A 144,179-nucleotide genomic window follows, 5' to 3' on the forward strand; every position below is an offset into this window, starting at 1 on the left:
TCCGGCATCCTTTTCGTCCTAAAAATTACATTGAACAACCCAGTCAGCCATTCCAATCCTACTCTACCCATATACTTCGAAAACTCAACCGGAATTTCATCTGGCCCGGTCGCTCTACCCCTACTCATCTTACGCAAAGCCCCCACGACCTCGTCGACCCTAATGCGCCTGCAATACCTAAAATCTCGGAGACTCTCCGAATGCCCCAAGTCCCCTAGTGCTATATCCCGGCCCCCCTTCTCATTTAAAAGACCATAGAAGTACGTCTGTCATCTCTGCTTAATCTGGGCATCTCCCATCAATACTCTACCATTCTCATCTTTGATGCACCTCACTTGGTCCAGATCCCGGGCCTTCCTCTCCCTCGCTTTAGCCCACCGAAACAACTTCATGTCCCCTCCTTTCTTCCCTAATTCCTTGTATATACGGCTAAACGCTGCATTCTTTGCCTCCGTAACCGACAGCTTCGCCTCCTTCCTAGCCACTCTGTACCTCTCTCTATTCGCTCTCCTCTCCTTCTCACTCGAGCTCCCTGGCAACTTCGCGTACGCTACCTTCTTCGCCTCCACTTTACCTTGGACTATGTTATTCCACCACCAGTCTCCTTGGTGCCTGCCAAAAAAACCCTTCGATACAGCATGAATTGAAAATTCTAAGAGAATTGGTTCAGGTATGTTAAAGCAATCCCTTCTTTCTTTTTAGCATGATCCATACGATACAAACAAAACGAGCAAATGCATAACTTCCATAAATGACTCTATTAATAGAAATATTAGAGGTGTCTGTGCTCTTGAATTCCCATGTATCTTATTATCACATCTTTTGTTCATGGGTCTCAGAAAATACGTAGTTGATAAAGTTTATCAAAAAGGTATATTAATCTTATTAATATATTTTTATGCATTTCATTCATTTGTACATGTAGATTGACCCATGGCCAGATGGTGTTATATATGCATATATATATATATATGTATATGGTATATGGGAAAATGTTACAGCGTTATATACGCACCGCCACCTGATCAGTTGGTATACGTTGATGATTTGTCCATAGTGGCCGAGATGATATGATGGGATGCTCTCAGAGGCTTGATGATGTTATGTACACCTACACCCATGTATGGCACAACATTTATACGCACTTGCATGGCATTATAAATTTTTCAGGATTTACAAAGTGATTTAGACTTACAGGCGGAATTCCTTAGTCCATGTTTCATCTATGTCTATTATATACTGATTTTTATGCCTTACATACTCTGTACATTATTCGTACTGACGCTCTATTTCCCAGGGCCTACATTTCATACCGGAGGTGCAGGTAGACAAGCTGATAGTCCCTCTTCTTAGGATCCTTGATCAACTGGAGTTGGCGTGCTCCACTTGATCCGGAGCTGCTTTTGATTTTGGTACGATATGTTTGTATACATAAATGGGTTTGATGGGGCCCAGTCCCATCCTTGTATAGTTGTATATTGTGTTAGAGGTTTGTAGACAGTCATGTATAGTTGGGTAGTATGTGGCCTTGTCGGCTTCCAGTTTTGGATATATTATTGTCTATAGTAGCCTTGCTGGCTCGCCCCACTGTATTCCGCATGTATATGTACATATGTCTTTTGGACAAGTTTCCATCCCATATGTTATTCATGTTTATATCTTAGACGCATGCTTAAGGATGTTCGATAGGTAGGACTCGGACACCCGTTGCGGCCCATCGGTTTGGGTTGTGATAAAAGTGGTATCAGAGCAGTTCTGTCCTAGGTTTGTCTACAGACCGTGTCTAGTAGAGTCTTGTTTATGGGTGTGTTGTGCACCACACTTATAAATATGAGTCTACATGACATATAGGATGTTATCCTCTCTTCTTATCTTAGATCGTGTTAATAAGAATTTATGTTCCTAACGATATGTTATGTTTTTAGCGATGTTTACAAAAATTATAGTTGTCCAAAAGGGCAAGTTCGTGGCTAGTAAGACTACTAATCGAGTGCCATGAGTTACCAGGGCTCGAGGAGAGCCTCAAAGTGAGATTCCATCTAAGACTTCACATACCCCGCCCTCTCCAGATGAGCTCTCAGGGGTACCAGCTCCAGCGCCTACCCCTGTGCATCCAACTCCTCAACGAGATGCACCAAGTCAGGAGATGAGAGATGTTATTTAGCTATTAACTCGATTAGTAACTGCATAGGCTCGACGTCAGGAGGTAGGTATTGGTCATGCAAATAGATTCATCAGTGTGAGGGTTTGTGATTTCATATTTGACCCTCCGGTATTCACTGGAGCAGATCCAAATGAGGACCCTCGGGTATTCATCGATAGAATGCAGAGGAATTTGTGGGTAATGAAGGCCACTGCGACTAAGTCAGTTGAGCTAGCTTCCTATTGACTCTAAGATGTTGCAGTTAATTGGTACGAGTCTTGGGAATTGTCAAGAGTGAGGAGCCCCTCCAGCAGTATGGCAAGAGTTTACAGAGGCTTTTCTTTGTCATTATATGCCAACAAAGCTTAGACAGGCTAGGGTTGATAGGTTCTTCACTCTTCGGATGGGTAACATGAGTGTTCAGGAGTACAATCTTCAGTTTGATTCGTTGGCTAGGTATGCTACCACTATTGTATCTAATATGAAGGATCATGTTCACTGGTTTGTGATGGGGTTAGAGTCGCACTTGCTTAACAATTGTTTGTTTGTCTCACTTCAGGCAGACATGGATATTTCTTGTATTCAGGAATATGCTCAGGGTGTAGAGGAGCGTAAGCAGAAACAGAGGGTCAATCGTGAACATAATAGGTCCCAGAATAAGAAAGAGAGGTCTTCGAGTCCTTTTGGGGAGTTTTAAGGTGGTAAGAGACTACAATACCCAAGATATCCAGCCCAGCCATCGGCTAGCGTGCCCCCTCAGTTTAGCGGTAAGCGATTTGATCTTTCCACATATTTAGGGCCTGGTCAAAATTCCAGGGCCTCAGGTTATAAGTATAGGGGTGAGTCAAGTCAGATGAGGCCGCCCTTGCCAGGATGTGCTCAGTATGGTAAGCAACATGCCGCGCACAGCTATATGGGGTTAGGTGTTTGTTATACTTGTGGTTATCTGGGCAATATTATGAGGGATTTTCGATGTGAGGTGATGCAAGCATAGCTCAGCCAGTAGGATCTGTAGCTGGTTCGTCATCATCAGTACGCCCCCCTGGGCAAGGTTCACAAGCACCAACGAGTCGTGGTAGAGGTAGAGGCAGAGGTAGAGCATTTAGCTCGACCGGTCCTTAGAACTGCATTTATGCGTTAGTAGGACGACAGGATCAAGAGTCATCACCTAATGTTGTTACAGGTATATCATCAGTCTCTTCATATGATGTATATGCACTGACTGACCCAGGTTCCACCTTATCATATGTTACTCCGTTAGTTGCTAGTATGTTTGGAATAAAACCTGAGTTGGTTAAGCCTTTTGAGGTGTCCACACCTGTTGGGCATCCAGTGATGGCTAGGCTAGTATGTAGAGGTTGTATAGTAGTAATTCATAGTCGATAGAGGACCTAATTGAGTTAGATATAGTACAATTTGATGTTATAATGGGTATGTATTGGCTGGCTTCTTATCATGCCAACGCTGATTATAGATCAAAGATGATCCGATTTCAATTTCTAGGGGAGCCTGTTTTAGAGTGGAAAGGTAATACGGCATTGCCGAGAGGTAGATTTATTTCCTGTCTCAAGGCAAGGAAGATGATCAGAAAGGGCTATATTTATCACTTAGTTCGGGTTCAAGATGTAAAAGTAGAGTCACCAACAATTCAATGTATCCCTATGGTTAATGAGTTTCCCGATGAACTTCCAGGTCTTCCGCCAGAGCGGCAAATTGAGTTTGTTGCTGGCCTACTACCAGATACTCAACCAATTTCTATTCCTCCCTATAGAATGGCCCCCGCAGAGCTGAAAGAGTTGAAGGAACAACTAAAGCACTTGCTTGAAAAAGGCTTTATCAGACCTAGTACATCACTATAAGGAGTACCTATGTTATTTGTGAGGAAGAAAGATGGTTCCCTACGGATGTGTATTTATTATAGACAGTTGAATAAGGTGACTATCAAGAATAAGTACACCGCTCATGAGGATTGATGATTTATTTGATCAGTTACAAGGTTCCAAGTGTTTCTCAAAGTTAGACTTGAGGTCTGGTACCATCAGATAAGGTGAAGGAGAAGGATTTTCAGAAGACAACATTCGGGACCAGATACGGGCACTTTGAGTTTCGTGTTATGTCGTTCGGTTTGACCAATGCCCCAGCAGTATTCATGGACTTGATGAACAGTGTGTTCAGACCTTTTTTAGATATGTTCATGATTGTATTTATTGGCGATATATTGATTGTTGATACCCAATATTTCCCCAAAATATTTTAAAATTGCATATATGCCTTCAAAATCCTGCATTGATAGCAATTGGTATTTTTTCACAATTTTTATATATTTTTATTAATTTATCCAGCATATTATTTCCAATAAATAATTACAGAATTGCATCACAAATGATTTCAAAAGCATCTCTTGATTTAATTTATTATTTATGGTCCTATTTAAACCAAATTATTTCATAATTAGCCAAATTGGCATATTTTGGCTATAATTGCAATAACTTTGCAATTATAGCCCAATCATATGATTTATACTATTTTGACCGAAAATTAATCATTTGTATTTTTAAATACTAAGTAATAATTTTAACTATTTTTATGCATGAAATTCATTTTGTACAATTATCAGCTATTTTTATAAATTATTTTATTTAATTTAATTGGGTATTTAACTAATAGCCTATTGCATTTCAATTCTAGCCAAAATTAAACCAGCCCCAAACCTAATTAAATCAGCCCCAAACCTAATTAAATCAGCCCAATACCCTAAAGCCCAATTCCTAAATTGCCCGACCCAATCCCTAGTCATATCTAGACCGTTGATCAATTCTAATCAACGGTACAGATCCCCCTTTCTTAATTTAACCTAATAGACTACCCCCCCTAAACAATCATTTTCTCTCTTTCACTCCACAGTTACACTCTCTCATTCTCTCTCAAGCCCTCTGCTAAACCTAAGCTTCTACTCGCCGGCCGTTGGCTCGCCGGTATCAATGGTGGTTCCACCACCACCCCTAGCCTCTATGGCTCCCTCACATGCCGGATCCTTGCTACCTTGAGGCCCTCAAGGGAACCAGAAGGCGGTTCACTCACCTCCCATGGTTTCTATGCCGTTCTCAGGCCACCATTGGCCATCCGAGTAAGATCTTTATATTTTTCGGCTAGATCCATGGCTTCTAAGCCGGAATCTCTTTATCTCTGGGTTATCTCTCTCTGAGACCCTAAATCATCTCTTGACTCTTCAGATCTACCATAGATCTGGGTATATTTGGAGTTATTTTTGCTGTTTTCCATGATAATCTCTTCGATTTTTCGAAAATGCCTCTTCGTCTTTAAACTAGGGTTCGTAACCCTTTTACAAAATGCTTTTTCTTCTGATTGTTGGTATCAATCTATGATTTTTACCATGTTTAAGCTGTTATTTAAGTTTTTCCTTTTATCTAATTCATCATGTTGAAAACCCTAATTATTTTGGTTTTAATCTGGGGTTTTGAAACTGTCTTTGCTTATCTGATTTGTATGTATACATGTTTCTCATGCATATGTTCTGAGCTTCTATGATTTTCTACCTCCTTGTGTTCATTAGGGTTTCTGATTTTACTTGTCCCGCCTATATTATGTTTACTTTGTTTGTTGACGGAAATTTGTGGTGATTTCCTCTAATCAGCACTATTTCTAGTTAAATCCCTGATCTCCTGTGATTGATACATTTTACTGATTTCCTGTGATTGATACCCTTTCTAATTTCCGACCTTTAAATTATTCTCTTGCCTTATTATGTGATTGACTATGCTGTTAATTGATTCTTATGCTATTTCCTCAATTAGAACCTTATGAACCTAGTCTTAATTGTTTACCCTATATCTGTCGTATTTGAAGTCTGTCCTTATTGGTCGTACATCGATTTCTTTCCTTATTTGTTATTTAACTCCTTAAATAAAGGGAAATACTTATACTGATTTGATTCTAATTAGTACATCGTTTCATTATTACTGCAAAACTATGATTCTTGCCTTATTTTCTACCTGTTTTTACCCTGCCCTTTCATTAACACGAACACATTAGTTCAAACTCTCTCACACTCAAAACTTTTCTGCTCTCTTTCTTTGGCTACTTGCTCTTATTCTGAGTTAGTCAGCTGCAAGCTAAGGCTAATTATTGTGCTCTCCTATTCTTCACTTTGTGTTTACTATCTCTTTACTGGTATGTTCTGATTTCAATTCAAGTCCCAAAATCAATATGTTTCTTTTACTGCTTTAGTTTATCATGTTTCTGATTGTTTTCCATCTATGGTTCTATTGTTCAATGTGTAATTGACATTTTTACATTATTGCTTCATCTAGTATGTTAGTCTAACCTTTTAGGGCATTTCAGAACATGTTCTACTCCCCTGGTAGTCTGTCTCAATGTGACTCTACCCTGTTTTGAATACTTGTCTACTTGTTATCCAGTTTTGATATGCATTTACTTTGCAAACTGATATGTCACTTTAAATGTCTAATTCTATGATTGTTTCTTAAATCCATACTGTGTTGGTATCACTAGCTATTCCCTAATCCCATAAATCCCCATAAGAACTGCTATGCTCCTATAACTATGTGTTTACCTATATGACCTATGTGTCCCCAAATCCCTTTACCCCTATTTGTGTTGTTGAATCTGCCATGGTTCTATGTTCTTGGGTTGTGTATGAACCTGTTTTGGGGTGCTGTGTTTGGCCTGTTGCTTACTACTCTACTCTCTTTTCAAAATTGTCTCTGTTGTCTTTTACAAAACTATTCCAAGCAAGTCTCTTTTAACACTGTTTTCTCACTAAAACCGTTCCAAACTATGTCAAGCACTCTCACTCTACTCTTAGACATTTAAGTTCTACCCCTCTAATGTATGACTGCTTAGGGATCCCTATGAGATTTCTCTGAACTTTGATACATTAGAGCTAGACCTTCCACACTGCACTTACTCAATTATGATTATGAAATCTGGGTGTGAGCACCGCCCGGGATCCCTTGAGTTCCTTAGGGAACTTTGACACACCCGAATTATGTTTGGCTGTGAGGCAATCTAGCATTGGAAACTCTGGAAGTCTGGGCCTATTTGTGGGCTCCCTATAGTGTAACTTCTTACTTTTCTTATCTACTTATGTAATTCATTCGATATTGGCCTGTAATAATTTGTTGTAAACAGATGCTGGGGATGGATAGTGAAAAGGGGAGGGTAGCTATGCATGATATAAAAGGGGTAGAAACCATGCTTTAGGTTTACGTTTCCTATATGCGCAATAGAATCCATGTTTAGGACCAACATGTGCAAAGCATATCATAGACCATGCTCCCTAGGTTTTGTTATTATGTATGCTATTTCAGCATCTCATGTTGACATTCTTGCTATCACTTATAAATCCTGTTTCTAGGCATTAAAACAAAACTGCTACTCTTGCACATTTGATAGCATGTTGTACAATGTTGTAGCCTTTTTATGCCTTTAGAAATCATACTTTTGGAAATTATGCAATCATGTCATGCATATTAGAAATCATGCTTTAGGAATTCTGCGTATCCTGTAATCATTCTCCATTTATACGTGCATATTAGATACCATGCTTTAGGATCTCATTCGTACTTGCTCAGTCATACCTACTATAAACTACTGATTAGGAAAGATGTAATAATAGCTCCACATTTGATTATCCTGCTTTAAATAAACTGGTAATAATCCCTGTATTTTTTTAACACCTAGAACAACATGCTCTTAGGCCAAAATGACTTCTGAACTGTTAATGACTCTATAACTACTGTGCACTATCCCACGCATAGGCAAGCCTTAGGCAATCGACTCTTATAAACTAGAAATTGCCTCTTTGTGTTTATTACTTAATGATTAATAGGCTTTAATCAGTAGGCAAACTGATTAGGGCCCCTGCTTCTGAGTTTATAAAACGAAGTTGCATATCTACTGTGTTCTAATATTCACTTAGACATCATGCCATAGGATCCTGTCTATGAGCTTATGTGCGTTATTTGTGGAGGTAAACCTGGGCCCCTTAACTGCTTCTTTCCTGCCTTTATATGTTGAGTCCTACGTGTTCTTGCCTGCCACCTAGAATTTTCTCGTTTTAAACACCTTAGAGGTTGTCTAGAACTGCCCAGATTTAGAGGTAATAAAATACCTCCAGGACCACAAGGAATGGACGGGTAGTGCACGCTTAAGGCACTGTCAAAGTAATTAGAACGCTTTAGGCTATGACTAAGGGGTGGGAATGGGTAGATATGGATATGATGACTACACATTAATGTAACGTGTAGCCCCTCATTGAGGAGTATTTACTGGACATTGCATGGGGTGATCCTGTAAGCTAACCAACCTAGGACCCCTCCTTCCCTAAATCCCTTTGCCTAAAACTTTACTTTTTTGTATAAATTGTTCAAATTCTTTGTCTTATTGTCCGAGTCACACAATGTCCAACATGCTTTGTTTGTAATTATTTGTTTCAAGTACTTGTTCGTTAAAGAACTAATTCACAAGTGTAAGTTCGGTTGGGACCCACAGTTGTGAACTAAGAGGGGTGCCTAACACCTTCCCCTCAAGGTTATTTCGAGCCATTACCCTAAATCTCTAGTAATGCAAACCAATCCAAGAGTTAATCTGTAAAGCCCCAGAAAAAAATTTGCTAAGTAATTTAAGATTTCGTGGTTCCAAGATAGGCTAATTATTTTATTTTGTGTGCAAATAAGGATTCAGGATATAATGGATATCAATTGGATATATGGAGGTGAATACAGAAAGTTACGACCATTTTACAGGTCATGTGTCATATGTGCGCCCAGGTGCGTGGCGGAAGCACGACCGCACATATTGAGAAGTATTCTGCCTCGTGAGCGCGGACTTAGCGCGGTCATTAGCGCGGGCGCGCTAGCAGAAGACCTCTAAATACACCTAAGGATGGGAAATGAGAGGATTTAAGTTATTTTTCAAGACTAGGGCATCCTCTCCATCCCCAATCCGGCCAAGGCATCCAATTGCACACCTAAGGTGAGTTTTTAAGTGTGTTTTCATGGTGATTTCACTTCTCAATCATTAGTTAAAACATGATTTTGATTGGATTTCATAGGATTTCTTCAAAATCTAAAGAACATCCCAAAAGTTGTCTTTCAAGATTTGGTCTACAAGAGGTAATCTTTTACCCTTAGACTTACATATATGGAGTTATTATGGAAATATGAGTATGAATTAAGTATTGTAACTCATGGGATGATGATTGAAAGCCATAGGTGCCTAACCTAGGTTGTGTTGGTGTTGTAGACATTGTGAGATGGGTTATTGAGGTAGGATTCTTGGGTGTAATAGTATTATGTATACATGAATGTACAAATTAGGTTTATGGAAAGATTGCTGAACATAAATAAGTAAAGATTGGGTTGGGGAATGAAGGAAATCTTGTAAAAGAGATTTGAAATCAAGATGCTCAACTAGTGTTTGATAAAATGCTCAAATGAGCTAAAACCATGAATACCTTCCTAATTTGTGTTCAATTTTGTTATGTCTCAAGCAAATTGGGATTGCTAGAATTCCCGGAATGTGTAGTAACTTAAGGAAAGCTTAAACAAAATATGTATGGCTAAAATCCCGTCTCTTAGAAATTGTGCTTCCATGGTGCCCGTGTAAATGTTGTAAGTTCGAAACGTGATTGATGCAATACATGTTGTGTTAATTGAATTATTGTTGTGAAAATGTATGTGGTTTGTACTTATTCATATGTTTAATGTGTTATTCTTTGTAGATGGTGAATGTGTGGAGAACATGATCTTTGTGCTAAATGCATAAATGTCATGCCAAGGCTACTTTAGGACTAATATGTCAAACATGACGAATTCCTCTCTATGCTTATGATTTAAATTGCCTTTGTATGCGTCTATGATCTTAAGTGGCAAAGTGAATGTTGAAACTGGGAACAATGTGAAACGTGAAACATGTAACGTGGAAATTATGGCCCAAAGTGCCGGTAAACTAATACTTGTGTAACAAAAGATTGGAGTGAGATGAATAAATGGAAATGGTAATGTCTCGGGGAGGCGGCTTAGCCGATCAGGCCGTGATCGGACGCCATGATATATACACATGGTGATAATGTATTGAGGATTAAAACTGGAAGTGTGAATGAAATAATGGTAGCGTCTTCGGGAGACGACTTAGCCGATCGGGCCATGATCGGACTCCGCTCAAAGAAGCTGTGGCAAAGTGGATAATGATGCAGCAGTGTGGGATGCTCCAATCTAAAATTTCAGAAACTAAGTGAAAATCATGTGAACCTCCTTATATTGTTGACATGGTGCTTATTTGAAACTTTGTTGTCTTTATGATTTCCTCTTTACTCTTGTATGAAAGTTCTTTCTAACTAGATGGTGTTTAGTTATACATACTAGTGCTATTCAATGGCACTAACGTCCCTTTTGTCGGGGGCGCTATGTCTTTAAATAGATTTAGGTGTTACTATAGCAGGTAGTGTTGGTCGCAGCTAGTGCCGCATCATCCTTTCAGCTGACTTGGTGAGCCCTACTTTGTTTCGGGGTCTTGTTTCATCTTTTTATCATGTACATTGTATTTGAGGTGTATCTAGAGCCTCATTGCCGGCATTTCCATATTAACTCTTCAGTTGTATTTAGAGGCTACGTAGACAGGCTGTGGGTAGTGTCGGGTATTAGAATTAAAATGGAAATATTGATGTTTGGAAATGATGTGTAAAACTTGTAATATCTTCATAATTGTGAACGAAGTTGTTAATGGAAAAGAAATGGAATTGTTAATGACATATTTATAGAATTTGATTAATGGTGTACATTTCCTATTTATTCAAAGACGAATTTGGATAGTATGAACCCTAACAGGCTTGCTCAGTTGGGTTTACTTGGTTAAGCGTCGATCGCGCTCCTCGGATTTTGGGGCGTGACAAACTTTGTATCAGAGCATAAGGTTTTAAAGTATCCTAGGATGTCTCAGAGATATGTCTAGTAGAGTCCTTCTTATCGGTGTGTTGTCGACCACATCTATAAGTTGGAGGCTACATGAACATTTTAGGAATGTTACCCTTGTTCAACACTCCAGATCGTGCGATAGAGCTTGACTATGAGATTGTCTTCTAACACGTGCTTTAAGGTTCAAGGTAAGTTTAAATGATCTTTCATCTATTCCAAGTAATGTTGTCATATGACAAATGGGCAAAGGCCTGAATATTAAGGGGATGTCACATGTATCGTGTTGAACGAATGGTACGAATATATAAGATACGTACATAGTATTTGAGAAAAGTGTTAAAAATGATTACCACCTCCAAAGAAACATTGAATTGATAAGTGATATGTAAGCTTGAATAGCACATGTAGGTAGTCTGAGAAGTATGCAAATGATCCTAAGGTGTAAAAGAAAATTTGTTGTATAAGTATGTGATATATGTAAGACATGACTAGGAGAGTAATGAAAAACATGTAGGTCGCTTACGGGAGACAAGAAGTTATGAAATGAAGGTCAATTGAACCCACGATGAGAAGACCCATGTACAATGAACTTTATTAAAATCAAGAAGTGTACGAAGTGATATTACACTCCTAAAGGATATTAACATGAGGAACTGGAATCCCAAGCTCGTGTGGCTGAATAAGAGCAGAGAACTTATGAGGTTAATGCCATGGTGACTTATATCTCCTTAATAGTCGAACATATATATGAGGGATAGAGGCATGAGGCATATGTCCCTGAAGTTGCTAAATTCAAGACGTGTATCGAAATCTGGGACATTCGCCCCAAGTGGGGGAGGAAGGGCCATAGTGAGGCCACTTAAATATAATGAAATAAGAGTAAGACAATGTAGCTATGATGTTTGAATATTTTGCTGAAGACATGCGTAGTCTAGAAAAGTGATAATTGATAACGTGATTATCTGAAAGGATATGCTAATGGTAGACTACTAGTACCCCCAAAAAGGTGGAAGGTTAAGGAAGGCAAAATTTTCATACATGGCAGTGTGAATGATAGGGTCAACGATCCTAGAAACTAAGAGTATATTTGTAAATGGATTTTATACTTGTTAGAGGGTCAGGAACAATGGAACTTAAGGAAGTACTATAGGTCAAATGTGGAAGGTTGCGAGTTTTTAGAATGGATTAATCATAGACTTGCGATTTAACCAAAGTACCAAGGCGTTAGGAAAGGCGGGACGAGTGGGAGAAATTAATGTGATACTATAATAACCACAGAGGGTATTGGGCTTGATGGAGAGCCTCTAAAGAATCTTACAAGCAAATAAGTGCTAAGTGATACGAGGATGAACACACTTTCCCACGAATATCCTAAAGAGAGATAAGAGGTGAGAGGGATGAAATAACTAAGGGAAAAGACCACGTAACATATTGAAGAGTGCATAGCTATTCCCTAATTAGGAGGAATGAGGTTAGAAGAAATGGGGAGAAAAACCTATAAATTGAGATGATCATGGTTATCATAAAATATCTTGTATCAAAATGATGGACTCGCTTAGAGCATAAGTGGTAATAAAAGTTATACCGGACTAACCATAATGCAACCGACTTGGGTGACACTGAATATCAACTAAAGGACCTAGAGATAGTTCATGTCTACATATAATGAAAAGTGAGACTACTGGTGGTGAAGTTGTGGTATGATAAACTCATTAAACCAGTCACAATGATATTACAAGTTTATGAGAGGTAGACAGCGTGGCACAATAAGGCTATCAATTATGCACTATGAGTGAAATAGAATGGGAATGAATGTTCCAGTTAAATTGAAAAGATGGTACCAACATATTGTCCAGGACAAAGGGCGAAAAAAAAGGGGGAAAGACAACACAATCTACCCAAAGGGCAAATGAAAGGTTCAAAATAGATTGAAAGAGGATGAACACTTGTTACAGACCAGACATGTTTAACATGGTAACTCTTAAACCGCAATATCAGGGAACTCTATATGTAGCTACAATACGGGGAATGAGGTGAGTTACTCATCGAGGATAGAATCAGGTGGACTAAGTCTTGCACTTAAGAGTAAAATCATAAGTTGTTGTTGAAGAATTGAGGAGGGTCTCAAGTTTCAGAGAATGCCCGTTTTGGGCGAGTGAATCTTCCTAAGTTGTATACATATAAAGGGTGTTGGCTGATATGTGTTTTGGGTGGTGTTTAACCGTAAAAAGGGATCATGAGAATATTCATAGGGGAAGTAGTGTGGTTTCTTAAATTCTATAAGGCACATATGGGGAGAAGAGGTTGGCTAAGAAAAGTCGGAGCACAATATTACCTTACATTTGATGCAATGTCGTATAGGTTGATGTTATCAGAGTATGTGCGCAAATTAGCAGGTGTTATTCATTTGAGACAGAAGGAGTAATGACTTTTGTGGAGAATTTGGAAGAGTTAGTTGCAAGTATTCACAGGAGATTCTAACCATACCAGGGAAATTATTGTAGAACTCAATTCGTGGGAGGTCCTATGTAAGAGAAATATGATAAAAATGTTCCATTAATGATGCAACATGTTAAGGTGATAGTGTATGCCTCTAGGCAACTCAAGAATCATGAAAAGAACTATCCAACCCATGACTTAAAGCTTGCGGCAGTGGTGTTTGCACTAAAGATTTGGCAACATTATTTTTAAAGGGTCCATGTGGATGTATTTACGGACCACAAGAGCCTTCAATATATTTTCAAGCAGAAGGAGTTGAATCTGAGACAAAGAAGATGGCAAGAGTTACTCAAGGACTATGACTTTGATATTCTCTATCACCCGGGAAAGGCTAATGTTGTAGCGGATGCTCTTAGTCAAAAATCTATGGGGAGCTTGGCTCATTTGGAGGCATATCAGAGGTCGTTGGCCAGGGAGGTTCACTAGTTGGCTAGTTTGGGAGTTTGCCTGGCAGACTCTAATGAAGGAGGAGTGATTATGCAGAATAGGGCTGAATCATCGCTTGTGGCGGAGGTGAAAGAGAAGCAATTCAATGATCCATTTTAGCACAACTGAAGGAGGGGATTCATAAACACAAGACCACATCTTTTTCCTTTGTCTTGAATGATGGTACCCTATGGTGCCAAGATCCCCTATGTGTTCTGGATATTGACGGTCTTTAGGAGGGGATCATGGCAGAAGCTCACACTTCTAGGTACTCCGTGCACCCAGGTTCTATGAAAATGTATCATGTTCTCAAGGAAATTTGTTGGTGGAACAACATGAAGAGGGATGTGGCGGACTTTGTGGCAAAATGTCCGAACTGTCAGCAAGTGAATGCCGAATATCACAGGCCTGATGTATTGGCCCAAAGCATAGAGATTCCAATGTGGAAATGGGAGATGATAAACATGGATTTCGTGGTAGGGTTGTCATGCACTCCACGCAAGTTTGACTTAATTTGGGTGATTGTGGACCAACTCACGAAATCAGCGCACTTCTTGCCAGTTAAATCTATCGACACAGCGGAACAATATGCTCAGTTGTATATCAAAGAAATAGTCAGGTTACATGGCACTCTAGCCTCAATCATTTCAGATCGAGGGGCTCAGTTCACTTCCATCTTTAGGAAGAAATTTCAGCAAGGTTTAGGTATACAGGTAAATCTTAGCACAACTTTCCATCCTCAAACCGATGGGCAAGCAGAGCGGACTATTCAAACGCTTGAGGACATGTTGCGTGTCTGTACTCTTGATTTCAAAGGTAGTTGGGATGACCATTTTCCACTCATAGAATTTGCTTACAACAACAACTTTCATGCTAGTATCCAGATGGCACCATTTGAGGCTTTGTATGGTAGGAGATATAGATCTACCATTGGGTGGTTCGAGGTTGGAGAGGTTGAATCGATAGGGCCGGACCTCGTGCATCAGGCTATGGAGAAAGTCAAGATTGCTAAAGAGAGGTTGAAAACTGCTCAGAGTCGCCAAAAGTCGTATTTGGACATTCGCCGCAGAGACTTGGAGTTTAAAGAAGATGATTGGGTATTTTTGAAGGTTTCCCCTATGAAGGGTATCATGCGGTTTGGAAGGAAGGGAAAATTGAGTCCGAGGTATGTCGGACCGTACAAAATTATTCAGAGGATTGGTCAGGTAGCATACAAGCTTGAGCTGCCACCCGAGATGTCATTGGTACACCCAGTCTTCCATGTGTCTATGTTGAAGAAGGTAGTGGGAGATCCATCCACTTTTGTGCCAGTTGAGTCTATTGAGGTTAATGAAGAATTATCGTACGAAGAAATTCCAGTTGCCATCCTTGATAGGCAAGTCCGAAAGTTTAGAAATAAAGAGATTGCCCCCATGAAAGTGTTATGGCGAAACCAGCAAAGTAAGGAAGCCACTTGGGAAGCCGAGGAAGAAATGAAGAAGAAGTACTCCCACTTGTTTGGATAGCTATGTAATTAAGTATTTGTGTCCTATGAAGATGTTGAAAGCTTACCTTTTATGAATTATATATCACATGGTTAGTTGATGATAATAGTGTTTCTTTTCTAGAAATGCATTGCTTATGGGGCCACGGTTGGCATCATTTTATATTATGTTGCATCTTTGGATTATGTATATATTTATAGGATGCATTTCTGGAGTTCTCTGACAGGTGGATAGGCCCAGTTACAATGGAAACTCTGCCGAAATTTCTAAAAAATTTGGGAGTTAGTCAAAATTTGGAAGTTAACGATATGTGAGAAAGGAGATAAGTTATACTAAGTATTTGCAGATTGACTCTAATTTTTATTCGAGGACGAATGATCCTAAGCGGGAGAGAATGTAAAGCCCAGAAAAATATTTGCTAAGTAATTTAAGATTTCGTGGTGCCAAGGTAGGCTAATTATTTTATTTTGTGTGCAAATGAGTATTCAGGATATAATGGATATCAATTGGACATGTTAAAAAGCATATAAGTCATATTATAAATGATTTGGATTCTAAGGAGAGGCCTAAGTTTAAGCCAAATTGGAAAATTTCATAATGGACTAAAGTTGTGAATGAGTACGCATAAGACCTCATTTTGGACAATCATATCTCCAGTTAAATAAGGTTTTGTGTGATGCACAACCTATCAAATTAAATCTCTTTGAGTCTTGTTTCCGATGCATCAAACCGTTTGTCATTTAGAGGTGTATACAGAAAATTACGACCATTTTACTGGGCATGTGTCATATGTGCGCCTAGGTGCGAGGCGGAAGTGCGGCCGCGCATATTGAGAAGTATTCTGCCTCGTGAGTGATAAGTAGGATTTTAACATGTTTTATACCCATACGTGCCTGCGCTTTGAGTGTAATTTGCTACAAAATAGTCCCAAAATGCGTACATATTGCGCTTGATTGCAGGTTTGAGCTATAAAGTGACAAATCGTCAAAGATCGGCTCAAATCGGAGTGAAACCTGCTCAAGTGTCAAAGATCATTAAAGTAAGGACATTCAGAACTTCATGCGGACTGCACCATCATGTCATGCGGCCACACCATAGGAGTTCAGAGACTGTGAAACTACAAGTCAAGCTCATGCGGCCGCGTCCCACTTCATGCGGCCCGTATCTCATTCATGCGGCCACACAATCTTGCTATGAGGTTGCGTCAAAAAAAGTTCAGAGAGTGTCATATTCTAGAAGCAAACCACGTGGCCGCATCCCACTTCATGCGGGGTCCCTCCCTATGCGACCGCACTCTATGGTCACACGGTCCGCGTCCAAGAAGTTCAGAGAAGCTGCCAAACTATTCATGCGGCCGCACAACAACTTTGAGCGGTCCGCGTCAGTCTTCATGCGGCCGCATTCCATCTTTGTACGGTCCGCATCACCATCTTAGGAGAGCAAGATTCAGAGGTCATGCAACCCAGTGCGGCCGCGTGCCAACTTTGTGCGGTCCGCACTAACCCCGCAGGGGCATTTTTATCTAGTTTTTCCAGCCCACTATAAATAGAACATTTTACCATTTTTAGGGGAGTTTTTGTACATCTGATAGTTGCTGCACTCGTGAGACTTATGTTTTGGCCTATCTTGGGCATTTTTAGCTTAGTTTCATCATAGATTATTGTAGTTTAACATTAGCAATTAATTAATATGGTTGTTTCATCTTCTATTTTTCAGTTTCTTCTTTAATTATGTATAGCTAAATCTATTAGCTAGGGTTGTGGCTCAACCCTAGTGTGGGTAATTAATGGGTGTTGCTTCTTAATGATAGATTGATATTGGGTATTTGTTATTTGGGTTAATTTTATGGTTTAATTAAGGATTGATGGTTGCAAACATTGATTTTAGCTTAGTGAGTCTTGACTCTTCTTGAGAAAGAGAGTCTATGATCCCAAAGTTGACCCAACAAGGAATTGGGGTGGACCCATGAGAAATGGTAGTCCCAATTAACGGGTTAAACCTCAAGAGAGTAATCACCCTACTTGAACCCTAGTTGCTTGGTCTAATTGGCCTACCCAATTGGTCTCGAGAGAGTCAATTGGGCAAAATCGCTCTCACTACCGAGAGGTGTGAGAGTGGGTATAGTTGTGCAACGGTTATAACATTGATCCCAACTCTGTCAATCTATTATTAGTAGTCTCTACCCGTTAGTTAACCACCTAGGTGATGCCACGACCCTAGTGCCTTCCTCTATATTAATCACAACTTAGAACATACCCCTTTAGCATAAAATAGCCTAAATTTGTAGTTGATAATAGTAGTTATTAAACAAAAACCCCAAAAACTTTTAGAAGTACAATTAGGAGCAATCACGCATTCCTAGTCGGAACAAATACGCAACTCCATTCCAAGCTCCCTATGGAAATTGAACCCGATACCACTATTTGGGTAAAAGTCTTAGCGCCCGCTCTTCCTACCGTTGTGTGAGGTTGAGTTTGCTGCGAGCACTTTTTGGCGCCGTTGCCGGGGAGCTTACGGTGTTGACTATTTGTGTAGTTAGTTTTGTGTTTTGCTTCTCTTTTCTTCTTCATTACTAATTTTGTTTATGTCGATCAATCATGTACAATGGCTCTTAATGCAAATGACCCTCTCGGCAATGTGATAGCGGGGGAGGAGGTAGAGGATCTAGAACAAGATGAGGTCTTACCTAAACTTCCATGGAAGGGCCTACATGTCAATATAAATGCAAATGAGAACAACAATATTCCAGACCCTCCTCCGGCACCACCTAGAGTGGCTCTCAGTGTTTTACCAAATCAAGGATACGCCAGTGCTATTGTTCCTCCCGACATCCGGGTGGGGAACTTTCAAATCACAAATGTTATGCTGACTTTGCTCGAGCAGATAGGTTATTTCACGGGTACCTCTGATCAAAATGCCTACAAGCACTTGAAGGGGTTCTTGGATACATGTTGGGGTAGCAAGCAGACAATGTCCGAGGATGCGTTGAGATTGAGGCTTTTCCCATTTTCTCTTCAGGATAAAGCATTGGATTGGTTAGAAAGGCTTCCCAATCATTCTATTACAACATGGGATGAATTAGCGGACAAATTTATTACCAAGTTCTACTCTCCAAGTCATATGGCAGCTCTTCGGGATGAAATTCTAGCTTTCAAGCAAGAGCCGACGGAACCTTTGCATGAGATATGGGAAATATATAGAACAATAGTGAAAGAGTGCCCTAATAATGATATGACCGAGGCTATGATTCAAAAAACCTTTTATCGGGGCATCAACACCACAAATCAATGCATCGTGAACCAATTGGCCGGAGGGAACTTTATGAAACTTTCTTACCAAGAGGCATGTGATGTACTGGATGAAATGGCTGACACCTCTTAGGCATGGCAAAGCCGAGAAAACATGCCCCAAGGTGACCCCATGGTCATCCATTTGCACAAGGAATTGCACAATCATGGCCAAGCTATTGCCGAGCTTACAACAACTATGAATCAATTGGCCAAGGCACAATTGGAACAAGTCCAAAACCCGCGCCAAGTCAACACAATGGAAGGTGTTTCTATGTTGAAAAGAAGGTAAAGAGGACAACAACCTCAAGGTAATTGTGAATAATATAACAACAACAATGATGGTGGTGGTTATTCAAATGAGTGCTATGATGATCAAAGCGAAGAAGTCCAATATGTCAACAACTATCAAGGGAATAGAGGTAACTCTTCAAATCAACAATGGCATTTTCAAGGTAATTGGGGCAATCAACAACAAGGCGGAGGTAATTGGAATAACAACAACCAAAACAACAATTGGGGTAATCAAGGCAACCAAGGAAATTGGCATGGTAGTAACAATAATTGGGGCAATAACAACAATCAAGGAGGGTGGAAAATAACGGTAACCAAGGCAACCGGGGGCAAGGTTTTCAAAGGCCCCCCATGTACCAACAACCGAACAATCCACCCCCCTTTCCTTCTCAAGGTCCGAGTTCGTCTGAAAGAGAGATGGGGAGAATTGAAAACATGTTCGAGCAAATGATGAAAAAGAACCAAGATTTCGAGGCCCAATTAGCTTTGCATAACACATCTATCCGGAACTTGGAAGTGCAATTAGGCCAAATCTCATTGTCTTTAAATACTCGCCCAAAGGGTGCTCTACCAAGTGATACGGTATTAAACCCAAAGGGTGGGCACAATAATCATGTGATGGCAGTGACAACGCGAAGTGGAAGAGGCGGTGATGTGCATGCCTCAAGAGGAAACCAAGTTATAGTGGATGAAGATGAGTTACGAGATAATGAAATGCCTTTGGTGGTTGAAGATGTAGTTGAACCAAGTGTGAGAGATGATGTGCGGATTGATGTTCATGAGGTTGAGGAGGAAACACAAGAGGCCGTGAACCCGTCTAGGGAACACGTGATTGATATGCCCGAGCCAGCGGTGCCCAAAGCCCAAGCACCCTTACCTCAACCTCCTCCGCCCTATCCTCAACAGTTGGCCAAGCAAAAAGGTGATAACCAATTTAAGAAATTCATTGAGATGATGAAGAGTTTGACTATCAACGTGCCTTTGGTGGAGGCACTCGAGAAAATGCCGGGGTACGCAAAGTTCATGAAAGAGTTGGTTACAAAAAAGAGATCAATGAAGTGTGAGACAATCAAGATGACCCATCAAGTGAGCGCAATTGTGCATTCTATGGCTCCGAAACTTGAGGACCCCGGTGCATTCACTATCCCATGTACCATTGGAAGTGCCGACTTTGCAAAGCCCTTTGTGACTTGGGGGCAATTATCAATTTAATGCCATATTTGGTCTTCAAGACCTTGGGAATCGGACAACCTCGTCCAACTTCTATGAGGCTTCAAATGGCCGACCGGTCAATGAAGCGGCCTTTGGGGATTATTAATAATGTACTTGTTCGTGTTGATAAGTTCATATTGCCGGCCGATTTAGTTATTTTGGATTGTGAGGTGGATTTTGAGGTGCCAATTATCCTTGGAAGACCTTTCCTAGCTACTGGGAAGGCTTTGGTAGATGTCGAAGTGGGAGAGTTGACCTTCCAAGTTGGTGATGAAAAAGTGGTGGTCCATGTGTGCAAATCTATGAGGCAACCGAATAGAACCGAGGTGTGCTCATTTGTTGACATTGTCACGGTGGTGATAGTGGATGACACAAGCGCAATGGTGAATGTTGAGGACTCACTTGAAGTCGTGCTCTTGAACATGGATGTTGATGATGATGCTGGGAGAGTTGAATGTGTAAACGCTTTGAATGGTATGGGCTCTTATTCTTATGAGCCTAGGAAGTTATCCTTGGATCTTGAGAATCGCAAAACTCCCCCAACCAAGCCATCTATTGAGGAGCCGCCGGTGTTGGAGTTGAAACCACTTCCTCCTCACCTCAGGTATGAATACTTGGGCCCTAATTTCACTTTGCTTGTTATTCTTTCGTCTTGCTTGACTAACGTGCAGGTTGACGCCACTTTGGGCGCAAGAGGGCATCGGATGGACATTGGCGGATATTCGGGGTATAAGCCCCACCTTTTGCATGTATAAGATCAAATTGGAGGAGGATGTGAGGCCCTTACTTGAACACCAAAGGCGACTCAATAAAGCTATGCAAGAAGTGGTCAAGAAGGAAGTTATCAAGTGGCTTGACGCCGGTGTGGTGTATCCTATTTATGACAACTCATGGACTTCTCCGGTGCAATACGTACCGAAAAAGGGTGGGATGACTGTGGTAACCAATGCTAACAATGAGTTGATTCCTACTCGGACGGTGTTGGGATGGAGAGTTTGTATGGACTATAGAAATCTTAACAAGGTGACTCGAAAGGATCATTTCCCGTTGCCGTTCCTCGACCAAATGCTTGATCGTCTTGCGGGTCGGTCGTTCTATTACTTTTTAGATGGGTATTCGGGGTAAAATAAGATTCTCATCGCCTCGGATGATCAGGAAAAGACGACCTTTACTTGTTCCTATGGCACATTCGCATTTTCGAGGATGTCGTTTGGATTGTGTAATGCCCTAGCGACCTTTCAACGATGTATGATGGCAATTTTCACCGACATGGTGGAAGATATATTGGAGGTCTTTATGGATGATTTTAGCATAGTGGGGGAGTCCTTTGAAGAATGCTTGACAAATTTGGATCGTGTGTTGGCCCGATGTGAAGATACAAACCTAGTTCTCAATTGGGAAAATGCCATTTTATGGTAGAAGAGGGTATTGTATTGGGTCATAAGATTTTGAAGAGAGGTATTGAAGTTGACAAAGCCAAGATTGAAGTCATTTCAAGGTTAACTCCCCCTACTTCTGTCAAAGGGGTGAGGAGCTTTTTGGGGCACGCGGGTTTCTACCGAAGGTTCATCAAAGATTTATCTAAGGTAGTTAACTTGTTGTGCAAGTTGTTATAGAAGGAGGCCAACTTTGTCTTTGATGAGAAATGCATGGAGGCGTTTGAGCTTCTAAAACAGAAGTTGACAACTACCCCTATCATTACCGCACCCAATTGGAGCTTGCCATTTGAGCTCATGTGCGACGCTAGTGATGTTGCGGTAGGGGCGATCTTGGGCCAAAGGATCAACAAGATGTTCCATCCGGTGTACTACTCAAGCAAGACGATGAATGAAGCTCAAAGAAACTATACAGTCACCGAGAAGGAGTTGCTAGCTATTGTGTTTGCCATGGAAAAGTTCCGACCATGCCTTATGGGGGCCAAAGTGATTATCCATACCGATCATGTCGCCCTTAGGTATTTGATGACCAAGAAAGATTCAAAAGCAAGGTTGATGAGATGGGTGCTACTTTTTCATGAGTTTGTTCTAGAAATTGTGGACCGGAAAGGAAGTGAAAATCAAGTGGCGGACCACTTGTCCCGCTTGGAAGAAGAGGGGAGGCCTTCTGACGGCCTTGAGATCAATGATGCGTTCCCGTATAAACAACTCCTTGCGGTATCTATGCATGCTATGCCGTGGTTTGCCAATGTGCCAAATTATCTTGTGACCGGTATAATCCCGTATGAGCTCCCTTCTAACCAAAGGAAGAAGATCAAGCAGGATAGTTTGGATTATTATTGGGATGAGCCATATTTGTTCAGGATTTGCACCGATGGTGTGATTCGATGATGTGTCCCGGAAAAAGAACAATTGAGTATTTTGGAGGCTTTTCATTCCTCTCCCTATGGTGGCCATCATGGCGGGGTGAGGATGGCTTCTAAGGTGCTTAGTTGCGGTATCTATTGGCCCTCCTTGTTTAAAGATGCTGGTGATTTTGTCAAGAGAAGTGATGAATGCCAACGAGCCGGTGGGATTTCTAAAAAGGATGAGATGCCTCTCAACACAATTCTAGAGGTGGACATTTTTGATGTATGGGGTATCGACTTTATGGGGCCGTTTGTGAGTTCTTGTGGGAACACTTATATCTTCGTAGCGGTTGATTATGTGTCGAAATGGGTCGAAGCCGTCGCTTTGCCCAACAATGAAGCTCGAAGTGTGGTGGCATTCTTGAAAAAGAGTATCTTCACAAGGTTTGGCACTCCACGTGCTATCATTATTGATGGTGGTTCTCATTTTTGCAATCGGGCTTTTGATTCATTGCTTCCTAAGTATGGTGTAAATAACAAGGTGACCACTCCTTGTCATCCTCAAGCGAGTGGCCAAGTTGAGGTTTCCAACCGAGATATCAAGAGTATTTTGTCCAAAACTATCAATGGCAATAGGACCGATTGGTCAAAGATACTAGATGATGCTCTTTGGGCCTATCAAAGAGCTTACAAGACCCCGATTGGTATGTCTCCGTACCGGTTGGTGTTTGGGAAAGCTTGTCATCTTCTGGTGGAATTGGAGCATAAGGCAATGTGGGCCTTGAGAAAATTGAACTTAGAATGGGATGTCGCTGCGAATCTCCGGGTTGAGCAACTCAATGAGCTAGACGAGTTTAGATTTCATGCCTACTCCAGCGCGTCCTTGTACAAGGACAAGATGAAGTACATTCACGATAAGTATGCCCGAGGGATGAAATTCAAAGTTGGTGACATGGTTCTTCTTTTCAACTCCTGGTTGAGGTTATTCCCGTAAAAAGCTAAAGTCTAAGTGGAGTGGTCCATTTGAAGTTGTTGGTGTAACCCCATTTGGAGCTATTGATCTCAAAAACAAAAATGGTGAAGTTTTTCGGGTCAATGGGCATCGTGTCAAGCATTTCTTGGGAAACCTTGATGACACCCCCGTGGTGGCACTCTTTCATTCGAAGTGACTTTGATGGTAACATGCGTCGTGCCGCGACGTTAAATCAGTCACTTCTTGGGAGGCAACCCATGTCTTTTTTTTTCTTCTTTCTTTTTTGATTTCTGTTGTAGATTAGGATTTTCGAGCTAATGGTTTGTGAGATGTTGCAGGAATTGTGATTGAACTAGTGCAAAACAACTATGCAAAAAGTGCACAGTCTCTGACCAGTGACCGTGCGACCGCAATCCCACTTTGTGCGGTCCGCACCGGCCAAAGAAAATATTGCCAAGTCTCTGAACTGTGTTCACGCGGCCGCATCCCACTTTGTGCGGCCCGCGTAGTTCTCATGCAGCCGCAGCCCGTCTCATGCGGTTCGCGCGCCTTCGCTGCAGCTACAGGTAAATGGTAAAGTCCCAGTGCGGCCCGCACCGCCTAATTATGCGGCTGCACTGGACGGTAAGTGATGGTCCCCACTGTGTTTCCTATAAATAGACCATTAGGATCTTCATTAGAACTTTTCGCCAAAATTAACCCCTGAGCCCTAAAAGTTAATGTTCACATTCAGAGACCCCTCTTAGTGTTAATATCAAGAGCATTTCGTCGCTTTTCTGGTAACATATCTCTCACATTAGTCTTTACTTAGTATTAATTTAAACGTTATACATGTTTCCCTAGTCATAACTTCTTCGTTTTTCTTTTTTGTTCTTCGTCGTTTCATGATTAGGATAGTTTTATATTGTTCTTGTTGTTCTTTGAAATGATGGGCATGTTATAAATGAGTAGGGACAAAGTAGGATGCTAAAACATGAAAGACTTGAGTTTTTTGTAAAACCCTAATTGCCCCTGTATTAATTAAAGCCTAGTGCGGCCGCATCCCCTAATTATGCGGTCCACATGCCTTTTACGCGGCCGCAACATTCTGCTATGCTGTCTGTGTAAACCTTGAACCTAAAGGTTGATTATCCCAGCGTGGCCGCATGCCCTTTTTTTGCTGTCTGTGCCATGCCCCATGCGGCCGCATCCCATGTTTGCGCGGTCCGTGTGGGTGAGGTTCATAGGGCACCAGTTTTTAATAGTATGGCCAATGCGGCCGCATGACCAGTTTGTGCGGACCGCGTTGGCCCCCACGCGGACGCACCCTCTGTTCATGCGGTCCGCATAGTTCCTAATCAGAGAGGGTTCATTTCCTAACTTGGTCAGTGCGGTCCGCATGCCTTGTTTGTGCGGTCCGCACTACTATCATCTGTTCCCTATCTGTGTTTCTGTACTATACTGAAACTCTGCAATTGCCTGAACTAACAACGTTAGAATTATTTGTGTGTAGAAAATGGTTAAACAACGAGGGCGTGGAGCTAAACAACCCGGACGAGGAGGTGACCCCTCCCGGGGAGGTAAAGCAAAATTTAAGAAACTCACTCCCCAATCAAAACTAAAAACAAGAAAGCAGGTGGTGTGTGATGAGGAGCAGTCGGGGAGTGAGTACCTCCCCTCCCAGGATGTCTCAATTGATTCGAGGAAAGCCCCCACAGGCCCAGCTAACGCTCCAACTGTTATATAACCTGAGTCGTCTGAGGGCTCAGAACCAGGTAGTGCCAAATACTCTACCTCCCCCATAGCTTCAGAATCCGGGGAGGGTGCAGACGATAAAAACAAGAGTGATGAGGAGGTCCTGGACAGTGGGGTACTTAGAGTTGGGGGAATTGAAAGAACTAGAAACCCAGTTGTATGGCAGGACAGATTTGTCAGCGAGGTGGCCTTTCATAAATTCCGGGAAGTGTGGCCCAAGAAGAAGGTGATTCCAGAAAGAAGAGTAGTCACCCGAGATTTGTTACCCTACCTTCCCCGAGTCCATGAACAATTTCTTACTAGAGTGGTGTGGGATTTCTTTAAAGATGAGCTGGTCGATGCAAATGAACATATGGTGAAGGAATTCTATAGCAATGTGGCCCACACAAAAGAAGGGTCAATTGCAACAAAAGTGCGGGATAAGAAGATAGTGTTCTCGGGGAAGGCGTTGAACGAGTATTTGGGTTTCAATAACGAGGACGACTCTCTGTACAGAGATAAGTTAGCGTTGAAAGAGGAAGCTCTTCCTTGGGTGGCACAGTTCTTAGCTCAGCCGGGTACTGTTCCGGAGTGGATTCAGGTGGGGAAGAAAATACTGCGAAAGGACCTCAATTTTGAGGCGAGAGGATGGTTAACTATTGTATGCAACAGGTTAGACCCTTCGTCCCATGACCAGACCATTCCAATCGCCCGAGCGGTTCTCATTGCATCCATTATGGCAGGTTTCCCCATCAATGTGGGGAATGTTATGTACAGTGTGATCATATCCATTGGCATTGATACGGACAGAAACTACCTCTACCCAAACACCCTAACAATGTACTTTGAAGATGCAAAGGGGAAAAAATACCCTTTCGATGTTGGAGTCCGGCCGGTGTCCCCGGTCTCATGGTTTAATATTCAAGGGCCGGACAACCCGAAGGGGGATAAGAAGGGAAAATCATCCACCTCTGCCCCGACTGGCTAGTCTGAGGAGCCAGTTGCGGTAGAGGCTTCTATTGAGCCACTTACTCCTGCTGCCACTACTGTTCCAGACATCCCATCCTCCTCTGCAGGTCCCAATTCTTCAAGTGTCCCAGTGGTTCCCACATCCAAATCCAACCCCTCACGGCCCAGCAGTTAGCAAAGACGTTGGCCAGTTTGAACAACTGGATGTCAGTCTCGACATCCAAGTTGTCCACTTTGGCTACCACAGTTGTGGCCCAGTCTGTTCCAGCCACCGTTGAGATTCCTCAGTCCATTGAGGATACATTGAAGACACTACAGGCCAACCAGGAGAAGATTTTAGCTACTCAGGCTACCTTGACAAAGGTAGTTGATGCACAGGGCAAAGCTCTAAAGGAGCTTGCCAGAGAACACAAGAATATGAGAAAATCCCGAGCATCTAAGGAAGAGGTAAAGGAGCTCTGAGCTGAGGTTGACAAGCTAAAGGCAAACCAGCTGCCTTTAGACTTGTTCTTTGATGAGTCAGCACCTCCACTAGCAGTAGCTGTACCGGAGCCACAATAGGAGGAGGAGCCTTGGCACCTAAGGAAGAAGAGGAAGCTTCCTAGCACTGAGGGTGTTGTGATAGAGGTAGCACAGGTTCAGGAGGACACTTTCAGTGCCCCACCAGATGTTCAGCCGGTCCATGACTTGGCCCCTGTCCCAGCAGCAGAGCAGCAGCAGCAGGCCGGGGACCAGTTTGAGGTTCCCGCCAGTACAGAGGACCAGGGGACCACTAATCAACCCATGACGACGGATCAGGCTTGAGGAGCTACTCTGTATCCTTTCTCTGTTTATATGCTTATTTTGGTAGTTGGCATTGGGGACAATGCCAACTTTTATTCGTGGGGGTGCGCCCTACTATTTTGTATTTTGATGGTTGATACATTTAAGATGATTGTACATATTTATTTGACTCTTAGCTTATGTTGCTAGTTGATAGTTAGCCTGTACATAACTTTTCATTCTAGTTACTTTTCTACTTTATGTACATATTCATTCCCCTTTCCCCCCGTTGTATATTCTACTCCCCTATTGTACATATTCATTCGGTTTTTCTATTTTCGTTAAAATTTTTCATTTTTAGTTTCATAGCAGGCTCGTAACCTTTTTGTTTTGTGTTGGCATTTGCAATAAGCCCTTGGTTTTCTTAATGCCACGGTTCTTTCCAAGGGTAGAGTGTTGTGCGAACCGGGTGGCTCTTCCCAATGAGAGATAGCGTGACAACCTTCTTAAGGGTTTGAGTTCGTTTTTTTTTATTTTCAAGTTTTGCAGTCAAAGGTACCTCAGGCAAAGCTTCACTTGGGCCTAACACATTGGCCTTTGATCCCATGGTCAAAGACATAATGTTGTGATTAGGATGGTGAAAGTCGTGGCCTTGAGACTCTTGTGTTGACCAAACAGTCATCATGTGGTTGTATTGGACCATTGTGCGGTTGAATCATAACTAAGGTCGTTGTGGGCCATCGACTCAATATCTTTAGCAATCCCTGAGAGTGTGTGGTGAAAATTCGATTTGTGAGTCCAAGTCCCAAGCCGATGGTCTAGAACTTGCCCCGAATGTTTGTTGAGGCGAAATCTTAGGTGAAATTTGACTTGAGAAGTGATTGTAGGCTATCCTTGATCCAAAATGCTAAGATTGAACAATTCCATGACCTACCAATGAAATGATCCCTAGTTAACCCTTTTGAGCCTTGAACCTTCTTCTTTCAAGAACCAATGCTACAAGCATATACCCGTTCTTAATGATACCCTCTCTTGGAACCCAAATCTTCCCTTGAGTAGATGACAAATATCTAAGTTTGGGGGGAGACAAGAAAGGAAACAATGCGGTAAAAGGTACAAAAGGAAAAAGAAAAGAAAGGTAATAAGGTAAGAAAAAAAAAGAAAAAGAAATAAAGAAAGAAAGAAAAGATAAGACAAAAAGAAAGACCTAATTAAATAAGGTCAAAAAGGGGATTCAAAGAAAACAAAAGTGAAAAAGGGTGTGGAAAAAGTAGAAAAAGGAGAAATGTGTTGAATTGCATAAGAAAGGGTGACAATGTGTCTCTCTAACCCCTTGAAAAAGAAGTGAATACACAAATGAGTCAAGAAAGTGTGCCAAAATGAATCAAAAGAAGTGCTTAAGGGAAGATTGAACCCACTTGAATAAAATATGTTCTACCCTTACCCAAAAGCCTTCACAATGACTCCACAAAAGCCCTATATGATTTTGAGTTGAAGGGAACCTACATTAGTGGATACTTACATAAGGGGCAAGAATATGGTACTTGTAGCCGGACTTGTGGCCTCTTCCTTGAGAGAGATGAGTGAAAATCCATCAACCTTGATTTGTGTGTCAATACTTTAAAAAGTGAGGTCCACTTAGGAAGAGTTGAGGATGTGTGAGTTTGGGTTCCACAATGGCCAAAGTAATTGAGAAAAGTTCTTTGATGAAATGTGTCAACTCTTGATGCTCTTGTGTCACACTCGATCCAAAAGTTTTCAAAGTTTAAATGTGTTAATGATGCATTCGCATTGAGGGCAATTGTTAGTCCCAATTGATGCTTGTTGAGGTTACTTTAGATTAAGCTGAAATTGCTTGGATGTTGCCTTTGAGGGGTGGGTCTTGTTTTGTTTGCTTGAGGACAAGCAAAGGTTTAAGTTTGGGGGAGTTGATAAGTAGGATTTTAACATGTTTAATACCCATACTTGCCTGCGCTTTGAGTGTAATTTGCTACAAAATAGTCCCAAAATGCTTGCAGATTGCGCTTGATTGCAGGTTTGAGCTATAAAGTGACAAATCGTCAAAGATCGGCTCAAATCGGAGTGAAACCTGCTCAAGTGTCAAAGATCATTAAAGTAAGGACATTCAGAACTTCATGCGGACTGCACCATCATGTCATGCGGCCGCACCATAGGAGTTCAGAGACTGTCGCGTCCCACTCCATGTGGCCCACGTCTCACTCATGCGGCCGCACAATCATGCTATGTGGTCGCATCAAAAAAAGTTCAGAGAATGTCATATTCCAGAAGCAAACCACGCGGCCGTGTCCCACTTCATGCGGCCCGCGTCCCTCTCCATGCGGCCACACTCTATGGTCACGCGTTCCGCGTCCAAGAAGTTCAGAGAATCTGCCAAAGTATTCATGCGGCCGCACAACAACTTTGTGCGGTCCGCGTCAGTCTTCATGCGGCCGCACTCCATCTTTGTGCGGTCCGCATCACCATATTCAGAGAGCAAGATTCAGAGGCCAAGAAACCCAGTGCGGCCGCGTGCCAACTTTGTGCGGTCCGCACTAACCCCGCAGGGGCATTTTTATCCAGTTTTTCCAGCCCACTATAAATAGAACATTTTACCATTTTTAGGGGAGTTTTTGTACATCTGATAGCTCCTGCACTCGTGAGACTTATGTTTTGGCCTATCTTGGGCATTTTTAGCTTAGTTTCATCATAGATTATTGTAGTTTAACATTAGAAATTAATTAATATGGTTGTTTCATCTTCTATTTCTTCAGTTTCTTCTTTAATTATGTCTAGCTAAATTCATTAGCTAGGGTTGTGGCTCAACCATAGTGTGGGTAATTAATGGGTGTTGCTTCTTAATGATAGATTGATATTGAGTGTTTGTTATTTGGGTTAATTTTATGGTTTAATTAAGGATTGATGGTTGCAAACATTGATTCTCTTAGTGGGTCTTGACTCTTCTTGAGAAAGAGAGTCTATGATCCCAAAGTTGACACAACAAGGAATTGGGGTGGACCCATGATAAATGGTAGTCCCAATTAACGGGTTAAACCTCGAGAGAGTAATCACCCTACTTGAACCCTAGTTGCTTGGTCTAATTGGCCTACCCAATTGGTCTCGAGAGAGTCAATTGGGCAAAATCGCTCTCACTACCGAGAGGTGTGAGAGTGGGTATAATTGTGCAATGGTTATAACATTGATCCCAACTCAGTCAATCTATTATTAGTAGTCTCTACCCGTTAGTTAACCACCTAGGTGATGCCATGACCCTAGTGCCTTTCTCTATATTAATCACAACTTAGAACATACCCCTTTAGCATAAAATAGCCTAAATTTGTAGTTGATAATAGTAGTTATTAAACAAAAACCCCAAAAACTTTTAGAAGTACAATTAGGAGCAAGCACGCATTCCTAGTCTGAACAAATACGCAACTCCATTCCAAGCTCCCTGTGGAAATTGACCCCGATACCACTATTCGGGTAAAAGTCTTAGCGCCCGCTCTTCCTACCGTTGTGTGAGGTTGAGTTTGTTGCGATCAGTGTGGCTGATGAGGGTATACTGTGATTTCTACATGTTTTATACCCATTCTTACCTAAGCTTTGTGCATTAACTGCCATCAATAAGTCCCAAAATGCTTACAAGTTGCGCTTGATTGCAGGTTTGAGTGACAAGATGACAAATACTAAAGATCGGCTCAAAAAAGAGAGAAATCTGCCAAGTGTCAAAAGACAACAAAAGGGGGGAACAAAATGACCTGTGCGGTCTGCACTATTTTGTCACGCGGCCGCACAGGAAAGTTCAGAGGCCATGCCATTTTTAAGTCAAGCTGCGTGGTCCGCGCTCCTTTTCACGCGGTCCGTGCCCCTTTCTGTGCGGTCCGCGCCCCTTTCCGTGCGGTCCACGCCCCTTTTCATGCGGTCCGCACCTAAGAGTGTCAGAGACTCAATCATTCAAGGCAAAAGCCCACGTGGCCGCAGACCTAATCAGTGCGGTCCGTGTGGATAAAGTTCATGCGGTCCTGCGTCACTTTTGTGCGGTACGCATCCCCATTGCCAGAAGAAAGATATGAAGACCCAAAACCCTCCGCGGCCGCGCGTCATTTGTACGCGGTCCGCGCCAGACCCTCAGGGGTATTTTGGTCTGGGTTTTCCTGTGTAGTATAAATAGAACATTTTACTTTTTAGGAGTAGTTTTTTTAGTTCTGTTTTTGGGCGAATAGCAGCTGAGCTCGTGACACTCATATTTTGGCCTATCTTGGGCATTTTTAGCTTAGTTTTCATCATTGATTATTGTAGTTTAACATTAGCAATTAATTAATATGGTGGTTTCATCTTCTATTTCTTCAATTTTTGTTTCTATTATGGCTAGTTAAACCCCTTAGCTAGGGTTGTGGCTCAACCCTAGTATGGGTAATTAATGGGTGTGATTGTTTAGTGCATGAATGATGTTGGGTATTTGTTATTTGGATTAATCTTATGTTTTTATTAAGTTTTGGTGGTTGCAAACACTAAGTCTAGCTTAGTGAGTCTTGACTCCTCTTGAGAAAGAGAGTCTATGACCCCAAGATTAATTCCAACAAGGAATTGGGATGGATCCATGAGAATGGTAGTCCCAATTAACGGGTTAAACCTCGATAGAGTAATTACCCAATTTGAACCATAAGTTGCTTGGGCAAATTGGCCTACCCAATTGGTCTCGAGAGAGTCAATTGGGCAAAAATCACTCTCTCTACCGAGAGGTGTGAGAGTGGGTGCAAAAGTGCAACGGTTATAGCATAAGTCCCATACTCATCATTCTTGCATTAGGAATCTCTACCCATTAGTTGACCACCTAGGTACATGCCACGACCCTAGTGCCTTTCTCTATATTGCATATAACTTAGCTTTAAATTTGTAGTTGATATATTGAGTTGATAATCAAAAGAAAACCAAAAATGTTAGAAGATCTATTGGGAGCTAAAACATAGTCCTAGACCACACAAACACTCACCTCCAAATTGAAGCTCCCTGTGGAAAATTGACCCCAATACCGCTATTGGGTAAAAGTATTAGCGCCCAGTCTTCCTTAGGTTGAGTACGCTGCGATCACTTTTTGGCGCCGTTGCTGGGGAGCTTTACGGTTTTGACTATTTGTGTAGCTAGTATTGTGTTTTGCTTCTCTTTCCTTCTTATTTACTGACTTTGTTGTGTCGATCAATCAGGTACAATGGCTCTTAATGCAAATGACCCTCTCGGCAATGTGATAGCGGGGGAGGGGGTAGAGGATCTAGAACAAGATGAGGTCTTACCTCAACTCCCATGGAGAGGCCGGCATGTCAATATAAATGCAAATGAGTACAACAACATTCCAGACCCTCCTCTGGCACCGCCGAGAGTGGTTCCCAGAGTTCTACCAAATAAAGGATACGCCAGTGCTATTGTTCCTCCCCGAATCCGGGCGGGGAACTTTCAAATCACAAATGTTATGCTGACCTTGCTCGAGCAAAGAGGTTATTTCACGGGTGCCTCTAATCAAAATGCCTACAAGCACTTGAAGGGGTTCGTGGATACATATTGGGGTAGTAAGCAGACAAACGTGTCCGAGGATGCGTTGAGATTGAGGCTTTTCCCATTTTCTCTTTGGGGTAAAGCATTGGATTGGTTAGAAAGGCTCCCCAATCATTCTATTACAACATGGGATGAATTGGCGGAAAAATTTATTGCCAAGTTCTTCTCTCTAAGTCATATGGCAGCTCTTCGGGATGAAATTCTAGCTTTCAAACACGAGCCAACGGAACCTTTGCATGAGATATGGGAAAGATATAGAACAATGGAGAAAGAGTGCCCTAATAACGACATGACCGAGGCTATGATTCAACAAACCTTTTATCGGGGCACCAACACCACAAATCAATGCATTGTGAACTAATTGTCCAGAGGGAACTTTATGAAACTTTCTTACCAAGAGTCATGTGATGTACTTGATGAAATGGCCGACACCTCTTCGGCATGGCAAAGACAAGAAAACGTGCCCCAACGTGACCCCACGGTCATCCATTTGCACAAGGAATTGCACGATTATGGCCAAGCTATAGCCGAGCTTACAACAACTATGAATCAATTGGCAAAGGCGCAATTGCAACAAGTCCAAAACCTGCGCCAAGTCAATGCAATGGAAGGTGTTTCTATGTTGAAAAGGAGGCAAAGAGGACAACAACCTAAAGGTAATTGTGAACAATATGACAACAACAATGATGGTAATGGATATTCGAATGAAGGTTTTGATGACCAAAGTGAGGAAGTCCAATATGTCAACAACTACCAAGGGAATAGAGGTAATCAAGGGAATCAACAATAGAGACCCCAAGGTAATTGGGGCAATCAACAAGGTGGCAATTGGAATTACAACAACAATCAAGGAGGCAATTGGGGGAAAAATAATTCAGGGAATCAAGGTAATTGGAACGGGAACAACAATTGGAACAACAACAATGGTGGTCAAGGTGGTTGGAACAACAATGGTGGACAAGGTAATAGGGGCCAAGGCTTTCAAAGGCCCCCAATGTATCAACAACCCAATAACCCGCCTCCGTTTCAATCTCAAGGGTCGAGTTCGTCGGGCAATGACATGGGTCTAATAGAGAGCACGTTCGAGCAAATGATGAAAAAGAGTCAAGATTCCGAGGCCCAATTAGCTTCGCATAACACATCTATCCGGAACTTGGAAGTGCAATTAGGCCAAATCTCTCAGTCTTACAATACTCGCCCAAAGTGTGCTCTACCAAGTGATACGGTAGTAAACCCCAAGGGTGGGCACAATAATCATGTGATGGCAGTGACAACACGAAGTGGAAAAGGTGGTGATGTGCATGCCTCAAGAGGAAACCAAGTTCCGGTAGATGAAGATGAGTTGCAAAATGATGAGATCCCGTTGGTAGTTGATGATGTTGTTGAACCAAGTGCAAATAATGATGTGAGAATTGAAATTGATAAGGGTGAGGAGGAGACTCAAGAGTCCGTGAACCCGTCCAGGGAACACATCATTGATATGCCTGAACCGGTGGTGCCAAAAGCCAAGGCACCCTTGCCAAGACCTCCTCCGCCCTATCCTCAATGGTTGGCTAAGCAAAAGGGTGACAACCAATTTAAGAAATTCATTGAAATGATAAAGAGTTTGACTATCAACGTGACTTTGGTGGAGGCACTCGAGTAAATGTCGGGATACACAAAGTTCATGAAAGATTTAGTTACAAAAAAGAGATCAATGGAGTGTGAGACAATCAAGATGACCCATCAAGTGAGCGCAATTGTGCATTCTATGGCTCCGAAACTTGAGGATCCCGGTGCATTCACTATCCCATGTACCATTGGAAGTGCCGACTTTGCAAAAGCCCTTTGTGACTTGGGAGCAAGTATCAATTTAATACCATATTCGGTCTTCAAGACCTTGGGTATCGGACAACCTCGTCCAACTTCTATGAGACTTCAAATGGCGGACCGGTCAATGAAGCGGCCTTTGGGAATTATTGATGATGTCCTTGTTCGTGTTGATAAGTTCATATTGCCGGCCGATTTCGTGATCTTGGATTGCGAAGTTGATTTAGAGGTGCCTATCATTCTTGGGAGGCCCTTCCTAGCTACGGGGAAGGCCTTGGTTGATGTGGAAGCGGGAGAATTGACCTTCCGTGTTGGTGATGAAAAGGTGGTGTTCCACGTATGCAAATCAATGAGGCAACCAAATAGCACCGAGGTGTGCTCGTTTGTTGACATTGTCATGGCGGTGATAGTGGATGACACAAACGCAATGGCAAATGTTGAGGACCCACTTGAGGTCGTGCTATTAAACATGGATGTTGATGATGATGATAGAAGGGTGGAGTGTGTGAACACATTACATGGCATGGGCTCGTATTCTTATGAACCGAGAACGTTATCTCTTGATCTTGAAAACCGCAAGACTCCACCCACCAAGCCACCTATTGAGGATCCACCGGTGTTGGAGTTGAAACCACTCCCTTCTCACTTCAGGTATGAATTTCTTGGTCTTAATTTCACTTTGTCGGTTATTCTTTCTTCTTACTTGACTAACGTGCAGGTTGAAGCCACTTTGGTGGTTCTTCAAAAGCGCAAGCGGGCGATTGGATGGACCTTAGCGGATATTCGAGGTATTAGCCCCGCGTTTTGCGTGTACAAGATAATATTTGAGGAGGATGCTAGGCCGTCTCTTGAACATAAAAGGAGACTCAATGAGGCCATGCAAGAGGTGGTCAAAAAGGAAGTCATCAAGTGTCTTGACGCCGGTGTGGTGTATCCAATTTCTGACAGTTTGTGGACTTCTCCGGTACAATGTGTGCCAAAGAAGGGAGGAATGACGGTGGTGACCAATGACAACAATGAACTTATTACGACTCGTACTGTGACGGGTTGGAGGGTATGCATGGACTACCGGAAGTTGAACAAGGTGACTAGAAAGGATCATTTCCTATTGCCGTTCTTGGACCAAATGCTTGATCGTTTTGCAGGCCGGGATTTCTATTGTTTTCTGGATGGGTATTCAGGATATAACCAAATTCTCATTGCCCCGGAAGACCAAGAAAAGACAACCTTCACATGTCCTTATGGCACATTCTCCTTCTCTCGAATGCCATTTGGATTATGTAATGCACCGGCGACCTTCCAACGATGTATGATGGCAATCTTCACCGACATGGTGGAGGACATATTGGAGGTCTTCATGGATGATTTTAGTGTGGTTGGGGACTCATTTGGTGATTGCTTGCAAAACTTGTATCGTGTGTTGGGCCGATGCGAAAACACAAACTTGGTTCTCAATTGGGAGAAATGCTATTTTATGGTAGAAGAAGGAATTGTGTTGGGTCACAAAATTTCAAAAAGAGGGATTGAGGTTGATAAGGCAAAAATTGAGGTTATCTCAAGGCTCCCTCCCCCTACTTCCGTCAAAGGGGTGAGGAGTTTTCTTGGACACGCGGGTTTTTACCGAAGATTCATCAAAGACTTCTCTAAGGTAGTTAACTCGTTGTGTAAATTGCTAGAGAAAGATGCAAAATATGTGTTCGATGAGAAATGTATGGAGGCTTTCGAGCTTCTAAAGCACAAGTTGACGACTACCCCCATCATTACCGCACCAAATTGGAGCTTGCCCTTTGAGCTCATGTGCGATGCTAGTGATGTTGTGGTGGGGGCAGTCTTGGGCCAAAGAATCAACAAAATGTTCCATCCGGTGTACTATGCAAGTAAGACAATGAATGAAGCTCAAAGGAACTACACGGTCACCGAGAAGGAATTGCTTGCCATTGTTTTTGCCATGGAGAAGTTTCGCCCATACCTTATGGGGGACAAAGTGATTATTCATACCGATCACGCCGCCCTTAGGTATTTGATGACGAAGAAAGACTCGAAAGCGAGGTTAATGAGATGGGTGCTTCTTCTTCAGGAATTTGATTTGGAGATTGTTGATAAAAAGGGTAGTGAAAATCAAGTGGCGGACCACTTGTCTTGATTGGAGGAGGAAGGGAGGCCTTTGGACGGCCTTGAGATAAATGATGTTTTTCCGGATGAACAACTCCTCTCGGTCTCAATGCTAGACATGCCATGGTTTGCCAACATTTCCAATTATCTTGTTACCGGTGTGATTCTGTATGAGCTCTCTTCTAACTAAAGGAAGAAGCTCAAGTGGGATTGTTTGGACTACTATTGGGATGAGCCGTATCTTTTCAAAAATTTGAACCGATGGTGTAATTCTCTGGTGTGTTTCCGAAGAAGAGCAATTGAGTATCGTGGAAGCTTGTCACTCTTCGCCCTATGGTGGCCATCATGGCGGGGCGAGGACGGCGTCTAAAGTGTTGAGTTGTGGTTTCTATTGGCCTTCTTTGTTCAAGGATGCCGGTGACTTTGTGAAAAGATGTGATGAATGCCAACGTGCCGGAGGAATTTCAAAGAAAGATGAGATGCCCCTTAACACGATTCTAAAGGTTGACATTTTTTATGTTTGGGGGATAGACTTTATGGGACCATTCGTAAGTTCTTGTGGCAACACCTACATCTTGGTAGCGGTTAATTATGTGTCGAAATGGGTTGAGGCCATAGCTTTGCCAAATAATGAAGCTCGAAGTGTGGTGGCGTTCTTGAAAAAGAGTATCTTCACGAGGTTTGGCACTCCACGTGCTATCATCAGTGACGGGGGTTCTCATTTTTGCAACCGGGCTTCTGACTCTTTGCTATACAAGTATGGGGTAAATCACAAGGTGACCACTCCTTATCATCCTCAAGCGAGTGGTCAAGTTGAGGTGTCCAACCATGAGATCAAGAGTATTTTGTCCATGACTGTCAATGCAAATAGGACCGACTGGTCGAAGAAATTGGATGATGCTCTTTGGGCTTATCGTACAGCTTTCAAGACTCCGATTGGTATGTCACCGTATCGGTTGGTGTTTGGGAAGGCTTGTCATCTCCTGGCAGAATTGGAACATAAGGCTAAGTGGGCCCTGAAAAAGTTGAACTTAGAATAGGATGTCGCGGCAAATCTCCAGGTTGAGCAATCGAATGAACTTGATGAATTTAGGTTTCATGCTTACTACAGCTCGTCCTTGTATAAGGACAAGATGAAGTACCTTCATGACAAGTATGCCCGAGGGAAGGAATTCAAAGTTGGTGACATGGTTCTTCTTTTCAACTCCCGGTTGAGGTTATTTCGGGGCAAGCTGAAGTCTAAGTGGAGCGGCCCATTTGAAGTGGTTGGTGTAACTCCGTTTGGTGCCATTGATCTCAAAAATAAGAATGGTGAAGTTTTCCGGGTCAATGGGCATCGTGTCAAGCACTATTTAGGAAAGATTGATGACAGCCACGTGGTGGCACTCATTCATTTGAAATGACTGTGATGGTAACACGTGTCGTGTCGTGACGTTAAATCAGGCGCTTCTTGGGAGGCAACCCATGTATTTTTTTTTTCTATATTTTTCTGTTGTAGAGTAGGATTTTTGAGCGGATAATTTGTGAAGTGTTGCAGGGATAACGTTGAACCAGTGCAGGGCAAAAATGGTCAGTCTCTGAATATGGCCTACGCGGCCGTGCAGCAAAATAGTGCGGTCCGCGTAGGTGTGAGCAGCTGAAAGGCTGATACCCAGAAGACCTAACGCGGCCGCATGACATTTCTGTGCAGTCTGCGCTGGAGGACCAAGAAGTACCAAGTCTCTGACAAAATCCCACGCGGCCCCGCACCAAAACAGTGCGGTCCGTGTGGATTGAACAGCTAAAGTGAACGATGAAAAATCCAGCGCGGTCCGCGTCCATTTCTGTGCGGCCGCGCTGGTAGGTGGATACTGGGTCCCAGGGCTTTTCTATAAATAGAGGCCTTGGGCCTCATTTTAACCTTTTCGCCAATTTTACACCTGAGATATAATTTTCACTGTTCATCAACATTAAGTGTGCAAATCGTTGAAATCTCATTAATCCCTGGTAACAACTCTCATTCATTTTAATCATAGTCTAATTTTTGTCTTGTTTAATTGCTCTCCGCTAGTGTAACTTCTTACTTTCGTCTTTTTCTTCTTAGTTTAACTGTTAGATTAGATTTTTGTGTGTTTTTGTATAATCATGGGCATGAAATCTTGTTAAATAACTGAGTAGGGACACTTAGGACCCAAGAAGGTGAACAAAAATTGGATTTATTTGAACAAACACCCGGCTCAGTTAAATTAGCCCTACGCGATCGTGCAGCATTTATGCGCGGTCCGCGTGACGCTGGTAAAGAGCTGATGAACCTCTCTACGCGTCCCGCATACCATGTTTGTGTAGTCCGCGTGAGCCCAGCGCGATCGCGATCCAAAATAGTGCGGTCCGTGTGTGTAGAGTTCAGAGAGGTCAACATTTTGGTATTTCACCTGCGCGGACCGCGTACCATTTTTGTGCGGTCCGCGCTGAACCAACGCGACCGCTTACCATTTCTGTGCGGACCGCGTCGGTTTATTCAAGAGAGGTATGTGTTGGTGCCAGTATACTGCGTGGACCGCGTGCCTTTTGGTGCGGTCCGCGCCCCTCTGCCTGTGTAACTGTGTCTGCACTCTTTTCATTTAACTGAACTATCTACTTCACCTTATGTGCTTCTACTAACAATGTTAGACATGTATTCCTTGCAGACAATGGTTCAAAAACGAGTGGCTAAAAACAAGCGGGCAAAGAAATACAACCCGGGAGAGGTGGTTCCTCCCGAGGAGGGAAAAGCAGGCGGATTGTGAAACTCACTCCTCAAACCAGGGAACTGATAAAGAAAACCCGGAAGATAATCCGGGAAACTGATAGAGTTGCATCTCATTCCATAGGGAGTGAGTATGCACCTTCACGGAGCATTACCTCGGAGACTGCCCCCACCCACATGTCCACTTCATTTCAGCTCCGTGATTCCCCTTCCCCGGATCATGATAATGTATCCTCCTCCAAGAAGAGTTAATGTCATATCGGACTCATCTGATGAGTCCGTAGCAAGAGAAGAAGAGAAATACTCCACATCTCCTATAGCTTCAGTATCAGTGGAGAGTGGAGGATATAATGAGGGAGGTGAGCCACAGGTCGGGGGGTTGAGCGTACTAGAAAACCGGAGGCATGGGCAGACAGGTTTGTTAGTGAGGTTGCTTTCCACATATTCCGGGAGTGGTGGCCAAAAAGGAAACTGATTCCGGAGAGGAAGTTCATAGATGTCGATCTTGTCCCTCTCAACCCTCATGTGCAAGCACAATTCCTCACTAGAGAGGGTTGGGGCTTCTTCAAATAACTTGTTGAAATGGCGAATGAGCATATGGTGAAAGAGTTCTACAGCAATGTTCACCATATAGTTCGGGACTCAAAAGTAACTAAAGTGAGGGACAAGATAGTGGTGTTTGATGGCAAATCATTGAATGAATTCCTGGGGTTCGGAGAAGATGATGAATCGCAATATTTAGAAAAGCTAGCAATGAAAGAGGAGGTTTGTCCTTGGTTGGCCGAGCACTTGGCAGCCCCAGGTACAGTCCCAGTCTGGTTGAAAGCACAAGAAAAGATCTTTCGGAACACCCTGAACTTTGAAGCAAAAGGGTGGTTGACTTTCGTGTGTAGTCGACTTGACCCGTCTACACATGATCACTCTATTCCCCTCCCTCGTGTTGTCTTGGTAGCATCTATCATGGCGGGCTTCCCTCTAAATGTGGGTAATATTATGTCGAGAGTGATTTCTACAGTGGGTAATGAGACCCAAACAAACTACCCCTTCTCGAATACACTCTCTTTGTACTTCAGAGAATTGAAGGTGAAGAAAAAGAAATGTGATGTCAAGGTACCTCCGGTGGCCCCGTACTCATGGTATAGTCAGTTGGGTCCGGACAACCCGAAGAGGGGCAAGAAAAATGTGTCATCCACTGCCACCGCACCTGGCCAGTCTGAGGAGCCAGCGGTCATTGAGCAGCCCAGTGAGCCTTCCACCATTCCTGCTACGGATGAGGCATTGCCTCCAAGTCCGTCGTCAGCAGCTGGTACTTCTATTGCAGCTGACCCGGTAGTTCCTTCATCAAAGACTCACCGGTTCACCGCAAACCAGCTCACCCATTCCCTTGCCAGTTTGAACAACTGGATGTCAGTTGCGACATTCAAGTTGTCTACATTGACCACTGTTGTACAGGCACATGGAGCGCCAGCTACTGTTGAGATTCCTTCCTTCATTGAGGATGCATTGAAGAAGATCCTGGCCAACTAGGAAAAGATGATGGCGACGCAAGATGCCTTGACTAAGGCGGTTGGAGCACATGGCAAAGCATTGGAGAAATTGGCTCGGGAGCACAAGAAGCTGAGGAAGCAGAAGGCTTCCAAGGAGTCAGTGACACAGTTGAGAGTGGATGTGGACAAGCTCATGGCGGATCAGTTGCCACTTGATTTACTATTTGGGGACCCGGTTGTAGAGCCAGCAGCTGCCACAGGTACAGGAGGAGGAGCAGAGGCCGAGGAAGAAGAGGAAACTCCCTAGCACTAAGGGAGTTGTGATTGAGGTAGCACCAGTTCAGGAGAGTCCCTCCACTGCCCCACTAGTTGATGAGTCAGTTCTTGAGCAGGCATCTGTCCCAGCAGCACAGCAGCAGCAGGCCGGAGACCAGTCTGAGGTCCCCGCCAGTACAGAGGACTTAGGAGCCACTGGCCAGCACAGGGTGACGGATGAGGCTTGAGGGGCATTTCTATATCCTTTCTTTCATTTTTGTGCTTATCTTGATAGTTAGCATTTGGGACAATCCTAGCTTTTATTCGTGGGGGTGTGGCCCTACTATTTGGATTGACTGTTGGATTACTATATATATTCTTTTACTTTCTGCACATTCGTAGTTGTAGTTGGCTTGTATATAACTGTTCATTCTAGATGCTCTCAAACTCTATGTATATATTCATTCCCCTGGTTGTATATTCTACTCCCCTTTTGTACATATTCATTTGATTTTTTCATTTTGGTTTTCTATTTTTCGTTAAAATTTTTCGTTTTAGTTGCAAAGTTAGGCTCGTAGCCTTTTTGTTTTGTTTTGGCGTTTGAAATAAGCCCTTGGTTTTCTTAATGCCACAGTTCTTTCCAAGGGTAGAGTGTTGTGTGAACCGGGTGTCTCTTCCCAATGATAGATGGCGTGATAACCTTCTTAAGGGTTTCAGTCCGTTTTTTATTTTTCTTTTTGATTTTTAAGTTTTTGTAGTTAAGGGTACCTCAGGCAAAGCTTCACTTGGGCCTAGCACATTTGCCTTTGATCCTATGGTCAAAGACATTATGTTGTGTGTAGGATGGTGAAAGTTGTGGCCTTGAGACTCTTGTGTTGACCAAACAATCATCATGTGGTCATTTTGGGCCATTGTGCGCTTGAATCATATCTAAGGTCGTTGTGGGCCCTCGACTCCGTCTTAGGCAATCCTTGAGTGTGTGTAGTGAGAATTTGAATCGTGAGCCCAAGTACCGAGCCAATGGTCTAGAACTTGCCCTGAATGTTTGTTGAAGCGAAATCATAGGTGGAATTTGCCTTGAGACGTGATTATAGGCTCTCCTTGATTCAAAATGCAAAATTTGAACAATTTCCATGACCTACCAATGAAATAATCCCTAGTTCAACCCTTTTGAGCCTTAAACCTTTTTTGTTCATGAACCAAGCTACAAGCTATACCCGTTCTTAACGAAACCCTCTCTTGGCACCCAAATCTTCCCTTGAGTAAATGGCAAATGTCTAAGTTTGGGGGGGAGAGACAAGAAAGGCATCAATATGGTAAAAAGACTCAAAAGCAAAACGAAAATGAAGGCAATGAAAAAAAGAAGAGAAAAAGGCAAAAAGAAAGACAAAAATGAATAAGAACCAAAAAGGGAATCCAAGAACAACAAAAAAGTGAAAAAGGTGTGGAAAAGTGATAAAAAGGAGAAAGGGTTTGAATTACAAAAAAAATAGTGACAATGTGTCTCTCTAACCCCTTGAAGGAAGTGAATTACTCAATTGAGTCAAGAAAGTGTGCCAAAATAAATCAAAAGAAGTGTTTGAGGGAAGATTGAACCCATTTGAACAAAAACACGTCCTACCTCTACCCAAAGCCTTCACAATAACTCCTCAAAAGCCCTATATGATCTTGAGTTGAGGGAAGTCTACATTAGTGGATACTTACATAAGGGGCAAGCAAATGGTACTTAGAGCCGTACTTAGGGCCTTTTCTTTGTGAGAGATGAGAGAGAAGTCCATTCACCTCGATTTGTGTGCAAATACTCTAAAAGGTGAGGTTCACTCAGGAAAAGTTGAGGATGTGTGAGTTTGGGTTCCACAATGACCAAAGAAATTGAGAAAGGTTCCATGATGAAATGTGTCAACTCTTGATGATCTTGTGTCGCACTTGATCCACAAGTTTTCAAAGTTTAAATGTGTTAATGATGCATTCGCATTGAGGGCAATTTTTAGTCCCAATTGATGCTTGTTGAGGTTACTTTAGGATAAATAGGAATTACTTGGGTGTTTTCCATTGAGGGGTAGGTCTCATTTTATTTGCTTGAGGATAAGCAAAGGTTTAAGTTTGGGGGAGTTGATAGCTGTGATTTCTACATGTTTTATACCCATTCTTACCTAAGCTTTGTGCATTAACTACCATAAATTAGTCCCAAACTGTTTACAAGTTGCGCTTGATGGCAGGTTTGAGCGACAAGATGACAAATACTAAAGATCGGCTCAAAAAGGAGTGAAATCTGCCAAGTGTCAAAAGACAACAAAAGGGGGGAACAAAATGACCTGTGCCGTCCGCACTGTTTTGTCACGCGACCGCAGAGGAAAGTTCAGAGGCCATGCCATTTTTAAGTCAAGCTGCGCGGTCCGCGCTCCTTTTCACGCGGTCTGCTCCCCTTTCCGTGCGGTCCATGCCCTTTTCATGCGGTCCGCGCCTAAGAGTGTCAGAGACTCAATCATTCAAGGCAAAAGCCCACGCGAACGCACAACTAATCAGTGTGGTCCGCGTGGATGAAGTTCACGTGGCCGCGCGTCACTTTTGTGCGGTCCGCGTCCCCAATGCCAGAAGCAAGATATGAAGACCCAAAACCCTCCGCGGCCGCACGTCATTTGTGCGCGGTCCGCGCCAGACCCTCAGGGGTTTTTTGTCCGGTTTTTCTTGTGTAGTATAAATAGAACATTTTACTTTTTAGGAGTAGTTTTTTTAGTACTATTTTTGGGCGGATAGCAGCTGAGCTCGTGAGACTCATATTTTGGCCTATCTTGGGAATTTTTAGCTTAGTTTTCATCATAGATTATTGTAGTTTAACATTAGCAATTAATTAATATGGTTGTTTCATCTTCTATTTCTTTAATTTCTGTTTCTATTATGGATATCTAAACCCATTAGCTAGGGTTGTGGCTCGACCCTAGTGTGGGTAATTAATGGGTGTGATTGTTTAGTGCATGAACGATGTTGGGTATTTGTTATTTGGATTAATCTTATGTTTTCATTAAGATTTGGTGGTTGCAAACACTAAGTCTAGCTTAGTGAGTCTTGACTCCTCTTGAGAAAGAGAGTCTATGACCCCAAGATTAATTCCAACAAGGAATTAGGATGGACCCTTGAGAATATTAGTCCCAATTAACGGGTTACACCTCGAGAGAGTAATTACCCAATTTGAACCATAAGTTGCTTGGGCAAATTGGCCTACCCAATTGGTCTCGAGAGAGTCAATTGGGCAAAATCCCTCTCTCTACTGAGAGGTGTGAGAGTGGGTGCAAAAGTGCAACGGTTATAGCATAAGTCCCATATTCATCATTCTTGCATTAGGAATCTCTACCCATTAGTTGACCACCTAGGTACATGCCACGACCCTAGTTCCTTTCTCTATATTGCATATAACTTAGCTTTAAATTTGTAGTTGATATATTGAGTTGATAATCAAAAGAAAACCAAAAATGTTAGAAGATCAATTAGGAGCTAAAACATAGTCCTAGGCCATACAAACACTCAACTCCAAATTGAAGCTCCCTGTGGAAAATTGACCCCGTTACCGCTATTTGGTAAAAGTATTAGCGCCCACTCTTCCTTAGGTTGAGTCCGCTGCGATCACCTTAGTGCGGGCGCGCTAGTAGCAGACCTGTAAATACACCTAAGGACGGGAAATGAGAGGATTTAAGTTATTTTTCAAGACTAGGGCATCCTCTCCATCCCCAATCCGGCCAAGGCATCCAATTGCACACCTAAGGTGAGTTTTTAAGTGTGTTTTCATGGTAATTTCACTTCTCAATCACTAGTTAAAACATGGTTTTGATTCGATTTCATAGGATTTCTTCAAATTCTCAAGAATATCCCAAAAGTTGTCTTTCAAGATTTGGTCTACAAGAGGTAATATTTTACCCTTGGACTTACATATATGGAGTTATTATGGAAATATGAGTATGAATTAAGTATTGTAACTCATGGGATGGTGATTGGAAGCCATAGGTGCCTAACCTAGGTTGTGTTGGTGTTGTAGACATTGTGAGATGGGTTATTGAGGTATGATTCTTAGGTATAATAGAATTATGTATACATGCATATACAAATTAGGTTTTGTGGGAAGATTGTTGAACATAAATAAGTAAAAATTTGGGTTGGGGAATGAAGAAAATCTTGTAAAAGAGATTTGAAATCAAGATGCTCTACTAGTGTTTGATAAAATGCTCAAATGAGCTGAAACCATGAATACCTTCCTAATTTGTGTTCAATTGTTTTATGTCTCAAGCAGATTGGGATTGCTAGAATTCCCGGAACGTCGTAGTAACTTAAGGAAATCTTAAACAAGGTATGTATGGCTAAAACCCCATCTCTTAGAAATTGAGTTTCCATGGTGCCCGTGTAAATGTTGTAAGTTCGAAACGTGATTGATGCAATACTTGTTGTGTTAATTGAATTATTGTTGTAAAAATGTATGTGGTATGTACTTCTTCATGTGTTTAATGTGTTATTCTTTGTAGATGGAGGATGTGTGGAGAACATGATCTATGTGCTAAATGCCTAAATGTCATGCCAAGGCTACTTTAGGACTAATATGCCAAACATGACGAATTCCTCTTTATGCTTATGATTTAAATTGCCTTTGTATGCGCCTATGATCTTATGTGGCAAAGTGAATGTTGAAAATGGGAACAATGTGAAACGTGAATTATGGAACGTGGAAATTATGGCCCCAAGTGTCGGTAAACTAATACTTGTGTAACCAAAGATTGGAGTGAGATGAATAATGGAAATTGGTAACGTCTCGGGGAGGCAGCTTAGCCGATCAGGCCGTGATCGGATGCCATGATATATACACATGGTGGTAATGTATTGATGATTGAAACTGGAAAGTGTCAATGAAATAATGGTAACGTCTCCGGGTGACGGCTTAGCCGATTGGGCTGTGATCGGACTTCACTTGAAGAAGCGGTGGCAAAGTGGATAATGATGCAATAGTGTGGGATGCTCCAATCTAAAATTTCAGAAACTATGTAAAAATCATGTGAACCTCCTTATATTGTTGACATGGTGCTTATTTGAAACTTTATTGTCTTTATGATTTCCTCTTTACTCTTGTATGAACGTTCTTTCTAACTAGATGGTGTTTAGTTATAGCAGGAAATGTTTAGTTAAATGGATGTAGGTGTTTCTATAGCAGGCAGTGTTGGTCGCAGCTAGTGCCGCATCATCCTTTTAGCTGACTTGGTGAACCCCACTTCGTTTCGGGGACCTGTTTCATCTGTTTATCATGTACATTGTATTTGAGGTGTACCCGGAGCCTTGTTGCCGGCATTTCCATATCAACTCTTCAGTTTTATTTAGAGGCTCCATAGACAGGTTGTGGGTAGTGCCGGGTATTGGAATTAAAGTGGAAATATTGATGTTTGGCAATGATGTGTAAAACTTGTAATATCTTCAAAATTGTGAATGAAGTTGTTAATGGACATGAAATTGAATTGTTAATGACATGTTTATAGAATTTGATTAATGGTGTACATTTCCTCTTTATTCAAAGACGAATTTGGGTAGTATGACACCTAACAGGCTTGCTCAGTCGGGTTTACTCGATTAAGGGTCGGTCGCTCCTCGGATTTTGGGGCGTGACATAATCGCTCTAGGTGCCCTAACGCACCATAATCCGTTATGTGGCGACTCTTCAAAATATCTAATTCCCAAAAGGAAATGAGTTACTACCCCCATAAATGTCGAAACTCAGACCTTTCTTCCCCGTAAAAAGGGAGGGAAAAAAGGGGGCGCGACAACATGGCGACTCTGCTAGGATACTTTTAGGCTCTTACTATAACGAACTTATTCGTATGAATTAGTCCAAGCATGCTTTATCCCGTACCCTTGTCCCTTATTTAAATTTAACTGTCCGTATTCTTATAAGCATTTATGATTCTTTATCCTTGAAACTGACTTGTCTCTTTGTTTTTTTTTCCGGTAACTATCATTCAATTATTTAAATACTGTATTTATTTTTCCTTCATGCAAATACATGACTACATGTTATTAATTGCTGCATAAATCATGCTCCATATCATAGTCCACACGTGCGTATCAAATCCTATAGAACTGCTTAATGAGTGGTTGCGCTCTTCCTATTTGTTACCCTTAAATTCGGAAAGGCTTATTTGCGGTAAAACCAGTCGATCAGCGGTGTAGTCGACGGTTCCGTGCCTACCCCCTCGTGTTGTCCGCTTGAGGGTACCAGTCTAAAACCTCATAGTAGCCTTACTCTAGTCAAAATTGTGCATGCATCATGGTCAAATCTAGTCAGATCAATATGTTGTCCACATAATTATCCTTTAAGAAAAGCCTTATCCAAAAGTCCATCGTGTTTTCCATAATCCTAACGGAAACAACCAAATTCTGTGCATTAATTTGGAGAACTAAATGTCGATATGCTGATCGTAAATGTATAAATAGTCGAGTCTGGTGGGGGTAAGGCCTAACCCTTTTGTTTTGCAGAAAATGAGGCACGAGGTCCCCAGCTTTGGTATGGTTAGCACACCCTCACTCTTGCGAGACTGGTGGAGGAATCTTCCATCAAATGACCAAATCAATGAATGGAAATAGAGGGTCGCCAAATCTTGTGAGAAGCTGGAATATCTGGAATACAGCCTGTTGGAATTGGAAGGAAAAGTGAGGAAGAGAGTCACCGACAGCCAAAATGTCGAGGGAAATGAAGGAGGACATTTGGAAAAGGCATTCTTACTGCTGAACCTACGCGAACAGGAAGATTTAATCAACGAGAGCATTCAACCTGAGGAAGGTCCTTCTGAGACCAAATATATTAGATTTACTCACTTTTCCTAAAATGTAATAAGGCCAAATGCCAGTAGTGACTTATTTTCTTATCTTAGTGTCGTTTTGGGATTCGTCTATTTTATATATATTATGAAATGAAGCATTTATTGGCATTAAAAATTTTCAAAATTTATTTGTCGCTAGGAATACCTCGGGCCCAACGAGGTTCCCAAAGTGGGACACTAATTTACATTTCCATAATATGTGCTTAAATACTGCAAACATTTCAGGATCCTCACTGACTTGTTACCTTTTTTGTTTTTCCTTATTTTTGTTATTCCCATCCCCTTAGGTTGGTTCACTCATATTGGCCTCATCAGCGTACCATACCAGATCTATAGGCCCTCCACCTCCTCCTCCTCTAAGCAACACAAAAGGCAGAGGAAAAGAAAAAATGGACGAATTAAGTGGTATTCGAAAGGAGAATATTGAGAATGAAGAAACCTCAGATGACCGTAGTACTCCGGCCCTAAATGATCTAGTCATTAGACTGGAACAAAAGATACTGGAGCTGCAAGGAGAACTTGAGCAGGTTCGCAACTTGGCAAACCTGTCACTCACCTTAAATGTCCCCGACATCCACCAACAAAACACAAAGAACCCAACACCTCCTCAGAACATACAAAACCAAAATCCTCCCAAGCCAAATCAATACACAACTCCACCCCAAAATCTCAATCCACTACCAACTCTGCCACAACATCACCATCAACTAATTCAGTACCCACCAACCACCACTTACCACACTCCCCAAAACACACCACAACCTATTCCCGTTCCCCAAAACTCCACCAATGACCATCATTACACCCAAATCCCCGGCACCCATCAAAGCAACCCTATATATGTGGAAACTGTACGTCACTCTACCCAACCAATCTAATATACACCGGAATCCTCCGAGAAGGACCTGCTCATTAAAAACATTGCTGAAGAACTCAAGAAGTTAACAAGCCAAGTTCAAGGTGTTGAAGGCGACAGAGGAATAGAAGGTTTAAACTATGAAAACCTGTGCATACAGCTAGACGTGGAACTGCTTGAGGGGTACAAACCTCCCAAGTTCGAGATGTTCGACGGCATAGGTGATCTTAGCGCTCATCTAAGGACCTATTGTGACAAGCTTGTCAGGTTGGGAAAGATGAAAAGATTCGGATGAAGCTCTTTATGAGGAGTCTTACATGGGATGCTTTGTCTTGGTATATTATCCAAGATCCCAAGAAATGGTCCAATTGGGTAAGTATGGCGTCGGAATACATGGATCGGTTCAGGTTCAACACAGGGAACACACCGGATATTTTCTACATTTAAAATCTTAAGAAGTGTCATGACCCAAAATCCATTAAGGGTCATGATGGTGTCGGACACCGCTGTCAGGCAAGCCAAATTACTTAATTTAAATTCCAAATTTTGGTACTGTTTAAAATCATTTTTCTTGATACATTAAATAACGAATAATAAAATTTATAGAAATAACCTTGAAGTCTTTAATAAAACTTAACACTTAATAATCCAAAAATCCTCCCAGAACCCGGTGTCACAAGTGCATGAGCAATTTCTAGGAAATAATGTAATACAACAATCGTCCAGAATAAAATATTGGACAGTAATAAATACAGAAATTTGAAAGAGGCTCTGCTAGCTGCGGGTCACCTCGAGAAGTGCAGCTCACCTAAGTCTCCGTATCAACCATGCTGTCACGCCCCGTAGGCCACTAGAGACGCATGTGCATGTGCAACAAAAATGCACAGAAATGTAGTATGAGTACGAAACAACGTGTGCGCAATGAGTATCCCGTCTAATCTTGAAGAAGTAGAGATGAGAGGTCGACTTTGACACTTACTAGTGGTCCACTAAGGATATATTATTAATGCGAATAATCGATGATTTATTAAGAATGACATAATTTCAAGTAAGTCATGAACAGGTGAAAGCTCCTTTTTATATTAAAAGTCTCTGGATTCATAATCCAATAGTTTCCAATTATCTCAAGTCGGGGAGAGAAAATATCAATCTCAAATAATCTCAAAGCAAACAATACAAGTATGCGCAAATCATGCCGAGAACGTACAACCCGCTCCAACAGAAATATAAAATGTGCACTACCAAGGGTCGAACGGCTCGAACCATAGATGCATCTATTACCCCACTCGCGAACTATCCTGCGACGCAGTCAACTTAAAATAAACAAATATCCTGCTCGTTAATTATACATGCGACGCAGGCACACATCGAAATACATGAACAAACAGCCAATTAAGGATTTATCAAGGAACATTTATCCAAATAAAAGCCAATCCTCCTTTAACAATTTAAGAAAAGAAGTTTAATACTTTTAGAAATTCATTTAATAATTCAACGTGACTTAAGCAATTCAAGCTGTCAATAAGTTTACAATTAATCCAAGTATAGGATGCTTTTGGGTCATAGACTACCCGAACAATAGCATAATAGTAGCTATGCACGGACTCTCGTCACCTCGTGCGTAGTTAGCCCCCACAAATAGGAGCACATAACCAATTAACTCACCTATGGGGATAATTCCCTCTTACAAGGTTAGAAAGGAAACTCACCTCGCTCCGGAGATCCATAACCAGCATTTCATGCTCCTCTAAAGATTTAAATTGACGCACAATTCTCCACAACTAGCCATTGATTATACAAATCCATTACTATATGCTAAGGTACTCATTATAATCCAATTTATAACAATTCCTAACCCTGATTGAAAAGTTGACAAAAACGCCCTCAGGCCCACGTGCCCGGATTCCAAAAAATTTTGAAGATAAAGTTTACCCATGAACTCACGAACTCAAATATATAATTTTCTCTTAATTCCATACCCAAAATCGTGGTTAAATTCCAAGAAAATAAATTCTAGGTCTTTCTACCAAAACCCCCATATTTCTACCAATTTACATGCTAAAATCCATACAAAATCGATGTATTTAACTTAAAATGGTTGGGATTAGATTACCTTATCGTTGTTGATGAAAATCTCACTTGAAGCTCTCCCAAAAATCGCCCAAGCCAAGAAAATATGAGAGAAAATGGCCAAATCCCGATTTTTTAAAACACCTCTCTGCCTCCAGCTCTTTCCGCACCTGTGCTCCCCCTACCGTTTCTGCGGTTCCGCAGGTGCGAGCCAATCCGCTGCTTCTGCGGTTCTTCCACAGTCTCCCCTTTTCCGCTTCATCGCTTCTAATACCGCAGATATGGTTTCGCTTCTGCGGCCAAACGACCGCATCTGTGGTCCAAGCTCTCTTTTGCCAAATACGCATCTGCGACTACTGGGCCGCTTCTGCGGTTCCGCACCTGCGGCCAAAACCTCGCATGTGCGGTTATATCAGATACCAGCTGCTTCACCCCTTCTTCAAATTCCAAATTTGATCCGTTAATAGTCCAGAATCCACCCGAGGCCCCCGGGACCCCACCCAAACATATCAACCAGTCCCAAAACACATTATAGACCTGCTCGAAGCCTCAAATCACATCAAACAATGCTAAAATCATGAATCAACCTATAAATCCAAGCTTTATGAACTTTAGAATTTCAAACTTTATCTTTCAATATTTAAACCTATCAAATCACGTCCGATTGACCCCAAATTTTGCACACAAGTCACATTTGACATTTCGGACCTACTCCAACTTCCGGAATCGGATTCCGACCCCGATATCAAAAAGTTCACTTCCGGTCAAACTTTTTAGAAACCTTCAATTTTCTATCTTTAGCAAATGACTTCAAAATGACCTACGGACCTCCAAATCCACCTCCGATCGCGCTCCCAACTCCAGAATCACCATACGGAGCTACTCCTATACTCGGAATCCCAAACGGACATTGATAACATAAATATGCACTTCAAGCCAAGCTTATGAAATTTCTTCCAAAATGCTAACTTCCACAATAGGCGCCAAAACGCTCTCGGGTCATCCAAAACCTGATCCGTTCATACGCCTAAGTCCAAAATCATCATACAAACCTGCTAGAACCTTTAGATCCCGATTCTGAGGTCGTTTACTCTGAAATCCAATTTTAGTTAATTCCTTCAACTTTAAGCTTCCGAAATGAGAATTCTCCTTCCAAATCAACTCTGAACTTCCCGAAATTCAATTCTGACCATGCGTACAAGTCATAATACCTGAAATGAAGCTACTCATGGCCTCAGACTGCTGAACGATATGCTAGAGCTCAAAACGACCGGTCGGGTTGTTACATTCTCTCCCACTTAAACATATGTTCGTCCTCAAACGTGCTGAGAACTACACTAAAGTAGTCTGAAATCACTGTTTAACACCTCATGCACCTTCCCATGCTACCACAACCTAGTTGAGCACATTAACTCGATCACTCAGTGCCCTTCCAACCCAGAGTTCATCTCGTGCCCCGTCAGCTCAGGGTTCTTTTGTGCCGAGTAAATGTTACAACCCATATCCACATGTGTTAGTTCATGCCATATATTAGTTAACATAAATCCAAGAAGGAATTATCTTTGAGATGATATGAAGTCAATCCTATTGGTCTTAAGTGATACAAGAGTGTATGAGGGTGATTAACAAGTATTAGAAGTTAAATGAATCAAGGATGTTGTAACTCGTATTTTCAAGTAATCTAGCGGTGCTTAATACACTCAAGAGTTCATTTATTAAGGTATTTTAATCATATAATATCCGTATCATAAGTCTTGAAGTCAAACGAGTTATGAAACAAAAGTCAACAAAAGTTGTCGCAACTTAGGTTCATAATTTTACTTAAACATTAGGTCAAATGTTTCTAATCTTTTCTCCTAATCTACAAGGAATTATGGGGTGATCTACCAACAAAATTAAAGATCTATGAGTCTAGTTTCCAACGCATTAAACTGTTTATCGATACGATCTCGGAGTAGAGAGATATTCGCATTTTCGCGAGACTGCACCAAGCACCTCTCTATGGGGCCCACTAAGGCGGTTTAAGATATTTGGACCTATATAGGATGCCTCCAACCCGTTTTAAGTCATTTATTCTCACTATTTTCAGACCTTAGAACCCTAGGAACATCCTCTCAAGGTTCTCTCAAGATTCAAGACCCAAAAAAGGGGCAAACAACACAAATCAAGTGTTGGGAATTCCGTGGCGCTAGTAAGTCTCTTGTTCTTCTTGTTGTTGCTCATTTTTGTGTCGTTCCAGCTCGTGTGGGAGGTTGTTTTAAAGGGTTTATGTTCTGTAAATACTCCCTCATGTTCTTAATATCAATACTAGGTGATTTCAAGCCTTCTAAGTGATTCTAGTGCCGAAAAACACTAATTGATCGCTAGTTTCGCTTTTTGTTATTGTGGCAGCATTGGAGGGATATTTCATGGAAATTTAAGGTCAAATTGGAGTTTTTATTTCTGTATAAAGGTAAGGAACCTCTTACTCTATATGTATTTAAGATTATCCAAGTTATGGCTAAGCCATTGAAGCTAGAACTTGTGAAATATATATCGAAAGGCTTGGTAGTAATGTTATTGTTTTGTGGACTGTTTTGCGTTGCTGTTGGGCTGCGTATTTTAATACTGTTTCGTGGAGTTTTGGAGGAGGAAGGGTGTGGAGAAACACCATATATTTGTAGGGTTATGGGCTGATAGTTATTCGTAACATTTCCAGGTTGTTTGACACGACTACGGTGGTTGTCGTATGTATGGAGTGATTAGGCTGTGTGTGGACTATTTTGGGAGGCTCAATATGTTTATTATTGATGTTGTTTGGGCTATTTGGTGACTGTTTTGAATGGTGTGAGGTCATATATATAGGGGAGGTGTTGTCCGTTTCATCGTAAAATAGGTTGTGGTCGATACATAATAGTTATGACGCTTAAATGATAACGATAGTATCGTTTCTCTTATTGTAGACTAAGGAGTTTTGACAATTGCATAGCTTGAGATTGGGGCAGTATATACAAGGTATGTGAGGCTATCCCTTTCCTTCTTTTGCACGACTCTGATTGTACATAATGTAATGAACGAGCTTCCAAGATACTCTACTCTTAGAAGCTAGCAGTACTTACATTGTTTTCCCTCTTATGGAACGATTGATATTAATGTTGCTTCTCTTATTCTTATGTTATCAATGTTGTTGGTACTTCCTGATTCTTATAAGGTTCATAGTGAAGAGTTAGTCCTAATAACATGTACAGAGGATACCGACCTTACGTCACTCCGAAAGGTTTAGAATGTGATTCCATGAGTCGAGCATGCATTATATATATGTATCTATTTTACTCTACCGAGCCACTAGTTGGCCGGGTACGACACCTATTGTGCAACCACTAATCATTTGGGTTTTACCGAGCTCCACGTGGCCGGGTACGATTCTACCAAGCCTTATGATGGCCGGGTACGTTTTTTTACCGAGCCTATTATGGTCGGGTACGATATGATGATGATGATGCCCACAGAGGCATGGTTTTAAGGGTTTATGTATTTATACATATGTATCATGCATTTCATGTAAGTAGCCCTCAGAGGTACTAAGATGTTACAGGTTGTATATTCTCTATCCTTGCTTACATTACAGATCGTATTTATGGTTCCCTGCCTTACATACTCAGTACTTTATTCGTACTGATGTCCTTTTATTTGTGGACGCTGCATGTCGTGCTGCAGGTCCTGATAGACAGGCAGGTGCAGCTCCCCCACCACAGTAGGCTGTCCAGTTCAACGGTGATTGGCGAGATCCCTTCTCCGGACTTGCCTTGGTCTTGGTATGCATTTTTTGTTATAGACATTATGGGTATGTCGGGCCCTGTTCCGTCTATGTTGCAACACTTATGTTCCTTTAGAGGCTCATAGACAGGTGTCGACTCATGTATAGTTTGGTATGCCTTGTCGGCTAGTTTTTGTTGTATAGTCTTTCATAGTAGCGTGGTAGCTCATACCTTATATGTAGTTTCTTGATTGTCTGGTCATCCCCTGCTATGTATGTTCATGCCGTCATATTTTATTGTTGGTTGTCCATGATCCAGGTCTACCATTTAAATTGATCTCGTCAGCCCTAAAAGATAATAATGAAGGTTAGATGAAATGTACGTTGGTGCTCGGCAAGTGTGGTCGGGTGCTAGTCATGGCCCTCCAGTTTGGGTCGTGACAAACTTGGTATCAGAGCAAGTCTGTCCTAGGGGTTGTCTATGAGCCGTGTCTAGTAGATTCTTGATTATGGATGTGTAGCGCGCCACATTTATAATCAGGAGGCTACATGACATCTAGGGTTGTTACCTTCTTCCTGAATCTAGATCGTGCGTAGAGTTGAGTCGTAAGTGTTCGTCTCTAATATTCACCTTGTTTTTTTCAGTGATGCCTTCGACTAGGAAGCAAACGATTAGTAGACGGCTTGATACAGCAGCGGGAGAGGGTACCAGTCAAGTGGCCTAAGTCAGAGCAGGACAAAGTGATGCTCAGAGTGAGATGCCCTCTCATACCTCATCTACTCCATCTCCTCCATATGATATTAGAAGGCACCCAACGCCTCCAGTTCCTCCGTCTGGCACTCCAGACCAGGATATGCGGAGTGCTTTGCAGTTATTGACTAGCTTGGTAGCTGCTCAGGCTCAAAGGCAGAATACAGGTGCTGCTGAGAAACCAGTTAGTACAAGAGTTTGTGATTTTATTAATTTAGACCCTCCAGTGTTTACCGGATCAGACCCCAAGGAGGACCCATAGACTTTTATTGACCAGGTTCATCGTACACTTCGGGTTATGCATGTTAGTGATACAGAGGCAGTAGAGTTGGCTTCTTATTGGCTACGGGATTTAGCGGTTCTTTGGTATGATAGTTGGGAGAGATCTAGGGGTCCGAACCCTCCTCCAGCTGTGTGGAAGGAATTTTCTGAGGCCTTTTTTCGTCACTACTTGCCAGTTGAGATACGACGAGCTAGAGCTGATAAGATCTTGAACCTTAGAAAAGGTAATATGAGTGTGCGAGAGTACAATATGCAGTTTGATTCTTTGGTAAGGTATGCTCCCCATATGGTGGCCGAGATGAGTGATAGGGTGCATATGTTCATGAATGGGTTGGGACCACATCTGATAAATGAGTGTACGATAGCCTCCTTGGTGGAGGGCATCGATATTTCTCGTATTCAAGCTTATGCCCAGACCCTAGAGGATCGTAAGCACCAGCAGAGGGCAGTTAGGGAGCAGGATAGGGGCCAGCATAAGAGGTCAAGATTTGCAGGGTATTCTGATGACTTCAGAGGCAGCATCAGGCCACAGTTTTCAAGGAGTTCGGCTCCACCTGTAGCTAGTGCTCCTCCACAGTTTCAGAGGCCTCGATATAATCGATCCTATTCTGGTCCAGGTTAGAGTTCGCGGGTATCTAGCTCGCAACATCATAGGGATACTAGTCAGATGAGACCCCCAACACCACATTGTGATCAGTGCGGTAAGGCCCACTTTGGACTGTGTCGTCGAGGTTCTGATGCATGCTATTCGTGTGGACAGCCTGGCCATATGATGCGGGATTGTCCTAATAGAGGAGGTGATGGTATGGCTCAGCTGACTGGATATGTGTCTGGTTCTTCCTCATCTGTTCGACCTCCAGGACGGGGTTTTCAGCAGTCGACAGGTCGTGGTAGGGGTAGAGGTGCAGTACCGAGTTCGAGTGGTGCTCAAAATCGAACCTATGCTCTAGTAGGTCGACAGGATCTCGAGTCGTCTCCAGCCCACTAAGGCGGTTTAAGATATTTGGACCTATATAGGATGCCTCCAACCCGTTTTAAGTCATTTCTTCTCACTATTTTCAGACCTTAGAACCCTAGGAACATCCTCTCAAGGTTCTCTCAAGATTCAAGACCCAAAAAAGGGGCAAACAACACAAATCAAGTGTCAGGAATTCCGTGGCGCTAGTAAGTCTCTTGTTCTTCTTGTTGTTGCTCATTTTTGTGTCGTTACAGCTCGTGTGGGAGGTTGTTTTAAAGGGTTTATGTTCTGTAAATACTCCCTCATGTTCTTAATATCAATCCTAGGTGATTTCAAGCCTTCTAAAGTGATTCTTGTGCCGAAAAACACTAATTGATCGCTAGTTTCGCTTTTTGTTGTTGTGGCAGCATTGGAGGGATATTTCATGGAAATTTAAGGTCAAATTGGAGTTGTTATTTCTGTATAAAGTTAAGGAACCTCTTACTCTATATGTATTTAGGATTATCCAAGTTACGGCTAAGCCATTGAAGCTAGAACTTGTGAAATATATATCGAAAGGCTTGGTAGTGATGTTATTGTTTTGTGGACTGTTTTGCGTTGCTGTTGGGCTGCGTATTTTAATACTGTTTTATGGAGTTTTGGAGGAGGAATGGTGTGGAGAAACACCATATATTTGTAGGGTTATGGGCTGATAGTTATTCGTAACATTTCCAGGTTGTTTGACACGACTACGGTGGTTGTCGTATGTATGGAGTGATTAGGCTGTGTGTGGACTATTTTGGGAGGCTCAATATGTTTATTATTGATGTTGTTTGGGCTGTTTGGTGACTGTTTTGAATGGTGTGAGGTCATATATATAGGGGAGGTGTTGTCCGTTTCATCGTAAAATAGGTTGTGGTCGATACATAATAGTTATGACGCTTAAATGATAACGATAGTATCGTTTCTCTTATTGTAGACTAAGGAGTTTTGACAATTGCATAGCTTGAGATTGGGGCAGTATATACAAGGTATGTGAGGCTATCCCTTTCCTTTTTTGCACGAATCCGATTGTACATAATGTAATGAACGAGCTTCCAAGATACTCTACTCTTAGAAGCTAGCAGTACTTACATTGTTTTCCCTCTTATGGAACGATTGATGTTAATGTTGCTTCTCCTATTCTTATGTTATCAATGTTGTTGGTACTTCCTGATTCTTATAAGGTTCATAGTGAAGAGTTAGTCCTAATAACGTGTACAGAGGATACCGACCTTACGTCACTCCGAAAGGTTTAGAATGTGATTCCATGAGTCGAGCATGCATTATATATATGTATCTATTTTACTCTACCGAGCCACGCTATAGTTGGCCGGGTACGACACCTATTGTGCAACCACTGAACAGTTAGGTTTTACCGAGCTCCACATGGCCGGGTACGATTCTACCGAGCCTTATGATGGCCGGGTACGTTTTTTTTACCGAGCCTATTATGGCCGGGTACAATATGATGATGATGATGCCCACAGAGGCGAATGTTTTAAAGGTTTATGTATTTATACATATGTATCATGCATTTCATGTAAGTAGCCCTCAGAGGTACTAAGATGTTACAGGTTGTATATTCTCTATCCTTGCTTACATTACTGATCGTATTTATGGTTCCCTGCCTTACATACTCAGTACTTTATTCGTACTGACGTCCTTTTATTTGTGGACGCTGCATGTCGTGCTGCAGGTCCTGATAGACAGGCAGGTGCAGCTCCCCCACCACAGTAGGCTGTCCAGTTCAACGGTGATTGGCGAGATCCCTTCTCCGGACTTGCCTTGGTCTTGGTATGCATTTTTGTTATAGACATTATGGGTATGTCGGGGCCCTGTTCCGGCTATGTTGCAGCACTTATGTTCCTTTAGAGGCTCATAGATAGGTGTCGACTCATGTATAGTTTGGTATGCCTTGTCGGCTAGTTTTTGTTGTATAGTCTTTCATAGTAGCGTGGTAGCTCATACCTTATATGTAGTTTCTTGATTGTCTGGTCATTCCCTGCTATGTATGTTCATGCCGTCATATTTTATTGCTGGTTGTCCATGATCCAGGTCTACCTTTTAAATTGATCTCGTCAGCCCTAAAAGATAATAATGAAGGTTAGATGAAATGTACGTTGGTGTTCGGCAAGTGTGGTCGGGTGCTAGTCATGGCCCTCCAGTTTGGGTCGTGACACCAGACCTACTTCCAACATATGCTCACCATAACAATGACTACATGCAGTACCAAAACACGACTGCATACCTTAGCTGAATTCACCCCTTGTACCATTGTACTCACGGGACCAATAACATTCTCTAAGCATAGTAGTTGAAATTCCACGAATTTGATGCTCACAACGCAACTCAGAATATACATAGTTCTTACTCTATCTCTTTCAATACCGCCACGATGGAAAATAGGTGTAGAAATTCATAACCAGCTGCCGAATCAACAAATCATCGGGTCTATACTCCTGACAAGAACCGTCACCTCATTTTGAACCAAATAATGATCTTTTGCTCCTTAATATATTCCATGTAATCAGATTGCACTGATCCTAAATCCCATAGTCTCGTCTCACCCAGTACGAACTGTTTAGGCAATAAGCCATCCCGGACATGATCAAAAGTCTCATATGATGCCACAATGTGATAATAGGCTACTAATTAGAGTGCGGTGCAAAAGGAAAACGAACTCCAAAAGGAAATTCAGTTGCCCCGCTCGCGGATCATACATGCAACGCGGTCAACATACTAAACAAACACCCCGCTCGCGAATCATACATGCGACGCGGGCACACAACTAATATGAGCTTTCCTCAGAAAATAGGAAACAAACACATAAAATTAGATATGGGGAGATATACTGAACATCACACTGTTGCGGCGCGCAACCCGATCCAAACAGCGTAACCATGGTGGCATGCCACCCGATCCACACAATACAACCATGGCGGTGTGCCACCCGATCCAAATAACATACCGATGGCGGCATGCCACCCGATCTACACGTAGAATTTACATAAGGAGATGCACATCAAGCTAAATTTCTCATTACAATAAAATACCAAAATTCGGTCACGAGCACACTAAGTGCATAATACCATCCCTGAGGGGAGATATCGCGCTATAAGCTACGAAACTCAAGCACAACTGAGGTGCGATATACGATTTGAATCTCAAGAGCCATTTTGCTCGAATAACATCATCTCAATATGGAAACTTAACACATAAGCAATTTACCAAGCCGTCTTTCAACTCACACGGCGCAATGCATCATTGCATGGAATAGCTGACGACGAAATAATATCCACATCTGAATACTTTTCCATAAGGAGCGCTATGCTGAAATAAACACATTCGGCCTGATATACGACCCCTATTTACATTTAAGTCCATCCACAGACCTTAAGTAGATCTGAATCATATCGGACTAGGTCCATAACCCTTCTTGGGTCCATAATAACCCCTTTTCCTCATAACGCACAAGAATATCCATCATAACTGGAGTAATCCTCCACAGTCCTCAACCCAATAACCGAGTGCCCTCCAGGCACCAATTCTCAAATTAACGGCATCACTAAAATCTTCATGCTTGGTTTAACTCTTTCATCAATCCAATGGCTATATGCCACACTTATATAAAGTTCCAGTGGGGAACGCTCCCACAACCTTCCGTAACAGATAACATGTCTGAACATCCAAACCACCGACCGTACTAACGCTGAAAAGTGATCAAGTATCCTTAACCAGGATGCAAAGCATTTTCACGAAACACCTATCTCAGGTGACGCTGAAGACAATGTCAACTTACTCTAAACATTCAAATCCCTTTCCTGCTCATCTGAGCTCGTGACATCCTTGTCAAAACTGAATCGTAATCTTGATACTCACTTTCAAATTTCCATGTCGCTCATTGCACCTAACAAGCCAATATGCGATAGTACCAGAATTTCATCATAACTCCTGAACCACTAATAGATTAACACTTCATCATATAAAAATCTTTTCACTTAACTCACTTCAGGAGAACCATAGCAACACACGGGTGAATTCTCGTAATCGTGGAATGTGCAAATCTCTAGGTAGTGGTTCGAGCCACCATAGCCCCTCCGGGCTCTACCTACATATAACAGGCCATAACAGTGAAATACTTCTCAATAAAATCAATTATGGCGGCCGACAAGCCTCACATGTACCGTCACAAATCACTCGCATACTTCGATCACGCTAAAGGAACTGAACACTGTCAGCAATATGCCGATTCAACTATGGCTAACAAATCTATCCTCTTTCAATTTACCCTGATTTCCTTAGAAATAATCATAACACCATACAACACATAGTACACCCCATCTCCACTCATCCCGAGTGACCATGAATCACGAGATCATGCTGTCTCAAATCCCACAAACCATTTCATACCTTCCTTGTGCGCACATTCGCACCCCTTTAATAATTTCCTGCTCAAATTACCACTTATGGTCTTTTCCCGTAGTTGAAATAACCCATCAACATGCTAATAACCGGGAACCTCTCAAGTAGTTAACCATGAAACCCAATCATAGGCGGTGGGATTCTCCCACTTAGTTCGAAGAGACAATTACACAACTCTGGAATTCACCAGGATTTTTATCTTTTATTGCCATAACCTTGCGCAATCAACCGCCAAAATTCTTAGAATCCTTCTGTAAAACCCCTTTTTATACTTTGAATCATCAACCACATTCGCACGACCAATCTCTTTGCTGAATAACCAATAGAATTCTTCGTAGAAGCCTCGCTAACCTGCTCACAGTGAATAACCTACTTGTGGAAATCACTTTCCGACATCTCCTAACGCTGCTACACAGGGTACACTCACTACGACATCAATAACCCATCCTGAGTCCTAGCTCACTCTCTAGATGCACAGGTCCATTCACCCCGCGTGGACATCGCTTAAATGTGCGGCAACATCCTTCCAATTCAAAGTTATGTTGTATCCTTCTTCATTTCAAGCAGCTTCTTTCCATTATATCAAACCTCCTGCCGCATAATATACCCTGCTCCAAATCAAACCCGCAGGCACCAATCACCAATCTCTAAATTCCCTATTCATTCCAAACTCTCCTCAAGGAGCGTGGTCATCCTACCACCAAGCCCAAATGCAACTCCGCCACTCTACCACTTTGGTGGAACTCACCCCTTTAATCGAATACTCGACCTTCGCTCATTATACCTGGTCTTCTAGGAATTTTAACCACCCCTTGACATTTCCCATATGTCCTTCCTCATGCTTTAATGCTCCGTCATTGCCTTAGACCGAAATTTAACTTGGTAGTGTTTGAACAAATAGACCGCTACTCACTTTTAAACCCTTCCGAGGATCATTATTCTCGAACCGTCGACATTAAGAACACTGATTAAATCTTGAACCACTGCACCCCACGATACCTAATAGTCGTCTCTCCAATACCATTTAACAATATTCTACCCAAAGGGCGAATTGCAGAAGTTCACATCACTGGCGAACCTAGTGCATTCCATAAGGACAACGACGCCTCATCATAGAAAGAAAACTCCACCACGCTCGCAAATACCAAGTGTCATTACTCCATCGACCCAAATCGGAACGTTCTTAGTTTGATTGCCTTTCCCCTGCCGGGAATAAAATACCGAATCTCTGGATCGTGCACTGAGTAAACCTCCCCTCAAGTCATTCACTGCCCCAACACGTAGGCAAACATCCTACCATCATAACAACAATGCAGAACAATCATTCATAGGAATCATGGAAACCTGTGCCTAGCCTCAGAGCTCTCAGAAGTACCGGTACTAAGCTGAAATAATAGAATATCCTTCCACAAGCGACGATATTAGCTCAAACAACCCTGCAGGGAGAAACACCCCGCACCATATTTGTAGTACCATTACAAATCCTTAAATTCTCAATTTATAACCAGCAGTTCACGTCGCATAAGATTAAGTAGGAAGGAAAACAAGGGCGTAAGCCTTAAGGAATCAAATCGCACGATGAGAAATCAAGAAGGGAAGTACTCCTAACAGCCTTGTAGCCTCCCGAAGATAAGTACAGACGTCTCAGTACCGATCCGCGAGACTCTACAAGACTTGCTCATGACTCGTGAGACCTAAGGGAACCTAGTGCTCTGATACCATACTGTCACGACCCAAAATACATTAAGGGTCATGATGGCGCCATACACCGCTGTCAGGCAAGCCAAATTACTTAATTTAAATTGCAAATTTTGGTATTGTTTAAAATCATTTTACTTTATACATTAAATAACGAATAATAAAATTTACAGAAATAACCATGAAGTCTTTAACAAAACTTAGCACTTAATAATCCAAAAATCCTCCCACAACCCGGTGTCACAAGTGCATGAGCAATTTCTAGGAAATAATGTAATACAACAATCGTCCGGAATACAATATTGGACAAAAAGAAATACAGAAATTTGAAAGAGGCTCTGCTGGCTGCGGGTCGCCTCGAGAAGTGCAGCTCACCTAAGTCTCCATATCAACCATGCTTTCACTTCCCGTAGGCCACTAGAGACGCATGTGCATGTGCAACAAAAATGCACAAAAGTGTAGTATGAGTACGAAACAACGTGTACCCAATGAGTATCCCGTCTAATCTCGAAGAAGTAGAGATGAGAGGTCGACTTCAACACTTACTAGTGGTCCAATAAGTATATATTATTAATGCGAATAATCGAGGATTTAGTAAGAATGACAGTAATTTCAAGTAAGTCATGAACGGGTGAAAGCTGTTTTTTTTAAAAGTCTCTGGATTCATAATCCAATAATTTCCAATTATCTAAAGTCAGGGAGAGCAAATATCAATCTCAAGGCAAACAATACAAGCATGCGCAAATCATGCCGAGGACGTACGACCCGCTCCAACTTAAATGTAAATTGTGCACTACCGAGGGTCGAACGGCTCGAACCATAGATGCATCTATTACCCCGCTCGTGAACTATCCTACGACGTGGACAACATAAAATAAACAAATACCCTGCTCGCGAATCATACATGCGACGCAGACACACATCGAAATACATGCTCAAACAGCCAATTAAGCATTTATCGAGGAACATTTATCCAAATAAAAGCCAATCCTCTTTTAACAATTTAAGAAAAGAAGTTTAATCCTTTTAGAAATTCACTTACTAATTCAATGTGATTTAAGCAACTCAAGCTGTCAATAAGTTTACAATTAATCCAAGTATAGGATGCTTTTGGGTCCTAGACTACTCGGACAATAACATAATAGTAGCTACGCACGGACTCTCGTCACCTCGTGCGTACGTATCCCCCACACATATGAGCATATAACCAATTAACTCACCTATGGGGACAATTCCCTCTTACAAGGTTAGAAAGGAGACTCACCTTGCTCCGAGATCCATAACCGGCATTCCACGGTCCTCCGAAGTGTTAAATCGACGCACAATGCTCCACAACTAGCCAATGATTATACAAATCCATTAATATATGCTATGGTACTCATTATAATCCAATTTATAACAATTCCTAACCCCGATCGAAAAGTTGACAAAAATGCCCTCGGGCCCACGTGCCAGTATTCCAAAAGTTTTTGAAGATAAAGTTTACCCATGAACTCACGAACTCAAATATATGATTTTCTCTTAATTCCATACCCAAAATCGTGGTTAAATTCCAAGAATATAAATTCTAGGTCTTTCTACCAAACCCCCCATATTTCTACCAATTTACATGCTAAAATCCATGCATAATCGATTTATTTAACTCAAGATGGATGGGATTAGCTTACCTTATCGTTGTTGATGAAAAGCTCACTTGAAGCTATCCCAAAAATCGCCCAAGCCAAGAAAATATAAGAGAAAATGGCCAAATCCCGATTTTTTAAAACACCTCTCTGCCTCCATCTGGATTCGGATTCCGACCCCGATATCAAAAAGTCCACTTCCGGTCAAACTTTTCAGAAACCTTCAATTTTCTATCTTTAGCCAAATGACTTCATAATGACCTACAGACCTCCGAATTCACCTCTGATAGTGCTCCCAACTCCAGAATCACTATACAGAGCTACTCCCAGACTTGGAATCCCAAACGGACATTGATAACGTAGATATGCACTTCAAGCCAAATTTATGAAATTTCTTCCAAAATGCTAACTTCCACAATAGGCGCCAAAACGCTCCCGGGTCATCCAAAACCCGATCCGGGTATACGCCCAAGTCCGAAATCATCACACGAACCTGCTGGAACCTTCAGATCCAGATTCTGAGGTCGTTTACTCTGAAATCCAATCTTAGTTAATTCCTTCAACTTTAAGCTTCAGAAATAAGAATTCTCCTTCCAAATCAACTTTGAACTTCCCGAAATTCAATTCCGACCATGCATACAAGTCATAATACTTGAAATGAAGCTGCTCATGGCCTCAGACTACTGAACGATGCGCTAGAGCTCAAAACAACCGCTCGGGTCGTTACAAGAAGAAACCTACTGAGTCCTTCCGTGAGTATGCTACTCCTTGGAGGTCGGAAGCGGCCAAGGTCAGGCCATCTTTGGACGAAGAACAGATGAATAAATTCTTCGTCAAAGCACAGGACACACAATATTATGAAAGGTTGATGGTTATCGAAAATCACAAATTCTCTGACATCATCAAACTTGGAGAAAGAATCAAAGAAGGAATGAAGAGCGGGATGGTAACGAACTTCAAAGCACTGCAAGCAACAAATAAGGCATTACAGTCAGGCAGAATATCAAAGAGGAAAGATGTTGGAACATTAATGGTAGTTCAGGGCCCAAAATCTCCACTTATCTATCAAACCTCTCCACCCACATATCAAACACCTCCACCCACATATCAACCTTCATCTCCTAGATACTCCCAACCAGCCACTATCCATCACACATATAACTCCCAACCATTCCACTTCCAATCACCACCAGCTCGAAAATATTATCCAAGACCAAGACCCAACATAGACCGCAAGCCACCCAGACAATACACCGCCATTGTTGAGTCTATCGACCAGTTTTATGAAAGGCTGAAAGCCGCGGGTTACATCACTACTATTCCTGCTATGGCATTAGAAAATCCATCCCAATGGGTCAATCCGAACAAAACTTTTGCGTACCATTCCTATATGAAGGGGCATACCACTACTGAGTGCCGAACATTGAAGTATAAGATCCAGACGCTAATTGACCACAAGGTCATACAGGCGAAGGAATCTGCACCTAATATCTGCAACAATCCTCTCCCTGATCATAGAGGTGATGGTGTACATGTGACAGAGACGAATGAAGAATGGGACCCTGAGAGGTTGATTGGTCTTATTCGAGAAGGCGATAACTTTAAAGTTGCAGTCACACTTACTCCTATTATGGTACAGACTCAGACATCAATCGAGGTTGAGGTAACTGCATCAGCTCCATTCGAGGTAGAGCTGGCTCCGCCCGCAGCCACTCCCGCTGATAGCATCCTAGGAAGCTCAAATCTATTCAAGGACAAGGATGAAGCTTTTGAATCTCAAAGAGGGCCTTTAACAAGATCTCAAGCTAAAAAGCTGCAAAACAAGGTCATTGGACTTCAGGAGCGATCAAAGTAGTTGTTAGTTGAGAGGAAGAGATTAAGGATAAAGTATATGAGTTATATAGGTGTTATAATTATTTTATGGCCCAAATTAATGTCCAAGAAAAGCTGCAAAACAATGTCATTGGACTTCTGGAGCGATCAAAAAAGTTGTTAGTTGAGAGGAAGAGCTTAAGGATAAAGAGGATGAAGTCCTACATAAAATTACATTTTTAATAGCATAAAAAGGACTTACTTGATGTCTAAGAATGGTTAAATAGGCGTGCTAGATGTTGAGTGCAAGTTGGTGTCAAGTTGCTTGCAAATTTCCTTCAAGATTTCCAAGATTCTATCCAAGATTGGTTTGCAACTTATTCCCATATATTTTAGGACTATATTTATTTCTTTCCTAGTGAGTTAAGGTTATGTTTCCTTTTCCTAAGATTTTTGGAATCACTTTCCAAAAATGACTTGGTTTTTGCTTTCTAGTATTTTTCTTTTCCTAAGGTAGTTGGACTTGCTGTCCAAAGTAGTATAGGACTTTATTTCCTTATTTTTTAGCCGTAATTTAGTGACCCCCTCATACCTATATAAGGGGTATCTTCTTTATTTATAGACTTAAAAATTATTCAGATTATTATCAATAAAAATTGTGAGATTTTTCTTGTACTCTTGTGTGTGGATACTCTTGGATTTATTCTTCAACCTTCAAGATTCAACTTAAGGTGGTAAGACGAAACCCTTTTTGAAATCTTAGATCACTTCTAGGTATTCAAGAAAGGTGATAAGTTTAGGCTTATTATTGTTCTTGATATTCTAAAGGGTCAGGTTTCACAATCTATCTCTTATTTATAATTCTCTACCAAAGGCGATTAGTTCTTTGTTAACTAATTGTTGTTGTTAGGATTCAATTTCAAGAATAGGCTTCTTGAATTCAAGAAAACCCTTTCTTGAATTCAATCTATCTTTAATTTTCCGTCCTTTTTCGTTTATTTATTTTCTTTTAGCTTTCGCACGTTTCTTGATTTTCTTTAGTAATTCTTGAATTCCCTATCGTGTTGTTATCAAGTGGTATAAGAGCATAGGCTAATCAAAATTTCAATCTTGATAATCTTGGGAGGTTCTTGAGAAACAAAAAAACACCAAATAAAAAGAAAAAAACAACCCAAAAAGGAAAGTGAATAGTTTATTATTATTTCAAAGTTCAAGTAATATTTGGTTTCCAACTCAAGAAAGAAAACAAGAAGAGGGGATCCTAGTTCATAAAGATTAACGTAACTTCTTTCCTTATTCTGGGTTTTGGGTTTCATAAATTCTTTTCCTTTTTTTTCTACTAACCAATTCCTATTCTTTCTAGGTTTGGTCTTCTAAGTTCCTTTTCTTTTTCTAACTCTAAATTCTTATCACTAAGGGTTGTGACTAGTAAGGTTTATTAACAAATCTAAAGATTAACAAAAAAGAGTTGCTTGGAGTGAAAAAAGAAAGAGAGGTGAGAACATTAGAGGGAAAAAATCCAAATTTGAAAGATACATATTTCTTCTAATCTTTGTTCGAGATGTCGCAAATAGGTAGTTATGAAGAAAGGAGGCGAGCTATGACTCAACAACTTGAAAGGTCGAACTTTCAGTATGGCGAATGGAAGAAACACGATGGTAAAGATATTTTTCAAACTAGAGCTAAAGTGATGTCTGCAATTTGTGCCCTTAGAATTGACAATAAATTTGGCTATAACTCAATTAGTACTTATATGGTTGAGAAACTGAACTTGCCATGTGTTGAGCATATTGAACCCAACATGGTTAGACGATTAAAGGTAGATAAGAGATTCTTATTACTATTCTCAATTGGAAGGTATGAGGATGCGATCTGGTGTGATGTGATTCCCATGAATAATTATCATATCTTGTTGGGAAAACCATGGTATGTCTATAGAAGAGCTTCATATAACATGGAAAAAATAGATACTCTTTTGAGGTTAATGGAAAGAAACTCATTCTTGGACCTTTGTGATAACAACTAGGTCGGAAATCCAAATTAGAGTAAGAATTTGAGAAGTAAATGCGGAAGCAATAACAACAAGGAATTGAACAACTATAATTAAAGAGATGAAAATAAAGGATATGGGAATAATTCAAGGAAAGAATTCCAAGAACTTCCAAGAACGCAAGTTCTATAGCCTTGACAAGATCAAAGTAACAACGTTCTTATTTATGGAAGAAATCAAACGCCTTTACTTAAAAAGCAAATCAAAACAATAGATTCGGATCTTGACCACTTTAGGAGTAACTTGAGACAACAATTAATAACTAGTATTAATCGCCTTCTAAGAATACCACAAAGGAATCAAAGATATCATAAAAGAGAAGTAATCTTACTACCTTGAACTAAAAACTAGTAAAGGTTGAAAGATAAATCTCAAAGCACAAGTAACAAAGGTTCAAAAGAACTCTCAAAGTATGATATACTTAATCAATAAATATTGTGTCTTATGAATGAGAAGAACTCCTTATTTATAGGAGTTAAAAGCACTTTAAATAATGTAGGGGGTTGCTAAAAAGTCATCTAAATTAGGTAGGGGGATGCTAGGGGTCACAATAGCCATCAAACTTAGGTAGGTGGCTCCTAAGGGGTAACAAAAGCCATCAAAATTAAGTGGGGGGCGGCCAAATCCTTTTGGGGCAGATTTGGGCCTTAAAACTATTAGTTTGGGCCATTGGTTTGGACTCCAATTGGGCTCCTTTTGAAACACCCCCTTTTGGACCTCTTTTAAGGTCATTTTGAGCCTTATTGGTGGACTTCAAGGGCTGATTTGGTAACCCAATCTTCCTCCTCTTGGACTTCAATTTGGACTACCAAATAATTGTAAAACTTGGACAATTCATCTCCTTTGGGCTTGAGCTCTTCCTCTATAATTAAAAGCTTCTTTATTTGCCATTGAAGTCTAGCAACCTTAGCTTGCAACTCTTTAGCTTGAGATCTTGTAAATGGCCTTGGAGCTTCCAAAACTCTATCATCTCTATCATTGTCCTTAACTATATCCTTGTTCTTGATGCTATCATTCCCCCCTTCTTGAAAAGAATTCGTCCTCGAATTCGATCCTACATCAAACAAAGATAAGTCAGCAACATTAAATGTGGCACTTACTTGGAACTCACCAGGAAGGTCAAACTTGTAAGCATTGTCTCCAATCCATTCAAGGACTTGAAATGGGCCATCTTCTCTAGGATGCAACTTTGACTTCCTTTTGGAAGAAAATCTCTCCTTTCGAAAGTGAACCCAAACTAAATCTCCAGGTTTAAAAATAACTTGCTTTCATCCCTTATTCTTTCTCAAAGCAGTTTGCTCATTTTTCTTCTCAATTGCAAGCCTTGTTTGTTCATGAATTTTTTTCATCATCTCAGCCTTTGTCCTACCATCAAGATTAGCAATATCATTAGTTTGTAATGGTAATAAATCAAGGGGAGTGAAGGGATTAAAACCATAAACAACCTCAAAAGGAGACATACCTGTAGAAGAATGGATTATTCTATTGTAAGCAAATTCAATCATAGGTAAGTGATCTTCCCATGAAGTTAATTGACCTTTCAAAACAGCCCTCAACATGTTTCCTAAGGTTCTAATAACTAATTCAGTTTGTCCATCAGTTTGTGGGTGACAAGAAGTAGAAAACAATAATTTAGTACCTAACTTCCCCCAAAACACACGCCAAAAGTAGCTCAAAAACTTAGCATCCCTATCACTAACAATAGTTCTAGGTATACCATGAAATTTGACAACCTCTTTTACAAAAAGATCAGCAACATGTGAGGCATCATTAGTCTTTAAACAAGGAATAAAATGAGCCATTTTGGAGAACCTATCTACCACAACAAATATACCATCCTTACCATATCTTGTTCTAGGCAAACCTAACACAAAATCCATGGAAATATCAATCCAAGGTGAAGTAGGAACAGGTAATGGCGTGTAAAGACCATGTGGTAACACTTTAGATTTAGCTTGTTTATATTCCAAACACTGTGCGCACATTCTTTCAACATCTTTTCTCATTCCAAGCCAAAAGAAATTTTCAGCCAGTATGTCTTGTGTCTTTGGGACTCCAAAGTGTCCCATAAGCCTTCCACAATGTGCTTCCCTTACAAATGCTTCACGTAAAGAGCAATTAGGAATACACAACTTATTTTCCTTAAAGAGAAAGTCATCTTGTATGTTAAACCTCTCAAAAGGACTCAACTTACAATCTGCAAAAATTTTGCCAAAATCAACATCATTCGCATAAAGTCCCTTGATTTGATCAAAACCCATTAATTTAGAAGTCAGGGTAGAAACTAAGACATACCTCCTTGAAAGTGCATCAGCAACAACATTTTCTTTCCCTTGTTTGTAAGAAATTACATAAGGAAACGTTTCAATGAATTCAACCCACTTAGAATGCCTTCTACTAAGCTTACCTTGACTCTTCAAGTATTTCAAGGATTCATGATCAGTTTTAATGACAAACTCTCTTGTCCACAAGTAATGTTGCCATGTGGCTAAAGCCCTTACCAAAGCATATAGCTCTTTGTCATGAGTGGAATAGTTCAATGTGGCTCCACTCAATTTTTCACTAAAGTAGACAATAGGTTTAGAATCTTGCATCAAAAAAGCACCTATTCCTTTGCCCGAAGCATCACATTCAATTTCAAAAGATTTAGAAAAATCAGGCAATTATAACAATGAAGCAGAACATAACTTTTCTTTCAACAAGTTAAAAGCATCATCTTGTTCTTTTCCCCATTTAAAAATCTCATCCTTTTTAATAGCTTCAGTTAAAGGAGAAGCAATGGTACTAAAGTCTCTCACAAACCTCCTATAAAAACTAGCAAGTCCATGAAAACTCCTAACTTCAGTTACACTCTTAGGTTTAGGCCATTCTTTTATTGCTTTGATTTTCTCTTCATCAACCTCAACTCCTTTAGAACTAACTACAAAACCCAAGAAAATCACACGATCCACATAAAAAGTACACTTTTTAAGATTAGCAAATAAAAATTGCTTTCTAAGAACTTCAAAAACTTGTTTTAGGTGTTCTACATGCTCTTCTAAAGTGTTAGAAAAGACCAAGATATCATCAAAGTACACCACAACAAATTTTCCATGAAAATCCTTAAAAACATGATTCATTAATCTCATGAAAGTGCTAGGTGCATTAGTCAAGCCGAAAGGCATAACTAACCACTCATAAAGCCCATATTTGGTCTTAAAAGCAGTTTTTCATTTATCTCCAGGATTCATTCGAATCTAATGGTAACCACTTTTTAGATCAATTTTAGAAAATATATTGGATCCATGTAATTGATCCAACATGTCATCAAGACGAGGAATAGAGTGGCGATACTTTACCGTAATCTTGTTGATTGCTCTACAATCCACGCACATCCTCCAAGTTCCATCCTTTTTTTGGTACCAATAGGACGGGAACCGAGCAAGGGCTCATGCTCTCTCTCACAAAGCCTTTCTCAAGCAACTCCTCAACTTGCCTTTGAAGTTCTTTTGTCTCTTCTGGATTACTCCTATAGGCTGGCCTATTTGGGATTTGTGATCCAGGTACAAAATCAATTTGATGCTCAATGCCACGTAAAGGTGGCAATCCATTAGGAATATCTTCTGGAAAGACATCTTCAAAATCCTGCAAAAGAGAAGAAATACTACTTGGCAAAGAAGAAGTTAGCAACTCAGAATTAATCAAAGTCTCTTTGTAAGTAAGTAGTATTATGGGCAGCCCCTCTTTTCTCGCATTTAAACACTCTTTGGTTTTTATATAAAAACTCTCTTTTTTTCTTTCCTTAACCTCTTTCCTCTCACCAAGACTGTCTATTTTTTCATTCAAACACTTTTTTATCTCTTCTCTCAAATTGCTGCCCTCTCTCTCTTTCTCTCGGCCATCTCTCTTTTTTTCTAATTCTTGTCCTTCTTTCTTTTCTTTTTCCTCAAGCTCACTTTTTATCTCTCCCCTTGGTTTTCCCATTGTTTCCCTTAATCTCTTTTGATCTTCAAACACTTGAGAAGGAGATAAAGGTGCAAGAGTAAATTTCCTGCCATTTAGTTCAAGAGAATATCTATTTTTTCTTTCATCATGAAAAACATTCCTGTCATACTGCCAAGGACGACCCAGTAAGATATGACAAGCTTGCATAGGTATTATGTCACAAAGAATATCATCCTCATATCTACCAACATTAAATGAAATCATGCACTATTTGTTTACTTTTAGTTCACCACTATCATTTAACCATTGGAGTCTATATGGAGTAGGGTGTTTCATGCATTCAAGTCCCAATTTTTCCACAACGTATGAACTCACCACATTAGCACAACTACCACTATCAATGATCATAGAGCAAGTTTTTCCCTTTATCACACACCTAGTATGGAATATATTCTCCCTTTGTTCTTCATTATTGCTTGCCAAATTGATAGTCATAATTCTTCTAACTACCCCAATCATTCCCTCATTACGTAGTTCTACATCATCTTCATCACTCACATCTCCCTCTTCTTCTCCCTCACATTTTTCACTCTCATATCCTCCATCTTCTATAAGAATGATGTTTCTTCTACTTGGACATTCATGCATCATATGTCCCCTTCCTTTACATTTATGACATTGAATAGAACTAGAAGGTGTAAAAGTTTTAGTGTTAAAGGTTTTACCTCCCTCTTTGTTCTCAAATTTACCTTTACCATTGTCTTCTTGAGGTCTAGAAGAACTCTTCATCTCATGATATGGCCATGGCTTCTTGGAGATGGTGCTTGTCCGACCTTTCCACGAGCTAGTCTGCTTTCTTTTATTTTGATTTTCTATCTTTACACACAAATCAACTAACTCATCTATTGTTACATATTGTTGTAATTCTACTACATCAGCTATTTCCTTATTTAAACCATTTAAAAACCTAGCCATTGTAGCCTCTTCTTCCTCTGTACAATTAGCTTGGATCATAGCCATATCCATAGCCTTAAAGTACTCATCCACAGACATGGACCCTTGCTTCAATATTTGAAGACGTTGTTGTAGCTCTCTTTGAAAGTGTGATGGCACGAATCTCTTCCTCATCACCCTCTTCATCTCAGCCCAAGTAGCAACTGGTGCTTGTCCTTCTTGTAATCTGTCCCTAGCAAGCTTTTTCCACCAAATAGCAGCATAGTCAGAAAACTCAACAACAACAAGTTTAACTTTCTTAAATATGGCAGTAGTTGTGACAATCAAATATGGCTTCAACCTTTCTCTCCCAATCAAGGTACAAGTCTGGGTCCCTTGTTCCCTTGAATGATGGCATCTTCATCTTTATACTACTTATATTGTCATCTTCTACTCTACCTCTTTGTCCCCTCCTATCTCTTCCCACCCTATCAAAATCAATATCATTAAAATCATCTATAGGGTTTTCTTGATTTACAATGGGAGCATGGGGTACATTTCTCCTAGCTTGGGGTCTAACATTATTTTCCCTCCTAAGTTCAGCTATTGTATCATTTTGATCAGCAATGGTATCCCTCATCTCTTGGAGTTGCAAATTCAACCTTTCAAATTGTTGATGCATAGCTTGCAAGGTAAAATCATTTCTTGCTTTGATTTCAGCTTCTTGGAGAACCCTTCGTTCATCATCACTACCTGTACGTGACATCTTTAAAAAAAAGTGTAAACTGTATCACAAAAATTTGCTCTTTTTTTTTCTCGGAATAACCTTTGAACAAATTACTTTGTAGATTTATAATTAAACCCAACTCGTATGAAATTCTTAGTAGTAAAATTCAGATTTTTGGGGAACTAATGAAAGAAAAACCAAATCCTAGAACTATTAAGCTCGGTTGAATCATGACGCGAACAAAAAGGAAAGGATTATATGTTTAGATTAGAAAGAGTAAGAAAAAATCTAGGATCCCCTCTTCTTGTTTCCTTTGTTAATTTTTGGTAACAAATTAGATACAAAAGAAATATCCCGGAGAGCACGCAATTCTATTTTTTGTTCTAAAAACTGATTTTCGTTTTTTTTAAAAAAAATTTTCTTTTCTTTTCTTTGGTCTTAGTATTCAAGAAATCCCAAGACTTACCAAGAACGAAATCTTGATAAAACCGCTCTGATACCACTTGATAACAACTAGGTCGGGAATCCAAATTAGAGTAAGAATTTGAGAAGTAAATGCGGAAGCAATAACAACAAGGAATTGAACAACTAGAATTAAAGAGATGAAAATAAAGGATATGGGAAGAATTCAAGGAAAGAATTCCAAGAACTTCCAAGAACGCAAGTTCTATAGCCTTGACAAGATCAAAGTAACAACGTCTTGATTTATGGAAGAAATCAAATGCCTTTACTTAAAAAGCAAATCAAAACAATAGATTCGGATCTTGACCACTTTACGAGTAACTTGAGATAATAATTAATAACTAGTATTAATCGCCTTCAAAGAATACCACAAAGGAATCAAAGATATCATAAAAGAGAAGTAATCGTATTACCTTAAACTAAGAACTAGTAAAGGTTGAAAGATAAATCTCAAAGCACAAGTAACAAAGGTTCAAAAGAACTCTCAAAATATGATATACTTAATCAATAAATGTTGTGTCTTATGAATGAGAAGAACTCCTTATTTATAGGAGTTAAAAGCACTTAAAATAATGTAGGGGGTTGCTAAAAAGTCATCTAAATTAGGTAGGGGGCTGCTAGGGGTCACAATAGCCATCAAACTTAGGTAGGTGGCTCCTAAGGGGTAACAAAAGCCATCAAAATTAAGTGGGGGGGCGGCCAAAACCTTTTGGGGCAGATTTGGGCCATAAAACTATTAGTTTGTGCCATTGATTTGGACTCCAATTGGGCTCCTTTTGAAACACCCCCTTTTGGACCTCTTTAATTGTCATTTTGAGCCCTATTGGTGGACTTCAAGGGCTGATTTGGTAACCCAATCTTCCTCCTCTTGGACTTCAATTTGGACTACCAAATAATTGTAAAACTTGGAGAATTCATCTCCTTTGGACTAGAGCTCTTCCTCTACAATTAAAAGCTTCTTTATTTGCCATTGAAGTCTAGCAACCTTAGCTTGCAACTCTTTAGCTTGAGATCTTGTAAATGGCCTTGGAGCTTCCAAAACTCTATCATCTCTATCATTGTCCTTAACTATATACTTGTTCTTGATGCTATCACTTTGACTCCCTCAAAAATTTATGATGATGAAAAGACCGTTAAAGAGAATATGGAAAAATATGAGAGAGAAAAGAATGAAAGGAGTAAGGGAGTGCATGTCGACATCACAAGAGAGGAAAAAGGAGAGGTTGTGTTGAGTGAAGAGAATGGGATGTCAAGTGAGAAAAAGAGCGAACTTGAAGGAAAAGAAAACAGGAAAGGCAATGAGATAACAAAAGTATGTGAGGTAGAGAGAGAAAAAGATGAGGCTTTGAGTGAAGAAAAAGAAGAAAACTTTAGTGAGAGAAAAGAGGCTGAGGGTGAGGAAAGGTTAGTCTTGAGATAAAAGCCAAAGAGAGTGAAAGTAAGAAAACATGTTCTTTACTTTCTAACCCGCTAAATCTTTCTTGATTTAATTCTTATGTTTTTGTGCAACCATGTGTTGAAAGACCTTCTAAAAGGATAGGTAAGGCGCAAGAGATGGTGGCAAAGGATCCAATTAGATCCTAACATGCATCTAGAAAAATCAATTTTTGTTGGATAAAAGCTTGGTTAATTTCTTTATTGTTGAACCTTTTGACTCTTTTGATCCTTATTTACAGGTTTATAACATGGAGTTCCCTAAAGGAATTGCCAAGTTAGAGCCATTGTATAAAAAAATAAAAGGTGATGTTATTTCATTAGTAAATAAGTCCAAGTATGGTATGTATAATTAGTTTATTTACATTCTTGGCCTTTCTAGAAAACCTAAAGTATTTTTGGAGGTAATGAACTATACTCTTATTTCTTATGTTGGTGACTTTATAATTTTTGTGGATGATGATATTTTGATGCATATCAAGTCACTAACTGTAATATCTAAGTCCAAGTGCAAGAGTAATTTGTTTCCTTTTGAAATTGAGAATGGCAAAGATGATTATATGTTCGAACTTGGTGGAAAGAGGCATGAAAATTATGAGAAGAGGCTTGGAAAGAGTTTTCATGTGATAAATTGCTAGAATATGAGTTTTGTTGTGTGATAGGAAGTATTCTTCTAGTCATGTTAATTTTGAGCATGTAAAAGTATTTGATACTAGTAAAGAGGCTATGCATAATTATTGTGACATTAGTGATCAAATACTCTTTCATGAGCTTATCTATGACTCTTTCTGTGATAGTTTGAGCAATTGTTTAGAATCATTTAATGTTGAGAATATTATTTGGGAAAGTTATAATCATGAGATTGAATGTAATGAAACTTTAATTTTGGGAATTATGAGTTCTTCTAACCTTCTTGAGGATTTATGTGCTTCTTTGAATAGCTTATATGTAGAAGAATTCATGAAATTTGTAATTGATACTTGGCTATATCATAAAAGTATCTTATTTGATACATGTGGTAGAGATACTTATTTTAAATGGATGCGTGATCAATCTTTTGTAATTTCATTGGCATGCATATTTTTTGACTACCTTAAAAGGGGTTTTATGGGACAAATCTAAGTCGGCATAAATTTTATTGGGATGGTGATATCCATATGCTTTATAAAGGTGTATTTACACCTATTAGGCTTAATTGGGTTAAGTGAACACATGGTCACTATCTTGTTTTATTTTTACTATTTTTTCAGATTAGTGGATGCCATTTACCAGTGCATGTCTTCGTTTTCTTGCAAGGTCGAAATTCGAGGACGAATTTTCTTCAAGAAGAGGGGAATGATAGCATCCTAGGAAGCTCAAATCTATTCGAGGACAAGGATGAAGCTTTGGAATCTCAAAGAGGGCCCTTTAACAAGATCTCAAGCTAAAAATCTACAAAACAAGGTCATTGGACTTCAGTAGCGATCAATAAAGTTGTTAGTTGAGAGGAAGAGCTTAAGGATAAAGAGGATGAAGTCCTACATAAAATCACATTTTTAATAGCATAAAAGTACTTACTTGATGTCCAAGAATGGTAAAATAGGCGTGCTAGATGTTGAGTGCAAGTTGGTGCCAAGTTGCTTGCAAATTTCCTTCAAGATTTCCAAGATTCTATCCAAGATTGGTTTGAGACTTATTCCCATATATTTTAGGACTATATTTATTGCTTTCCTAGTTAGTTAAGGTTATATTTTCTTTTCCTAAGATTTTTGGAATCACTTTCCAAGAATGACTTGGTTTTTGCTTCCTAGTATTTTTCTTTTCCTAAGGTAGTTGGACTTCTTGTCCAAAGTAGTTTAGGACTTGATTTCTTTATTTTTTTAGCCTTGATTTCGTGACCCCCTCATACCTATATAAGGGGTATCTTCTTAATTTTTTGACTTAAAAATTATTCAGATTATTATCAATAAAAATTGTGAGATTTTTCTTGCACTCTTGTGTGTGGCTACGTTTGGATTTATTCTTCAACCTTCAAGACTCAACTTAAGGTGGTAAGATTAAACCCTTTTTGAAATCTTAGATCATTTCTCGGTATTCAAGAAAGGGGATAAGTTTAGGCTTATTGTTGTTCTTATTATTCTAAAGGGTCGGGTTTCACAATCTATCTCTTGTTTTTAATTCTCTACCAAAGACGATTAGTTCTTTGTTAACTAATTGTTGTTGTTAGGATTCAATTTCAGGAATATAATTCTTGAATTCAATAAAACCCTTTCTTGAATTTTATCTATCTTTAATTTTCCGCCCTTTTTCGTTTATTTATTTTCTTTTAGCTTGCGCACATTTCTTGATTTTCTTTAGTAATTCTTGAATACCCTATCGTGTTGTTATCAAATGGTATCAGAGCATAGGCTAATCAAGATTTCAATCTTGATAATCTTGGGTGGTTCTTTAGCAACCAAAAAAAAAACAAAAAAAACAAAAAAAAAAACAAAAAACAAAATGAAAAAAAAATCAACACCAAAAAAGGAAAGTGAACAATTCATTATTATTTCAAAGTTCAAGTATTATTTGATTTCCATGTAAAGAAAGAAAACAAGAAGAGGGGATCCTAGTTCATAAAGATTAAGGTAACTTCTTTCCTTATTCTGGGTTTTGGGTTTCTTAAATTCTTTCTTTCTTTTTTCTACTAACTAATTCCTATTCTTTCTAGGTTTGGTCTTCCACTTTCCTTTTCTTTTTCTAAATCTAAACTCTTATCGCTAAGGGTTGTGACTAGTAAGGTTTATTAATAAATCTAAATATTAGCGACCAAGAGTTCCTTTGAGTGAAAAAAGAAAGAGATGTGAGAACATTAGAGGAAAAAGGACAAATTTGAAATATACATATTTCTTCTAATCTTTGTTCGAGATGTCGCAAATAGGTAGTTATGAAGAAAGGAGGCGAGCTATGACTCAACAACTTGAAAGGTCGAACTTTCAGTATGGCGAATGGAAGAAACACGATGGTAAAGTTATTTTTGAAACTGGAGCTAAAGTGATGTCTGCAATTTGTGCCCTTAGAATTGACAAAAAATTTGGCTATAACTCAATTAGCACTTATATGGTTGAGAAACTAAACTTGCCTTGTGTTGAGCATATTGATCCCTACATGTTGAGAGGAGTAAAGGTAGATAAGAGAGTCTAATTACTATTCTCAATTGGAAGGTATGAGGATGCGATCTGGTGTGATGTGATTCCCATGAATAACTATCATATCTTGTTGGGAAAACCATGGTATGTCTATAGAAGAGCTTCATATAACATGGAAAAAAATAGATACTCTTTTGAGGTTAACGGAAAGAAACTCATTCTTGGACATTTGACTCCCTCACAAATTTATGAAGATGAAAAGACCGTTAAAGAGAATATGTAAAAATATAAGAGAGAAAAGAATGAGAGGAGTAAGGGAGTGCATGTCGACATCACAAGAGAGGAAAAAGGAGAGGTTGTTTTGCATGAAGAGAATGGGATGTCAAGTGAGAAAATGAGCAAACTTGAAGGAAAAGAAAAGAGGTAAGGCAATGAGATAACAAAAGTATGTGAGGTAGAGAGAGAAAAACATGAGTCTTTGAGTGAAGAAAAAGAAGAAAACTTTAGTGAGAGAAATAGGCTAAGAGTGAGGAAAAAGTTAGTCTTGAGATAAAAGCCGAAGAGAGTGAAAGTAAGAAAACATGTTCTTTACTTTCTAACCCGCTAAATCTTTCTTGTTTTAGTTCTTATGTTTTTGTGCAGCCACGTGTTGAAAGACCTTCTAAAAGGATAGTTGAGGCGCAAGAGATGGTGGCAAAGGATCCAATTAGATTCCAACATGCGTTTAGCAAAATTAATTTTTGTTGGATAAAAGCTTGGTTAATTTCTTTATTGTTGAACCTTTTGACTCTTTTGATCCTTATTTATAGGTTTATAATAACATAGAGTTCCCTAAAGGCATTGCCAAGTTAGAGCCATTGCATAAAAGAATAAAAGGTGATGTTATTTCATTAGTAAATAAGTCCAAGTATGGCATGTATAATTGGTTTATTTACATTCTTGGCCTTTCTAGAACACCTAAGGTATTTTTAGAGGTAATGAACTATACTCTTTAGTTCTTATGTTGGTGACTTTATAAATTTTGTACGTGATGATATTTTGATTCATATCAAGTCACTAACTGTAATATCTAAGATGAAGTGCAAGAGTAATTTGTTTTCTTTTTGAAATTGAGTATGACATAGATGATTATATGATCGAACTTGGTGGAAAGAGGCATGGAATTTATATGAAGAGGCTTGGAAATGAGTTTTCATGTGATAAATTGCTAGAATATGAGTTTTGTTGTGTGATAGGAAGTATTCTTCTAGTCATGTTGATTTTGAGCATGTGAAAGTATTTAATACTAGTAAAGAGGCTATGCATGATTATTGTGACGTTAGTGATCAAATACTCTTTCATGAGCTTATCTATGACTCTTTCTGTGACAGTTTGAGCAATTGTTTAGAATCCTTTGATGTTGAGAATATTATTTGGGAAAGTTATAATCATGAGCTTGAATGTATTGAAACTTTTATTTTGGAAATTATGGGTTCTTCTAACCTTCTTGAGGATTTATGTGCTTCTTTGAATAGCTTATATGCAGAAGAATCCATGAAATTTGTAATTGATACTTGGTTATATCATACAAGTATCTTATTTGATACATGTGGTAGAGATACTTGTTTTAAATGGATGCGTGATCAATCTTTTGTAATTTCATTGTCATGCATATTTTTTGACTACCTTAAAAGGGGTTTTTATGGGACAAATCTAAGTAGGCATAAATTTTATTGGGATGATGATGTCCATATGCTTTATAAAGAAGTATTTACACCTATTAGGCTTAATTAGTAGGCATAAATGGCATCCACCAATTTGAAAAAGTGGTAAAAATAAAACAAGATAGTGACCATGTGTCCACTTAACCCAGCATGTCTTCGTTTTCTTGCAAGGTTGAAATTCGAGGACGAATTTTCTTCAAGAAGAGGAAAATGATAGCATCATAGGAAGCTCAAATCTATTCGAGGACAATGATGAAGCTTTGGAATCTCAAAGAGGACCCTTTAACAAGATCTCAAGCTAAAAATCTGCAAAACAAGGTCATTGGACTTTAGGAGTGATAAAAAAGGTTGTTAGTTGAGAGGAAGAGCTTAAGGATAAAGAGGATGAAGTCCTACATAAGATCACATTTTTAATAGCATAAAAGGACTTACTTGATGTCCAAGAATGGTAAAATAGGCGTGCTAGATGTTGAGTGCAAGTTGGTGCCAAGTTGCTTGCAAATTTCCTTCAAGATTTCCAAGATTCTATCAAAGATTGGTTTGAGACTTATTCCCATATATTTTAGGACTATATTTATTGCTTTCCTAGTTAGTTAAGGTTACGTTTCCTTTTCCTAAGATTTTTGGAATCACATTCCAAGAATGTCTTGGTTTTTGCTTCCTAGTATTTTTCTTTTCTTAAGGTAGTTGGACTTGTTGTCCAAAGTAGTTTAGGACTTGATTTCTTCATTTTTTAGCCTTTATTTCGTGACCCCCTCATACCTATATAAGGGGTATCTTCTTAATTTTTAGACTTAAAAATTATTCAGATTATTATCAATAAAAATTGTGAGATTTTTCTTGCACTCTTGTGTATGGCTACTCTTGGATTTATTATTCAACCTTCAATACTCAACTTACGGTGGTAAGATTAAACCCTTTTTGAAATCTTAGATCACTTCTAGGTATTCATGAAAGATAATAATTTTAAGCTTATTGTTGTTCTTATTATTCGAAATGATCGGGTTTCACAATCTATCTCTTGTTTTTAATTCTCTACCAAAGGCGATTAGTTCTTTGTTAACTAATTGTTATTATTAGGATTCAATTTCAAGAATAGACTTCTTGAATTCAAGAAAAACCTTTCTTGAATTAAATCTATCTTTAATTTTCCGTCCTTTTTCGTTTATTTATTTTCTTTTAGCTTGCGCTCATTTCTTGATTTTTTTAGTAATTATTTAATCCCCTATCGTGTTGTTATCAAGTATTATCATAGCATAGGCTAATCAAGATTTCAATCTTGATAATCCTGGGAGGTTCTTGAGCAACCAAAAGAAAACCAAAAAAAAAAAGAAAAAAAAAGAAAAAATTAAAAAAAAAATCAGCCCAAAAAAAGGAAAGTGAATAGGTCATTATTGTTTCAAAGTTCAAGTATTATTTTGTTTCCAAGTCAAGAAAAAAAACAAGAAGAAGTGATCCTAGTTCGTAATGATTAAGGTAACTTCTTTCCTTATTCTGGGTTTTGGGTTTCTTATATTCTTTCCTTTTTTTTCTACTAACCAATTCCTATTCTTTGTATGTTTGGTCTTCCACGTTCCTTTTCTTTTTCTAACTCTAAATTCTTATCACTAAGGGTTGTGACTAGTAATGTTTATTAATAAATTTAAAGATTAACGGCCAAGAGTTACTTTGAGTGAAAAAAAAGAAAGAGAGGTGAGAACATTAGAGGGAAAATGCCAAATTTGAAAGATACATATTTCTTCTAATCTTTGTTCGAGATGTCGCAAACAGGTAGTTATGAAGAATGGAGGGGAGCTATGACTCAAAAACTTAAAAGGTCGAACTTTCAGTATGGCGAATGGAAGAAACACGATGGTAAAGTTATTTTTGTAACTAGAGCTAAGGTGATGTCTGTAATTTGTGCCCTTAGAATTGACAAAAAATTTGGTTATAACTCAATTAGCACTTATATGGTTGAGAAACTAAACTTGCCTTGTGTTGAGCATATTGAACCCTACATGTTGAGAGGAGTAAAGGTAGATAAGAGAGTCTTATTACTATTCTCAATTGGAAGGTATGAGGATGCGATCTGGTGTGATGTGATTCCCATGAATAATTATCATATCTTGTTGGGAAAACCATGATATGTCTATAGAAGAGCTTCATATAACATGGAAAAAATAGATACTCTTTTGAGGTTAACGAAAAGAAACTCATTCTTTGACCTTTGACTCCCTCACAAATTTATGAAGATGAAAAGACCGTTAAAGAGAATATGTAAAAATATGAGAGAGAAAATAATGAGAGGAGTAAGGGAGTGCATGTCGACATCACAAGAGAGGAAAAAGGAGAGGTTGTGTTGCGTGAAAAGAATGGGATGTCAAGTGAGAAAAAGAGCGAACTTTTAGGAAAAGAAAAGAGGAAAGGCAATGAGATAACAAAAGTATGTGAGGTAGAGAGAGAAAAACATGAGGCTTTGAGTGAAGAAAAATAAGAAAACTTTAGTGAGAGAAAATAGGCTAAGAGTGAGGAAAAAGTTAGTCTTGAGATAAAAGCCAAAGAGAGTGAAATTAAGAAAACATGTTCTTTACTTTCTAACCCGCTAAATCTTTCTTGTTTTAGTTCTTATGTTTTAGTGCATCCACATGTTGAAAGACCTTCTAAAAGGACAGGTGAGGCGCAAGATATGATGGCAAATGATCCAATTAGATTCCAACATGCATTTAGCAAAATTAATTTTTGTTGGATAAAAGCTTGGTTAATTTCTTTATTGTTGAACCTTTTGACTCTTTTGATCCTTATTTATAGGTTTATAACAAAAGGTTCCCTAAAGTCATTGCCAAGTTTGAGCCAATGCATAAAAGAATAAAAGGTGATGTTATTTTATTAGTAAATAAGTCCAAGTATGGCATGTATAATTGGTTTATTTACATTCTTGGCCTTTCTAGAACACCTAAGGTATTTTTGGAGGTAATGAACTATACTCTTATTTCTTATGTTGGTGACTTTATAATTTTTGTGGATGATGATATTTTGATGCATATAAGGTCACTTACTGTAATATCTAAGACGAAGTGCAAGAGTAATTTATTTCCTTTTGAAATTAAGTATGGCATAGATGATTATATGATCGAACTTGGTGGAAAGAAGCATGAAATTTATGAGAAAAGGCTTGGAAATGTGTTTTTATGTGATAAATTACTAGAATATGATTTTTGTTGTGTCACGACCCGATCCCCGAACCCGGTCGTGATAGCGCCTCTCGTGAAGACAAGGCCAGCCAGACCTAAATGGAACACCTCTTTTAAACAGTTAATCATCATAAACAGTAATAACATATAATATAATGCTCATAAATTGTGGAATTTAACGATAATAACAGTAGGAACCATCCCGACACAGCCCAAACCGGGGTGTCACAAGTCATGAGCTACTACAGAATCTGCTATAGGTCTACAAAGTACGGGATACGGTACAACAGTCTGAAGAAAACATAAATGATAGAGGATAAGAGAGACAAGGGGCTGCGGACCTCAATAGCTACCTCGTAACTCCAAATCACTGCCAAGCCTGGAAGGAATCAGCGCTCAGGTGCGGACTCTGCTATACCTGAATCAGCACACATGGTGCAGGGAGTAATGTGAGCACTCCAACTCAGTGAGTAATAACAATGAATAATGGCTAACAGTATGAAATCACGTAAAGGCACTAAACAGTTCAATATCAAAACAGTAAAATCATTTAAAACTCTGTGGGTAAGGAAATCATGTGAAACTCTTTAAACCAGGTAAAACATATATAATCAGTATAAATCAGCTCCTCAAGCAGTTCAGTTCATTTATTCGTTCTTATCCTCAGTTGTCAATTCATATACTTCTCACGATAACCAAACCAAAATATATACATATATATACCGTTGCGGCGTGCAGCCCGATCCGCATATCGCTGTGGCGTACAGCCCGATCCATAATAATAATAGTCGACTGCGCTCACTGGGGGTGTGCAGACTCCGGAGGGGCTCCTTCAGCCCAAGTGCTTTATAATTGCTGCGGCGTGCAGTCCGATCCATATAAGTAATTGCTGCGGCGTGCAGCCCGATCCATAATATGTATAATATATATATCTGTTGCGGCGCGCAGCCCGATCCATATCATATAAAATATCCTCACTAGTGGGTCCTCGACCCCTCTCAGTCATTAAAATCGCAGCCTCTCGGGCATAATGTACGGTCGGGATCTCAGCCCTCATATCTCTTTCTGTTTATGTTTAACATTTCAAAAATCTGGTTCATATCATTCTTAAGCAGTTGGAAACATGACTTAGGATATAAATTCTTTAACAAAGTAAGTGGGGAAACGGGGCGGTAACTCACGTGACGACGGGTCGGGTCGTCACATTCTCCCCAACTTAAACAAACGCTCGTCCTCGAGCATTCCCAGAGTTGTCCTAGAAGCCAACCGAAAGCTGAATGACCTTATCGAGCATAAACCCGGGGATGATCCCACGTCACCCTATCTCACATGGGTCCGATAACACGTTTTAACTAAAATCACACAATCCAGTCTAGCCCATAAATCATAGAACCACATTTCACTTTTCGGAATCATACACAAGATCAGAACCTCACACCTATATTCAGAATAAGTCTGAACCAGCTGTAATAGACCATGCCTGCAACCTCGGGTGCAATTATATGATATACCAATAACTCAAACACATGCATCGATAACTTCCATTCACAGCAGTTGCCCACAACAACCAAATACCGATAGAAATCTCTTATTAGCCCAGGTCTCATTCCAACACTTTCATATACTGCCAACGGTAATTGAAACATGCAACAAACCCTAATTATTGCTCAGATCAACCATTCATGAGGCCATTTCTCCTCCGGCAATTACCATAACAAAATTTTTTTGAACCGAACCTCGATATTTACCCATCACACATGCTGAAATCGAAACCATTTGCATTCATTAATGATTTCAACGATCTCTTCTGACCAAACACACTACTCTGGTGACATGACACATCAATACATGCCTAAGCCGCAACTTGCATAATGCGTGCACTAATAAGAAACGGTACGAACATACTCAATTCGAAAATGACTCAACTGAGAGAGTTGTACCTCAAACTCACCAGTACTGCCACAACACAAGGCTGAGACCCTGTCTCACATCATAGAAATAGGACACACAAATTTGACCCGCAAGGTCATGTTTCCACACAGCTTTGCTGCAACGCGCGATCCTATCCAAATACTAATCCATATGAAACACCTCAAGTCACTATGCTTAAAATCGACAACCATGCTCAATTGATGTCTGGATCCAAATCAAATCATTACCCCTAGGGTGAAACATATAACACACACCATGCAAACCTGATAGAACATAACTTGTACGTTATTCACCGAGCAACACCCAATTACTCATCCTGCTCGACTTCCACTACTACAACTCCTATCGGAGCCAGACGATCCGCTGCCCGACACCAAATTAATACCGAAATCAACAACCTCATCTGAAAAGTCCCCCAACACCGGAACTGAATTAATGATAGCAACCTTTGCACTGACATCCATCACGAATGCCCAATTAAGAAAGCAATCCTTCCCAACCGTCCGCTGGTCCTTTGAAATATAAACCACTCTGCTAGAACATAATCCAATGCACTTCATCACTCAACCCGTGGCATTTTCGGTATTGCCTGTAGCGCAATAGTTCAGAATCACTCAACACTAAGACAACCAGTCTGAATTCCGACATCACATCCAAAATCTAACATACCAGCAAACAAAGATCCACTCGAGCCTCCAAATCCCGATTGCCACTAAACGGTGTCGAATACACACGATCCACCACCACAACCTAGCCTGTACATGAGAACTCCCAGTCTCAAACTCCATATGGCACACAAATCATCATACCTGATTCCAGTTTCCACCGTGCGAATACATGCACACCTTTGATACCCAATCATTCCACGATAAATATTCTAAAATTTCCATGTGCCATACAAGCAATTCGAATATCAGCAGTCGATCCAGCCTTAAAATGCCGCAATACTATTAAAGTTCCATCAACTTAATCACATTGCCCCCCCTTTTTTTGAAACATATACCCTCTACAAATCACTATGATTAGAAATACAATTTCCTTAATCATCTGAAGATCGTTCACCCTAATCATCTAAAGCTCATCCCTCTAATCACCTAAAGCTGCCCGTACTGCCTAAGAATGTTATGAATTTCCATTCAGAACTGAACCATAACCTTACACACGCAAATCTCAATCCTTCACAACATATCGCATATACCATATCATCCTAAGGTAACATGAGGACTTCACCTCCCTTCCGAACCATGAACGTTTACGTACTCAACTAGTCAAGAACTTCCATTGATCCCATCTAGAAGAAAAATCATTACACATCCCATGATCTGCATGGCATACATAGGTCTTGTTCAAATTCTTACAATACCGACATGACAGATGAGATCTGTATAAATTCATAACACCGCCGAATCAACAATTCATTGGGTCTATACTTCTGGCAAGAACTATCACCTCATTATGAACCAAACAATGGTCTTAGCCCCTTAATTTACTTCATATACTCAGATTGCACTGATCTCGAATTCAATGATCTCGTCTCACCCATTACGAACTGCTCAGGCAATAAGCCACCCCAGACATAATCAAAAGCCGCATATGATGCCTTAATATGCCAACATGCTACAAAATTCGAACGCGATACAAAAAAAGAAAACGAACTCTGGAAGGAATTACCAATCCCACGCACTAATACGAACTTTCCTTAGAAAGCAGGAAACAAGGCATACAAAATAGCATATAGAAAACTATACCCAACCTTACACTGTTGCGGCGTGCAACCCGATCCAGATAACATACCCATGGCGGCGTGCCACCCAATCCACACATAGATCTCACATAAGGAGATGCACATCGAGCCAAATTTGCTCATTACAACAAAATACCGAGTACCGGTCGTAAGCATGCTAAGTGCATAATAATATCTCTGAGGGAAGTATAGCGTTATAAGCTACAAAACTCAAGCGCAACTGATGTGCGATGTACAGTCTAAATTTCAAGAGCCAAGATGCTCATATAACGTCATTCCTACACGGATTCTCAACACAGAGCAATTTCTCAAGCTGTCTCACAACTCATACGGCGAAATGCATTAGTACGCGAAATATTTGACAACGAAATATCAACCTAACTACTTTCCATGAGGATCGCGTTACTAAAATGCACACATCTGGCATGATATAGAGCTATCCACCGACTTCAAGCTGATTCTGATCACAGTGAACTAGTCTTATAACCTTTCAAAGGTCTATAATAACTCCCATTTTTCTCATAACACACAAGAACAACCATCACAATCGGAGTAATCCTCCCCAGTTCACAACCCAATATGCCAAGTGCCCTCCAGGCATGAATCTTCAATTTAACGACACCATCACAAACTTCATACTTGGTTTACACCTTTAATCAATCAAGTGATCACATGCCACACTTATATAATCTTCCCGTGGGACACTCTCCCACAACCTACCACAACAATATCTGGAGCGTACCTCCAAACCACCGGTCGCACTATCGCTGAAGAGCGATCAAGAATCATTAACCAAGATGCAAAACCCTTTTTACAAAACACCGATCTTAGGTGACACTGAAGACAATACCAACTTACCGTAAACATCGAAACTTATCTCCTGCTCATCCGAGCTCATGACATCTTGTCAAAAATTTTCCTTTACTCGTGCCATTCTTGGCCCGATTTCCACAACCAGAACTAATTTACCAGCATGCATCAAATAGGAACTAACATAGTACATAACCGCACAATCCGCTAACCAATAGCAAGCTCCCCAACTTTGCTCGAAGCCATAGATCACAAAACATATACTCTATTGCTGCCGTAATACCATGGTGAGATTAAACTCATTCCTTCATAAGCTTGTGGAAACACGAATCATCGGAAATTTTAACTCTTCTGCAATTTTTGTATTCACTCACACAACAGTTAAGCTCACTCTTTAGGCGACAATTTTTTATTTTTTTTACTAAGTCCCAAATTTTTCAAAAATTTCGGTAGAGTTTCCTTTGTAATTGAACCTATCCACCTGCCAGAGAATCACCAAAACCATCATAACAACACGTCCACAACTTGACAAAGCATCACAATGTATATCAACAACATTAATCTCAATATTACATGTATTATATTATCAAAATTGATACATGGACATGCGTTGCACCTATTTGAATCATAACACATAGAAAATACCTTTCAATCCTCCATTATTGGGCTATTCAACCGAGTAAGAACATATTCTTTCTTTAATGTTTTCGACCCTCAAGGTGGTCTCCTTGACTCAACGATTTCGTCATAATACATTTACAGAAGCGATCTCAGCTCCCAGACTTATCTAACTAGTATGACAAATAGATTCCCCTCATAAGCCAATTACCCACTAGCTTTACCTTTAGTTAATATTTTTTGTATACCTTCCACTGCCATTCACATTACACAATCACTTAATCTTCCTGAGTCTAAACTCATACTGTAACATGAAATTTACTTCACTCCAAATAGGAGACATAAAAAGATTCTTCACACGCCCAAAACTCGGGCTATAACTTGAATCGCGATGGACTTCAAGCATCTATTAGTTCTTCCATCATTCAGTAGACCCTCCTCGTCGCTTCCAAATCATATAGATATGCCTCGCAGTACTAACATACTTATCACATAGCCACAACCATCATTTCCTCTAACAGGGACACTACCGAACATATAAATTCAAAAACACTTGTTCACACAATCAGCACCTTGGTGCTCCCGCCATAGGCAAAGATCCAACCTCAAGTCCTCCAGACTGGCCCACCATAAACTCACAGGGATAACACCTCGCCCCTCGATCAGGGATTCACAAGCCATCAAGGCACATCTGATACTGAGCGCTCATGCGCGCGTACGAACACGTGGAAGGAATTTCAAGAGTTTCTTTTCAAGCTGACTCAGGGACGCACGATAAGAATCCAAGAATGTGAAGTTTTCCTAAAGGTTCTACAATGTGAAGTTTTCCTAAAAGTTTTCCTAAAGGTTCTACAGCCTCTCGAGGATAAATACAGACGTCTCTGTACCGATCCGCGAGTCTCTACTAATCTTCTCATGACTCGTGAGACCTAAGTAACCTAGGCTCTGATACCAACTTGTCACGACCCGATCCCCGAACCCGGTCATGATAGCGCCTCTCGTGAAGACAAGGCCAGCCAGACCAAAACGGAACACCTCTTTTAAATAGTTAAACATCATAAACAGTAATAACATATAATATAATGCTCATAAATTGCGGAATTTAACGATAATAACAGCAGGAACCATCCCGACACAGCCCAAACCGGGGTGTCACAAGTCATGAGCTACTACAGAATCTGCTATAGGTCTACAAAGTACGGGATCCGATACAACAGTCTGAAGAAAACATAAATGATAGAGGATAAGAGAGACAAGGGGCTGCGGACGTCAACAGCTACCTCGTAACTCCAAATCACTGCCAAGCCTAGAAGGAATCAACGCTCAGGTGCGAACTCTGCTATACCTGAATCTGCACACATGGTGCAGGGAGTAATGTGAGTACTCCAACTCAGTGAGTAATAACAATAAATAATGGCTGACAGTATGAAATCACGTAAAGGCACTAAGCAGTTCTATATCAAAACAGTAAAATCATTTAAACCTCTGTAGGTAAGGAAATCATGTGAAATTCTTTAAACCAGGTAAAACATATATAATCAGTATACATCAGCTCCTCAAGCAGTTCAGTTCATTTATTCGTTCTTATCCTCAATTGTCAATTCATATACTTCTCACGATAACCGAATCAAAATATATACATATATATACCGTTGCGGCGTGCAGCCCGATCTGCATATCGCTATGGCGTATAGCCCGATCCATAATAATAATAGTCGACTGCGCTCACTGGGGGTGTGCAGACTCCGGAGGGGTTCCTTCAGCCCAAGCGCTTTATAATTGCTGCGGCGTGCAGCCCGATCCATATAAGTAATTGCTGCGGCGTGCAGCCCGATCCATAATATGTATAATATATATATCTGCTGCGGCACGCAACCCGATCCATATCATATAAAATATTCTCACTAGTGGGTCCTCGACCCCTCTCAGTCATTAAAATTGCAGCCTCTCGGGCATAATGTACGGTCGGGATCTCAGCCCATATATCTCTATCTATTTATGTTTAACATTTCAAAAATCTGGTTCATATCATTCTTAAGCAGTTGGAAACATGACTGAGGATATAAATTCTTTAACAAAGTAAGTGAGGAAACCAGTCAAAAATCCCCTAAGGGTTCTACAGGTCGGCACAAGGCCCCAAGCATGGCAACAAGCCCAATTCACAACAATAAAGTATATGTCTCAATCAAAAATGTAGTAAAATATCATTCGGGATGGACCAAGTCCCAATCCCCATAGCATTGAACCTCACGCTCGTCACACAGCGTGTATCTCAACTTAGTATAGCACTACGTTGTACAAATCCAGGGTTTCAAACCCTCAGGACTTCATTTAAAATCATTACTCACCTCAAATTGGCCAAAACTCTAGCTCGCTATGCTCTTGCCTCTCAAATTGGCCTCCACGCGCGTCGAATCTATCCAAAATCAGAACGAATAGGTCACAATATGCTAAGGGAACATAGCCCAAGCGAAAACTTTCGAAAATATCAAAAATCTCGAAATTAGCAAAGCCCGAGCCCCGGGCCCACGTCTCGAAATCGGGTAAAATTTACATTTTCAGAATCCTCATACTCTCACGAGTCTAACCTTACCAAAATTATCCAATTCCGATACCATTTGGTCCTTCAAATCATCATTTTACATTTTTGAAAGGTTCCACATTTTTCTTCCCAAATTCCATCTCAAATCACTAATTAAATGATAAATTCAGTGATAGATTCATGTATTCTAGCTAAATCTGATTTAAAATCACTTACCCCGATGAATTTCTTGAAAAACATTCGAAAAATCGCCAAAATCCAAGCTCTCTAGGTCAAAATATTAAATAAAATCCAAAACCTCGTATTTATAGAGTACCCCTCGGATTCCGACACCGCTGACCGCACAAAAATGACCGCGGTCCGCGCAAAATCAGCGGGGTACACGCAGAAACGTCCGCGGCCGCGCAGGCCTTGCTCTGCAGGGACATGCTTTAGCATTTTGGCCATAACTTTCGCTACATATATCCAAATTGCGATAACTTTATCTTTCTGGAAACTAAACAAGAAGGTCTACAACTTCCGTTTTTGAAATACCTCAAAATTCCTTGTGGATCAAAAGTTATGAGCTTACGAAGTAGGACCATCAACCTGCAGTCTTGAGTGACCGCGGGCGCGGCCACTTTGACGCGGTCAGCGCTAGGCCAGCGCGCCCAGCGCGAAAAAGAGCGCGGTCCGCGCCACAACTGCTGCCCCCTCCATTTTCTATGTTCCGGGGTGTCCGTACTCGCTCAAAACTCACCCGAAACACACCCGAGGCCCCCGGGACCTCAACCAAAAGCACCAACGCATCCTAAACATTATTCAACCTCGTTCCAATCATCAAAACACCTTGACTATCACCAAAAATCATCAAATCACTTAGAATTCAAGCCTATGAATCTCAAGAACTTCCAAATTCCATTTTTTTGATCAATAATCCAAACAAACCACGTTCGAATGAACTCAAATTTTGCAGACAAGTCCAAAATGACATAACTAAGCTACAGAAACTCTCGGAATTCCATTACGACCCTCGGATCAAAATCTCACTTATCAACCGGAATTCGCCAAAATACTAACTTCGCCAATTCTAGCCTAATTCTACACTGTACCTCCAAAACCACTTCCGATCACTCTTCTAAGTCACAAATCACCTCCCGAAGCTAACCAAACCATCAGAACTCACATCCGAGCCCTCTAACCCATAAGTCAACATCCGGTTGACTTTTCAAACTCAGGCCTTCTTAATAGACTAAGTGTCTTATTTCTTATTAAAACCAATCCGATTTAACTCTAACACACCGAATACCGATAACGAAACATGAAGAAGCATAAAATGGGGGAAACGGGGCGGTAACTCAAGTGACGACGGGTCTGGTCGTCACATGTTGTGTGATAGGAAGTCACTCTTCTAGTCATGTTGATAGTGAGCATGTAAAAGTATTTGATACTAGTGAAGAGGCTATGCATGATTATTGTGACGTTAGTGATCAAATACTCTTTCATGAGCTTATCTATGACTCTTTCTGTGATAGTTTGAGCAATTGTTTAGAATTCTTTGATGTTGAGAATATTTTTTGGGAAAGTTATAATCATGAGCTTGAATGTATTGAAACTTTTATTTTGGGAATTATGGGTTCTTCTAACCTTCTTGAGGATTTATGTGCTTCTTTGAATAGCTTATATGTAGAAGAATCCATGAAATTTGTAATTGATACTTGGCTTTATCATAAAAGTGTCTTATTTGATACATGTGGTAGAGATACTTGTTTTAAATGGATGCGTGATCAATCTTTTGTAATTTCATTGTCATGCATAATTCTTGACTACCTTAAAAGAGGTTTTTATGGGACAAATCTAAGTCGGCAAAATTATATTGGGATGATAATGTCCATATGCTTTATGAAGGAGTATTTACACCTATTAGGCTTAATTGGGTAAAGTGGACACATGGTCACTATCTTGTTTTATTTTTACCATTTTTTCAGATTAGTGGATGCCATTTACCAGTGTTTATCTTCGTTTTCTTGCAAGGTCGAAATTCAAGGATAAATTTTCTTCAAGAAGAGGGGAATGATAGCATCCTAGGAAGCTCAAATCTATTCAAGGACAAGGATGAAGCTTTGGAATCTCAAAGAGGGGCCTTTAACAAGATCTCAAGCTAAAAAGCTGCAAAACAATGTCATTGGACTTCTGGAGCGATCAAAAAAGTTGTTAGTTGAGAGGAAGAGCTTAAGGATAAAGAGGATGAAGTCCTACATAAAATTACATTTTTAATAGCATAAAAAGGACTTACTTGATGTCTAAGAATGGTTAAATAGGCGTGCTAGATGTTGAGTGCAAGTTGGTGTCAAGTTGCTTGCAAATTTCCTTCAAGATTTCCAAGATTCTATCCAAGATTGGTTTGCGACTTATTACCATATATTTTAGGACTATATTTATTTCTTTCCTAGTGAGTTAAGGTTATATTTCCTTTTCCTAAGATTTTTGGAATCACTTTCCAAGTCATGACTTGGTTTTTGCTTTCTAGTATTTTTCTTTTCCTAAGGTAGTTGGACTTGCTGTCCAAAGTAGTTTAGGACTTTATTTCCTTATTTTTTTAGCTATAATTTAGTGACCCCCCTCATACCTATATAAGGGGTATCTTCTTTATTTATAGACTTAAAAATTATTCAGATTATTTTCAATAAAAATTGTGAGATTTTTCTTACACTCTTGTGTGTGGCTACTCTTGGATTTATTCTTCAACCTTCAAGATTCAACTTAAGGTGGTAAGACTAAACCCTTTTTGAAATCTTAGATCACTTCTAGGTATTCAAGAAAGGTGATAAGTTTAGGCTTATTATTGTTCTTGTTATTCTAAAGGGTCGGGTTTCACAATCTATCTCTTATTAATAATTCTCTACCAAAGGCGATTAGGTCTTTGTTAACTAATTGTTGTTGTTAGGATTCAATTTCAAGAATAGGCTTCTTGAATTCAAGAAAACCCTTTCTTGAATTTAATCTATCTTTAATTTCCCGTCCTTTTTCATTTATTTATTTTCTTTTAGCTTCCGCACATTTCTTGATTTTCTTTAGTAATTTTTGAATCCCCTATTGTGTTGTTATCAAGTGGCATCAGAGCGTATGCTAATCAAGATTTCAATTTTGATAATCTTGGGAGGTTCTTGAGCAACCAAAAAAAACACAAAAAAAAAACAAAAAAGAAAAAGAAAGAAAGTCTTCGTTTTCTTGCAAGGTCGAAATTCGAGAACGAATTTTCTTCAAGAAGAGGAGAATGATAGCATCCTAGGAAGCTCAAATCTATTCAAGGACATGGATGAAGCTTTGGAATATCAAAGAGAGGCCTTCAACAAGATCTCAAGCTAAAAAGCTGCAAAACAAGGTCATTGGACCTCAGGAGCAATCAAAGAAGTTGTTAGTTGAGAGGAAGAGCTTAAGGATAAAGAGAATGAATTCCTACATAAAATCACATTTTTAATAGCATAAAAAGGATTTACTTGATGTCCAAGAATGGTAAAATTGGCATGCTAGATATCGAGTGCAAGTTGGTGCCAAGATGCTTGCAAATTTCCTTTAAGATTTCCAAGATTCTATCCAAGATTGGTTTGAGACTTATTCCCATATATTTATGACTATATTTATTTCTTTCCTAGTTAGTTAAGGTTACGTATCTTTTTCCTAAGACTTTTGGAATCACTTTTCAAGAATGACTTGGTTTTCCCTTCCTAGTATTTTTTTTTCCTAAGATAGTTGGACTTGTTGTCCAAAGTAGTTTAGGACTTTATTTCCTTATTTTTTTAGCCTTGATTTCTTGACCCCCTCATACCTATATAAGGGGTATCTTCTTTATTTTTAGACTTATTATTCAGATTAATATCAATAAAAATTGTGAGATTTTTCTTGCACTCTTGTATGTGGCTACTCTTGGATTTATTCTTCAACCTTCAAGAGTAAACTTAAGGTGGTAAGATTAAACCCTTTTTGAAATCTTAGATTATTTCTAGGTATTCAAGAAAGGTGATAAGTTTAGGCTTATTGTAGTTCTTGTTATTCTAAAGGGTCGGGTTTCACAATCTATCTCTTGTTTTTAATTTTCTACCAAGGCGATTAGTTCTTTGTTAACTAATTGTTGTTGTTAGGATTCAATTTCAGGAATAGACTTCTTGAATTAAAGAAAACTCTTTCTTCAATTCAATCTATCTTTAATTTTTCGTCCTTTTTCGTTTATTTATTTTCTTTTAGCTTCCGCACGTTTCTTGATTTTCTTTAGTAATTCTTGAATCCCCTATTGTGTTGTTGTCACCCGCTCCATTTGAAGTAGAAGTGGTCACACCATTTCACTGTGACAGTATCAACCACACCCTCATTCAACTCAAAAGCAATACCCTGGGATTATGTTGTCGAGGCTCGGCGAAAAGGGAAGGCCAAGGTAAAGGAATTTGACGCCGCACAAGGAATGACTAGTACTGGATGAGTCTATACACCGAAAAATTTGGGAGGATCAAGCAAGGATGCCACTACTAGGTAGCCTATCATTGAGATTGGGCCAGATGACATGTGGAGGAAAGTACATGCAAAGGATTATTCTGTTGTTGACCATCTGAACAAAGTCTCTGCTCAGATATTTATCCTGTCACTATTGCAGAATTCAGAGGCACACAAGAACGCTTTGATGAAAGTGTTGAGCGAGGCTTATGTACCCAATAACATCACTGGCGGAGAGATGGCCAACATGGTTGGGCAAGTACTAGAAAGTCATAAGATCATATTCCACGAAGATGAGCTACCCACCTGAGGGGCTAAATCTCAATCGAGTATTGTATATTACGGTGCAATTTGAAGACAAGTTTATTGCCACTATCTTGGTTGATGGAGGTTCAAGCCTAAATATTTGTCCATTGGACACTCTGAAAAGGTTGGACAAAGGTTTTCATGAAATACGGGTAGGAAGCATGAACGTGAAAGCTTTCGATGGGTCCCAAAGGGCCACGATCGGGGAAATCAACCTTTGCTTACAGATGGGGGCAACTTGGTTCGACGTGAATTTCAGGTACACGACATACCAACCTCATATAACCTTCTGTTGGGCCGACCATGGATCCATGCCTCTAGAGCCGTGCCTTCGACACTACATCAAGTCGTGAAGTTTGAATGGAACCGTCAGTAGGTCATCATTCATGAAGATGGAATTACCCCATTTACACTAGTCAAACCATCCCAACCATTGGACATAGAAGAAGGTTAGGAGGGGAAAACCTATCATCATATTGAACAGGTCAATGCCGTCGAAAAGGATAAATGGTGGAGTGGTAAAATAGAAAACATATTGGCCTGGTCTGGATATGAACCCGACAAAGGGTTGGCAAAGAACCTTCAAGGTATCACTAAACTGATACAACTGAAAACTCATGGTACCACCTTTGGGCTCGGATATCAGTACACATGGCAAGAGTACAGGAATTGGTCACCTCCATGGTGTGGACCGTGTTACCCTCTTGATCATCCAGTGCCACATTTGGAACAAGCTTTTCACCAGGCTGATACGATATGGGGGACCGCAGAAGAAGAAGCACTAGCTAGGTTGAAGCATTTTTTCTTGGAGGAGAAGACATGGACTGCGGTTCCATAATTGAAGAGGAGGAGGAAGAAGGCCTCACTATTAAGACCATGAAGAAGGGATCCGTTCTCAAGAACTGGACCGCCACACCATCCCGAGCCCGTCGAGTCCCTTGGTAGCTTTGAAGAATTTACTTCTATAGCCATTCTAGGCATTTAAGATTTCCTGTAATTTTGTTTTAAGCTTTACTTGTTTCAAAATAAATGCTTGATTTATCGACCCGTACTTTGTCTGGATGATTTTTTCCGTTTTAATCAAATGCATTTGCTCTTTATTATTCACTACTATCTTTACACTTTTCCTTTCTACAACATTATTATTACTTTTCCTGATGAACCAGTGACTGTGACGTGTAATGAGGCAACGCAACATCAGAATAGTGATTCAGATGAAGAGGATGAGATACCCGAGGAAATTGTCAGGGAAGTTGAAAATTTTGAGAATAAGCCTAAGTCCAATCTAGACGAGACCAAAGCAGTGAACTTGGGAGACGCCGAGACCGTCAAGGAGACCCGCATCAACATTTACTTGTCATCGACAGAGAAGGAAGAGTACATTTTTGTCCTAAAACAGTATGAGGACATTTTCGCATGGTCATATGATGACATGACCGGTTTGAGCATGTCCATAGTGGCTCACAAGCTGCCTATTAACCCCATGTGTCAACCAGTCAAGCAGAAACTCAAAAAGTTTAAACCAGACATGAGCCTGAAAATCAAGGAGGAAGTTACCAAGCAGATCAAAGCCAAAGTTCTCAGGGTGGTTGAGTACCCAACCTGGTTAGCTAACATTGTGCCAGTTTCGAAGAAGGATGGGAAGGTCCGAGTATGTGTTGACTATCAGGATTTAAACAGAGCAAGTCCCAAGGATGACTTCCCACTGCCAAATATACACATCCTGATCGATAATTCCACCAAGCATGAACTCCAATCCTTCGTAGATTGCTTTGCGGTTTATCACCAGATTTGGATGGATGAAGAAGATGTAGATAAAACAGCTTTCATCACACCGTGGGGTGTATATTGTTACAACATGATGCCATTCGGTCTGAAGAATGCTGGGGCCACTTACATGAGAGCCATGACAACCATCTTCCATGATATGATACATAAGGTAATAGAGGTGTATGTGGATGACGTCATTATCAAATCCAAGAAGGTCACAGATCATATAGCGAACCTGAGAAAGTTCTTTGATAGGCTATGGTGGTACAATTTGAAGCTAAACCCTGCAAAGTGTGCATTCGTGGCTCCCGCAGGAAAATTATTGGGACTTATTATCAGTCGTCGAGGGATCGAGCAGGATCGGTCTAAAGTCAAGGCTATTTAGGAGTTACCACCACCTAAGAGCAAAAAGGACGTGATGAGCTTCCTAGGATGTCTCAACTATATCTGTCTCTTCATAGCATAGTCCACAGTCATATGTGAACCCATCTTCATGATGCTGAGGAAGGATGCTAAAACAAGCTGGACAGAGGATTGTCAGAAAGCTTTTGACAAGATCAAGGAGTACCTGTCCACACCACCAGTTCTGGTCCTGCCAGAACCAGGACGACCTTTTCTACTCTATCTATCTGTATTAGATGGAGCCTTCGGATGTATTTTTGGAAAATATGACGAGACAGGAAGAAAGGAAAAAGCCATATATTACTTGAGTAAGAAGTTCACACCTTATTAAGCATAGTATACTCTGCTTGAACGCACTTGCTGTGCTTTGACCTGGACAGCTTAGAAATTGAGGTATTACTTCTGTGCCTACACTACATACCTCATATCCAGGATGGACCCTCTAAAGTACATATTTCAGAAACCCATGCCTACTAGGATGTTGGTTAAATGGTAGATATTATTATGTGAGTTCAATATCGTCTATGCAACTCGAAAGGTGGTCAAGGGACAAGCATTGGCAGATCACCTTGCTGAAAATCCTGTGGGAGGAGCATACGAGCCTTTGAAAACATATTTTCCTGATGAAGATGTGTTATTCATAGGGGAAGACATTACTGAATCATATGACGATTGGAGGATGTTCTTTGATAGAGCTGCAAATTTCAAAGGAGTAGGCATTGGAGCAGTTTTGGTATCAGAAAAGGGTCAACATTATCCGAAATCTTCTAAACTCATATTTCCCTGTACCAATAACATGGCAGAGTATGAATCCTGCATACTAGGACTCAACATGGCAGTCGACATGAACATTCAGGAGCTGCTAGAGAACGGTGATTCAGATTTGCTCGTGCACTAGGTACAAGGAGAGTGGGCCACCAAGAATTCCAAGATATTGCCATATCTGCACCATGTGCAAGAATTGAGAAAGAGGTTTACAAAGATATAATTCTGACATGTGCCCAGAATTCAGAATTAATTTGCGATGCATTGGCCAATTTGTCATCTATGATACAACATCCCGATAAGAATTACATTGATCCCATTACGGTGAGGATCCATAATCAACAGGCATATTGTGCTCATGTTGAAAAAAAAACAGATGGAAAGCCTTAGTTCCATGACATTAAGGAGTATTTGTCAGAGGGAAAATATCTGGAGCATCCAAACAACACTCAGAAATGTACACTCCGGAGATTGTCCAATCACTTCTTCCACAGTGGAGGGAACTTGTACAGAAGAACTCCTGATTTGGGTTTACTAAGGTGTGTCGACGTAAAGGAAACTTCTAAGGTACTTTAGGATGTGCATGCTGGGACCTGTGGCCCGCATATGAATGGTTTCGTCTTGGCTAAGAAGATTCTCAGAGCAGGTTACTTTTGCATGACCATGGAGACGGATTGCATTCAGTATGTCCGCAAATGCTTTCAATGTCAAGTGCATGCGGATATGATAAAAGTGCCGCCGAATGAGCTCAATACAACAAGCTCAACTTGGCCATTCGCCGCGTGGGGAATGGATGTTATTGGTCCGATTGAGTACTTCAAACAGACACAGGTTTATTCTGGTAGCCATTGATTACTTCACAAAATGGGTAGAGGCTGCATCATACAGAGCTGTAACCAAGAAAGTCGTCGCAGATTTTGTCAAGGATCGTATTGTCTGCCGATTTGGAGTTACCGAGTCCATTGTTATTGATAATACCGCCAATCTCAACAATGATGTGATGAAAGCTATGTGTGAAACTTTCAAAATCAAGGATAAGAATTCCACAGCCTACAGACCTTAGATGAATGGAGCTGTAGAAGCCGCCAACAAAAACATCAAGAAGATACTAAGGAAATGGTATAGAACCACAAACAATGGCATAACAAGTTACCTTTTGCTTTACTGGGATACCGCACCACAGTTCGCATATCAACCGAGGCAACTCCTTATATGGTGGTTTATGGTACCGAGGCTGTCAGCCCAGTCGAGGTGGAGATTCCTTCTTTAAGAATCATACAGGAAGCTGAACTCAATGACGCAGAATGGATAATGCGCTTATGAACAATTAGCCCTTATCGATGGAAAGAGGATGAACGTGGCATGTCACGGCCAACTTTATCAGAATAGAATGTCTAGAGCTTTCAACAAAAGGGTCAAACCAAGACAGTTCACACCAGGGCAGCTGGTATTGAAAAAAATCCTCCCACATCAAGATGAAGCCAAAGAGAAAGTCTCTCCCAACTGGCAAGGTCCGTACATGGTTCATAGGGTACTAACAGGAGGAGAACTCATACTTGTAGAAATGGATGGAGAAGTCTGGCCAAAACTAATCAATTCAGACATAGTCAAGAGATACTATGCCTAGATTATTTTACATTTCTCATCTGATGTAATTGAACTATGCTTGACCTGATTCCCTTTTAAGAAGGGATACGTAGGCAGCCTTATGGGTTCGGTCATATCATAATAAGATTTCCATTTCCCCCAAGCTCAGAAACTAGGGCAGAATTTTGAAGAGGACCCTCAAAATTGCGGAGCATGTCTAGCCAACGCCATCGCATGCCAAAAAGTCAGTAATCAGTTAAGAAACTAGAGCAGAATTTTGAGAAGGATTCCGAATAAGATTCAGCAAGACCTATTATCCGCAAACAGTCAAAAGATCATCTACCAAACTGGGGCAGAATTTTGAGGAGGACCCTAAAAATTCCAATATAAGAGAGCTGCAATGCCTTTGAGATGTGTTACAGTCATTAGTTAATCTAAATGTATCAATATATTTCTGAAATAACTCTATTTTTTTTATCAATGATTGCATATTTTTCGAAAACCTTATTTCCGTAACAGTCAAGTGTTACCCAGGGGAACTTGAAAGGGCTTTCAGAACGGAGCAAAGCAAGGCCGGCAGACGAAGCACGAACCAACCTCCCCTCACAAAACGTACAATTTTTCTTTGAACAGGCACATCTGGCGTAACGATAACACCCGCAAATATATGCATGTAGAAAGATTACTATCAATCAGGCCATCAGACACCAAATATGCATCTCCAGCTAAGAAATATACTACTTTTATTCGCTACTCTCCATTTGCATGAGGCTAATCCCTGCCTCCATACCTACATGAGTCTAATCCCTGCCTCTATATTTGCATGAGGCTAATCTCTGCCTCCACATCTACATGAGGCTAATCCTTGCCTCCCTGTTTGCATGAGGCTAATCCCTGCCTCCCTACCTGGTATGAGGCTAATACCTGCCTCCATATCTGCATGAGGCTAATCTCCGTCTCCCTATTTGCATAAGGCTAATGCATGCCTCCATAACTGCATGAGGCTAATCCCTACCTCCCTGTTTGCATGAGGCTAATCCCTGCCTCCATATCTACACGAGGCTAATCTCTGCCTCCCTTTTTGCATGAGGCTAATCCTTGCCTTCATAACTGCATGAGGGTAATCCCTGGCTCCCTATTTGCATGAGGATAATCAAGCCTCCTTATCTGCATAAGGCTAATCTATGCTTCCCTATTTGCATGAGGCTAATCCCTGCCTCCTTAACTGCATGAGGTTAATTCATGCCTCCATGTTTGTATGAGGCTAATCCCTGCCTCCCCATCTGCATGAGGCTAATCCTTGCCTCCCTTTCTGCATGAGGCTAATCTTTGCCGCCCTATTTGCATGAGGCTAATCCTTGCCTCCATAATTGCTGTAACACCCCGTAATTTGAATCAGTTATGGATGCATTAAACGAGTATTAGCATGATAGTAATTGAGTGGTTATGATAATAAGTGTACGAGTCATATTATAGGTGATTTGGGGTCTAAGGAGTGGCTTAAGTTCAAGCCAAGTTGAAAATTTTCATTATAGCTAAAAATTTGCAAATGAGTATGCACAAGACCTCACTTTGGGCGAGCATATTTACCTGGATACAATGAGTTGTGTGATTCACAACCTATCAAATTAAAGCCCTTTGAGTCAAGTTTCCAACGCAACAAACCGTTTATCATTTGGAGGTGTATACAGAAAGTTATGACCATTTTACTGGGCAGGTGTCACTAGCGCGAACAGGAGCGCGAAGTCGCGCGTTTTTGCTGAGTACTCTGCCTCCCGCACGCGAACAGGCGCGCGAGCTCGCGCGTCTGGAAGGTTTTAAATATCTTAAAGACCGGAAATAAGAGAAATTGAGTCATTTCTCAAGCTTAGGGCTTCCTCTACACCCCCAACTCGACCAAGGCATCCAATTGCACACCTAAGGTGAGTTTTTAAGTGTGTTATCATGGTGATTTCACTTCTCAATCACTAGTTACAACATGATTTTGATTGGGTTTCATAGGATTTCTTCAAAATCTCAAGAACACCCCAAAAGTTGTTTTTTAAGATTTGGTCTACAATAAGTAATCCTACACCCTTAGACTTACATATATGGTGTTATTATGGAATTATGAGTATGAATCAAGTATTACAACTTATGCTATGGTGATTTGAAGTCATAAATTCCCAATTTAAATGCATGACCATGGTAGGGATTTAAAGGTGATTATTTGATAGGATTTGTTGGTTGGGTGTGAATGGATGGTCATACATATGTTGTTGGAAGTTATAAATTTGTTAGGAATGATGGTGGAATGAATTGTTGGTTAATGGTGATAGTTGGATGAACCAACACTATAGTTATGAGGTTAAATATCTATGCCTACAAGGTGTTTGATAATATGCCTATATGGCATAAGTTATGGAATTTATTACTAATATTGGGTTTCATTGGATGTTGTTGTTGTAGATTGAAGATTCTTAGTAGTATGGATCATTGTAGTATCACTAAGGGGCAAATTAAGGTATGTAAGGCTAACTCTTTAGTTTGAGAATATCTATGATTCTCCCTACGTCCCATTCATCATGAACATTACTAGTGTCCTCAGAAAGTAATTATGCCTTGGTTCCATGAATAGAAGTAGAACTTATATTCTCTAGATGACATAGTTTCATAATCATTCGATATTCTATGAGTTTCAGTTATGACAAATCAACTTATTATGAATACTCATCTCAGTTTAATCCTATTCACTATACCAGTATCATGTAAGTCGGTATGGCTCATTATTTCAGTATCACATATTACAGTATGATTCTCAGTTCCTGATTTAAATTCCTGAATGTTGAACACCTGCATTTGGGCCTGAGGCCGCAGTTTATGCTTTATGCATTTTGGACCTGAGGTCGCAGTTATGTATACGTATACTTGGGCCCGAGGCCGCAGTTGTGCACATATATATATATATATATATATATACATATTGGGCCTGAGGCCGCAGTTTAATGTTCAGATAAACAGGTTGTTCATCATTCAGAAGAGGGAGTATTCACATCCTTATTTCCTTGTTCAGTTATCAGTTTATCAGCTAGCAGTTCAGTTTCAGTTTCAGTGTTGACAGTTCTTTTGTTCAGTTATTTTACATACCAGTACAATTCAAATGTACTGACGTCCCTTTTTCCCGAGTCCTGCATCTCGCGATGCATGTAATGATTTGCAGGTTGATGATTCAGAGCGCTAGGATTCTCGTACCAGCTATTTGGTGATCGCCAGTTCTTTCAGGGCATTATCATTGCTACAGTCTTCAGTATTCACGTACAATCAGTGTTTTCAGTACTCAAATAGAGACTTCATAGACTAGAGTAATAGTTAGACAGAGTCACAAGCTTTCATATTAAGCTATGTTGGTTACAAATATGTTTCAGAATTGTATTAGCATTTTTGCACTTTGATTTATATCATCTAGACTTTCGGTATATCAGCATGTGTTAGTTTATCTTCCCCATTCAGTATGTTATGATACCACATATTGATTTATCTAGCCAGTTGGTTCGCTCGGTCACATGTAGTCAGGCACCGAGTGCCGTGTTACTTCCAGGTCCAGGTTCAGGGCGTGACCAAGCTTGGTATCAGTGCCATAGGTTCAATTGTCCCAGGGAGTCTATGATGCCGTGTCCAGTGGAGTTTCCTTTAAATGTGTGTGCTAGACACTCATATAAACGGTTAACTACCAAGACATCTAGGATTGTCTCATTTCTTTCTACTCTAGATCGTGCCATGAATCTTAGAGCAATAGATATCCTTTTCTTCCTATCAAATTCCAAATGTATTGGATGCCCAAGCAATGCACAGGAGAAACCTAAAGTCCTAGAGAGGATAATTGCCCATTGAGGTATAATTATGGAGTACAGGTTGGTAAATACGAGACTTTAGAGGATGTAAAAAAGTGGGATGCAATGGATAATGTTACAGATTAGAGCATAACCTTATTAGAAAGTACAAAAGCAGTTATTGTGTCTTATGGTTATCAGTTTACCTTAGTTACTAGTTATACAGTCTTTCAGTAATTTCTCAGTTAGCAAGTTTATGGTTATTCAGTGCTCCAGTATTCAGCTGTACGTTTACCATATATCCGATTTTTAGTGTATCAAAATTTTTGGAGACTTGTGAGTATACGGTGATGCATATGGATGCTAAAAGAAAATGTAAGTAATAGTGATTATAGCAAAACCTTTGCATACTTTAGGTTTGGATTAAGACCAAGACTCACCGGATGGTGCAAGAAGTGACTTATCAGATGATGGTATGCTTTGAAGGATAAGTTTGTGCATGGTAGTGTATTCGTATGCGTTTTACCTTAGAGAACAATTTCTTTTAATTCTTGAAAATGGAGCCACAAGTTGGATGATGATAGTTTGGATGTCAGACCCTAACATTGGTCACTATAGTTTTTGACAGAAAAGAGCCTAAGGGTAAAATACCTAGGAGTTAGAAACGTTTGTTATTACCAAAGATGTGATTTCGTACAACTCATGCAAATGACTAGAAGATATGATGTATACAATGAGAACTAAGAGCAGCCAATAGTGAATTTTAGGGAATGATTTTAAGTTGTTCATATTTATTCAAATCAGAAATAGAAGTACCACGTTAGTAAGTTACTATAAGAAGCAGCTATTTGTGTAAGATAAAAGATATGGCAATTCCCCCTTAGGTTATGTGACTAAATGATTACCCGGAATGTTTATAGTATGATATGATTTTATATTATATAGAAAGTTTGGGGTTACATATTCTAATTTTGTTTAAGACAGATGAATTTCCCTAAGTGTGATCCATGTATATAGTTCAAAAAGAATGATAGTGTGCGACAAAAAAAAATATGGTCAGATGATGAGAGAATTTAGGAGTAACCTTATGCTTCACTATAGTTATTCAAAGCAGGAGAAGAAAATATGATGCTAGCAGGTGGTTAGTAAAAGAAGGGTAAGTAAGTTTTGAGTTGATACAGTGAATTAGCACTTTCAGCAGAGCTAGTAAGGGTACAATTTGATTCACTTAGCCAGGTTAACTCTAGTGAGTAGATGACAGTTTGAAATGCCGAACGTGTGTTAGAGCCCAAAGAGTTTAAGTTAAACTCAAAGTACAGTAGCAGTGGGAAAAAAATATTATCTAGCAGTGAGAGCACAAACTATAGAAGAATAGCCTTTAGGAATTATCGTAATGTGGTTTCTCCAGGATTGACAGTTTGAGCAGAGTTAAATTATTAAGATTGTATATGATAGCTGTGAATACATTAGCTTTCTGTTAAGTGAATAATTTAATTTTTCCTATTACGAAAGATTTCTCAGAAGTAAGTTGGAAGATGAGTCGGCATTGACGTAGAGTGCAAAGAATTGCAGAGAATAAGGAAAGTTATTTGGATCCCAGCAAAATGAGAAGGATCCACAAGTATAAGACCTGTGGTCTAAGGGGTGATGTGAAAATTTTCAATAAGTCCAGTTGGAGATCTGAAACTCGAATAGTAGCATGGGATATGAAAAATAAAATCAATTCGGTAATGAGAAAAAATTGTATAATTACCACACGGATTATGTCTAGCAAGTGTAAGAAAAACAAAGTGAGTAGAATTATCACCGAGTTTAGTTATTGATGATAAAATGATCTGAGAAAGCTATAGAATCATGCCCAGTTATATATCACGAGAGTAGTGCCATTGCACGAGACTCTAGTCTTCGGAGTACTGGTTAAAGACTTAGCTCACAACAATTCTATAAGTGTTTTCAGGAAGTTCTTAAGAAGATAAAGTGTGGGAAGTATAACTCATGATTGCGGTAGATAAGAGAACTTTGGTAAAAGAAGTTCACCAGCCAAGATAGGAGTTCGACTTCGGACTCTAAAAGATGACAGAGTTGTTGTCTAGAATATGACTTGTTCCCCTTTAGTAGGCGAAGCGAAGGAGAAATAGTTTGATGATCCATACTTGTTGTAGCTGAAAGAGGAGATTCACAAGTATAAGATGATGGCTTTCGAATAAGGGGGAGATGATGGTACTTTGAGGTACCAAGATTGTGTGTTCCAGACATAGATGGACTTAAAAAGGGAAGATCATCTTAGAAGCCTATAATTCCTGGTATTATTTCCATCCAGGTCCCCCAAATATGCATCATGACCAAGGAGATTGATTAGATGAACTACATGAAAAAGAACGTCGCACACTTGCGGCCAATTGTCTTAATTGTCAGCAAGTGAATGTCGAGCAGCAGAAAGCCTAGTGTTTTATCACAGAATATACATATTTTGTGTGGAGATGGTAAATATGAAATTTATAAATGGGATTATCTTTCTCATTTTAAAAGCATGATTTGATTGGATGATTGTAAATCTACTTACCAAGTCAGCACATTTCTTGCCAGTAAAGACTACAGATTCAACAGAAGATTATACCAAGTTATACATTCAGGAAATCGTCTAATTACATGGGACTCCGTGGTCCGTCATTTGGGACTGTGGTGCTTAGTTTAAAATGAACTTTTAGAAGTTCTTTCAGAAATGATTAGGCATACGTTTTTCATCCTAAAAAAAAGATGGCTAGGAAGAGCACATTGTTCAAACAATTGAGGATATTTCCTTGATGTTAAAAGTAATTGGGATGATCACATACCTCTTATTGGCCTTGCTAATAATAACCTACCATTCTAGTATCAAGATGGCACCGTACGAAGCTATGTGTGGGGGAAGGTGTAGATCACCAATTGGTTGGTTCGAAGTTGGAGAAATGGAGTTATTAGGACCTTATTTGGTCTATCAGACTATAGACAAAGTTAAGTTGATTCAAGAGCATTTGAAGAAAACTCAGAGCCACCAAAATATCCTATTCGAGCGTGCGGCATAGAGACCTAGAGTTTCAACTTGATGATTGGGTGTTTTTGAAAGTTTCGCCTATAAAAGGCATTATGAGATTTAAGAAGAAGGGAAAGCATAGTCCCTACTATATTGGGCCATATAGAATCTTGCAAAGGATCGGTCAATTAGCTTATGAGTTGGAGTTTCCACCAGAATTAGTGGTGGTACAACCAGTATTTCGCGTGTAACGTTATAACATTCAAGTTTCCATCACTCAAATACTTATGTCAGTTCAATACTCAGATATTCAAGTCCGTTCAATACTCAACTACTCATGTCTGTCAAATACTTAGATATTCATGCCAGCTTAGTACTTTGATATTGATGTTAGTTCAATTCTCAAATATTCGTGCCAGTTCCATATTCAGATATCCATGTTAGTTCAGTATTCATGTATTCATGGCAGATCAATATTTAGATAATGTAGTTCAGTTCAGTATCTCAACAGGTCAGTAATCATGTATACATAATATTTCAGTATTCTCATATCTCCATAACACCCATTTAATGACCATAGATAGCCATAGTTGCAGCCAGGACCATCATTCGAGGACGAATGATCCCAAGGGGGAGATAATGTAACACCCCGTAATTTGAATCGGTTGTGGATGCATTAAATGAGTATTAGCGTGACGCTAATTGAGTGGTTATGATAATAAGTGTACGAGGTATATTATAGGTGATTTGGGGTCTAAGGAGAGGGTTAAGTCCAAGACAAGTTGAAAATTTTCATTATAGCTGAAAATTTGCAAATGAGTATGCACAAGACCTCACTTTGAGCGAGCATATCTACCTGGATACAATGGGTTGTGTGATACACAACCTATCAAATTAAATCTCTTTGAGTCTAGTTTCCAACGCAACAAACCGTTCGTCATTTGGAGGTGTATACAGAAAGTTATGACCAGTTTACTGGGCAGGTGTCACTAGCGCGAACAAGAGCGCGAAGTCTCGCATTTTTGCTGAGTATTCTGCCTCCCGCACGCGAACAGGCGCGCAAGCTCGTGCGTCTGGAAGGTTTTAAATATCTTAAAGACCGGAAATAAGAGAAATTGAGTCATTTCTCAAGCTTAGGGCTTCCTCTACACCCCTAACTCAACCAAGGCATCAAATTGCACACCTAAGGTAGGTTTTTAAGTGTGTTATCATGGTGATTTCACTTCTCAATCACTAGTTACAACATGATTTTGATTGGGTTTCATAGGATTTCTTCAAAATCTCAAGAACACCCCAAAAGTTGTCTTTTAAGATTTGGTCTACAATAGGTAATCCTACACCCTTAGACTTACATATATGGTGTTATTATGGAATTATGAGTATGAATCAAGTATTACAACTTATGGTATGGTGATTGGAAGTCATAAATTCCCAATTTAAATGCATGACCATGGTAAGGATTTAAAGGTGATTATTTGATAGGATTTGTTGGTTGGGTGTGAATGGATGGTCATACATATGTTGCTGGAAGTTATAAATTTGTTAGGAATGATGGTGGAATGAATTGTTGGTTAATGGTGATAGTTGGATGAACCAACACTATAGTTATGAGGTGTAAATATCTATGCCTACAAGGTATTTGATAATATGCCTAAATGGCATAAGTTATGGAATTTAGTACTAATATTGGGTTCCATTGGATGTTGTTGTTGTATATTGAAGGTTCTTAGTAGTGTGGATCATTGTAGTATCACTAAGGGACAAATTGAGGTATGTAAGGGTAACTCTTTACGTTTGGGAATATCTATGATTCTCCCTATGTCCCATTCATCATGAACATTACTAGTTTCCTCAAAAAGTAATTATGCCTTGGTTCCATGAATAGAAGTAGAACTTATATTCTCTAGATGACATAGTTTCATAATCATTCGATATTCTATGAGTTTCAGTTATGACAAATTAACTTATTATGAATACTCATCTCAGTTTAATCCTATTCACTATGCCAATATCATGGAAGTTCGGTATGGCTCATTATTTCAGTATCACATATTACAGTATGATTCTCAGTTCCTGATTTAAATTCCTGAATGTTGAACACCTGCATTTGGGCCTGAGGCCGCAGTTTATGCTTTATGCATTTTGGACCTGAGGTCGCAGTTATGTATACGTATACTTGGGCCCGAGGCCGCAGTTGTGCACATATATATATACATATTTGGCTTGAGGCCGCAGTTTAATATTCAGATAAACAGGTTGTTCATCATTCAGAAGAGGGAGTATTCACATCCTTACTTCCTTGTTCAGTTATCAGTTTATCAGCTAGCAGTCCAGTTTCAATTTCAGTGTTGACAGTTCTTTCGTTCAGCTATTTTACATACCAATACAATTCAAATGTACTAACGTCCCTTTTGCCCGGGGCCTGCATCTCGCGATGCAGGTAATGATTTACAGGTTGATGATTCAGAGCGGTAGGATTCTCGTACCAGCTATTTTGTGATCCCCAGTTCTTTCAGGGCATTATCATTGCTACAGTCTTCAGTATTCACATATAGTCAGTGTTTTCAGTACTCAAATAGAGGCTTCATAGACTAGAGTAACAGTTATACAGAGTCACAGGCTTTCATATTAAGCTATGTTGGTTACAAATATGTTTCAGAATTGTATTAGTATTTTCGCACTTTGATTTATATCATCCAGACTTTTGGTATATCAGCATGTGTTAGTTTATCTTCCGCATTCAGTATGTTATGATACCACATGTTGATTCAGCTAGCCAGTTGGTTCGCTCGGTCACATGTAGTCAGGCACCGAGTGCCGTGTTACGTCCAGGCACAGGTTCAGGGCATGACAACTGCATCCCTATTAGCATGAGGCTAATCCTTGCCTCCATAACTATAGGAGTCTAATCCATGCCTCCCTACCTGCATGAGGCTAATCCTTTCCTCCCTAATTGCATGAGTTAATCCCTACCTCCATATCTGCATGAGGCTAATCCTTGCCTCCATAACTGCATGAGGTTAATCCTTGCCTCCACACTCGCATGGGACTAAGCACTGTCCTTTTCCGCACATATTGCTCTATTTCTAACCTTATCTATTTGATTTTCAATCGGGCTAAGCTCTGCCCTCCATTTCAAAAGACTAAGCCTCGTCTTGTTAACATCATATTATTGCATGTCATGGGCTGAAATATCGCCAATCTATCCAAAGGCGTGATAGTCTAAAAGGCATCATCCTCATAGCTAGAAGATACCATGCCATGGCCTGAGGATCCCTCAAATTTGCATATCATTATTCAAAGGCGTCATGGTTCGGAGGTACCATCTTCATGGCCCGAGAACATCATGTCATGGTCGGCGAATCTCTCATCAAATAATTCATGGCCTAGGACATCACGGTCTAAGGACGTCATCCCTAACCGTCCAAAGACAACTTTCATAGTCCAACGGGAACCTGCATCATGTTTAAATTTTTGCGCAGTATACACTTGTAATGCTTCTATTTGCAGGTAACCCAGCAAGCATCGACTATCCCAGTAGGAGCGATTCCGCTCCAGTTCTCCCGACCATATCAAACCTAACCTCTTCCATAAAACCGTTCATTCATCCAGCCCTAGATGTTGCGCCCGTTATCGTAATGACTTCACCGGTATACTCCGCCGATAAATATGGAACTACATACGGCCTAATTCCTGTAAAACCAGGGATATGTAGGCAGCTCAGAATCCAGGGTGCGGCCTAATCTCTCGAACCGTTTCGCTCGGTCAAAAATGGCCATCAATTCTTTACCCAAAAACTCTTTCATCCTTCCCGGGTAAAGAAGGGGCAGCTGTTGATACTCAATTTTTCCCGAAAATATTTTAAAATTGCATATATACCTTCAAAATCATGCATTGATAGCAATTGGTATTTTTTTCACAATTTTCCTATATTTTTATTAATTTATCCAGCATTTTATTTCCAATAAATAATTATAGAATTACATCACAAATAATTTCAAAAGAATCTCTTGATTTAATTTATTATTTATAGTCCTATTTAAACAAAATTATTTCATAATTAGCCAAATTGGCAATTGTAGACCAATCATATGATTTTATACTATTTTGACCGGAAATTAATTATTTGTATTTTTAAATACTAAGTAATCATTTTTAACTATTTTCTATGGATGAAATTCATTTTGTACCATTATCAACTATTTTTATAAATTTTTTATTTAATTTAATTGGGTATTTAACTAATAGCCTATTGCATTTCAGTTCTAGCCTAAATTAAACCAGGCCCAGACCTAATTAAACCGGCCCAATACCCCAAAGCCCAATTCCTAAATTGCCTGACGTAATCCCTGGTCCAATCTCGACCGTTGATCAATTCTAATCAACGGTCCAGATCCCCCTTTCCTAATTTAACCTAAAAGACTACCCCTCCCCCCAAACCCTCATTTTCTCTCTTTCACTCCGCCATTACACTCTCTCATTCTCTCTCGAGCCCTTTGCTAAACCTAAACTTCTACTCGCCGGCCGTTGGGTCGCCGGTATTAATGGTGGTTCCACCACAACCCCTAGCCTCCATGGCTCCTTCACATGCCGGATCCTTGATATCTTGAGGCCCTCAAGGGAACCAGAAGGCGGTTCACTCACCTCCTATGGTTTCTATGCCGTTCTCAGGCCACCCTTGGTCGTCCGAGTAAGATCTTTATATTTTCTGGCTAGATCCATGGCTTCTTAGCCAGAATGTCTTTATCTCTGGGTTATCTCTCTCTCTGAAACCCTAACTCATCTCGTGACTCTTCAGATCTACCATAGATCTGAGTATATTTTGAGTTATTCTTGCTGTTTTCCATGATAATCTCTCCGATTTTTCGAAAATGCCTCTTCGTCTTCAAACTGGGTTCATAGCCCCTTCTCAAAATGCTTTATTCTTCTGATTGTTGGTATCAATCTATGATTTTTACCATGTTTAAGCAGTTATTTAAGTTTTTCCTTTTATCTGATTCATCATATTGAAAACCCTAATTATTTTTGTTTTAATCTGGGGTTCTGAAACTATCTTTGCTTATCTGATTTGTATGTATACCTGTTTCTCATGCATATGTTCTGATCTTCTATGATTTTCTACCTCCTTGTGTTCATTAGGGATTCTGATTTTGCTTCTCCCGCCTATATTATGTTTACTTTGTTTGTCGACGGAAATTTGTGGTGATTTCCTCTAATCAGTACTATTTCTAGTTAAATCCCTAATCTCCTATGATTGATACCTTTCACTAATTTCCTATGATTGATACCCTTTCTGATTTCTGACCTTTAAATCATTCTCTTGCCTTATTATGTGATTGACTATGATGTTAATTGATTATTATGCTATTTCCTTAATTAAAACCTTATAAACCTAGCCCTAATTGTTTACCCTATACCTACAGTATTTGAAGTCTTTCCTTATTGGTCGTACATTGATTTCTTTCCTTATTTGTTATTTAACTCCTTAATTAAAGGGAAGTACTTATACTTATTTGATTCTAACTAGTACATAGTTCCATAATTACTGCTGAACTATGATTATTGCCTTATTTTCTACCTTTTTTCGAACTATAAGTACCCTGCTCTTTCATTAACACGAACACATTAGTTCAAACTCTCTCACACTCAAAATTTTTCTGCTCTCTTTCTTTGGCTACTTGCTCTTATTCTGAGTTAGCCGGCTGCAAGCCAAAGCTAATTATTGTGCTCTCCTATTCTTCACTTTGTGTTTACTATCTCTTTACTGGTATGCTCTGATTTCAATTCAAGTCCCCAAACCAATATGTTTCTTTTACTGCTTCAGTTTATCATGTTTCTAATTTGTTTCCATCTATGGTTCTGTTGTTCAATGTGTAATTGACATGTTTACATTATTGCTTCATCTAGTATGTTAGTCTAACCCTCTCAGGGCATTTCAGAACATGTTCTACTCCCTTGGTAATCTGTCTCAATGTGACTCTACCCTGTTTTGAATACTTGTCTACTTGTTATCTAGTTTTGATATGCATTTACTTTGCAAACTGATCTATCACTTTAAATGTCTGATTCTATAATTGTTTATGAAATCCATACTGTGTTGGTATCACTAGCTATTCCCTAATCCCATAAACCCCCACAAGAACTGTTATGCTCTTGTAACTTTGTGTTTACCTATATGACCTATGTGTCCCCAAATACTTTTACCCTTGTTTTTGGTTGCTGAATCTGCCATGGTTCTATGTTCTTGGGCTGTGTATGAACCTGTTTTGAGCTGTTGTGTTTGGACTGTTGCTTACTACTATACTCTCTTTTCAAAACTGTCTCTGTTGTCTTTTACAAAACTATTTCAAACAAGTCTCTTTTAACACTGTTTTCTTACTAAAAACCTTCCAAACTATGTCAATCCCTTTCACTCTACTCTTAGACATTTAAGTTCTGCCCCTCTAATATAGGACTGCTTAGGGATCCCTATGAGATTCCTCTGAACTCTAATACATTAGAGTTGGCTCTTTCACACTACACTTACTCAACTATGATTATGAAATCTGGGTGTGAGCAATGCCTAGGATCCCTTGAGGCCCTTAGGGAACTCTGACACACCCGGATTATGCGAAAAGCTATGAGGCAATCTGGCATTGGAAACTCTGGAAGTCATGGACTATTTATGGGCTCCCTATTGTGTAACTTCTTATTTTTCTCATCTACTTATGTAATTCATTCGATATTGGCCTGTAATAATTTGTTGTAAACATGTTGGGAATGGATAGTGAAAATGGGAGGGTAGCTATGCATGTTATAAAAGGGGTAAAAACCATGCTTTAGGTTTACGTTTCCTGTATACTCAATAGAATCCATGTTTAGGACCAACATATGCAAAGCATATCATAGACCATGCTCCCTATGTTTTGTTATTATGTATGTTGTTTCAGCATCTCATGTTGACATTCTTGCTATCACTTAGAAATCCTGTTTCTAGGCATTAAAACAAAACTGCTACTCCAGCACATTTGACAGCATGCTCTACAATGCTGTAACCTTTTTATGCCTTTAGAAATCCTGCTTTAGGAAATTCTACAATCATGTCATGCATATTAGAAAATATGCTTTAGGAATTCTGTATATCCTGTAATCATTCTGCATTTATATGTGCATATTAGATACCATGCTTTAGGATCTCATTTGTACTTGCTCAGTCACACCTAATGTAAACTAGTGATTACGAAAGATATAAAAACAGCTCCACATTTGATTATCCTGCTTTAAATAAATTGGTAATAATCCCTGTATATTTTTTTAACACTTAGAACAACATGCTCTTAGGCCAAAACGACTTCTGAACTACTAATGACTCTGTAACTACTGCGCACTATCCCACGCCTAGGCAAGCCTTAGGCAATCAACTTTTATAAACTAGAAACTGCCTCTTTGTGTTTATTACTTAATGATTAACATGCTTTAATCAGTAGGCAAACTGATTAGGGCCCCTGCTTATGAGTTTATAAAACAAAGCTGCATATCTATCGTGTTCTGATATTCACTTAGACATCATGCCTTAGGATCCTATCTAATAAAATGTCTGTTGTTTGTGTTTGAGATGTGCTTCTTATGTGCGTTATTTGTGGAGGTAAACCTGGGCCTCTTAATTGCTTCCTTCCTGCCTTTATATGTTGAGTCCTACATGTTCTTGCCTGTTGCCTAGAATTTTCTCCATTTAAACATCTTAGGGTTATCTAGAACTGCCCAGATTTAGAGGTCCTAAAATACCTTTAGGACCACAAGGTATGGACGGGTAATGCATGCATAGGGCACTATCAAGGTAATTAGAACGCTTTAGGCTATGACCAAGGGGCGGGAATGGGTAGATATGCATATGATGACTACGCGTTAATGTCACGTGTAGCCCCTCATTGAGGAGTGTTTACCGGGCATTACATGGGGTGATCCTGTAGGCTAACCAACCTAGGACTCCTCCTTCCCTAAATCCCTTTGTCTAAAACATTGTTTTTCTGTATAACTTGTTCAAATTCTTTGACTTATTGTCTGAGTCACACAATGTCCAACATGCTTTATTTGTAATTATTTGTTTCAAGTACTTATTTGTTAAAGGACTAATTCAGAAGTGTAAGTTCGGCCGGGACCCACAATTGTGGATCGAGAGGGGTGCCTAACACCTTCCCCTCAAGGTTATTTCGAGCCCTTATCCTAAATCTCTAGTAATTCAAACCAATCCAAGAGTCAATCGCTCTAGGTTCCCTAACGCACCATAATTCGTTAGGTGGCGACTCTTCAAAATACCTAATTCCCAAAAGGAAATGAGTTACTACCCCCATGAATGCCGGAACCCGGACCTTTCTTACCCGTAAAAGGGGAGGGAAAAAAAGGACGCGACATTGATATATTCTCGTTCAGAGATTGAGCATGCAGATCATTTGCGTACTGTGCTTGGAGTTTTACAAAAAGGGAAGTTGTATATAAAATTCTCTAAGTGTGAATTCTGGTTGAACGCTGTAGCTTTCCTTAGGCATATTATTTCGAGTAAGGATTTCCGAGTTGACACAAAAATGAATGAAGCAGTAAAAACATAGCCTAGACCCACGATACCAACTGAGGTTCGTAGCTTTCTCGGTTTGACAGGTTATTACAAGGGATTTGTAAAGGGATTTTCTTCTCTTTCAGCACCTTTGACAAAGTTAACTTAGAAGGGAGCAAAGTTTCAATGGACTGATTCTTGCGAACGAAGTTTCCAAGCATTGATGGACAAACTAACATCAGCACCAATTCTAACACTAGAGGGAACTGATGGTTATGCTATCTATTGTGATGCTTCGGGCGTTGGATTGGGTTGTGTACAGATGCAACATGATAAGGTTGTAGCTTTTGCTACTAGACAACTAATAAAGCACGAGAAGAATTACCCGACCCATGATTTAGAGTTAGCAGCAGTGATTCATGCACTAAAGATGTTGAGGCACTACTTGTATGTCATTTATGTTGATATCTATATGGGTCATAAGAGCCTCCAGTATATCTTCAAGGAAAAGGAATTGAATTTATGCCAAATGAGATGGTTGGAGCTACTTACAGACTATAATGTTGATATTTTATACCATCCGGGGAAGGCGAACATAGTAGCCGATGCCCTCAGCCGTAGATCTATGGGTAGCATGTCATATTCACAGCCATAGAAGAGGGAAATAGCCCATGAGATTCATCAGCTAGCTTGTCTTGGAGTCCGGTTACTAGACTCAGGTGATATTAGAATTACTATTCAGGATACAACAACATCCTCTTTAGTAACTGAAGTGAAGGAACGCCAGTATGAGGATCCTATGTTAGTTCATTATAGGGATACAACCCCTTAGAAGGAGAAGACACCATTTGAGATTATAGAAGATGGGGGTCCTTAGATATCGAGGACGATTATGTGTCCTTACTATTGCAGGGCTACATCGGCAGGTTATGGGAGAACCTCACTATTCCCGTTATTCTATCCATACAGGAGCAACAAATATGTATCATGATATCAGTGAAGTATATTGGTGGGACGGAATGAAAAAGGATATAGCGGAGTTTGTTGCTCAGTTCCCGAATTGTTAGCAGGTTAAGATTGAGAATAAAAAATCCGGTGGATTATTGCAGGCTATAAAGATTCCGACATGGAAGTGGGAAGTAAACAATATGGATTTTATCGTAGGGTTACCTCGTACCCAACATAAGTTCGATTCTATATGGGTGATTGTTGATAGACTTACAAAATCAACCCATTTTCTGCTTGTTAGGACTACATATTTCGTAGACGATTATGCAAGGCTTTACATTAAGGAGATAGTACGACTTCATGTTGTCCCTATATCTATTATCTCGAATAGATGAGCTCAGTTTACAGCTAATTTCTAGAGGTCTTTCCAAAAAGGATTGGGGACTCAGGTAAGTCGTAGTACATCATTTCATCCCTAGATAGACGGACAAGCTAAGCGTACTATTTAGACACTTGAAGATATGTTATGGGCTTGTGTGATAGACTTCAAGGGTAGATGGGATGATCATCTGCCGCTTATTCAGTTCGCATATAATAATAGCTATCAATCCAAAATTCAAATGGCCCCATACGAAGCTCTTTACGGACGGAAGTGTAGGTCGCCTATAGGGTGGTTCGATGTTGGGGAAACTACATTAGTAGGACCACAATTGGTACAACAAACAATCGAAAAAATTAAGTTTATATAGGAAAGGCTATTAGCAGCTCAAAGTCATCACCAATCTTATGCGGATAATCGACAGCGAGACTTGGAGTTTCAGGTTGTTGACTAGGTATTCCTAAAGGTATCACCGATGAAAGGTGTAATGAGGTTTAGTAAGAAAGGAAAACTTATCCCTTGGTACATTGGGCCATATAGGATCATATGCAAGGTAGTCCAGGTAGCATGTGAGTTAGACTTGCCTTCGGACATGGAGTCTGTACATCCAGTCTTTCATGTGTCTATGCTCCATAAATGTATCGGAGATCCTTCCAGAATTGTGACAATTGATGACGTTCAGTTCACAGAGCAGCTATCATAAGAAGAAACTCCCATTGCTATATTAGACAGATAGGTTCGGAGATTGAGAACTAAAGACTTAGCTTCGGTGAAAGTACTTTGGAAAAACAACAACGTGGAAGAAATGACTTGGGAGGTCCAAGAAAACATGAAGTATAGATATCCTCACTTATTTTCTATTCCAGAGAAGGGTCCGACTGAGACATCACAACCTTAAGGTAGGTGTATGGATTCTTTTGTTAATTATTGTCATTGGTCGTGTGAGGCCATTGTCGTGAATGATAATTGTGGTAATATGAGGCGTTGAATTATTGAGTTCTATACATGAAGGATTGATAGTACTACTATTACAAAGGCTACTATGCCAAAGTTTATATAGATCCCGGGGAGTTAAACATTTGAGGATAAATTTTTCTAAGGGAGGAATGATGTTACATCTTGCGTTTTCGTATGTTAAAGTTTCTTCTTCAGTTAATCGACATAGACTCGGGGATGAGATTATCTTGAGGTTATACGCATTTATGCTATTTCTAACAAGCGATAAGTAAGTGCCATGAAGGATAAAGGGTAAACGAATCAAAGAAAATGAGTTTCGTTAAAGGTTGTCGATTTGGGATAAAATATGGTCTAAGCTACAATACCCGGCATTTATGGACTAATTCCATAAAAGGTACCCCATGACCACGATAGTAGGGTACATAAAGTGTATTAAAAGTGAGTAGTATTTTAAATAATTTGAGATAATTCTTAATTATATGAATTATTGGTTAATGGGAGAATTAACAAGTTAATTACAATTAGTGGATAAATAATTAATAACCTTGGGATAAGCTTAACCCCTCCCCAACGTGGCAGCACCCCATCACCTATAAAATGACTCTTAAGTCTTGCATAAATGTCACACTTTGGAGGATCTAAAGTGGCTTAGTCATCCACTAAGTTGGCCACACCCACTAAAGGTTTCCTACAACTTTGTGAGGTGTTCATTCCTTAGTAACAAACGATTAAAAGATCAAGAATCCAATTGATTCTCTTACAGAGAGTGGTTGATCGTGTGTTCTTTAAAGAGCAAAAAAAATCCATACCAAAAATTTATAATGTTGGTTGATTGATTTTGTAAAGCGTAAATTGCAAATTCTAAGAGAATCGGTTCAGGTATGTTAAGGTCGTCCCTTCTTTTTTTTGGCATGATCCATACGATACAAACGAAATGAGAAAATGCATAACTTCCATAAATGACTCTATTCATAGAAATATTAAAGGTGCTTGTGTTCTTGAATTCCCATGTATCTTATTATCACATCTTCTGTTCATGGGTCTCAGAAAATACGTAGTTGATAAAGTTTATCCGAAAGGCATATTGATCTTATTAACATATTTTTATGCATATCATCCATTTATACATGTACATTGACCCATGACCAGATGGCGTTATATACGTGTATATATATGTACCTATATGTATATGGGATATGGGAAAAGGTTACGACATTATATACGTACCACAACCTAATCAGCTGGTATACGTTGATGATTTGCCCATAGTGGCCGAGATGATATGATGGGACGCCCTTAGAGGGTTGATGATGTTATGTACACCTATACCCATGCATGACATGACATTTATATGCACGTGTATGATATTATAAATGTTTTAGGATTTACAAACGGATTTAGACTTACCGGCGGAATTCATTATTCCATATTTCATCTATGTCTATTATGTACTAATTTTTATACCATACATACTTAGTACATTATTCATAATGATGCTCTATTTCTCGGGGCCTGCGTTTCATGCCCGTAGGTGCAGGCAGACAAGCTAATGGTCCCCTACTTAGGATCCTTGATTAGCGAGAGTTGGCGTGCTCCACTTAATCCGGAGATGTTTTTGATTTTGGTACGATATGTTTGTATACATATATCGGTGTGACGGGGCCTAGTTCTATCTTTGTACAATTGTATATTCTGTTAGAGGTCTATAGACAGCCATGTATAGTTGGGTAGTATGTGGCCTTGTCGGCTTCTAATTTTGGATATATTATTGTCTATAGCAGCCTTGCCGGCTCGCCCCATTTTATTCTGCATGTATATGTACATATGTCTTTTGGGCAGGATTCCCTCTCGTATGTTATTCATGTTTATATCTTAGACGCATGCTTAAGGATGTTCCACATGTAGGACTCGGGCACCCGTCACGGCCCATCGGTTTGGGTCATGACAGTTTGAGGTGCTTCGGGGGATTCGGGAGGTGGCCTATGCTTGCTTGGCCACCTAGGTTATCGAGTGTGCATCCCATATTTCATGTTTCTATGCTTCGGTAGTATATTGGAGATCCATCTCATGTTCTGTATTTCAGCACAGTTCAGTTGGATGGTGATATGACTTATGATGTGGAGCCGGTGGCTATTTTTGTGCATCAGGTTCGAAAGTTAAGGTCAAAAGATATAGCTTCAGTAAAGGTACAGGTTAACGGATCATTTTTGGCCTTGGTGAGATTGTTGATATCTGTTGCTGCATTTTCCCGGATTCCTCTTTTGCGTTCGCGAAGGAGAGAACGCGAAGGTATGGTCTGCGTGTTCATCATGAACGCTCGAGCAAGGTCGCGTTTGCGAAGAGGAGTGAGGCAGTTGGGGACCCCAGGTCCTTGTTCTATGCATTTGCGAGGTGGTGGCCGCGTTCACGAAGGTTGGAGCTAGTAAAGAATTGCATTCATGAGGCATGTGTCTTGTTCATAAAGAGTAAAGTGAAGAGGCATTCAAGTTGTTCTACGCAAACGCGAGAGGACAGTCACGTTCGCGAAGAAGGAAATCTAGGCAGACATTGTTAAATTCAAAATCGAGGGATTGAGCTCATTTTTCATATTTTGAGACAGAGATCACGGATTTAGACAATTCTTCAAGGGATTTTTGCGGAGTTGATTGGGATAAGTGTTTCTTACTTGGTTTTGGTTAAATCCAATGATTATATCTTTGATTTTATCATCTAAATTGTGATTTAGGGTCTTTGGTTGAGGTCCCAGGGGCCTTGGGTGAGTTTCAGAGGGTTGAACGAACCATTTTGAGTTAAAGAAAAGTTGCAGATTTCTATTCAGCTGTTGTAGGTATTTTACTCTTCGTGTTCGTGAGTGGACCCTCGCATTCACGAAGAGTCAGTTGAGGAAGGTGAAATTTAAGCCTTCGCGTTCGGGAAGGGCTAAGTGTTTGTGCATCGTGTTCGCGGGGTAGTGTCACGTTCGCATATAAGAAAATCAGTGGCTGAGCTTCAGTGGATTTAATTCATCACGTTTGCGATAGGTGGAACGCGATCGCGAAGGCCTGTCTGAGTAAAGCATCACGTTCGTGATGTGGTGGTAGCAATCGCAAAAGAGGAATTTGGTCAAGGTTATTTTTGGGCTTCACGAATGCGAGGCTTTGACCACGTTCGCGAAGAAGGATTTTTAGGCATGGGCAGAAGGTTTAAAAGGTCATCTTGTCCGCTAATGTGAGGTTTATTTCTTCCATTGTTGGTCGTTTTTGGAGCTATTAAAAGGAGATTGAAGAGAGATTCAAGGGGAATCACTTGGAGGTAAGAATTTTGGACTTAAAACTCGATTCTATTGTGAAATCTACCTAATAAATCATAGAATCTAAGCCTAAAATGGAGGACTTAGGGCTTGAGATTAAAAGACTTTAAAATGAGAATTTGAGGGATCATTTGGACTCCGATTTCAGTGTTCTTGCTATGTATGGACTCGTGGGAGGATAAGGATTCCATTGATGTGATTTTTATCGAGTTTCGAGATGTGGTCCTGGGGGTCGGGTTTGGCCAATTTTGGGATGTCTGGTATAATTTGATTATTTTCTTTTGGGCTTCGTTCCCTTAGAATATTTTGATGTCGTGATTCTTATTTTGGATAGATTCGATGCGAGTGGAGGTCTATTCGAGGGGCAAAGGAATCGCGGAGTAGTATTTTTACCAGTTTGAGGTAAGTAACCATTGTAAATCTGGAACTGATGGTACAAACCCTAGTATTTGACTTGTTTTGATAAATGCGGTGACGCACATGCTAGGTGACGAGCGTGTGGGCGTGCACCGATAGGGATTGTGACTTGGTCCATCCCGTAGCGACTATTGAGCCGCGTATTTGATTTGAAACCTTATGATATTTCGTACTTTAGTCAATTATGTTGTATTATGGGTTGTATGCCATGCTTGGGGCCTTGTGCCGACTTGTTGAGACCCTTAGGGGCATTTGTACTATTTTTCCTCACTTTACTTGTTGAAAGTATATCCTCAGTCATGTTTTACCTGTTTAACTATTTAAAACTGGTTTTACCACCCTACTTCTAATTGTGAGGACTGTTTGGGCTGAGTTCCCTAATTTTTATTATTGTGCCCGAGAGGCTGTGAGGTTAATGACTGAGAGAGGTTGAAAACCTAATAGTGAGGATATTATATGTATATATATATTATGGATTGGGTTGTACACTGCAGCGATATAACGCTTGGGCTGTAGGAGCCCCTTCGGAGTCTGTACACCCCCAATGAGCATAGTCGACTATAAATTATGGATCGGGCTGCACGCCGCAGTGGTTACTATGATTTCTATTATTATGAGATATTAATGAGCCTAAGTGCTGAGAGTGAGTACTGAGTGATGAGAGTAAGTCATGAGTGACTGAGAGGCTGCCCGAGAGGCCATATTCTGAGTGATACCTTGTCCGAGGGGCCAAGTTATGATTTTTTCACTGATTTCACTCTTCTTTTTAAAAATAGCCTCTGTTGGAAAAAATTGCTAAGTATATGATTTCAAGTGTTTAAACAGAAGTTGATAATTTTACGATGAAACTGGTTTTAACTGTGAAATGGATTTGTTATCCTGTTGTTTATTTAGTTATATGATTTTTAACTGCTCGTCACTGCTTTCAGACCTTATTTACTTATTTACTTATTGAGTTGGCGTACTCACGTTATTACCTGTACCTTGTGTGCAGATCCAGGTGCCCGAGTGGCAGAGTGAGGGTCCTCAACTGATCCAGAGGTTGTCGGAGTTTCAAGGTAGCTGCATGGCGTCCGCAGCCCTGGTTTCTCCATCTTATATTGTTCTTTTCCGCATTTTCTAGACTTATGTTGTACCAAACAGTCAATTATGTAGTAGAGGCTCTAGATTCGTGACACCAGATATTGGGGCTGTGTAGTTTTTATGTTTATTTGACTTCCGCATATGTAATTTTGTTTTAAATGCTTATTTTGGAAATTTGGTATTTAAACCTATGTTAGAAAATGGTTTTATAAAAGGAATTTGTTTTAGTTAATGGTTTGGGTTGGCTTGCCTAGTAATGTGATAGGCGCCATCACGACCGGGTATTTGGGGTTGTGACAATTAATCAGAGGCATAATGGTCTTATGACGTACCGAGAGATTTTGTTATTAATGTATCTCATATTTATTTCATGCATTTATACATGCACATTGACCCATGACCAAACGACGTTATATACTCATATATATGTATATATATATATAGTGTGTGTGTGTGTGTGTATCTCATATATACGTATATGGGACATGGAAAAGGTTATGGCATTATATATGTACCACCACCTGATCAGCTATTATACGTTGATGATTTGCCCACAATGGCCGAGATGATATGATGGGGTGCGCTCTGAGGCTTGATGATGTTATGAACACATGTACCTATGCATGGCATGTCATTCATATACATATGCATGACACTATACGTATTTCATGATTTACAGAGTTATCCAAACTTACAAGTTAAGTCATTTACTCTATATTTCTTCTATCTCTGTTATGTACTTATTTATGTGCCATACATATTTGGTACATTATTCATACTGACGTCCATTTTTGCTTGGGGATGCTGCGTTTCATACCTGTAGGTCCCGATAAATAGGTCGAGAGCCCTCCAAGTAGGCTATCAGCTCAGCGGAAGATGTTGGTGCGCTCCATTTACTTCGGAGTTGCTTGATTGGTTAGTATGATTTAGACATGTATTGTTTGGTATGGTAGAACTCTGTCCTGACATTTATGAAAATTATGTATTCTTAGAGGCTTGTAGACAAATGTCATGTACATAAAGATTGTATGGCCTTGTCGGCCCATGTTCAGTACACGAGTGACTATTCTGGTCTTATAGGCCCGTATTTCATATATATAAGTTTGTATTCCTTCATGATTTACTTCGATTCATTTACCTATGATAGAACGATATGAAAGATATGTTATGTTGGTACTCGGTTGAGCAAGGTACCGGGTGCGCGCCGGGGCTCATCGGTTTGGGTCGTGACAGATAGGCTACTTGTGAGTGGCTTCTTTACTTGTTCCTCCCAAATGCTCATGTTTGAAAACCCTACCGGTCTTGGTCATGCCTTGTGCGGCATCTGTTTCTTCCATTTTCCCTTTCCCCTTTCTTCTCGCCTCTGCAGCATAGTCCCATGGTACAATATTGGAATTAAAGGATAGTGTAGGTGATACCATCATAGTGAAGGGTGTGGTCACTTCCACCTCAAACGGAGCTGGTGCAGCTAAGGGCGTTGTTGTTTTAACCTCAAATGGAGTTGGCGTGGCTATTTCAACCTCAATTGGTGACTCCATTTGCACTATAATATGTGTGAGAGTGACTGGAGGTACTATAGTTTCATCACCTTCACGAATGAGTCCAATTGATCCTTCCGGATCCCATTCTTCATCAGTTTCTATCACATTTTCCCCCTCGCCCCTGTTATCCAGTAGAGGATTGCTGCAAACATTAGGTGCCGCCTCTTTTGCTTGTATAACCTTGGTACCATTCAGCGTCTAGATCTTATCTTTCAAAGTGCGACATTCATTGATGGTGTGTCCCTTGGACTTGACTAGTAAGCTTCTTGAGTTCTTCTGCCATGTTCTTGATGAGCAGGTCCTTCTCGGTGGATTCAGGTATGTATAAGGTTTGTTGAGGAGTGTGGGGTAAGGTTTCCACATATATGGGATTACTTTGATGGACTCCAGGAATTTGGGTATAGTGGTGGTCGATGGTTGAGTTTTGAGGATCGAGGATAGATTGTGATGCATTCTGAAAAGTGTGATAGGTAGTGGTTTGTGGATACTGGGTTGGCTGATCATGATGTTGTAGAGGAGTTAGTACTAGTGGAGGATTGGGATTTTGAGGCGGTGTGGAATAGTTGTGAGGTGCGGGACGATTTTGTGGCTGTTGGTTTGGTGTATTTTGGGGAGGTGATGGGTTTTTGGTGTATTTTGGGGAGGTGCTGGGTTTTTGGTGTATTTTGGTAAGGGAGAGATTGCCATGCTCCGGACCTGCTCAAGTTCCCCTTGTAACTCTAGTATCTTTTGTTCCAACCGCAAGACCAAGTCATTCGGCGCTGGGGTGCTTCGACCATCTGAAGTTTCGACATTTTCTTCATGCGTAGCATTATCTTTCCTGATATTGCTTGTATCATATATTCTGGCCTTTTCTTTGCTTTCAGGATCATTTGGAGGAGGAGGAGGTGGAGGACCTCTTGATCTGGTATGGTATGCTGATGATGCAAGTATGAAAGAACAAATCAAGAAAAGAAAAAAACAAAAAGGTAAACAAGTCAATGAGGAGTATTAAAAGGTTGTTTGCGGTTATTTAAACACATATTGCAAAATTATAAATTCGCATCCTAATTTGGGGACCTCATTATGCCCGAGGTAGGCCTAAGCAACATATATATTTGGAGAAACATTGATGCCAATAACTGCATCATTTCATTAATATGAAAAATAAACCTATTCTCTACTAAAATGACAATAATGATAAAGAGTCACTAATGGCATGTTCCTTATTACAACCATAGCCTAAACGAGTTTAGAAAGCAAATAAAACATTATTTCTAATCTATTTGGTCCTAGAAGAACCTTCTCCATGCTTGGCCTTCTTTGCTCCATCGATCAAGTTCCCCAGGTCATGCATGTCCAACAGCAAATACGCCTTTGCTCGGAGACCTCCTTCGTTTCTATCCATGTTTTGACAGCATGTAACCCTGTTTCTCATTTTCCCTTCCAGCTCCATCAATCCCTGCTCTAAATACTAACCTCTCTGTTGATTTAGTAGCAATTTCTCTCCATTCATTGATTGCTTACATGTCCGCTTTGTGCTGTTTCAAATGTCTGGCCTCAGATTCAAAAATCCTTTTGTGTAACCTCCTATATTTGACTTAGGCCTTGGCAGCGTCGTCTATGACCCTATTTCCCAAATCAATTACTGGCTTGACTTCTCCTACTATGTCATCGACCAATCATGATAGATAAAAGTGCACATGGCCAGCATGGTATCGTTTTGGCTCGATGGTATACTTTTCCACCATGACCTTTAGATGCCACATGTGTTGTGCCTCATACTTGAATGGAATAGCATCACTTTAGAAATCTGCTTTGTAGTGAACCATATTGAAGACTCGGGGTATGACTTGTTTCCTCCCAGCCTGTCTCATGATCTTAATAGGAGCATAAGGGTAGATACCCCTCAACCCAATCAACACTAAATGAGGAACATCTCTTGACCTAATGATAAACTCGCTAGTAGGGAACCACTCAAACATCCAATGGACCTTATCATCTGTCAAATTGCTAAATAAGCGCACCCAATCCACAGCATTTTCCGGTTGTGCAAACCTGTCTGAGATTAAAGTCATTCTTTTTGGATGGTGAAAAGCTATGTGGTCATTCCATGGTCGCCGCGGAAATTCCTGACGGTACTGTCATCTTTGAAGATGCTCGCACAACCAAATTTGCAGTAAAAAATTACAACCCTCAAAATGTCTGAATCCCTTCTTGCAACGGTCTAAAGCTCGGTATATTTCTGCCACGATCATAGGGACAATAGTGTAAGTCTGTCGCTCAATTCCTTCAATTAGGGTCTTGTTAACCATAGCCAAATGGGTGTGAATCCTTTCTCCTAGCATTGGTAATACCAACATTCCCAGAAAACATACAATGAACACAAAAACCCGACGGTGTGTCCAACCAAACGAAGTAATAGCAAACTCATCATGGTAAAGGCGGTAGGATTTTCTATATCTATAACGTGCATAGAGGAACTCGAACGGTATGCAAGACTTCTTTAGGCAGACTAACTCATCATTCTTTCTAAAACCCATCATTTTCGGAAACCCTCAAGAAGTGTGATTCTCAGATACCAATAGGCCAGGGCTATCCCAAGGAAGTCCAGCAAAGCACCCTATTTCCTCTAGAATGGGAGTCATCTCTATATCCTCAAACGGAAAACAACCCTCTTTTCATCCCAGAACATAGTAGCAGCCTCGATTAGTACATTGTTCGGTTGAATGTCTAGCAAAGAAGGTAAATTCCCAAGAACTCTTTTCACATGGTTTTTGTCACTTGGTGTTTTCCCACCAATCTAGAAGCGATGGTGGGATATTCCAAACCATGCCAAACCTGGGGGCCTCGTGCCTCATTTCTGCAAAACAGATAAAGTTAGCCCTTGCCCCCTCTAGATTCAGCTATTTTCATGCTAATGATCAATATATTGGCATGTTTTTCTCCAAATGATGCACATATCGTGATTATGTCCATTGGGATTGTGGAAATCCTGGCGGACTTTGGACGAGGTTTGTCTTTGTGAGTTATTACGCGGACATCGTTCTAACTTATACTAAGTTTAGACATGATGCGTGCATAGTTGATTTTAGAATAGGATTTCTAGGAGAGTCTAGACCGGTACCCTCAAGTGGACAAATTGAGAGGGAATGGCACGGAACCAGCGATTGCACCGCTGATCAACTAGTTTTACCGTAAATAAGCCTTTTCAAATTTAAAGGGTGATTTTAGGAAGATCGCGGACACTCATCAAGTGCCGCTAAGGTATTAATACGCATGTGTGGATTATGATGTTGAGCATGCAGTTATGCAAAGACAAAATAACACGTTGTTAAGTATATTCACATTGAAAGCAGTAAATGCAGTATTGAATAGAACGTAAAGAAATAAAAGAAAGAAAAACAAGGAAGAAGTTAGTTCACGTAATGAGAGGATAAAGCAAATAAAGGGATAAGGATCGGGGAAAGACATGATATAGCAAAATTAAAAAGTTTGGAACAAGTGAACGTGATTAAGAGATAAGGGTAAATACACGTTGTAATCAAATTAAACAAGAGTTACATATGAGTTTATATAAAAAGGGAAATATGGAAGACGATGTGCATGTAGAAATAAAAAGGGAAAATGAGAGCGAGATATCCAAGCAATAGAAAAATAACAAAGCCACACTTATCATAGAAGACTAATTAATAGAGATCAAGTTCACTTATGGTAAGAGCCTAAAAATATCCCCAGCAGAGTCGCCATGCTGTCGCGCCCCTTTTTCTCGCGAACTCGGGTTTCGACACGTGACAACTCTTTTAAGGAAGGGTTTTGAAAGAGAGAGTCGCTACCTAACGGATTAAGGTTTGTTAGGGCACCTATTTGGAAATAACTCTATTGGAACTATTTACATCACCAAAGATCAGGTAAAGGCTTAAAATTACTTCGAGGTCCACAACTGTAGGTCCCAACCGAACTCAATTATATGAATTAGTCTAAGGAAAAGGAAGCAATTTGGACACATAAAATAAATGATTTATATTAAATAGAAATAGGAGGGTGTCCTAAGTTTTTTAGCCTAAAGGATCACCCCGTACAACATAAATAATACTTCGTAACTCCCTCGACATGGTGTGTTACTCGTATTATTCAGCGGGCATAAACTATCATCTCCTGCTACCCAATTACTATCTTTAAGTTTTTACCCAAAACACACTAGTTCATTCTAAACTGTGCCCTATGCGTGCACTACCCGTCCCATGTCTATGGTCCATGAGGCATTAGTACCTCTATTTTAGGGTGATTCTAGACCTTAACTTAGGTTGCGAAAAAGGGGAAAATACTAAGCGACAAACAAAACAGTTATGACTTTCAAATAGAAACAAGTATAGGCTCAAGTTAGCCTCCGCATTTAGACATCAAATGCACGCCAAATTGGTTAACATTGACAGATTTTATTAATTTCAGAATCCTATAGGCAGGATATCTATGTGATATTGAATGAACGAACAAACAGTCATGTACAAAATCAGTTTCTTAATGCAATAAGTAGAACCTACATAGTCTTGCATACTGATTTTAGCATAATGCAATTAAGCCTGGTAGCATGGTATCTAGGAGTTTTATGCAATAGTAGACAGTGGAAAGTCACAACACAGATCTAGAATTATTTGTTGAATTCTATGGGCATGTTTTCTAGCGAGCGTAACAGCACATCATTTGGAAACTCATGAACAAACGGGCAAAAATGATAATTTGGTTTATTCAAACCTATAGGCATGATTTCTACAATTTGTTCCAATTTTAGAACCTATAGACAAGATTTCTATAATTTGTAAATAGAACAGCATGTGAATGAGGTTTTGCACACACATTGAATATACAATTCTCTATAGGCATGATTTCTAACACAATTAAACCAAGTATTGAAAATGTAGGCAGGATTGCTAACAAATAATGGTTAAACATAATAGGATACTTATAGGCATGATTTCTGACACACGATAATTGAGCATGCAACAGCACGTTGTTGAACCTATAGGCAGGATTTCTACCCGATTTGTTGCAAGTATACAAAAATCCCCTTCCCAATTTCACTAACACCCTAAAATGATATTACAAATAATTATTACAGACCAGAATTTAATGTAGCAAATTACAGAATAATTATAACAATAGAGATCCTACAGCAGGCCCAAATACACCTGGACAAGCCAGGCCTTCAACTCACAACAACTCCAAAATTAATCTTCATAGATACAAAATAACAAATTGTTGAGTGGTTTACCCATGTATCAAAATGGAGCATACAAAACCCATGTCCCTAATTTGTTTGAGTTCCCAAGGGTTTCAAGAACCCAGGGTAGTGATCACACCAGTGAAGTTCATAGAGAACATTTAGAGGAGGGACTGGAAAACAAGTTCTAGTGTGTCAGAGTTTACAAGGGTCTCATATGGACCCCTAGCAGTGCTCACACTAGAGAGAGGTCAAAGGACAGAACCAGAATAGCCTTGGCTTTCAGCCGGCTAAGAAGAGAACTTAAGCAAGAGGTTAAAGAAAAGAGAATAAAGTTGAGGGACATGAATTGAGGGGGTTTAAAAATACACGACCAAGTTGAACATATTAGGCACACAGTTCACCAAATCACAGAATTTAAAACCCGGCTTAATATAAACATGCGGAAACAGATTCAACACTTAGCACAAAAACAGTGACATGCTGATAAGAACATGTTTGCAGGATTGATTGGGGTTATTATCACTAGACAGGTAGAAACATGATTGGAAATTATGCTAAGTATGCAGACAACATTTTGCCGAACCGCATAATCACAGAAAGGGGAGGGCACCATGTTAGCAATGGGGCAGGATCACAAACACATATGCCAAAGACATGTTACAAAGATTCTGGATAGCATGAAAGGCACCCAAATAGTAGATGAGAATTCAAGCATTGTTATAGAGGTCTAATTAATAGAATATGATCCAGCCTGTGCCAAAGTTTAGCCTAACACCTTAACAATTCCAAAACATGCTGAGATCACAAACAAATGCTAAAGGGATATGGGATCAAAAAAGCATACTGAGGGCCATAGTGACTAACACTGAAAGACTAAACACAGACTACTGCAGGGATTCAGGGGGGTTGGTGAATAAACATGTTCATAAACATTCAAGAGTCAACACACTAACTGAATATGCCCTAAAGAAGTTCAGATTACCCAATTAGGCATGGATAGTCCTTGAACTAGTAGTATTAAGAGTGAGTAGATGCAAGAGTCAGCAGAGTGATACTTAAAAATAAACTAGGAACAGGTTAATATAGAGATTCAGAGATGAGAACAGATAAAGATGAAATTGCGAGAGTTAAGTAACTCACAAATTAAATGATAAATGCAAGAAAAGAACAAAAGGCCACGGTGTTCTGAATCAACAATGAGAAGCAAAACGCAAAAAAACAATGGCCTTGGCTTTCAGCCCGCCAAGACCACATTATAGAATGAGAAATAACAGATTAAAGTTTAGATCTAGTGAAGTTATAATGACTTCCAAGTCTGTCCTAAAGGGGAAATGGGGAGGGGTTTATATAGTGTAGAAATTGAGCAAGTAAATATAGCAAACAAGTCATTGAAACACAAATAAGAGAAAAAATTATTCAGGAATCAATTAGGATCGATTTTAGGGCACAAATCAAAGGGGTTCAGTAAATCAACAGAGAAAACATACAATAGTACCAAAAATCATTTTTATGGCAAAGAATAAAGCAGAAAAAGGAAAACCTAAAGAAAAGAGTAGTCAAACATAGGAAAGGAAAAGAATCGAAATCAGTAAGGAGGAGAGGAAATTCCAGAACCCTATTTTAAGCATAGTACACAAATTGACGAAAATAAAAAAATAAAAATCACATGCTGCATAGGAAGAGATGAACATAGATAGAAATCCACTCAAAATCAAAAATTGAGTCAGATTTGGTTTGATTTAAAAAAGATCTGAACCCTTATGTGACGACCCGACTAGTCGTCTCATGAGTTACCACTCTGTTTCCTCCATTTATGCTTCTTATTGCTTTGTCTAATGGTTCTATATATGATCGTATTGATTGGTTCAGATTCGGAAAGAATTTGGTAAGGTTTGAGACACTTAGTCTCTTTTGAGGAAACTTAAGTTGGAAAAGTCAACTGGATGTTGACTTATGTGTTAGAGGGCTATAAAGTGAGTTTCGATGAATAGCTTCGGGAAGTTATTTGGCACTTAGGAGCGTGATCGGAATGAGTTTTGGAGGTTCGGAGTAGATTTAGTCTTGAATTCACGAAGTTGATATTTTGGCGATTTCCGGTTGGTAGGTGAGATTTTGATATATAGCGGTCGGAATGGAATTCCGAGAGTTGCAGTAGTTCTGTGGTGTCATTTGGGATGTGTGTGCAAAATTTTGGGTCATTCGGACGTAGTTTTGTTGGGTTTTCGATCAAAAGCGGAATTCGGATGATTTTGGAAACTTAGGCTTGAATCCGATGTGTTTTGGTTGATTCGATGTTGTTTGAGGTGTTTTTAAGATTGGTATAAGTTTGAATAATGTTTTGGGATATGTTGGTGTTTTTGGTTGAGGTCCCGGGGGCCTCGGAGTGATTTCGGATGGTTGACGAAGAGTTTGAAATTTTGTTGAAGGTGCAGATTTTTCTACTTCTGGTATTTTTGCACATGAGGATTGGGGACCACAGGTACGATGCCGCAGATGTAAGGAAGGGTCGCAGAAGCGGTCAAGGAGGAGAAGGGCAGGAGCCGCAGATGCGGTTGGCTGACCGCAGCTGCGATGGTGCAGGTGCAACTACTTAGTCGCAGATGCGATTTTGGACCATTAAGTGAAAGACGCAGAAGCGGCTCATTGACCGGAAATACGGTACCGCAGAAGCGGAATCTGGGCTGCAGGTGCGGAATCCCTGGGCCAGAAGGTATATATTGTTTTCTTTGAGAAATTTTGCTAAGTTCTCCATTTTTGAAGACGAGAAGCGAGCTAGGGCAGTGATTTCAAGGGAAGATCGAAAGGAATCAGTTGTGTAAGTTCCCTAAGCTTCATTATTTGGGTTTATGATCATTTTTCCATTGTTTAATTATGGTATTACCGGAGATTAAGGGGGAAAATTGGGGATCAGGGCTTGAAATTAAGAGACTTTAAAATGGGAATTTGATGGGTCATTTGGTCTCCGATTTTAGTGTTCTTGGTATGTATGGACTCGTGGAAGGATAAGGATTCCGTTGATGTGATTGTTACCGAGTTTCGAGACATGTGCCCGGGGGTCAGTTTTTGGCAATTTCGAGATTTTTTGGTATAAATTGATTATTTTCGCTTGGGCTTCGTTCCCTTAGCATATTGTGATGCCGCGATTCTGATTTTGGATAGATTTGACGCGACTGCAGGCCGATTTTAGGGGCAAAGGCATCTTAGAGTGGTATTTTAACCGGTTTGAGGCAAGTAACCATTTTAAATATGGAACTGAGGGTACAAACCCCGGTATTTGAATTGTTTTTGATAAATGCGGTGACACACATGCTAGGGGACGAGCGTGTGGGCGTGCGCTGGTAGGGATTGTGACTTGGTCCGTTCCGTAGCGACTATTAAGCCGTGTATTTGATTTGGAACCTTATGATATTCCGTACTTTAGTCATTTATACTATATTATGGGTTGTATGCCATGTTTGGGGCCTTGTGCCGACCTGTTGAGACCCTTAGGGGAATTTTTACTATCTTTCTTCACTCTACTTGTTTGAAAGCATATCCTCAGTCATGTTTTACCTATTTATTGTTTAAAACAGGTTCTATCACTCTACTTTTTAAATGTGAGGATTATTTGGATTGAGTTCCCTAATTTCTACTGTTGTACCCGAGAGGCTGTGAGGTTAATGACAGAGAGAGGTTGAGAACGTAATGGTGAGGATTTATACATATATAAATTATGGATAGGGTTGCACGCCGCAGCGATACTTATATGGATCGGGCTGCACGCCTCAGCGATATATATATTGGATCGGGCTGTGCGCCGCAACGATATGATGCTTGGGCTGTAGGAGCCCCTCCGGCATCTGTACACCCCCAGTGAGCGTAGTCAACTATAAATTATGGATCGGGTTGCACGTCGTAGCGGTTACTATGATTATTATCATTATGAGTTGTTAATGAGCTTGAGTGTTAAGAGTTTAGTCAAGAGTGACTGAGAGGCTGCCCGAGATGCCATATTCTTATTGATACCTTGCCCGAGGGGCCCAGTTATGATATCTCCATTGATTTCACTCTGCTCTTAAAATAAGCCTCTGTTTAAAAATTGCTAAGTATATGATTTCAAGTATTTAAACTGTAATTGAGGATTTTATGACGGAACTGGTTTTAAACTGTAGAATTTGATCTATTATCCTATTGTTTACTCCTTTATATGATTTTAACTGCTCGTCACTTCTTTCAGACCTTATTTACTTTAGTTACTTACTGAGTTGGCGTACTCACGTTACTCCATGCACCTTGTGTGCAGATCCAAGTGCCCGAGCGGCAGAGTGATGGTCCTCAACTTATCCAGAGTTTGCCGGAGATTGCAATGTACCTACATGGCGTCCGCAGCCCTGCTTTCTTCCTATATCCTTTTTTTTTTCGCATTTTAGACTTGTTTTTATCAGACAGTCAGATTTGTATATGTTAGAGGCTCTAGACTTGTGACACCAGATGTTTGGGCTGTGTTGTCTTAAGTTTTATTGATTTTCGCACATTTTTAGTTGTTTAATCACTTCTTATGAAATATTGGTATTTAAACCCGTGTTAGAAAATGATTTATTAAAAGAGAAAGGGCTATGATCGATGTTTGGGTTGGCTTGCCTAGTAATGTGATAGGCGCCATCACGACCGGGTATTTGGGGTCGTGACACCCTAAATTAGAGTAAGTAAAAATCGATAAGAATGAACAGATCTGCACATAATAGGTCGAATATAGACAAGATAATACTTGAAATAAAAGGCTTGAACAACCTTTGAATCGAATCAAAGAAAATCTGAAAACCCTAGCTTTAGGGTAAGTAAAAAATCTCAAAGATACACAGAGATTCATAGCGATTCATACCATAAAAGGAACGAGAACGAACACAGATGGAAAAGGTCAAAGAGATGAACCAGATTTGGTTCGATTTATAAGAGATTTGCTTGCCATGTTTAGGCAAGAAAACTAGGTTATTCCATAGACGAACTAGTAGTGAGGGGAGGTAAAATAAGGTAAGGGAATCCATTGTGGATTCCAATTTGGGAGGGTTTGATAGGAACGACGGTGAGGGTTCATGAGAGATGAGAGACGAGAGTGTTCTGGCGCGGCGGGGGGTGTAAAATGATTATGGTTAAGGGTTTGGTTAGGTTTAAATAGGCAGATGTAACGTGGACCGTTGATCTTAGAAATCAACAGTCCTGATTTAAGGGGTCCTGGGTCGGGTATTAAAATGGGTATGGGGACTGGGCTAAAGGCAATTGGGCTGGTTTGGGTAGTTTTAGGTCCGAAATTAATTGTAGAATTAGGGCCAGATTTTAAATACCCAATTTTAATAAATAAATAATTTATAAAAATAATAAATAAATAACAAAAATATCATTTGTGCATAAAAATGATTTAAAACAATTATGTGACACTATAAAAATATAAAGGGTTATTTTTTGCATAAATAATATAATCATAAGTACATATGGGGTATTATTGCAAAATGTACAATTTAGCCTTAAAAATACAAATGTAATTATAAAACATGCACTGAAAAAAATTTAAATATGTTGTTATTAATGATAAATTTAGATGATTAAATAATCATAAAAATAATATGAAGGATAATATTGGATATTTATATTATAAAAATATAGAAATAAATTGATTTAAAGCATTTAAAAATTATGGAAAATTAGAAAACAATTCTTGGTTTTTGAGTTTCCTAAATATCCCTGGTTTTACAGGAATTAGGCCATGTGTAGTTCTGGATCCAATGGTGAACGAAACCGATGGAGTTGTTATAGAAATGGTCGTGTGTTTCAGAAAGGGTTCTTCTGAGAAGGATAGTATCAGATGAATTTATGCGAAGTCAACGAATGTGAATTTTAGATGTTATGTATGCATCACAGGGCAGATATCTGAACGGTCATAGAGTAAAAGCGAGTAATTGATGGGAGTCAGTTACATTTGAAATAATGGCAGGGTGTGAATGATGGGAGACGATGCGTAGTCTCATGCTAGGAAAGGCAGAGCTTAGCCTTATGCAATTGGAGAGGCAATGCTTAGTCTCATGTAGGAAGAGGAGACAGGGCTTAGTCTCATGCATTGGAAGGCAGTGCTTAGCTTTATGCAATTGAGGAGGCAGGGCTTAGCCTCATACAAGAAGAGGAGACAGTGCTTAGTCTCATGCAGTAGAAGGAAGTGCTTAGCCTTATGCAGTTGAGGAGGCAGGATTTAACCTCCTGCAAGAAAATGAGACAATGCTTAATCTCATGCAGGAAGAGGAGACAGGGCTTAGTCTCATTCAATGAAAGGAAGAGCTTAACCTTATGCAATTGAGAAGGCAGGGCTTAGCCTTATGCAAGAAGAGAAGACAATGTTTACTCTCATGCAGTGGAAGGTAGTGCTTAGCCCTTTGCAGTTGAGGAGGGGCTTAGCCTCATGCAAGAAAAGGAGACAATGCTTAGTCTCATGCAGGAATATGAGTGTTACACCCCGTAAGTTTGACAACCTTGATACCGTTAGATACATTTTCATATGGTATTTTGAGTGGAACATTTTTGTAAAATAGTTTGTAAAAAAATATGATTTTATATGTTATTACTATTACTACTTTCGAATATGCTTTAAATTATACACATAATATGAGAAAGTTTATGAGATTTTCTTTATTATAAAGGAAAAAATTATTTTCTCACAAGAAAAGAAGCTTATCCTTTTTTTACCATTTTAAAAAAATTAAGTGTACAAAAATTTATACTTTTATATGAGATTAAGAAAATTATAAGTTGAGAAAATACATGCATTTTTACATAGATGTTTTAATGAAATAGTAGTATGAATCTATTTTATATGGTATCACATGACCGTAATAGTATGGTGTATAAAGTGTATTAAAAATAAGTAGAATTTTAAGTAATTTGAAACATTTCTTAATTATGCAGGTAATTTGTTAATTACCGGGCAACGGGACATTACCTAATAAGTGGATAAAGATTAAAATTTTCCACCCCATCCCCACGTGGAATCTCCCTCACTTCTATTAATGACACATTAGTCATTTAAGAAGGTGTCACATTATTAGAGAAGACAACAAAAATATACACACCCCCCCCACCTACCTATACGTGTATGGTAGCAGAAGCTTGGTGAAGATATTGTATCGTTTTCAGCTCTTTCTGATTTGAGAAGGACACATTTTCTTGTGGTGTTTGGTGGAGTAGAAACTTTAAATTGAGGCTAGACTTTTGCAGAGCCTTCAGTTGTCGTCATAGATTAATTCGGATAAGTCATATCCTACCATTTATAACCTAGAAAAGCTAATAGACGAGTCGCATTGAAGGTTTCATGTTCTTCTCATAATGTTCAACGACTTGATGTAATCTTTCTCATTTTAATTTTCTCAGGTATGTTAAGGCTATCCCTTCTTTCTTTTGGCATAATTCAAGTAATGATACGTAAACATAAGGCTATTCCATAAGTGATTCTACTCTTAACAGTTTATGATTAGAAAAGTGAAGCTCCACGATGCCCACGAGGTACAATGTATATTATGATAAAATATGACTATGAACATTTACATGTATTGTATGTATCCTTTTTCAAATATGTGTTAATGTGTACACTATTATATATATAAAGAAAGTGTGACGACCCGACCTGTCATCTTAAGAATTAAAGCCCCGATCCCCTTTAACTGTTTTCCCCAAGTTTATTTCTGCCATTTTAATATGCCGGGATGTTCGGTTATGAGTTTCGAAAAGTTTTGGGACACTTAGTCCCTAAATGCGAGCTTAAGTGTTGGAAAGTTGGCCGTAGTTAGAACAATGTGAAGACGGCATCGGAACGGAAATATGATGGCTTCGTTAGCTCCGTTGGGTGATTTCAGGCTTAGGGGCATGTTCGGATTGTATTTTGGAGGTCTGTAGCTAATTTAGGCTTGAAAGCCGAAAGGTCGAATTTTGAAGTTTCCGGTTCGATAGTGAGATTTTGATCCGACGGTCGGAATGGAATTCCGGAAGTTGGAGTACCTCCGTAGTATTTAATGTGACGTGTGTGCAAAATTTCATGTCATTCGAATGAGGTTTGATAGACTTTTTAATCGAAAGCGTATTTTTGAGAATTTTGGAGTTCTTAGGCTTAAATCCATGGTTAATTCAAAGTTTCGACATTGTTTTAAGTGTTTTAAGGATTGTTACAAGTTTGGGTAGTGGTTTATGACTTGTTGGTGCCTTTGGTTGAGGTCGTGGGGGCCTCAGGCTGAATTCGGGTGGTTGACGGTAGGATTTTTAGAGTTAGAGTTGCAGCTGAAGCTACTGGTTCTGTTATAACCGCACCTGCGGTTTGGGTTCTGCAGGTGCGGCGCCGCAGAAGAGGAATTTGGGAATTTCTTAAGGAAATACATAAGTGGTTGTAATTCCGCAGAAGCGGTACTGCATCTGCGGATTGGAAGTCGCAGATGCGGAACCTGACCATTAAGTGAAAAGTCGCAGGTGAGACCTTTGGTCTGCAAAAGCGGGACCGCAGATGCAGTACCTTGACCGCAGATGGGGAAACTACTGGGCAGAAATATGAAATTTCGAGGGTTTAGTTTCAAAAGTTGGAACTTTGATTTGGAGCTCGAGAGAGGGTGATTTTGAGAAGAAATTGAAGAGGAGATTATTGGGTAAAGATTCTTTAACCCTTTCTAGTTATATTCCATCAATCTATAGTTAGTTTCATCATTCAATTTTGGATTGGAGATGAAAATTGGGGAAAAGTTGGAAGAAAGTTCTTAGACTTAGAATTCGACTTTTGATTGGTAATTTAAGTTAGACTTGGATAATTTTGATATGCATGAACTCATGAGAGTGTGAGGATTCTGAAAATACAAATTTTACCCAATTCCGAGATGTGGTCCCGAGGGGCATTTTGGTTATTTTACCTAATTTTCGTGTATTAGCTTAGAATTTCTTTGTAGAATCAATTACTTGAAGTGTTATTTATATTATGAAATTGAATTGAATAGATTTGGGCCATTTGTCTATGGGACCTTCCCCTTAGGATTGTTATATTTGGTAATTAAAATGCCTTGTACATGAGGTGACGAGTGAGTACTTGTGCTAATTGTTGGAAATCCGGTATTCATTAAGTAATCACTAGTATGTTTCTTTTCCTGTTTTTATTACTTGCACTTTAAGCCTGTTGTTAGCTTAGGAAAGCATGTCTAAGTGATTTACTTGCTTTATTTGCTCAAACTGCCTTACCTGAATTCTGTGCAACATGATAGGCTAGAATTAATTGTTGCCTTAATATGAAATTTGTCATTTCTGAATATTTTCCTATTGCTGTTGTGTATTTACATTGGGACTACGGATGTGGGATTCCGGTAGCTCACCCTTGTCTGTTTATTTGGGACTATAGATATGGGATTCCAGTAGCTCCCCCTTGTCTGTTTATTTGGGACTATGGATGTGGGATTCCGGTAGATCCCCCTTGTCTATTTATTTGGGAATACAAATGTTGGATTCCGGTAGATCCCCTTGTCTATTTATTTGGGACTACGGATGTGGGATTCCGGTAGATCCCCCTGCACATTTATATGGAACTACGGGACTGTACCCGGTAGATTCCCCCAGTACTGGGTATTTACCTTTGGGTCTATGGAACGGGATTCCGATAGATCCCTGGCGCATTATGATTGGACTACGGGACGACACCCGGGAGATCCACTAGACATTTACATTTGGGGGCTATAGGACGGTATCCTGGTAGATCCCCGATTGCTATCTCTATGTTGAGTTGTGTTCCCTCGGTGAGTATTTTTGCCTCTGTTCTAGTTGTTGTTGCTCTTTCTATTCTATATTATTTCTTACCGTTGCACTTAATCATACAATCTTGTTCTACACTTTTATACTTTGTATTTTATTTGACCTCAGTAGGGCCCTAACCTTCCTCGTCACTACCCGACCGAGGTTAGGCTTGGCACTTACTGAGTACCGCTGTGGTGTACTCATGCCCCTTCTGCGCATGTTTTTCATGTGATGATCTAGGTTCTTTCACTCTGTATTATCATCCTTGAGACGAGGCACTTCTGTAGAGACTTTGAGGTATATCTGCCGCATCCGCAGACCCAGGAGTCCCTTTCTATCTTTCTGTAATAGTATAGCCCTTCAGTACTTCCCTTTTGTTAGACATTTCTGGAGTTAGCGCTTCTTATGTATCTCTTAGCTTGTGATTCATGGGATTCCGGGTCTTGGAAGTATCTATTGGTTTGAGAGTTAAATATTGTGTATGCCGAGCGGCACTTTTAAACACTATTTTAGCATTCTTCATTCTGTTTTAACTTGTTTTTATTTCGCACTTGGTTTATCTTCCACAATTTAGGCTTACCTTGTCATGACCCAAACCGATGGGCCGCGATGGGCTCCTGATACCTTACTCAACCGAGTACCAATGTAATGTATCTTTCTTATTACATCATTATATACACATGATACCCTACTTTGGAGCAACTATGAAGCAAATGGAGCGCACCAACATCTTCCGCTGAGCTGATAGCTTACTTGGAGGACTCTCAACCTGTCTATCAGGACCTGCGGGCATGAAACGCAGCGTCCCCAGGGAAAAGGGATGTCAGTATGAATAATGTACCGAGTATATAAGGCACATGAATAAATACATAAGAGACATGGAAGAAATATAGAGTACATGACTCAACCAGTAAGTCTGAATAACTATGTAAATCATAAGTTACTTTAGCATCATGCATATGTGTATGAATGTCATATCGTTCATAGGTACATGTTTCATAACATCATCAGCCTCTGCGGGCATCCCATCATATCATGTCGGCCACTGTGGGAAAAATCATCATCGTATACCAGTTGATCAGGAGATGTTGCGTATATAACGCCATAAACCTTTCCATATCCCATATACATATATATATACATACATATATACGCGTATATAGCGCCATTTGAATCATATTTCGGCCACTGTGGGCAACATCATCATCATATACCAGTTGTCAGGTGGTGGTGCGTATATAACACCGTAACCTTTTCCCATATCTCATATACATATATTTAACTATACACGCGTATATAATGCCATCTGGTCATGGGTCAATGCACATGAATGCAATGCATGAAAAGTACATTAATAAAATATTTCAGAATGTCATAAGACCATTATGTCTTTGAGTAATATCATAAAGTAAACTTTTTTAACTTACGTATTTTTCTGAGACCCGTGAACAGAGGATAAAATAATAGGACACATGGGAACTCAAGAACATAGGCATTTCTAATACTTCAATGAATAGAGTCATTTGCAGAAATTGTGCATTTGCTTGTTTTGTTTGTGTCGTATGGATCATGCCAAAAGAAAGAAGGGATAGCCTTAACATACCTGGATCGATTTCGTTGATAATTCCTCTAACACACGTCTCTCGTGAATAAATACGTAACAACGAGATCGGAATAAGGAACAATTCGTATGAATTGCTCAACATAATAATGTTGCTTACTACAAAATCATCTTGATGAAACTTTTTCTCAAGAGAGATAACGTTATTTCCATGAAATTCTTGCTGGAAACTCTTTAGCAATTCATTTTTAAGCTAAGAGAGGTAATGTTTCTTTTGCTATTCATTTTGAGCAATTCCTTTTGAACTAAAGAATCTTATCTTTGTCTTTAGGTGGGCCCTACTTTGGATGACTAAGCTACTCCAAAGTGTGACATTTAGGCAAGACTTTAAGAGTCATCTTCAATTAAGAGGTATGACTGCCACGTTCTTGGCCATTTTAGGCTTATCTTAAAGACTTGATTATTTACTATTATTTTTATTTAACTAATTAATCCCCCATTAACCAATAATCAACCAATTACCCATATAATTAAGTATTACCTCAACTTACTTAAAATACTACTCACTTTTAACATACCTTATACACTTTAGTAGCATAGTTATGTAGTACCTTGTATGACACTAGCCCATAAATACCGGTTATTGTAGCTCGGACCGTATTTTATCCCACAATTTAAAACTTCGACGAAATTCATTTTCTTCGATTTTCTTACCCTCTCACCTTCACGAATTCACTTATCACTTATTTGAAATAGCATAAAACTTATAATCCCAAAGTAATCTCATTTCCGAACTTACATCAATAAACTTATGTTTTAACATACAAAAATACGGGATGTATTATCTCATTTCTGAGCTTTCATCAGTTTTTTATGGCGTACTTTTAAGTACGAAAACATGGGGTGTAACATCATAACCTCCTTTGGGACATTTGTCCTCGAATGTTTACTGATGCACTTATCATTTTCATGACTTATGTCTTCTGAATACTTTAGTACTTTCATTGTCATCTAGGCAACTGTTCTGTGAATAAATTCCAAAGGCTAGGGCATTCCCCTTTTTATGCCTCTTTCTCACACTAGGACTTGTGGTCGGAATCCTTCCAATCTTGTAACTGTTGCTACCTTCTATCATGTAGCCTGTACGACTCTGACCTTGTAAATGTGCCGGTGCGACTCTTCTTTTATTTTTCCTCCAACTTTTAGCCAACCTCTAGGCCCCACTTGGTAAACATATACATAGCTTAATAAGATGTCCCTCTGGGCATCTATAAGTATACTAAAGTTCTTCGCTCGATACTTTGTCTAATATACGAATATTGCTATATCTTATTGCATAGGCCCAATTATCTATCTGCATGACTTTACTACATCTAAGTAGGTCATAATATACCATAACTCTTACCTCGATTTATTGTTATTGAGGTCTGCTACCAAACTCCAGGTTACATTCGTTGCTTATCCTATATATATAAATCTATGTCCTTTAATGCTTCCTCATTACTGTTCATCTTAAGAATAACGTCCTAATCTCACCTCATACTTCGTGACTTTTGTCCATCCATTGTTGATTAACCTTAATGTTGATCTATCATCTACCACTGATAACTTGATTTCTTATGTAATGCTATCGGTGCTCACGTCTCATCGGGGACATCTAGAGTAATTAGAATGATCCACCCAGGGGCAATACTATACTTCCATAACCGTATTTTATAGCATCCCAATATGACTCACCTTACATGGGTATTTTAATCCCGTGCAATTCATGAAATCCTCTTCAAGTAATTACTCAATCGAAGGCCCAAACGTCATCATTTATCTATCACAATCACACCCTCATTCCACTACCAGGACAACATTACATTTCTTGTAGATGCTATTAGTCTTAGACTCGTCTGAGTTCATTTAGGCTATATTGTGCTTTCTATAACTTAGAGAAACCATTAGCTCTTTTATTTCCTGGGCTTAATCCCGTGGACTTATCTATTTCTCATCACCTTCTCGCTCGTCCTTTCTTGTCCTTACTCCTGTCTTCCTAAAATCTTGTTGTTTTACCATACTTTAGCTTGCGACCTATACATGTCTATTTAACTACTCGCAACCTTCCTTCAACTTTCTTGCATGATAGATGTCCTTATGTTATACTGGAATATCAAGTGAGACATCACATTGTCCCTAACTCTTCTTTACTCTCTTAACTAGACCTCTTGGTATCTGAAAAATCATAGGCTGGAAGATATGCCACTAATGACACTGCTATCATTCCTTGATACTGAATCCCAACGCTTCTAGCCCTCTATCTAAAGTATGGATTATTCACAACCTTCTGCACCTGAGTATCTCGTATGTTGTTCATTTTTACCTTACTTACCTTAAATCTCGCATCATATCTTCTATCTCTTTCATAACCCCCCTTGCACAAGGTATGATTCACATCCACAACTGGAAGTTCTATTATAATACTTGCACCTCTGGCACATACATAATCCGGTGGGAGTTTCATATTGACTTATTATGAGGCTGGTACTTTTCTAACTGGCTTTATCGTAGGACTGTTATAAAATAAGGTTGTTGTACTTTCTCTCTTGTACCTCTGATATTAAGAGTGATCCTGCAATGTTCTCAATCAAGATTTCTATATTTTTCTGGGTCCAATAAGCAAACTCTTAAGTACTTAGTTGATGTCACTCTTCAGTTTCATCTTCCCTCTGATCAACCTTTATATAGGCTTAAGCTATCTTCTGATCTATGGTTCATGGTATTAGTTATCCTGTTTAGACTTTCATGGGCTTGAGAAATAAGCATGATACAACCCTTTAATAATTTAATCCTTCATTTATGACCTGGGATCAATTCTTTCTTTTAACGTATACCAGAATCTTCTACGGCTGTATATGATGCATGTATAAAACTCTGAACCCTTAAGTGCGTTCATAACTTAACCAACTATGGATCATTGATCGAATAATTTCTTTCGTTCCATTCTAATTTTCTTTCAATGTAAGCTATTATTTTTCCTGGTCTTTCTGCCCCCTTATTGCGTCCATACTTAGCTTTATCTTAGTGTCCACACATGCTAGAGTTTTTTTGCAACTCATATGATCTCGAATATTACTTTTAATTTTACTTCCCGTTCATTAGTCAATGTAGGTGACACTTTCCTTTGGAGTTCTTATAATGTTGTGATGACCATTTCCTCTTT

Source organism: Nicotiana tabacum, chromosome 1 (assembly GCF_000715075.1).
Source record: "Nicotiana tabacum cultivar K326 chromosome 1, ASM71507v2, whole genome shotgun sequence".
Taxonomy (NCBI): Eukaryota; Viridiplantae; Streptophyta; class Magnoliopsida; order Solanales; family Solanaceae; genus Nicotiana; species Nicotiana tabacum.